This window comes from Ranitomeya variabilis, chromosome 2 (genome assembly GCF_051348905.1).
Source record: "Ranitomeya variabilis isolate aRanVar5 chromosome 2, aRanVar5.hap1, whole genome shotgun sequence".
NCBI lineage: Eukaryota > Metazoa > Chordata > Amphibia > Anura > Dendrobatidae > Ranitomeya > Ranitomeya variabilis.
In genome coordinates, this window is record NC_135233.1 from 265,182,594 (window position 1) to 265,326,772 (window position 144,179).

Sequence of the window (144,179 nt, forward strand, 5' to 3'; positions counted from 1 at the left end):
AAAATCCTTAATAAGTACTAAATTTTGTATGACACATCCCCTGACAGGGTATACCCAGTAGTACTTTTTTATTGATACACTTTTTTTTTGGGGGGGGTGACAGTTTATTTAATATATTCCTTTATTTGGTTATACATTAAAAGTTACGTTTTAATTCCTGCTTATGCTATGTTCTGTAAGTCTGATGTTCACAATGAATCTGCAGGACAACTGTGTCTAGGTTGAGGTGCAGTTCTGCTTTCAGATTATATCAATCATACATTTAGGGCCCAATTCATGAAGAAGTTTAAGTCACTTTTCTGGAGTAAATCACCTTTATTTGTCTTGAATGTTGTGTAGACATTTTGATACATTTTGAGTTTACATACAAGTGTCGGCAGCTTAGCCAAAATGGGCGAAGCACTGTAGAGACTAAACCTGCCCATCTAATTCATTAACAGGTATGCCCTCTCAGTCACGATATGATTAGATACACAGCTCTGCAGACAATAATCATACATGACTGGACTAGATACAGCAGCTCAGCAGACAGCATCACACAACTAAGCAGTTATGTTTTATTACAGATTGCACACTTCATAGTTACACCTTCCACACTAGTATGGTGGTTTTCTTGGCTTCCCGGTGATGGTCGTCAGTTTCTTATTTCATTATGATTCTTTGGAACGGCTACAAATCGTTGTCGCTTCAGGAATTTTGGGATCCCAAAGCCATTGTCCCACAGATATTCGGGGGAGAGAACCTTGGTAGGTTTGTGGTACAGGAAGTATTTGTTCAGGTAGCTCTCGTCATGCCAGATGGCCTCAATGTTCTTGTCCTTGTCCGCCATCATGGCGTTATGGCAAAAGTTGGTCAGTTTGTAAATCTCTTCGATGTTCCCCCCAAAATAGCCCCCGGCATAATAGAAGTCTCCTTCATCAAAGGGGATGTAAGCCTCCGACTGTGGGTTCCGCTCATATGTGTAATCTTCACGTGTGGCCCCATACATGCCCGGATGTAAGGTCCCAAACAGGTCACTTAAGATCTCTACCCCAACTTCATCACTGAACCTCATGTCCACATCCACACACACCAGGTAATCCACCTCCCCTCTGAATTGCTGGTGGGAGTAGTCCCGGAGCATCTCCATGCGCCTCATGGACACATCCTGCCACCTCTGGTAAGCCGGCACTCTCAGCACCCGCATCTGCCTGCCCTCTGCCAGCTCCATGATGGGAATGTCACTAACACGGTCTGTAAAGACGTAGTAATTCACCTTGTGTCCCACCATTAAATATTTTTCTGCCGTCTCTATAAAGGTCTGGACAAAGACGGTATATCTGCAAGATAAGAACAAGACAGCAGGAGTGTTATACTGAGGGGCTACAGAGTCACTAATGCTGAAACTGCTATTACCCCAATATAAATTTAGGGCAGAAACCTGCATGTTCAGTAAAGGAGCCCAACAATAATAAGAGACCTTGACCCCTCACAGGATCAAACAAGCAGGGCTACTGCTAGAACTAATGTTAACCAATAGACCAGACAGAATATTAGATGTGTGAGTTGGAGGTTGCCTGTGTAATAGTGATTCCAATATAATACGTTTTCACATCTCCTTTAATATGATGTATAATAGAGAGGTTTACAAGGACACAACTTCAGGAAGGTAAATTTCCAAAGATTAAGAGATGATCTTAGTGTCAAACTGGGATGATGTCCTCAAAATAAAAATACAACTTTACTACTGTGAGTTGTACAAAAGTTGTTGATATTTTTCAAAGTGTTTTACACCAGAAGTGAGGCAAAAACACTTCAATGAATATGGGGCTAAGCGTGTTATCGGATTCAGTAGACGACACTGGAGATTCTTTGTTGATTGTCAAGTTTGTATCGAAATCTAACACTATGTGCGGCTATACACTCTGGGGAGCTACCACGCATGTGGTTATAAGAGTAGGCAGGTTAAGACCGGCGAGCATTTGTTGTGTGTAACACATTGAGGAATGGCTGCTGAGGGGATCACCATTGCAGTGACATTACATTGTATAATTCCAGATTGACTAATGGCTGCATGGGTTTGTATAAACAATGCAGCCATTAACAATAAGCAACCCATTTGTAATAAATTTCTATTGATGCAACAGAAAGAGGCTTGGGTTTTATGAAATGGCTTCTTAGTAGCCACGCCTCAGATGCACACTTCACTCCATGATTGCTATGCAAGAAGCCAAACCTAAAGATGGGCCACCACTCCTGGGCCAGTGCTTTGTGTTTGTCCCCAGGCTATAATCTGCCAGACAGCCCCTGAAGCCAGGCCATTTTGGAGGACGACGGCAAAGATGCCATGGGTGCTACCACTTGTCAGGCAGCAGGCTGTGAACACTTTTCATGTGTCTCCCAGTTTTTGTTTTTTTTTAACATCTTTCTACTAGGATGGCTGCCACAGGCATTCTCCCCACCATTTTCTGGACAGCAGCGGGACTTAAAGCAGATGTAGACTCAAATACTCCTCCACCTGCATTCTGCCTCTGTCACTGCAGCAGTGCTCAGGATCTCAATCTACAGCCTGTGAGAAAATGTATGGAGAATTATGGGCCACCTTTACACTCGGCCATCTTCAGTAGACACCACTTTTCTGCTGGAATTAACACCATCACATCTGCACGGTACTCATCCTCCCTAATGCACAGATACAGTATATACTCACTTCTTAATAGCAAATACAGTGAGGCCGATGCAAACATTTCTCTGCTGGAAGTGCGCATTCAATATGTCAATATTATAGGTGCCATTCCAAACAATCGGGGCGAGCCAGGGCGTCATCATCAAGACGTCAGACCTCCTGGAAGACACAAGGCAAGGAAGAAAATTTGTCATATGAAATTTGCCTTTAATGGAGTCCATGGTTAGCACAGCCTAGGTTAAGGTTTCATCACTGGTTACTAGCAGAAGGGACAACAAATTAGCAATAAATCAGCATTGGTGAACTAATTCACATTATATAAGCCAAACAGCCAGCCTCAGCCTGCATGCAGCAGTCCATATATTGGGGGATCCTGTGCTGTCTTTGGTCTCTAGGGAAGGACATTTTTCAGCCAACACAGTTTATTCTCTCCTGGAGATCCAGAGGGAACGATTAAAGAAGAGGGGACAGAAATCAAGGAACAGATTTCTATAACACTCTTTCTGTCGAGCTCTGTGTCATGTCTAGTCTGTGGTAAAAGCGGCGGAGAAGGAGGCACTGATGTTTGATGGAGGTGACCACTTTGCTGCCTTACAGCTTTGGAGTACAGGGATGTAATTACACTTTTACTACCCCCACAATGAGCCTTGGACAGAGGTTGGAGACCATCTCGATTGTAGAAGATAATTACATTCTGGAACCCTCACACTTCTTGACCATTTTCTTCAATGCCAATGAAGGATCATAAATGTTAATCCTTTCAAAACTGAGAGGATCTCTGGGCAAAGATGAAAATAAAAAAAAGAAGTGATGTCTAGATCATGTCTCCTGTAAATCTTCCCAGGAAAGTGCTGGAAGATGATCTTTGGTTCATATTTAAAAAGGAAGTAATTTTTGTAGGGAACCCAGGCATCTTACAAGGCAGTCGCTAAAATCTTGCAATAGCCCTCCATACTGAAAAGAACTCGAGGCTTGCTGACTGATGGTCCCTAAGAAAAAAAACTTTTACAGGACAGGAAATTGAGGTTTGCTTTTGATGAGGGGTGGATGGAAAATTAGAAAGGGATCACAAAATCACTGAAAGATCCCAGGACGGAACATTATGACTAATAATTTTTACTGGCCTGAAGAAATGCCTCAAGAGAGGGAGATGTGAAAAAGCTCTCCCAGTTCTGCATGGATTGCAGAGAACTGAACTTCAAGAGCACAAGTCATTGGGATTAGTGTTCTGCATACTAGTCTTGCTGAAGGGAGCGCATCTTACAACTGCCGTGTGCATCCCCCAGTCAGAGACCACCAAGTGGTGTAACTTTTGATAAATGTTCCAGTTCTGCCCACTTCCGCACAGCTACCCAGGACTGGCATAAAATGCATTAAGCTGCAATCATTTTTTTCAAAATGTTGTCATAAACACCTTGATGAATTGGAATCCAAGTGTTTTGAGGTTAAAGGTACAGTAACCTGTCACCAGGTTTTCCCAAATATAAACTGAAGCCATCACCTTTAACATTCCATCAACCTGTATATAAACCCCAAACTCCTCCAAAACATCATTTTTTTTTTAAAGTCCTTGAATGCCTAAATTCCTTTAATGCCTAAGCACCATTAAATGGAAGTGAAGTCTGCCGGCCCTAGCGCTAGATTCGCAGGGATCTGTGGATGACATAAGGACATGTCATTCACAACAATCAAGGGAGGAGGATGGTAATTCTGCCAAAAGTGGAAGCGACAATGACCATTAACCTTTGGACCAGATTGTGCTGATGTGCATATGGAGCTGAAGAAATATGTATTTTTTGGGATATGTTGGCAGAGATGGGGACTGATATACAGATTGATGGACTGTGATAACAGACCAGTTAAAGGTCATCACTTTAGTTTATAAAACATAGTAACTGGTTCTCCATAAGACCTTTCTGGAACTGCAGATTTGAAGATAATAGAATGGAAAATTCTTTAACCCTGGCAGATTTGATTCTAGTGTTTGGACCTCTGTATGCTGAAAGTCTCCAATGATGTCAGGTAAAGTATTTTCAGATTAAAGGGAACCTATCACCCCGTTTTTTAAAGATTAGATAAAAATAGTGTGAAATAGAGGCAGAGCTGTGCTTTACATTAGTGCCTTTTTGTTGCCTTTATTCCCCCGTTAGGCTGCCGAAATACCTTTGTGAAGTGGCCGTTTTGTCCTGTCACTCAAGTTGGTCAGGTCGGATGGGCGTGGTCACAGCGCTGTTTCTCCCCCAGATCAGGCTCATCATTACGTTGGTGGCGTAGTGGTGTGCGCATGTCCAAAGAGAAGATCCACTGCCCAGGGGATTCAAAACAGCGCGGTCTACGCTATTCGCCGTTTACCGGTGGGCGCGGCCATCTTTCCTGTGGCTGCGCGTGCGCAGATGGAGCGCTCTGCTGCCCGGGGCTTCAGGAAAATGGCCGCCGCGATCTCCATCTGCGCACGCGCGGAATCCCGCGGCCATTTTCCTGAAGCCCCGGGCAGCAGAGCGCTCCATCTGCGCACGCGCGGCCACAGGGAAGATGGCCGCGCCCACCGGTAAACGGCGAATAGCGTAGACCGCGCTGTTTTGAATCTCCTGGGCAGTGGATCTTCTCTTTGGACATGCGCACACCACTACGCCACCAACGTAATGATGAGCCTGATCTGGGGGAGAAACAGCGCTGTGACCACGCCCATCCGACCTGACCAACTTGAGTGACAGGACAAAACGGCCACTTCACAAAGGTATTTCGGCAGCCTAACGGGGGTGTAAAGGTACCAAAAAGGCACTAATGTAAAGCCCAGCTCTGCCCCTATTTCACACTATTTTTATCTAATCTTTAAAAAACGGGGTGATAGGTTCCCTTTAAGGTGCCATAGCCCACTTTTAGACAGAACATCATCCCTTGCCGGCAGTTTCCGGTATTTGTTTTTTTGAGAGAAGCAATGAAGCATCACTAAGATCATATCCCTCCAGAACAATATACGCATGATACTGTACAGTGCAAACATTTTATGCAGGTGTGGAAGAAATGCTCCAAAGTAAGAAACATCCACAAATAGAAGTGTTAACAGTTATTTTTTTCAATTAACAGAATGTAAAAATGTAAATCCCATCAGGATCTGGTGACCGCCCATCGCCTCCATCATCAGCATCTGGTGACCAAAAATGACCTCCATCACCATCTGTTGACCGCCTGTCACCACCATCATCAGTATCTGGTGAGCCCCGTCACCTCCATCAGTATCTGGTGACCGCCTGTCACACCATCATCAGTATCTGGTGACCGCCCGTCGCCTCCATCATCAGCATCTGGTGACTGCCCGTCACCTCCATTATCAGTATCTGGTGATCACCTGTTGCCTCCATCATCAGTATCCAGTGACCAGTGACCACCATCACTTCCTCGTCACCTGTACACAGGTTGTACATTGCAGCAGATCGTGAAGTTAATTTGGTCAGGATTAATGATGTCCTCAATGCTGAGAATTCGAGCAGGTACGAGGGGGTAGCCAAACAGGATGAATTATTTAAAAAATGTTCTTATTCAAAATAACATCTTAAAAACATTAATCCCCTTAAAAATACTGTCCATTAGATGATATGCAATTGTCCCAACGTTTTTTCCACTGTTCAAAACATTTTTTATAGTCTTCTGAACCAATGCTGTTATGTGCCTCCAGCTATTTTTTCTTAACCTCTTCTACGTCCTGAAAATGCTTTCCCTTTAGGTTTTTCTTCTTTCTTGGATTAAGAAGTCGCAGGGGACTAATGTTTTCAAGATGTTATCTTGAATAAAAAAAAAAACATTTAAAGTAATTCTCTTTTTTGGGTGCCCCCTCGTATCTGCCTCAATTTCTTACCATTGAGGACATCATTAAACCTGACCAAATTCAACTCTCAATCTGCTGAAATGCAGCTACAAACTTGCCGGACCCTCCACTGTACGTCACTGCTCTTGCAGACCCTCATTGATTAGTTGTTCAGGAACAGTCTCCTATTAGAGATGAATACTTCACATTTTACTACGTGTTCCGATACCTGCTGACTTTTTTTTCTGCTCACAGTTCCTTTTTTTTTTAAATGTCAGCAATTCTTCCATGAAGAGGACTTCTGGCCTGGGTATAGCTGGTCCTCCTGGTTGCTTCCAGTTCTGAGCTGATGGAACTGCTGGACATCCTCCGATATCAAAGGGAAGCAACATGATGTGTCTCATCTGCTGCACTAGGTGTCCTTGGCCGACCGCTGGGTCTACAACCCTTAACAACGTTCATTTATTGATGTCCTCAATACTGAGAAATCCAGACAGACAGTTGTCCATCATGTAATTGTAGCGCCCCCACAGCCGCAGGGCCGAGGGGTACCCGGTACCGGGCCTCTGAGTCTCTGCTCTGGGGTTGTCACGGTGGCTAGACCCGGTCCGTGACCCTGCTGAGGGGCGTACAGTAATAGATGTGGATGGTGGTGGTGGTGCGGTGCAGTAAATAACGAGGACACCAGGTTGCAGTCTCATAACCTCTTTACTAGTGTTGAGCGATACTTTCCGATATCGGAAAGTATCGGTATCGGAAAGTATCGGCCGATACCGTCAAAATATCGGATCCAATCCGATACCGATACCCGATCCCAATGCAAGTCAATGGGACGAAAATATCGGAATTAAAATAAACCCTTTATACACTTGTAGGTTCATTCTACATGAAGGAAAACAACTAAGAATAATGTAGGATGTATTGGGGGACGTGGCGGAGACATTAAAGGCACAGAGGTTTAGCCCAATGTAATAGAATAGCAGGATTTTTTTTTTTTTTTATGACGTTCGGCGTTAGAAAGAATTTGACTATGTTATTTTTTTTTTTTTTTATGTCACATATTGATGTTTCACTATCACTACTTCAACGCCCTTCACCTTCTTTTTTACTTCTCCCACGCTTTCTTCTTCATTATCCTCATCATCAGCTTCTTTGACATCAACTTCTTCACCTTATTCATCTTCTTCTTCATCTTCTACCTATTATTTTTTGGGTTACATTGTTCATATTCTTTTTATTTTACTATTATCTTCATCATATTCTACTTCTTCATCATATTCTTATTTGTGACAGGCATTCCCGTAGTTGTTATCTATAAAAGTTTGAAGATTACACCTTCCGTTCTGCCTGTCACAAAAGAGTTACATTTGTCCGCGTTCAGTTTGGCCTGCAGCATCAGGCTTTATCCAGGGGCACCACGAGGAGGAACGGACTCACCCCCATACACTGCTTAGTCTTCTTCTGCTTATAATTTAGATAATATTTTTTGCTCTGATATTTAGTGTTATGCTTAATGTTCTTCTGCTCTTTGTTCTGCAGCCTCTTGTTCTTCTGCTTCTCGGTCTTCCAGGTCGTCGTCGTCTCCAGGGTTGTCGTCTCCGGGGTCGTCGTCATCGGGGTGGTCTTCAGGGTCGTCGTCTCCGGGGTCGTCGTCATCACGGTGGTCTTCAGGGTCATCGTCTCCAGGGTCGTCGTCATCACGGTGGTTGTCGTCTCTGGTGTCGTCGTCATCTTAAGGGTGTTCTTCCGGGTCATCGTGTTTAGTCTCTTGAACTTGGAAATGTAGCAGAAGGTACAAGAAGGCTGAGAAAATGCCGAGAACCAGCTGATGGAACTGGAACTCGGATGGCTACCCGAAGGTCCAAGAGCCAATGGAACTACCGAGGACCAGCTGACGTTACTGGAACCCGGTTACTAAGCAGGAGGTACCCGTGCCTGAAAGCACTACCAAGGACCACCTGACGTTGGTGGAACTCGGATACCCAGAGGGAGGCACCTAAGCCAAAGGCTCTGCCCGGAACCAGCTGACGGTACTGGAACCAGGATGGGGAGCAGAAGGTACAAGAGCAAAAGACACTGCCGAGAACCAGCTGACGGTGCTGGAACCCGGATGGGTAGCAGAAGGTCCAAAAGCCAATGGAACTACCGAGGACCAGCTGACGTTACTGGAACCCGGTTACTAAGCAGGAGGTACCCGTGCCTGAAAGCACTACCAAGGACCACCTGACGTTGGTGGAACTCGGATACCCAGAGGGAGGCACCTAAGCCAAAGGCTCTGCCCGGAACCAGCTGACGGTACTGGAACCAGGATGGGGAGCAGAAGGTACAAGAGCAAGTGTCTGCGTGGCTTTTGCAGGACACGATGCCGGCTGCACAGCAGGGGAACAGCTGGCGGTGCTGAACCCCACTGACACATTGGCTGGTGTTTTCTCTGTGCAGCTAGCAGTACCGGGCCCCAACTGGCGGTGTTGGAGCCCGGGGTCAGCAGGAGGAGGAGAGGGAGCAGAGTGTAGGCCGAAGCCTGCACTGGCGGCAGCTTTTGGGTCTGTTGTGCCTGCGTGGCAGTTGCAGGACACGTTGCCGGCTGCACAGCAGGGGAACAGCTGGTGGTGCTGAACCCCACTGACACATTGGCTGGTGTTTTTCTCTGTGCAGCTAGCAGTACCGGGCCCCAACTGGCGGTGTTGGAGCCCAGGGCTCTGCAGGGGGAGCAGAGTGTAGGCCGAAGCCTAATTGAACCAATTTCAAAGGTAACCTTTAACCCCCCCCTCAGGGGTTACAAAGTAGAAGAGCCACAGCTTATGCAGCAGTAGTGCTGCACAAGTCAAAGGTTGCTCTTTTAATTTCGCTCCTTGCACACGCTGAGTGAAACACGTATAACATTTAGCCCTTTATACAGTCAAACTGTGTTGGAGGCGCGAGTTCCCTTTGTAATGAGACGCAGCACAGATGTCAAGAATCCCACCTTGGTGCTGGGTGCAGCCTCCTGAGCGTTGTTATTTGCTGTACAGGAGTCTGCGCTGTCGTGTTATCCCCTGGCCTAGCGCTGTTAGCGCTGCCCATGTTCTGGCATCATTTAATGTCGGCCGGTGCGTTTCGCGATGACCATGAATCCCAGCCCCGCAGTGTCTTAACATTGTTAAAACACTGCGGGGCTGGGATTCAGGGCCTGGCGCAGCACATATGTTCGCCTCTCACACTCGGGTCCTTACACCCGCTTCAGACTGTGCGGCGTCATCTGATCCCTTATCGCATGCCACGGCCATGAAGCCGCACAGTCCGCAGAAGGCGGAAGGAGATGAGGGACAGGCGAACTGATGCACTGATCATGCCCATCAATCACAGCCTCGCAGTCCCAATAACTAAGACAACGAGGGGCGTTGTGTGGGTCAGGGCGGCCGCAGAGGCGCAGGCAGCCAAACCATGATGCCAGAGGACGGGCAGCGCTACCAAGGGGGTTGCAGCGTGTCATTACAAAGGAAAGTCACACCACCGGGACGGTTAAATGGTCACACAGAGGACACATTTTAGACGTGTTTTCAGTTCCACATGTGCGAGGAGAATACGTTTATGAGCCACCTTGCACACATGCAGCATTACCGCTGTACAAGGTGGCCTTTAAAACGTACAAACGCCTGGGGGAGGGGGGACAGGTTCCCTTCAATTTCAGTTCTTGTGTCTGCGTGGCTTTTGCAGGACACGATGCCGGCTGCACAGCAGGGGAACAGCTGGCGGTGCTGAACCCCACTGACACATTGGCTGGTGTTTTTCTCTGTGCAGCTAGCAGTACCGGGCCCCAACTGGCGGTGTTGGAGCCCGGGGTCAGCAGGAGGAGGAGAGGGAGCAGAGTGTAGGCCGAAGCCTGCACTGGCGGCAGCTTTTGGGTCTGTTGTGCCTGCGTGGCAGTTGCAGGACACGTTGCCGGCTGCACAGCAGGGGAACAGCTGGCGGTGCTGAACCCCACTGACACATTGGCTGGTGTTTTTCTCTGTGCAGCTAGCAGTACCGGGCCCCAACTGGCGGTGTTGGAGCCCAGGGCTCTGCAGGGGGAGCAGAGTGTAGGCCGAAGCCTAATTGAACCAATTTCAAAGGTAACCTTTAACCCCCCCCTCAGGGGTTACAAAGTAGAAGAGCCACAGCTTATGCAGCAGTAGTGCTGCACAAGTCAAAGGTTGCTCTTTTAATTTCGCTCCTTGCACACGCTGAGTGAAACACGTATAACATTTAGCCCTTTATACAGTCAAACTGTGTTGGAGGCGCGAGTTCCCTTTGTAATGAGACGCAGCACAGATGTCAAGAATCCCACCTTGGTGCTGGGTGCAGCCTCCTGAGCGTTGTTATTTGCTGTACAGGAGTCTGCGCTGTCGTGTTATCCCCTGGCCTAGCGCTGTTAGCGCTGCCCATGTTCTGGCATCATTTAATGTCGGCCGGTGCGTTTCGCGATGACCATGAATCCCAGCCCCGCAGTGTCTTAACATTGTTAAAACACTGCGGGGCTGGGATTCAGGGCCTGGCGCAGCACATATGTTCGCCTCTCACACTCGGGTCCTTACACCCGCTTCAGACTGTGCGGCGTCATCTGATCCCTTATCGCATGCCACGGCCATGAAGCCGCACAGTCCGCAGAAGGCGGAAGGAGATGAGGGACAGGCGAACTGATGCACTGATCATGCCCATCAATCACACCCTCGCAGTCCCAATAACTAAGACAACGAGGGGCGTTGTGTGGGTCAGGGCGGCCGCAGAGGCGCAGGCAGCCAAACCATGATGCCAGAAGACGGGCAGCGCTACCAAGGGGGTTGCAGCGTGTCATTACAAAGGAAAGTCACACCACCGGGACGGTTAAATGGTCACACAGAGGACACATTTTAGACGTGTTTTCAGTTCCACATGTGCGAGGAGAATACGTTTATGAGCCACCTTGCACACATGCAGCATTACCGCTGTACAAGGTGGCCTTTAAAACGTACAAACGCCTGGGGGAGGGGGGACAGGTTCCCTTCAATTTCAGTTCTTGTGTCTGCGTGGCTTTTGCAGGACACGATGCCGGCTGCACAGCAGGGGAACAGCTGGCGGTGCTGAACCCCACTGACACATTGGCTGGTGTTTTTCTCTGTGCAGCTAGCAGTACCGGGCCCCAACTGGCGGTGTTGGAGCCCGGGGTCAGCAGGAGGAGGAGAGGGAGCAGAGTGTAGGCCGAAGCCTGCACTGGCGGCAGCTTTTGGGTCTGTTGTGCCTGCGTGGCAGTTGCAGGACACGTTGCCGGCTGCACAACAGGGGAACAGCTGGCGGTGCTGAACCCCACTGACACATTGGCTGGTGTTTTTCTCTGTGCAGCTAGCAGTACCGGGCCCCAACTGGCGGTGTTGGAGCCCAGGGCTCTGCAGGGGGAGCAGAGTGTAGGCCGAAGCCTAATTGAACCAATTTCAAAGGTAACCTTTAACCCCCCCCTCAGGGGTTACAAAGTAGAAGAGCCACAGCTTATGCAGCAGTAGTGCTGCACAAGTCAAAGGTTGCTCTTTTAATTTCGCTCCTTGCACACGCTGAGTGAAACACGTATAACATTTAGCCCTTTATACAGTCAAACTGTGTTGGAGGCGCGAGTTCCCTTTGTAATGAGACGCAGCACAGATGTCAAGAATCCCACCTTGGTGCTGGGTGCAGCCTCCTGAGCGTTGTTATTTGCTGTACAGGAGTCTGCGCTGTCGTGTTATCCCCTGGCCTAGCGCTGTTAGCGCTGCCCATGTTCTGGCATCATTTAATGTCGGCCGGTGCGTTTCGCGATGACCATGAATCCCAGCCCCGCAGTGTCTTAACATTGTTAAAACACTGCGGGGCTGGGATTCAGGGCCTGGCGCAGCACATATGTTCGCCTCTCACACTCGGGTCCTTACACCCGCTTCAGACTGTGCGGCGTCATCTGATCCCTTATCGCATGCCACGGCCATGAAGCCGCACAGTCCGCAGAAGGCGGAAGGAGATGAGGGACAGGCGAACTGATGCACTGATCATGCCCATCAATCACACCCTCGCAGTCCCAATAACTAAGACAACGAGGGGCGTTGTGTGGGTCAGGGCGGCCGCAGAGGCGCAGGCAGCCAAACCATGATGCCAGAAGACGGGCAGCGCTACCAAGGGGGTTGCAGCGTGTCATTACAAAGGAAAGTCACACCACCGGGACGGTTAAATGGTCACACAGAGGACACATTTTAGACGTGTTTTCAGTTCCACATGTGCGAGGAGAATACGTTTATGAGCCACCTTGCACACATGCAGCATTACCGCTGTACAAGGTGGCCTTTAAAACGTACAAACGCCTGGGGGAGGGGGGACAGGTTCCCTTCAATTTCAGTTCTTGTGTCTGCGTGGCTTTTGCAGGACACGATGCCGGCTGCACAGCAGGGGAACAGCTGGCGGTGCTGAACCCCACTGACACATTGGCTGGTGTTTTTCTCTGTGCAGCTAGCAGTACCGGGCCCCAACTGGCGGTGTTGGAGCCCGGGGTCAGCAGGAGGAGGAGAGGGAGCAGAGTGTAGGCCGAAGCCTGCACTGGCGGCAGCTTTTGGGTCTGTTGTGCCTGCGTGGCAGTTGCAGGACACGTTGCCGGCTGCACAGCAGGGGAACAGCTGGCGGTGCTGAACCCCACTGACACATTGGCTGGTGTTTTTCTCTGTGCAGCTAGCAGTACCGGGCCCCAACTGGCGGTGTTGGAGCCCAGGGCTCTGCAGGGGGAGCAGAGTGTAGGCCGAAGCCTAATTGAACCAATTTCAAAGGTAACCTTTAACCCCCCCCTCAGGGGTTACAAAGTAGAAGAGCCACAGCTTATGCAGCAGTAGTGCTGCACAAGTCAAAGGTTGCTCTTTTAATTTCGCTCCTTGCACACGCTGAGTGAAACACGTATAACATTTAGCCCTTTATACAGTCAAACTGTGTTGGAGGCGCGAGTTCCCTTTGTAATGAGACGCAGCACAGATGTCAAGAATCCCACCTTGGTGCTGGGTGCAGCCTCCTGAGCGTTGTTATTTGCTGTACAGGAGTCTGCGCTGTCGTGTTATCCCCTGGCCTAGCGCTGTTAGCGCTGCCCATGTTCTGGCATCATTTAATGTCGGCCGGTGCGTTTCGCGATGACCATGAATCCCAGCCCCGCAGTGTCTTAACATTGTTAAAACACTGCGGGGCTGGGATTCGGCCTGGCGCAGCACATATGTTCGCCTCTCACACTCGGGTCCTTACACCCGCTTCAGACTGTGCGGAGTCATCTGATCCCTTATCGCATGCCACGGCCATGAAGCCGCACAGTCCGCAGAAGGCGGAAGGAGATGAGGGACAGGCGAACTGATGCACTGATCATGCCCATCAATCACACCCTCGCAGTCCCAATAACTAAGACAACGAGGGGCGTTGTGTGGGTCAGGGCGGCCGCAGAGGCGCAGGCAGCCAAACCATGATGCCAGAAGACGGGCAGCGCTACCAAGGGGGTTGCAGCGTGTCATTACAAAGGAAAGTCACACCACCGGGACGGTTAAATGGTCACACAGAGGACACATTTTAGACGTGTTTTCAGTTCCACATGTGCGAGGAGAATACGTTTATGAGCCACCTTGCACACATGCAGCATTACCGCTGTACAAGGTGGCCTTTAAAACGTACAAACGCCTGGGGGAGGGGGGACAGGTTCCCTTCAATTTCAGTTCTTGTGTCTGCGTGGCTTTTGCAGGACACGATGCCGGCTGCACAGCAGGGGAACAGCTGGCGGTGCTGAACCCCACTGACACATTGGCTGGTGTTTTTCTCTGTGCAGCTAGCAGTACCGGGCCCCAACTGGCGGTGTTGGAGCCCGGGGTCAGCAGGAGGAGGAGAGGGAGCAGAGTGTAGGCCGAAGCCTGCACTGGCGGCAGCTTTTGGGTCTGTTGTGCCTGCGTGGCAGTTGCAGGACACGTTGCCGGCTGCACAGCAGGGGAACAGCTGGCGGTGCTGAACCCCACTGACACATTGGCTGGTGTTTTTCTCTGTGCAGCTAGCAGTACCGGGCCCCAACTGGCGGTGTTGGAGCCCAGGGCTCTGCAGGGGGAGCAGAGTGTAGGCCGAAGCCTAATTGAACCAATTTCAAAGGTAACCTTTAACCCCCCCCTCAGGGGTTACAAAGTAGAAGAGCCACAGCTTATGCAGCAGTAGTGCTGCACAAGTCAAAGGTTGCTCTTTTAATTTCGCTCCTTGCACACGCTGAGTGAAACACGTATAACATTTAGCCCTTTATACAGTCAAACTGTGTTGGAGGCGCGAGTTCCCTTTGTAATGAGACGCAGCACAGATGTCAAGAATCCCACCTTGGTGCTGGGTGCAGCCTCCTGAGCGTTGTTATTTGCTGTACAGGAGTCTGCGCTGTCGTGTTATCCCCTGGCCTAGCGCTGTTAGCGCTGCCCATGTTCTGGCATCATTTAATGTCGGCCGGTGCGTTTCGCGATGACCATGAATCCCAGCCCCGCAGTGTCTTAACATTGTTAAAACACTGCGGGGCTGGGATTCAGGGCCTGGCGCAGCACATATGTTCGCCTCTCACACTCGGGTCCTTACATCCGCTTCAGACTGTGCGGCGTCATCTGATCCCTTATCGCATGCCACGGCCATGAAGCCGCACAGTCCGCAGAAGGCGGAAGGAGATGAGGGACAGGCGAACTGATGCACTGATCATGCCCATCAATCACACCCTCGCAGTCCCAATAACTAAGACAACGAGGGGCGTTGTGTGGGTCAGGGCGGCCGCAGAGGCGCAGGCAGCCAAACCATGATGCCAGAAGACGGGCAGCGCTACCAAGGGGGTTGCAGCGTGTCATTACAAAGGAAAGTCACACCACCGGGACGGTTAAATGGTCACACAGAGGACACATTTTAGACGTGTTTTCAGTTCCACATGTGCGAGGAGAATACGTTTATGAGCCACCTTGCACACATGCAGCATTACCGCTGTACAAGGTGGCCTTTAAAACGTACAAACGCCTGGGGGAGGGGGGACAGGTTCCCTTCAATTTCAGTTCTTGTGTCTGCGTGGCTTTTGCAGGACACGATGCCGGCTGCACAGCAGGGGAACAGCTGGCGGTGCTGAACCCCACTGACACATTGGCTGGTGTTTTTCTCTGTGCAGCTAGCAGTACCGGGCCCCAACTGGCGGTGTTGGAGCCCGGGGTCAGCAGGAGGAGGAGAGGGAGCAGAGTGTAGGCCGAAGCCTGCACTGGCGGCAGCTTTTGGGTCTGTTGTGCCTGCGTGGCAGTTGCAGGACACGTTGCCGGCTGCACAGCAGGGGAACAGCTGGCGGTGCTGAACCCCACTGACACATTGGCTGGTGTTTTTCTCTGTGCAGCTAGCAGTACCGGGCCCCAACTGGCGGTGTTGGAGCCCAGGGCTCTGCAGGGGGAGCAGAGTGTAGGCCGAAGCCTAATTGAACCAATTTCAAAGGTAACCTTTAACCCCCCCCTCAGGGGTTACAAAGTAGAAGAGCCACAGCTTATGCAGCAGTAGTGCTGCACAAGTCAAAGGTTGCTCTTTTAATTTCGCTCCTTGCACACGCTGAGTGAAACACGTATAACATTTAGCCCTTTATACAGTCAAACTGTGTTGGAGGCGCGAGTTCCCTTTGTAATGAGACGCAGCACAGATGTCAAGAATCCCACCTTGGTGCTGGGTGCAGCCTCCTGAGCGTTGTTATTTGCTGTACAGGAGTCTGCGCTGTCGTGTTATCCCCTGGCCTAGCGCTGTTAGCGCTGCCCATGTTCTGGCATCATTTAATGTCGGCCGGTGCGTTTCGCGATGACCATGAATCCCAGCCCCGCAGTGTCTTAACATTGTTAAAACACTGCGGGGCTGGGATTCGGCCTGGCGCAGCACATATGTTCGCCTCTCACACTCGGGTCCTTACACCCGCTTCAGACTGTGCGGAGTCATCTGATCCCTTATCGCATGCCACGGCCATGAAGCCGCACAGTCCGCAGAAGGCGGAAGGAGATGAGGGACAGGCGAACTGATGCACTGATCATGCCCATCAATCACACCCTCGCAGTCCCAATAACTAAGACAACGAGGGGCGTTGTGTGGGTCAGGGCGGCCGCAGAGGCGCAGGCAGCCAAACCATGATGCCAGAAGACGGGCAGCGCTACCAAGGGGGTTGCAGCGTGTCATTACAAAGGAAAGTCACACCACCGGGACGGTTAAATGGTCACACAGAGGACACATTTTAGACGTGTTTTCAGTTCCACATGTGCGAGGAGAATACGTTTATGAGCCACCTTGCACACATGCAGCATTACCGCTGTACAAGGTGGCCTTTAAAACGTACAAACGCCTGGGGGAGGGGGGACAGGTTCCCTTCAATTTCAGTTCTTGTGTCTGCGTGGCTTTTGCAGGACACGATGCCGGCTGCACAGCAGGGGAACAGCTGGCGGTGCTGAACCCCACTGACACATTGGCTGGTGTTTTTCTCTGTGCAGCTAGCAGTACCGGGCCCCAACTGGCGGTGTTGGAGCCCGGGGTCAGCAGGAGGAGGAGAGGGAGCAGAGTGTAGGCCGAAGCCTGCACTGGCGGCAGCTTTTGGGTCTGTTGTGCCTGCGTGGCAGTTGCAGGACACGTTGCCGGCTGCACAGCAGGGGAACAGCTGGCGGTGCTGAACCCCACTGACACATTGGCTGGTGTTTTTCTCTGTGCAGCTAGCAGTACCGGGCCCCAACTGGCGGTGTTGGAGCCCAGGGCTCTGCAGGGGGAGCAGAGTGTAGGCCGAAGCCTAATTGAACCAATTTCAAAGGTAACCTTTAACCCCCCCCTCAGGGGTTACAAAGTAGAAGAGCCACAGCTTATGCAGCAGTAGTGCTGCACAAGTCAAAGGTTGCTCTTTTAATTTCGCTCCTTGCACACGCTGAGTGAAACACGTATAACATTTAGCCCTTTATACAGTCAAACTGTGTTGGAGGCGCGAGTTCCCTTTGTAATGAGACGCAGCACAGATGTCAAGAATCCCACCTTGGTGCTGGGTGCAGCCTCCTGAGCGTTGTTATTTGCTGTACAGGAGTCTGCGCTGTCGTGTTATCCCCTGGCCTAGCGCTGTTAGCGCTGCCCATGTTCTGGCATCATTTAATGTCGGCCGGTGCGTTTCGCGATGACCATGAATCCCAGCCCCGCAGTGTCTTAACATTGTTAAAACACTGCGGGGCTGGGATTCAGGGCCTGGCGCAGCACATATGTTCGCCTCTCACACTCGGGTCCTTACATCCGCTTCAGACTGTGCGGCGTCATCTGATCCCTTATCGCATGCCACGGCCATGAAGCCGCACAGTCCGCAGAAGGCGGAAGGAGATGAGGGACAGGCGAACTGATGCACTGATCATGCCCATCAATCACACCCTCGCAGTCCCAATAACTAAGACAACGAGGGGCGTTGTGTGGGTCAGGGCGGCCGCAGAGGCGCAGGCAGCCAAACCATGATGCCAGAAGACGGGCAGCGCTACCAAGGGGGTTGCAGCGTGTCATTACAAAGGAAAGTCACACCACCGGGACGGTTAAATGGTCACACAGAGGACACATTTTAGACGTGTTTTCAGTTCCACATGTGCGAGGAGAATACGTTTATGAGCCACCTTGCACACATGCAGCATTACCGCTGTACAAGGTGGCCTTTAAAACGTACAAACGCCTGGGGGAGGGGGGACAGGTTCCCTTCAATTTCAGTTCTTGTGTCTGCGTGGCTTTTGCAGGACACGATGCCGGCTGCACAGCAGGGGAACAGCTGGCGGTGCTGAACCCCACTGACACATTGGCTGGTGTTTTTCTCTGTGCAGCTAGCAGTACCGGGCCCTAACTGGCGGTGTTGGAGCCCAGGGTCAGCAGGAGGAGGAGAGGGAGCAGAGTGTAGGCCGAAGCCTGCACTGGAGCAAGTTGAAAGGGAAACTTTAACCCCCCCCCAGGCGTTTGTAGCTGAAAGAGCCATCGTGTACAGCACTAATGCTGGAAAAGGTAAACTTAGCTCTTTTAATTATGGTCCTTGCACATGCTGAACCTAACACTTATGAAAAGTGTCCCCTCCTACCGTGATACCGTTCGGTAGGTGGAACTTTCCTTTGTGATGTGACGCAGCACAGCCGTCATTCTTACCCCCTTGGCGCCGTGCGCCGCCTCCTCAGCGTTGTTTGAATCAGTCCCGGAGCCTGCGCTGTTAGGTTAGCCCTTGGCCATGCACACATTTTGCGCTGCCCGTCTTCTGACATCATTTGGTGTCAGGCTGGCTGCGCCTGTGCGGCCGCGCTGGCCGAGATCCCGCCTCGTACTGTCTTCTGATTTCATCCCACTGGGGGCCTGAGATACGTGGCCATGCGCAGTGCATATCCTCGCCTCTCACTCCCCTCCCTACGGCTTCTTCAGACTTTGCGGTGTCACGGCCGTGGCATGCTATTAGGGACCAGCTGACACCGAACAGTCTGAAGAAGCCATAGGGAGATGAGTGAGAGGTGGAGGTTCAGATATGCACTGCGCATGTCCATGGATCTCAGGCCCCCAGTGGGATGAAATCAGAAGACAGTACGAGGCGGGATCTCGGCCAGCGCGGCCGCACAGGCGCAGCCAGCCTGACACCAAATGATGTCAGAAGACGGGCAGCGCAAAATGTGTGCATGGCCAAGGGCTAACCTAACAGCGCAGGCTCCGGGACTGATTCAAACAACGCTGAGGAGGCGGCGCACGGCGCCAAGGGGGTAAGAATGACGGCTGTGCTGCGTCACATCACAAAGGAAAGTTCCACCAACCGTACGGTATCACGGTAGGAGGGGGCACTTTTCATAAGTGTTAGGATCAGCATGTGCAAGGAGCACCACGAAAAGAGGCACTTTTTCCCTTTGCATCATTACTGCTGCACAAGGTGGCTCCTTCAGTAACAAACGCCTGGGGGGGGGGGCAGGTTCCCTTAAATTTAACTTGTTGTGCCTGCGTGGCGGTCGCAGTACACGCTGCACAGCAGGGGAACAGCTGGCGGTGCTGAACCCCACTAACACATTGGCGAGGTGTTTGGCTCTGTGCGTACAGCACTTCTGGACGGCAACTGGCGGTGTTGGAGCCCAGGGACAGGTGGAGGAGGAGGAGGTTGGAGGAGGTTGGAGGAGGTAGGAGGGATTGCCACACACACAGCAGGGGAACAGCTGACGTTACTGAACCCCAATAACAGAGGAGGGACTGTCGGGACTGTGCGGACAGCACTTCTGGACGGCAACTGGCGGTGTTGGAGCCCAGGGACAGGTGGAGGAGGAGGAGGTTGGAGGAGGTTGGAGGAGGTAGGAGGGATTGCCACACACACAGCAGGGGAACAGCTGACGTTACTGAACCCCAATAACAGAGGAGGGACTGTCGGGACTGTGCGGACAGCACTTCTGGACAGCAACTGGCGGTGTTGGAGCCCAGGGACAGGTGGAGGAGGAGGAGGTTGGAGGAGGTAGGAGGAGGTAGGAGGGATTGCCACACACACAGCAGGGGAACAGCTGACGTTACTGAACCCCAATAACAGAGGAGGGACTGTCGGGACTGTGCGGACAGCACTTCTGGACGGCAACTGGCGGTGTTGGAGCCCAGGGACAGGTGGAGGAGGAGGAGGTTGGAGGAGGTTGGAGGAGGTAGGAGGGATTGCCACACACACAGCAGGGGAACAGCTGACGTTACTGAACCCCAATAACAGAGGAGGGACTGTCGGGACTATGCGTACAGCACTTCTGGACGGCAACTGGCGGTGTTGGAGCCCAGGGACAGGTGGAGGAGGAGGAGGTTGGAGGAGGTAGGAGGAGGTAGGAGGGATTGCCACACACACAGCAGGGGAACAGCTGACGTTACTGAACCCCAATAACAGAGGAGGGACTGTCGGGACTGTGCGGACAGCACTTCTGGACGGCAACTGGCGGTGTTGGAGCCCAGGGACAGGTGGAGGAGGAGGAGGTTGGAGGAGGTAGGAGGGATTGCCACACACACAGCAGGGGAACAGCTGACGTTACTGAACCCCAATAACAGAGGAGGGACTGTCGGGACTGTGCGTACAGCACTTCTGGACGGCAACTGGCGGTGTTGGAGCCCAGGGACAGGTGGAGGAGGAGGAGGTTGGAGGAGGTTGGAGGAGGTAGGAGGGATTGCCACACACACAGCAGGGGAACAGCTGACGTTACTGAACCCCAATAACAGAGGAGGGACTGTCGGGACTGTGCGTACAGCACTTCTGGACGGCAACTGGCGGTGTTGGAGCCCAGGGACAGGTGGAGGAGGAGGAGGTTGGAGGAGGTAGGAGGAGGTAGGAGGGATTGCCACACACACAGCAGGGGAACAGCTGACGTTACTGAACCCCAATAACAGAGGAGGGACTGTCGGGACTGTGCGGACAGCACTTCTGGACGGCAACTGGCGGTGTTGGAGCCCAGGGACAGGTGGAGGAGGAGGAGGTTGGAGGAGGTAGGAGGGATTGCCACACACACAGCAGGGGAACAGCTGACGTTACTGAACCCCAATAACAGAGGAGGGACTGTCGGGACTGTGCGTACAGCACTTCTGGATGGCAACTGGCGGTGTTGGAGCCCAGGGACAGGTGGAGGAGGAGGAGGTTGGAGGAGGTTGGAGGAGGTAGGAGGGATTGCCACACACACAGCAGGGGAACAGCTGACGTTACTGAACCCCAATAACAGAGGAGGGACTGTCGGGACTGTGCGTACAGCACTTCTGGACGGCAACTGGCGGTGTTGGAGCCCAGGGACAGGTGGAGGAGGAGGAGGTTGGAGGAGGTAGGAGGAGGTAGGAGGGATTGCCACACACACAGCAGGGGAACAGCTGACGTTACTGAACCCCAATAACAGAGGAGGGACTGTCGGGACTGTGCGGACAGCACTTCTGGACGGCAACTGGCGGTGTTGGAGCCCAGGGACAGGTGGAGGAGGAGGAGGTTGGAGGAGGTAGGAGGAGGTAGGAGGGATTGCCACACACACAGCAGGGGAACAGCTGACGTTACTGAACCCCAATAACAGAGGAGGGACTGTCGGGACTGTGCGGACAGCACTTCTGGATGGCAACTGGCGGTGTTGGAGCCCAGGGACAGGTGGAGGAGGAGGAGGTAGGAGGAGGTAGGAGGGATTGCCACACACACAGCAGGGGAACAGCTGACGTTACTGAACCCCAATAACAGAGGAGGGACTGTCGGGACTGTGCGTACAGCACTTCTGGACGGCAACTGGCGGTGTTGGAGCCCAGGGACAGGTGGAGGAGGAGGAGGTTGGAGGAGGTTGGAGGAGGTAGGAGGGATTGCCACACACACAGCAGGGGAACAGCTGACGTTACTGAACCCCAATAACAGAGGAGGGACTGTCGGGACTGTGCGGACAGCACTTCTGGACGGCAACTGGCGGTGTTGGAGCCCAGGGACAGGTGGAGGAGGAGGAGGTTGGAGGAGGTTGGAGGAGGTAGGAGGGATTGCCACACACACAGCAGGGGAACAGCTGACGTTACTGAACCCCAATAACAGAGGAGGGACTGTCGGGACTGTGCGGACAGCACTTCTGGACGGCAACTGGCGGTGTTGGAGCCCAGGGACAGGTGGAGGAGGAGGAGGTTGGAGGAGGTAGGAGGAGGTAGGAGGGATTGCCACACACACAGCAGGGGAACAGCTGACGTTACTGAACCCCAATAACAGAGGAGGGACTGTCGGGACTGTGCGGACAGCACTTCTGGACGGCAACTGGCGGTGTTGGAGCCCAGGGACAGGTGGAGGAGGAGGAGGTTGGAGGAGGTAGGAGGGATTGCCACACACACAGCAGGGGAACAGCTGACGTTACTGAACCCCAATAACAGAGGAGGGACTGTCGGGACTGTGCGGACAGCACTTCTGGACGGCAACTGGCGGTGTTGGAGCCCAGGGACAGGTGGAGGAGTAGGAGGTTGGAGGAGGTAGGAGGGATTGCCACACACACAGCAGGGGAACAGCTGACGTTACTGAACCCCAATAACAGAGGAGGGACTGTCGGGACTGTGCGGACAGCACTTCTGGACGGCAACTGGCGGTGTTGGAGCCCAGGGACAGGTGGAGGAGGAGGAGGTTGGAGGAGGTTGGACGAGGTAGGAGGGATTGCCACACACACAGCAGGGGAACAGCTGACGTTACTGAACCCCAATAACAGAGGAGCGACTGTTGACTGTGCGTACAGCACTTCTGGACGGCAACTGGCGGTGTTGGAGCCCAGGGACAGGTGGAAAAGCAGAGGAACACAATGTAGGCCGAAGCCTGAGAAAGTCGAAAGGGAACCTTTAACCCCCCCCCCCCCCAAGGTGTTTGTAGCTGAAAGAGCCAGCTTGTGCAGCACAAAAGATGCAAAAGGAAAAGGTGGCTCTTTTCATCATGCTCCTTGCAAACACAGAACTAAACACTTATAAAATGTGTCCCCTGCAACCGTAAAACCGTCCTGGAGGTGGGACTTTCCTTCGTAATGTGACGCAGCACAGCCGTCATTCCTACCCCCCCGGCGCCGCGCACCGGCTCCTCAGCGTTGTTTGATTCCGTCCCGGAGCCTGCGCTGTCATGTTATCCCGTGGCCAGGCACACTTAGCGCTGCCCGTCTTCTGGCATCATTTGGTGTCAGGATGGCTGCGCCTGTGCGGCCGCGCTGGCCGAGAGCCCGCCTCGCAGTGTCTTCTGATTTAATCCCACTGGGGGCCTGGGATCCATGGACATGCGCAGTGCATATCCTCGCCTCTCACTCCCCTCCCTACGGCTTCTTAAGACTGTGCGGTGTCACGGCCGTGGCATGCTATTAGGGACCAGCTGACACCGAACAGTCTGAAGAAGCCATAGGGAGATGAGTGAGAGGTGGAGGTTCAGATATGCACTGCGCATGTCCATGGATCCCAGGCCCCCAGTGGGATTAAATCAGAAGACACTGCGAGGCGGGCTCTCTGCCAGCGCGGCCGCACAGGCGCAGCCATCCTGACACCAAATGATGCCAGAAGACGGGCAGCGCTAAGTGTGCCTGGCCACGGGATAACATAACAGCGCAGGCTCCGGGACGGAATCAAACAACGCTGAGGAGCCGGTGCGCGGCGCCGGGGGGGTAGGAATGACGGCTGTGCTGCATCACATTACGAAGGAAAGTCCCACCTCCGGGACGGTGTTACGGTATCAGTGGACACATTTTATAAGTGTTAAGTTCTGCGTGTGCAAGGTGCTAAACAAAAATAGCTACCTTTTCCTTGTGCAGCATTACTGCTGCACAAGGAGGCTCTTTCAGTAACAAACGCCTTGGGAGGGGGGGACAGATTCCCTTACATTTCAGTTGTTGTGTCAGCGTGGCGGTCGCATGACACATTGCCGGCTACACAGCTGGGGATCAGCTGACGTTACTGAAACCCAATAACACTGGGTCGTATGTTTTGACTGTGCAGACGGCACTTCTGAGCCTCAACTGGCGGTGTTGGAGCCCAGGAATTTAAATTCAGGTGGTAGAAAGATGAACACAACAGGAGACCTGGATAACGTATACAGTGACCTAATTATTTAATCAGGAGGAGGAGTGGCAAATTCCTGCGAGATCCAGGCCTTGTTCATTTTCAGGAAAGTAAGCCGGTCAACGTTATCGGAGGATAGTCGCATGCGACGGTCAGTTAGTACACCACCTGCAGCACTAAAGACACGTTCCGATAATACACTGGCCACAGGGCAAGACAGCACCTCCAATGCATACTGGCTTAGCTCTGGCCATGTATCCAGCTTTGAGACCCAAAACTTGAAAGGGGAAGAGCCGTCTGGGAGTACAGCAAGAGGGCAAGACATGTAGTCTGTCACCATCTGACGGAACCGTTGCCTCCTGCTGACTGGAGCCGTCTGTGATGGTGTAGACTTTTGTGGGGGGCACAGAAAACTGTGCCACAGTTGGGCCATACTGGTCTTGCCTTGGGCAGAGGCACTGCTTCTGCTCCCTCTTTGTGCAGAGCCTCCACCACTGCCTGGACGCACTGAGCTGCTTTGGAATGCACTAGCAGCACTTCTCTCAGTTGGAATGGAGAAGATGATGGAATTGACCAGTGTGTCTTGGTACTCCCGCATTTTTCGCTCCCGGTTCAACGGTGTGATGAGGCTTTCTACGTTGTCCCGGTAGCGAGGATCGAGGAGGGTGAACACCCAATAATCAGACATGTTGAGAATGTAGGCGATGCGGCGGTCGTTTCTCAGGCACTGCAGCATGTAATCCACCATGTGCTGCAGACTGCCAACTGCCCAAGAAACGCTGTCCCCTGCTGGAGGCGTGATCTCTGCCCGCTCGTCATCACCCCACCCTCGCTGTACACACTGAGTACTGGACAATTGTGTAACTCCCTCCTCTGGACGGATGTCTTCCTCCTCCATTGACTCCTCCTCATCCTCCTCACAAACTGTCCCCTGCCTACGCGTTTGTGAGGAACCACGTGGCGCTGACTGTCCAGAAGATGATGGAAATGGTGAATCCTCATCCTCCACCTCTTCCACAACATCATCCCTTAACGCTTGCAGTGATTTTTCAAGCAGGCAGATAAGGGGGACAGTCATGCTGACTAGTGCATCATCTGCACTCGCCATCCGCGTGGAATAATCAAAGGGACGCAAAACCTGGCAGACGTCATTCATAGTGGCCCACTCTGTGGTTGTGAAGTCTGTACGGCGCTGACTGCGACTTTTTTGCGCCTGAAGCAGCTGGTACTCCATTACAGCTTGCTGCTGCTCACACAACCGCTCCAACATATGTAACGTGGAATTCCACCTGGTAGGTAGGTCACATATGATGCGATGTTCCGGCAGGCGGTGTCGGCGCTGCAGAGCCGCAATGCGCGCTTTTGCCGTGCTGGAACGCCGCAAGTGAGCACACTCTAGGCGGACCTTGTGCAGCAGTGCATCAAGATCCGGATAGTCCCTCAAAAAGCTCTGCACAACCAAATTGAGCACGTGCCAGACATGGGATGTGAGTGAGGTTGCCGAGGCCCAGAGCTGCCACCAGATTTCGGCCATTATCACACACTACCATGCCTGGCTGGAGATTCGCTGGCACAAACCACACATCGCTCTCCTGCTTGATGGCATTCCAGAGCTCCTGCGCTGTGTGGCTACGATTCCCCAAAAAAATTAATTTCAACACGGCCTGTTGACGTTTGGCCACGGCTGTGCTCATGTCGGTCGTAACAGGTACACGTTCATCACGGGTCCATGTGGAGGTGGACTGTGACGGCTCCTGCAGCGATGATTCTGAGGAACTGGTGTAAGAGGAGGAGTCAATGCGTACAGAATGGATTCCTGCAATCCTTGGAGTGGGCAGGACACGTCCTGCGCCACTCGCACGGTCTGTACCCGGCTCAACGACATTAACCCAATGGGCAGTGAGGGAAAGGTATCGCCCCTGTCCATGTTGACTGGTCCACGCATCGGTGGTGAGGTGGACCTTGCTACTGACGGCGTTCAGTAGCGCGTGTTTTATGTGTCCCTCCACATGCTTGTGCAGGGCAGGGACGGCTTGCCTGCTGAAGTAAAAGCGGCTAGGCACATTGTACTGTGGGACTGCCAATGACATCAAGTCACGGAAGCTGTCAGTCTCCACCAGCCTGAATGACAGCATTTCCAGTGACAGAAGTTTGGCAATGCCTGCAGTCAGAGCCTGTGCTCGTGGGTGGTTTGACGAGAAAGGCCGCCTTTTCTCCCATGCCTGTACTACCGATGGCTGTAGACTGGGCTGGGAGTGTGTGGATGACTGGGAAAGTGGCGCTGCGGGTGGAATTACAGCGGGTCTCTGGACAACAGGGCCAGAGGTTCTTCCACGGCGATCCTGGGAGGAAGCCGAACCAGCTGCGTGTGAGCTAGAGGAAGAGGCAACACGAGCTGAAGAGGTGGTAGCTGCCGCTGTTGGTTGGCCTACCTCTTCAGTGTGTTTTTCTAACTCCGCCGGGTGCCTGTTGCGCACATGTTTCCACATGTTGGAGGTATTGAGGTTGCTGACATTTCAACCTCTTTTGACTTTTTGATGACACACGTTGCATCTGACATAGCAAATGTCATCTGCAACTGTGTCAAAAAAGGACCAGGCACTGCAAGTCTTGGGAGCGCCCTTTTTGGCTTTTGGAAGAGACATGCTCCTAACGGGTGCCAAAGCGGAGGCTGCAGGATCCGCAGTCTTCCCCCTCCCTCTCCCTCTTTGGGCCGTACGGGGAATCTCTTCCTCAGAGCTGCTCCCACCACCTTCCTGTCCCTCACGCCAAGATGGGTCGAGGACCTCATCATCTACACTACCCTCTGCCCCCAACTGCTCCTCCTGGGTAGTCTCAGCAGCAGAGCACGCACCAGTAAGTGGCACCTGAGTGTCATCATCAGCTGATGCGGCCTGCGATGTGGTGACCGGAGCCACTGGCCCACCCGCCTCTTCAGAGGAAGACAGAAAAAGCTGTTGGGCATCACTGCACCCTGCCTCTTCTTCCATTTCTCCAATGCTGCTTGGCTGGCCCCCTGTTTCCAAGCCAAGAGATTCAGAGAACAGAAGTAGAGACGGCTCCTGTCCTGGGCTCTCTGTCTGCCTGGGCAATTTGGCAGGTGGTGAAGAGACAGATGGCTGCTCTCCAGTGCTCTGTGTCTGAGAGGATGTGGCACTAATGGAAGTTGATGCATTAGCTGCCATCCATCCGACAACAGCTTCAATTTGGTCTTGACGCAGCAGCGGTGTACGGCGCTCTGACACAAAGCTGCGCATGAACGACTGTTGCCTGGTGAAAGTGGGTGCTGATGAGTCACCGGTGCCCGCAGCAGGCACAGAATCCCCACGTCCCCTCCCTGCTCCGCCCCCACGCCCACGCCCACGTGCCTTACTCACTGCCTTCTTCATCTTGGTTGACTGATAAAGATAAGCAGAAAAGTACTAACGGATTTGTGTGCTTATTCCTGAGCAACTCCTCCTAACAGGTATAAGAAACACTAATTTTCTAAAGTGTGGACTAGACTTTAATATGAGCTAATGTGGCCTACACAAATGTAAAGTGGTGTCACTGGTGTGTTTGGTGAACTTTATTATTTATTTCTTTTTGGGGGGCTGAACTGACAACAGATAGAGCTGCAGTCACACGGAGACCGTGCAGACAGACGTAAACGGCGCTGCAAGGCCCAAAAACCCTCCTCTACGTTATCCTATGTAGTGTTTTTCCACAAGTTAGCTGGAGACGGGTGGAAAGACACTAATAGGATTTTTTAAAATAAATTAGCAGCAACCTACACTACTTGAAAAAAAAAGAAAATTGATTTGGCGGTATGACGCAGTGAACAACCCTGAGCTGGAGACAACCAGGCTATGGCTGCTCACAGACTACAGGGCGAGCTGCAATCACACGGAGACCGTGCAGACAGCCGTAAACGGCGCTGCAAGGCCCAAAAACCCTCCTCTACTTTATCCTATGTAGTGTTTTTCCACAAATTAGCTGGAGACGGGTGGAAAGACACTAATAGGATTTTTTTAAATAAATTAGCAGCAGACTACACTACTTGAAAAAAAATTAAAATTGATTTGGCGGTATGACGCAGTGAACAACCCTGAGCTGGAGACAACCAGGCTACGGCTGCTCACAGACTACAGGGCGAGCTGCAGTCACACGGAGACCGTGCAGACAGCCGTAAACGGCGCTGCAAGGCCCAAAAACCCTCCTCTACTTTATCCTATGTAGTGTTTTTCCACAAATTAGCTGGAGACGGGTGGAAAGACACTAATAGGATTTTTTTAAATAAATTAGCAGCAGACTACACTACTTGAAAAAAAATTAAAATTGATTTGGCGGTATGACGCAGTGAACAACCCTGAGCTGGAGACAACCAGGCTACGGCTGCTCACAGACTACAGGGCGAGCTGCAGTCACACGGAGACCGTGCAGACAGCCGTAAACGGCGCTGCAAGGCCCAAAAACCCTCCTCTACTTTATCCTATGTAGTGTTTTTCCACAAATTAGCTGGAGACGGGTGGAAAGACACTAATAGGATTTTTTTGAATAAATTAGCAGCAGACTACACTACTTGGAAAAAAAAAAAAAAAAAAGAACAGTATGAGGCAATGAACCACCCTCCCTGAACTGAATACAACCAGCTATGGATGGCCTATGTGGCTGCACTCAGACTAGAGAGTGGGCTGCACTCACACACACACACACACAGACCTTGCAGATCGCTGTGAAAACAGCGCTACAAGGCAAAAGCAAGGTGAATAGTAGGTGAACACAGCGGTTGCTAAATTAGCCTTTGGAAAGCACAAAGAAGCAAATCGCTATCTCTAAACTGTCCCTCAGTCAGCAAACAGCGTCCTGTCACTAACTGAATTCACAGCAGAGTGATCGCAAAATGGCGCCAGCGACTTTTAAACTGCAGCATGACATCATTTCAGCAGCCAATCACAGCCTTGCCAGTACTTTCATGCCCTCCATGCTAAACAGGATGTGCCCACACTTGGAATCATTCTCATTGGCTGAATTTCTGCATTTTGAATCTTGGAACTTCCGATTCCGGTATCCGATACGCGGCAAGTATCGGAATCCCGGTATCGGAATTCCGATACCGCAAGTATCGGCCGATACCCGATACTTGCGGTATCGGAATGCTCAACACTACTCTTTACTGAAGGCTTCTGGGTCCTCAGTCCGGAATACGGTTAGCCGGGCTGCGCAAGTCCGGCCGGTCCAATGGCACCTCCAGAGTTCTCCTTGCAGGTGGAAATCTGTGCCTTCCTGCTAGCGCTATGTGTTGTGGTCCTCCCCTGCTGTGCTTACGGGATAGTCCCCACAACTGTTGTGTCTGTTTCTCGTGTTCCCTCACAACTCGATTAGATGATCTTCTGCTAATCTTCCGTCCCTCCCAGGTGTTATGGTTGGGACGCACCCGTATGACGGGTAGGCTCGGAGCTCTTCCGGGACCCTAGAGTCACCCCTCTCCAAAGGTTGCCCCCTATGTCTGCGTAGGTGATTTAGGTGAGACAGCCCGCCTGTGACTGACTGTCCTGCCGTTGGTTTGAAGTATGGCTTAGAGCTCTGTACCTCCTCGGCGTTCCGGCCGCCGGTTGTTTACGCCTCAGTAGGATGTTGCCTCGATCTTACAGCACGACTCCTACTGGTATTCTCCTTCTTGCTTTGATCTCGTTTCTCCCTCAGCACAATAAATCTCGCTTCTCGTCCTTTCTTAGGGCACCGCCGCTATGTAGTGCAGGCGCAGTCCCGTAGCTTTCTCTCTGTTTGCCAGGCCTCTGTCAGGATCCCACCCCTGACAGGGACCCTACCGAATCTTACCCTGCAACACCCTCTGCCACAAGGTGTTGCTTGGTTCCAACCCAGTCAGCGTTCTCTCTAACTTCCTGCCTGACCCCCAGTTTTACCAGTATGTGAGGAGTGGCCTAATGAATAGTACCCTTAGCTCCCCCTGGAGGCCCGACTGTGAAATGTATTGGTGTATGTGATACCTGGTCAGATGAACTCCTTCAGTGCCATCAGACGTACCATAGCCCCCCTTAGCGGCGGAGCCACAGTACTGCAATGACCAGGACTCTGGGGCGCTGCACTCCCCCTCGGTTAAATCCAGTACTCCTGGACTGGGAAGAAAACAACAATACATATCAGCAAAAAGACATACAATTTTTGTGAGTGCAATAACAATAAGCATATTTGAACAGAGCTTCCCTTTATGGGAGGTGAGGATACTTGAACGTTACAAACATGGTTAAATACTTTTAAATAACTTACTATAAATAACTTTTCTTACCCAACCGGGTATTCTACTAAGTGCAAAATTTTTAAACATTAATTTAACATTGCCTTTAAGGATGTACACTCTGAATCCACTAAAGACCTTCTTATAACACATTATAAGGCCTAAGCAACTGTGCTACATTCTCCTACTTTACGTCTGCAGGACCGCCTGTCCTAACGGCTCCAGACCTACTGCCTCTCCTTTCTTTTACAGGACCGCCCCTTTCAGCCCGGGCCTACTGCCCCTCTCCTACTATACACAGTATAGAACATAACATTTTTCCTTCAATTCAAAACTACTGAGCCTTCTCTGTATGGCTCCTAGGAGGACTCACCAACTAACCCCGTCCGGGTTCACTCCCTGTCCTCATCCTTTCATCAACATTATCAACCATTTCTCACAATTAACTAGTTAGTTACATTTAACGTTTACATATCAGCATTATTACTTTCTTTCAAGACATCATTATCACTTTACTGTTTTAAGACAGTACTACTCATAAGTGCACAGGTAAACATCCCCTTTAAGAGGGGACCAAGTCTTTATGAGGTAGCGCAGCTTCTTCAGCTACCAGTCCGTACACCGTAAGGACTCTGGTGCGGGTTCCAAGAACCGTATCTTCGCAAAGAGTCCTTCTTGTATGTAAAACCAGTAAGAAGCCCCTTTAAGAAGGTGCAAACTATTTACAAGGAGTTTGTATCATGCATTGTTCATGATTCAGCAGTTCTGGATAACTTGTGCAAACGTAGAAAACAAACAAAAACAATAGGGATCCCGGGTCAACAAAGGGATCCCTTTTAGAGTTAACCCTAGTCGGGTTTAAAGCAGCAAAAAGCAGGGAAACAAACAGTTAACTATTTACATATCCATGGCATCGAGGTTTACTCTCGATCTGGCGGCCGTAGCTCCGCATAGACCTCGCTCGGCAAGGTGATCGGCGAGATCGGGGCCTTGAAGAAGTGCTCCATATCCAGGGCCTGATCCCAGGGTGTAAGGCGCTGGAGTCTATAGGTCCCAGGGAGAGGGGGTGCCGTGACGGGGCCTATCAGCAGGTCCTCTGCTGACGGGGCAGGGTCGTTCTTCATACCTGCTTCAGATGCGGTCCCTCCGGTGCCGATCTGCTCCGTCTCCGCTGGGATCTGGAACGCTGGTTGCAGGGCCTTGCGCTGCGGCGCTGTCATCTCCGTTTGCAGCATCTCGCTTTCCGGCAGAGCCTTGCATTCTGGCTTTGGAGCGCTGGAACTTCTTTCTTGCTCCGGACCAGACGAGGCTGCCGACAGACGTCTGGTGAGGCTCCCGATGATGGTCTTCTTCCACCCGGCCTCAGTGCTCAGCCGCATCCGCAGGAGTAGGTGGATCAGCTCGTCCGCTCCGGTCTGCAGGAGGTCAGCGTCAACTGTGGAGGTCTGGCTGCGGTGCCTCTCCGGGTAGCTGGGGGAGTCCTCGGCTCTGACCCCACGCTCCGGCTCCGGGCGGCTGGCCATGGCGTCCTCCATGTCACTGACTTCTTCTTCCTGGTCCTTTTCCCGCTCTCTCCTTCGTGGGCGGTTTCGTTTTCGTTGTCTCCGCCCTCCATTGAGGATTAGGAGGTGGATCTCGGCTGCTGACGGACACATCCTCACAGTGCAGAAATATTTAGACTGGGCGGCCATTGTCTTTCGCGCTCTCCAGCTTGTTCACGCCCACTCCACGCCCTTCTTCTTCTCCTGCGCTCTCCTCAACGCTGTAATGGCGGCGGATTTTGGCGGCAAGTGGCCCAGCACAGTCTTTGCAATAAGTCACAGTCCAAGTATAATAAAGTACAATTCCAAGGCATACATGACCTGATTCTTCAGGCTTAAGTAGATCCTGTTCGTGACGCTAAGTTGTAGCGCCCCCACAGCCGCAGGGCCGAGGGGTACCCGGTACCGGGCCTCTGAGTCTCTGCTCTGGGGTTGTCACGGTGGCTAGACCCGGTCCGTGACCCTGCTGAGGGGCGTACAGTAATAGATGTGGATGGTGGTGGTGGTGCGGTGCAGTAAATAACGAGGACACCAGGATGCAGTCTCTTTACCTCTTTACTGAAGGCTTCTGGGTCCTCAGTCCGGAATACGGTTAGCCGGGCTGCGCAAGTCCGGCCGGTCCAATGGCACCTCCAGAGTTCTCCTTGCAGGTGGAAATCTGTGCCTTCCTGCTAGCGCTATGTGTTGTGGTCCTCCCCTGCTGTGCTTACGGGATAGTCCCCACAACTGTTGTGTCTGTTTCTCGTGTTCCCTCACAACTCGATTAGATGATCTTCTGCTAATCTTCCGTCCCTCCCAGGTGTTATGGTTGGGACGCACCCGTATGACGGGTAGGCTCGGAGCTCTTCCGGGACCCTAGAGTCGCCCCTCTCCAAAGGTTGCCCCCTATGTCTGCGTAGGTGATTTAGGTGAGACAGCCCGCCTGTGACTGACTGTCCTGCCGTTGGTTTGAAGTATGGCTTAGAGCTCTGTACCTCCTCGGCGTTCCGGCCGCCGGTTGTTTACGCCTCAGTAGGATGTTGCCTCGATCTTACAGCACGACTCCTACTGGAATTCTCCTTCTTGCTTTGATCTCGTTTCTCACTCAGCACAATAAATCTCGCTTCTCGTCCTTTCTTAGGGCACCGCCGCTATGAAGTGCAGGCGCGGTCCCGTAGCTTTCTCTCTGTTTGCCAGGCCTCTGTCAGGATCCCACCCCTGACAGGGACCCTACCGAATCTTCCCCTGCAACACCCTCTGCCACAAGGTGTTGCCTGGTTCCAACCCAGTCAGCGTTCTCTCTAACTTCCTGCCTGACCCCCAGTTTTACCAGTATGTGAGGAGTGGCCTAATGAATAGTACCCTTAGCTCCCCCTGGAGGCCCGACTGTGAAATGTATTGGTGTATGTGATACCTGGTCAGATGAACTCCTTCAGTGCCATCAGACGTACCATAGCCCCCCTTAGCGGCGGAGCCACAGTACTGCAACGACCAGGACTCTGGGGCGCTGCATAATACCATCAGGGTGGTATATCACTGGTTCTTTTAGAATTCAGAATAAAGTTGGAGCCAATGTGTGACGCTAGTCACAACTCTCTGACAGTCCATTAAGCAGAGAAGTCAGACATTCTGGGGTCAGTACCAAGAGAGCACGTAGTAAACTCATTGGAAAGACGAAGGCTTAAGTCAGGTCACAGTCCGGGGTCAGAATACCAGAGAAAAAGTGGATAAGCAAAGGGGCAATAACAAACGGGTAGTCAGAACACAGTCCAAAGGTTAGGCAGCAGCAGATCAGAACCCGCAGGACAGGAATCAGACAAACACACACCAGAGAGCATAAGCTTTTGACTGACAGTGATCTGGGCTATACAACTCACCTAAATAGCAGAGCAATTACTAAGAACAAGGAGCACCTGGAGAAATCTCTGCACCTCCCAGTCTCAGATAGGTCAACTGAGCTGCCAATCAAAGTACTGACTTCTCAGCATGCCCCAGCACAGGATAGGATGACAGTGCTGTCCATCTCTGAGTTCCAGACACTGAGCGGAGGATCGTGACACAATGAAGGCAAAGTTCAGTCACCAAATATTGATGGAATTTACATTTCTCTTCTGCTCAGTCCGATGTATCTCATTTTCTTAATTTCTCTTGAAACGGTGGGTGCCACAGGATTGGAGGACGACTCGCGTGGTACCAATATTTAAGGAAAGTAAGAAGGTGGATCCAGGCAACTACTGTCCGGTAAGTCTGGCATAAGTAGTGTGCAACGTTTTTGAGGGCATTATAAGAGATAATCTGCAGAGATATATTGCAGAGAATACACTACCACCAGTAGCATTTTTTTCCAGAACCCATGACAGCACACCACACCTGAGAGAGGAATCCGTCCAGCAAGGACAGGTAACCTACTGAAACAAAAGGGTGGTACCTAGTGATGAGCGAGTATACTCGTTGCTCGGGTTTTCCCGAGCACGCTCGGGTGGTCTCTGAGTATTTATGACTGCTCGGAGATTTAGTTTTCCTTACCACAGCTGGATGATTTAAGACTACTAGACAGCTTGATTACATGTGGGGATTCCCTAGCAACCAGGCAACCCCCCACATGTACTCCGGCTGGCTAGTAGCTGTAAATCATTCAGCTGCAGTGATGAAAACTAAATCTCTGAACAGTAAGGGTATGTGCACACGCTGCAGATTTTGCTGCGGATCCACAGCGGATTGGCCGCTGCGGATTTGCAGCAGTTTTCCATGAGTTTACAGTACCATGTGAACCTATGGAAAACCAAATCCGCTGTGCCCATGGTGCGGAAAAAACCTTGCGGAAATGCAGCGTTGTTTTTTCCACAGCATGTCAATTCTTTGTGCGGATTCTGCAGCGGTTTACACCTGCTCCACAATAGGAATCCGCAGGTGGAATCCGCACAAAAAAAACGGGGAAAAAAAGCGGTAAATCCGCGGTAATTCCGCAGTGCGGTTTTCCAGCGGATTTACCAAAATCAGTGCGGAAAAATCCGCACACCTTTCCGCAGCGTGGGCACATAGCCTAACAAATATTCGGAGGTCATCTGAGCCTGCTCGGGAAAACCCGAGCAACGAGTATACTCGCTCATCACTAGTGGTACCTCTCCCCTGCATCAGCTGGGGTAATGGGTTGCATGAGAGGACCTACAAGTTAATTTATATGGTAACCATAAGAAAGAATAAAGAGCCTACAATTCCCAAGTAGCTACTAATATCAAATAAATAACAAATGCCATGAAAATATTTTTTAGAAAAATTTTATACAAAGCTTTATTAGCACATCAAATACAAAAAAACAGGCAAATATGTATACACAATAAAACCCAATAATACTGGACAGGGTAAATTAAATGATGATGCATACAAGCAGTGATAGGCTATCCATAACAGAGGGGTACTCAACCAATACTATCATATACTAAAGTTAGAAAAATGTACATGTGAGTAACCTCAAAAAGTATCCAAGTGGGTGAGCTCCATATAGTAGCAATCAGCCCATCCCTTATTCAGTACATATAATGTGGTATAGTAACCACAACATCAGACTGTAACATGTGAACAAGTATGGTAGCAAAAAAGGACGCTGAGAAAGTAAATGCTCACCCATAGGACAGCACTAAGGACTGCACAGATACCCCAACACGTGTTTCGCTGCCGCTTCTTCAGGGCTTTGATGTGCTAATAAAGCTTTGTATAAAATTTTTCTAAAAAATATTTTCATGGCATTTGTTATTTATTTGATATTAGTAGCTACTTGGGAATTGTGGGCTCTTTATTCTTTCTTATGGTTACCATATTGCTCTTAGAGAGTTTTTCCTATGAATATGGTCTTTGCATGTTATCAGTTCTGGCATGTATTTATTATTTTTAAAGTTAATTTATATACATAACCAACACCACGTCATAAAAACTCCCAAACTATAGTGCGCACCCATATGGTGAGAAAGGGGGGAAATATACGGGTGCTGTCATGTGTTCTGGAAAAAACGGCTACCGGTAAGTAACCTTGGTGTTTTCCCTTCACCAATGACAACACACTTGACAGATTTTTGGAGAATTTAATCACCTTAGGAAGGGACCACTGCTTGCAGAACACTTCTACCAAAGATTAAGTCAGCAGAGGAGGCATGATTCAGTCTGTATTGTCTAAAGAAGGTAGATGGTGAGGACCAAGTAGTGGCCTTACAAATCTGATCAATTGATACCTCCACTTTTTCTGCCCAGGAAGTTGCCACAGCTCTGGTGGAGTGAGCTTGATGCCCGGAACCGGAACAACACTTGCAGCGTAAGACAAACTAAGGGCCTCTCTGATCCATCTGGCAATAGTACCCATGGATACCCCTTTCCTCTTTCTGATACCCTGAAAGGCTATGAACAGGGACTCTCCTCCACTGACTGGCTATAGATATAGATTGTAACAATGTCCTTCTGACATCTAACCTATGGAATCTTTCCTCCCCTGGATTTTTATGGTTGTTACAAAATGAGGGCAGAATAATTTCTTGGCTCCTATGGAATTTTAAGAGCTACTTTAGGAAGGTAAGCCAGGTCAGGTCTTAGTATAACCTTATCCTAATATATCGGTGTATAGGGAGGGCATATGGATGGGGCCTGTATATCGCTCACCCTGCGGGCTGATGTTAGAGCCACTAATATAATTGTTGTAAGTAGGGTTGATCGAAACGGATCGGACAAATTCAAAAATCGCCGACTTTCGGCAAAGTCGGGTTTCATGAAACTCGACCCGATCCTAGTGTGGGATCGGCCATGAGGTCGGCGATCTTCGCTGCAGCTTCGTCAGAAGAAGGGCTATAGTTAGGGAGGGAAGATTAACCCCCAAACTGCTTGTGCTGTAGTGATTTCCACTGTCCAACACCACCTTTGTTTTGCAGGGACAGTGGAGGCTATATCTTTGTGCATCAGCTCTGTATCTTATTAGGCTGCCTTATAAGACTCCCTGAAAGCTGCATTGTTTTTTGCACCGCCACTGTGCAAACCAACTGCTTTTTTAAAAGCAAAAATCCTGTTGCTCCTTTCTGCACAGTTATCTTGTTTATTTGTCCACACTTTTGTGTGCAGCAGTCCTTTTTATTGCTGCCATACTTGTCCTGAGATCATTGTAGGGAGATTGAAATTGTACTACAGTCCTTGTATTTTTTCGTATATCAGCCAGCCACTTTCTGCCACTTACATTGTGTTGTGTTATACACTGGGCCTGAGTTTTGGTGCAGTCTCCCCCCAAAAAAAGGGAGATTCAAATTCTCACAAAGTGGATATACCTCAGTCCTCTTAGTTTGTCGTATATCAGCCAGCCACGTTCTGCCACTTACATTGTGTTGTGTTATACACTGGGCCTGAGTTTTGGTGCAGTCTCCCCCCCAAAAAAAGGGAGATTCAAATTGTCACAAAGTGGCTGTACGTCAGTCCTCTTAGTTTGTCGTATATCAGCCAGCCACGTTCTGCCACTTACATTGTGTTGTGTTATACACTGGGCCTGAGTTTTGGTGCAGTCTCCCCCCCAAAAAAAAGGGAGATTCAAATTGTCACAAAGTGGATGTACGTCAGTTCTGTTAGTTTGTTGTATATCAGCCAGCCACGTTCTGCCACTTACATTGTGTTGTGTTATACACTGGGCCTGAGTTTTGGTTCAGTCTCCCCCCAAAAAAGGGAGATTTAAATTCTCAACAATTTTATGTACACCTTCTACCTTGTTCTACAATACCATATAACGGTTGTTATTTTGGTTAGATTTTCCCAAAAATGAGGAAGTCTGGTGGAAGAGGCTGTGGGTGGTCGTTGCCAGCTGGTACTGACGGTAGTGGTGGAACATCTGGTGGTAGTGGGAAAAGCAAAATAGCACCTAAGGCTGGAGGTGTTGAGCCAGCGTCATCGTCTGGCTACACAAGGCCTCGAAGGCTCCCTTATCTGGGAGTAGGAAAACAGCTTTTAAAGCCTGAGCAGCAGGAAAAAGTTTTGGCTTTCCTTGCTGACTCAGCCTCTAGCTCTTTCGCCTCCTCTTCAGAAAGTTTCAAATATAAAAGCAGCGAGTCGTCAGTGGATGCTCCCGGTCAGGAAGAAGTCGCTTCCTTGTGTCCTTCACCCAAACCAAAAGTGAAGGATGCGTCAGGCGATACTACAGGTTACTCCATGGAGCTCTTTACACATACCGTGCCTGGGTTAGAAAGGGAAATTGTTAACAGCCCATTACAAGATGAATCGGACATGGAGTGCACTGATGCACAGCCAAAGCTAGATTATTATGCTGTTCCATTGACTCAGATCACTACATTGCCCTCGCAGTGTACTGAGCCAGAATCTGACCCTGATGAGACTATGGTGCCCCGTCCCGAACGCTATAGCACCTTACACGGTGACACAGAGGAAGGTGCACATGACATTGAAGAGGAGGTGATAGATGACCCAGTTGTTGACCCAGATTGGCAGCCATTGGGGGAAGAGGGTGCCGCTGCCAGTAGCTCAGAAGCGGAGGAGGATGATCCGCAGCAGCCATCTACATCGCAACAGCTTTCATCTGGCAGGCCCGTATCTGGCCAAAAACGTTTGTCAAAAACAAAATCAGTTTTAGGACAGCGTGGCCATCCGGTGAAAGTAGCACAGCGTGCAATGCCTGAAAAGGTATTCCATAGTAGGAAGAGTGTAGTGTGGCAATTTTTTAACCAAGATCCGAATGATCAGTGCAAAGTTATCTGTAAGAAATGCTCAAAGACCTTTAGCAGAGGGAAGAATCTCCAAAATTTAAATACAACATGCAAGCCTGGACTAACTACCAAACGTCCCGTACCGTTGGTGCAACCGGTGAGAATGAAGGTAGTCAGCAACGCTACAGTGCTTCCCTCACTGTAAGCCCACCGGTTAGGACACCACCAGCAGCAAATGTGGAGGTATCGTCGCAAGGCCAAAGCAGTCAGGGAATCACAAGGTTTTTGGTAGGAAACACTCTATGTAGGCCAACATCAAGAATACCATCACCAACCCTCTCTCAATCCGCCATGTCCACCACCACCACCACCGCTAGTTCCACCATATGCTGCTCTCCAGTCCAGCTCACCCTACAAGAGACTCTCGTTAGGAAAAGAAAGTACTCATCCTCTCATCCACGTACACAGGGTTTGAATGCCCACATTCTAGACTAATCTCGTTAGAGATGATGCCCTACCAGTTGGTTGAAAGCGAAGCTTTCAAAGACCTGATGGCCTACGCAGTACCACGCTATGACCTACCCAGTTGGCACTTCTTTGCGAGAAAAGCCATCCCAGCCCTCCACTAGCATGTCAAAGACCGCATTGTCCATGCACTGAGGCAATCAGTCAGTGAAAAGGTGCACCTCACAACAGATGCATGGACCGGTAGGCATGGCCAGGGACGTTACGTGTCCATCACGGCGCACTGGGTTAATGTGGTGGATGCAGGGTCCACAGCTGACAGCCATAGTGGGACAGTTCTGCCTAGCCCATGGTCTAGGAAACAGTTGGCTGTAGGCATTCGCCACCCCTCCTCCTCCTCCACCAGAAGCGATAGCTCATCCACAGAGCACAGTCGCACGACCACTCCATCCGCAGCTGCCAGTGTTGCACACGAGGTGTCCCATGATCGAACAGCTAGTGGTAAGCATCAGCAGGCTGTGTTACAAATGAAGTGTTTGGGCGACAACAGACACACCGCGGAAGTACTGGCCGAGTACTTGCAGCAAGAAACTCAGTCATGGCTGGGCAGTGTACATCTTGAGGCAGGCAAGGTAGTCAGTGATAACGGAAGGAATTTTATGGCTGCCATAGCCCTTTCAGAACTGAAACACATACCTTGCCTGGCTCACACCTTGAACCTGGTGGTGCAGTGCTTCCTGAAAAATTATCTGGGGTTACCAGCCCTGCTCCTGAAGGTGCGAAGACTTTGCTCGCACATCCGCCTGTCGCCCGTACACTCCAGCCGTATGCTGAACCTAAAGCGATCGCTGAATCTTCCCCAGCACCGCCTAATAATCGACGTTGCAACAAGGTGGAACTCCACACTGCACATGCTTCAGAGGCTGTGCGAACAGAGGTGTGCTGTAATTTATTTGTGGGAGGATACACATACACGGGCAGGCACTTGGATGGCAGACATGGAGTTGTCTGGTGTGCAGTGGTCGAAGCTACAAGACCTCTGTCAAGTCCTTCAGTGTTTTGAGGAATGCACACGGCTGGTAAGTGCAGAAGATGCCATCATAAGCATGAGCATCCCACTAATGTGTCTGCTGATGCAAAGCTTGACGCACATTAAGGAGCAGGCGTCTGCAGCCGAAGAGGAGGGAAGCCTTGATGACAGTCAGCCATTGTCAGCTCAGGGAACTCTCCTGGACGAGGTGGCGGACGAAGAGGAGGAGGAGGAGGATGATGGGGATGAATATTTATGGGAGGAGGATGCTTCTCAGGGGGCAATAGAAACTGGTGGCGTTGCAAGGTCAGGTACAGGGTTTTTGCAGGACACAAGTGATGTTGATTTGCAAGAAAGTGCTCCTCAACCCAGCACAAGCAGTGAATTGACACCTGGAACATTGGCCCACATGGCTGACTATGCCTTGCGTATCCTACAAAGGGACCCCCGCATTATCAAAATTATGACAGATGACGATTACTGGTTGGCCTGCCTCCTGGATCCATGATATAAAGGAAAATTACAAAATATCATGCCACATGAGAACCTTGAGCAAATATTGGCTACCAAACAAGCAACTCTTGCAGACGGTTTGGTTCAGGCACTCCCAGCACATAGCGGCGGTGATGGTTCTCACACGAGCCGTAGTGGGCAACATGGCAGAGGTGTCAGAAGTGCACAAATCCGAAGTGGCGTTGGACAGAGGGGTTTTATGACCAGGTTGTGGAGTGATTTCGCATCGATTCAAAGTGACAGGAGACAGCATTTTTCCAGTATTGTTACGAACTACTTTTCCGCCCTTGTCGATGTTCTCCCTCACAGGTCATTCCCCTTTGATTACTGGGCATCTAAAATAGACACCTGGCCTGAATTGCCAGAATATGCGTTACAGGAGCTCGCATGCTCTGCTGCTAGTGTGCTATCAGAAAGAGTATTCAGTGCTGCTGGTTCAATACTGACTGAAAAAAGGACACGTCTGGCTACCCGAAATGTTGATGATCTAACCTTCATTAAAATGAACCAATTATGGATTTCAAATTATTTGGCCCCACCTTCCCCTGCTGACACGTAGCTTGCCTGAAAAATGTCTTGCTTTTGGCCTCCTCTTACTGACTTCTCCAATTCCTCCATTTGCAGCTGCTGAATGTCCACCATAGGCCATTTTTATACCTCCCTAAATGGGCTGACTCTCCCCACAGGGCCGTGGTCACCACCTGGCGCAAGCACCCGTGCGAGTGCCGTTTGCCTGGACAGGTGGGTGTGCCCATTCTTGGGCGATGGCACTGGCACAGGGTCCCTCATAGTACAATGAAGTGTCTCTGACGGTGGTGGTGCACAACCAACGTCAGACACACAGTCGTAATATGAGGGGCCCTGTGCCAGTACCGCCGCCCACGAGAGTGTTCCCCCCCAGCTCGAACAGTGCTCTACCACTTGCAATACTTACCTCTCCCTGCTCCACCACTGTGTAGTCTGTGCTGTTAAATCCTTCAATGGCACTGCCAATACAAATTTGTTGAAATGATAGATGATAGTTAAAATATACAGGGGCCCTGGCCTCCATTTAGACCAGTTAATACTTTGCGCCTACTACCACTGTCTGCTACTCAGCAGAGGAGCCCACCCCTGTACCTAGCTATGCCACCTGTTTATTCATGAAAAAAAAATTTTGGCAGACATTTAGCCTACTTTATTATTAGGGCCTACTCACTGTGTCAGCCTCTCATTACAGTTGTCCTACACTGAACAAAGCAATGCCGTCTGTTTAGTCCTGTTACCAATTTTGAACTGCATTTAGCCTACTTACTTATTTGGGCCTACTCACTGTGTCAGCCTCTCATTACAGTTGTCCTCCGCTGAACAAAGCAATGCCGCCAGTTTAGTCCTGTTACCAATTTTGCACTGCATTTAGCCTACTAACTTATTTGGGCCTACTCACTGTGTCAGCCACTCCTTACAGTTGTCCTCCGCTGAACAAAGCAATGCTGCCAGTTTAGTCCTGTTACCAATTTTGAACTGCATTTAGCCTACTTACTTATTTGGGCCTACTCACTGTGTCAGCCTCTCATTACAGTTGTCCTCCACTGAGCAAAGCAATGCCACCTGGTTAGTCCTGTTACCAATTTTGTACTGCATTTAGCCTACTTACTTATTTGGGCCTACTCACTGTGTCAGCCTCTCATTACAGTTATCCTCCACTAAACAAAGCAATGCCGCCTGGTTAGTCCTGTTACCAATTTTGAACTGCATTTAGCCTACTTACTTATTTGGGCCTACTCACTGTCAGCCATTCCTTACAGTTGTCCTCCGCTGAACAAAGCAATGCCGCCTGGTTAGTCCTGTCACCAACTTTGAACTGCATTTAGTCTACTTACTTATTTGGGCCTACACACTGTTTCAGCCACTCCTTACAGTTGTCCTCCGCTGAACAAAGCAATGCCGCCTGTTTAGTCCTGTTACCAATTTTGAACTGCATTTAGCCTCCTTACTTATTTCGGCCTACTCACTGTGTCAGCCTCTCATTACAGTTGTCCTCCACTGAACAAAGCAATGCCGCCTGGTTAGTCCTGTTACCAATTTTGAACTGCATTTAGCCTACTTACTTATTTGGGCCTACTCACTGTGTCAGCCACTCCTTACAGTTGTCCTCTGCTGAACAAAGTAATGCCGCCCATTTAGTCCTGTTACCAATTTTGAACTGCATTTAGCCTACTTACTTATTTGGGCCTACTCACTGTGTCAGCCTCTCATTACAGTTGTCCTCCACTGAACAAAGCAATGCCGCCTGGTTAGTCCTGTTACCAATTTTGAACTGCATTTAGCCTACTTACTTATTTGGGCCTACTCACTGTGTCAGCCTCTCATTACAGTTGTCCTCCGCTGAACAAAGCAATGCCGCCAGTTTAGTCCTGTTACCAATTTTGAACTGCATTTAGCCTACTTACTTATTTGGGCCTACTCACTGTGTCAGCCTCTCATTACAGTTGTCCTCCCCTGAAAAAAGCAATGCCGCCTGTTTAGTCCTGTTACCAATTTTGAACTGCATTTAGCCTACTTACTTATTTGGGCCTACTCACTGTGTCAGCCTCTCATTACAGTTGTTCTCCACTGAACAAAGCAATGTCGCCAGTTTAGTCCTGTTACCAATTTTGAACTGCATTTAGCCTACTTACTTATTTGGGCCTACTCACTGTGTCAGCCTCTCATTACAGTTGTCCTCCCCTGAACAAAGCAGTGCCACCTGGTTAGTCCTGTTACCAATTTTGAACTGCATTTAGCCCCCTTTATTATTTGGGCCTATATCTGTGTTTCCTCCTCATCCTGCCCATTGCCCAGCCACTGCTAGTTGAGTCTGCTGGTACATTGACCCAGACCACTACATTCCCCTTGTACTCTACACAGCCAGAATCTGACCCTGCTGAAAGTCAGGTTCCCCTTCCCGCATACTATACCACCTTACACGGGGACAGTGCAGATGAAAGTGCAGGTTCCTTCATCAGGTGGGGGGGCATACTCGTTGGCGACGTCACTGGCACAGGGCCCCTCATAGTACGCAAAAGTGTCTCTGCTGGTGGGAGGCGCCACCCGCCGTCAAACACACCGCCGTACTATGAGGGGCCCTGTGCCAGTGCCAATGCCAATGAGTGGGCCCCCACTGCTTGCTCAGGATCACAGCACTTGCAAAGTTGAAATACTTACCTCTGCCTGCTCCACCGCCGTGACGTATTCCGCGTTTCCTGGGCCCACGAAAAATTGAGCCAGCCCTACCCCCCCACAACTTTAGCCAAATGACCCCCAGTTTTCAATGCCTAACTATTATTATAAAGTAAATTAAGATTGACAAGCTTCAGTAATAAGAATTGATGTTTTTGGCATTAAAATGGGCACTGTAGGTGTTTTCCTGTCCTCCACTCACTGCCGACTTTGATTCCCCATTGACTTGCATTGGGCTTCGTGTTTCAGTCGGCCCCCGACTTTACGTAATAATCGGCCGATTTCACCCGACTTTTGATAAAGTCGTGTTTCGCGAAACCCAGCTCGATCCGAAAAAAGTAAAAGTCGCTCAACTCTAGTTGTAAGCATAAGGAATTTGGCTGACAATTCCTGTTGGGGCTCGAACAGGTCTTTAGTTAATGACTCTAGTACTAGATTTAGATCCCATGGTGGAATTCTTGGGATTGTGACAGGCCTGGACCTACCACAGGATTTTATGAATCGTGACACCCATTTATTTGCTGCAAGATTACAGTTATACAATGCACCAAAGGCCAAAGACCTGCACCTTGATAGTACTAGTTGCTAATCCTAGCTCCAACCCTGACTGCAGGGATTCTAGAACGAATCCTACTGGAGCCGTATCCTCTAGAGCAGTGTTTCTCAACTCCAGTCCTCAAGACCCACCAACAGCTCATGTTTTTTGGATTTCCTTAGTGTTGCATAAGTGATGGAATTAATGCTTGAACAGGTGATTAAATTATCACCTGTTCAATACTGATGATGTCCTGAAAACTAGACCTGTTGGTGGGTCTTGAGGACTGGAGTTGTGAAACTCTGCCCTGTAAATTCTAGAAATTTTTTCCACGTCCTGCCGTAAATCCTTGTTGTTATTGTTTTTCTACTTTTTAGCAGGGTGGAGACAAACTCTGGGGAGAAATCCTTCTGACTCAGCATTGCCCTCTCAAATTTCATGATGCTAAATGGAAGCCCTTGACTTGAGAGTGGCATACTGGACCCTGGGTAAGAAGGTACGGGATCTCCGTCAGGATCTATGGATCCGACACAGACATTGACCTTAACAGGGAAAACCATGGTCTTTTCGGTCAGAATGGAGCAATCAGAATCTCTCTCTCCTGATCTTCCCTGATCTTCCTGACAACTGTTGGAATCATCGCTATTGGAGGGAAGGCATAGGTGATCCTGAAGATCCAGGGTATCTGAAGGCCATCTACCATGTACGGGTTTTCCCTTGGTTATAGTGAACAGAAGTTTTTCACTTTCCTGTTCTGTTTGTTGGCAAATAGATCTATAACCAGCTTCCCCCATGCAAGAACTATCAGCTGAAAGATCTGGGAGTTCAAAATCCATTCCCCTGTTTCAGTCTTTCGCAGCTCAGGAAGTCTGCCTTGGTATTCTCTACTCCTCTTATATGAAGTTCTGTAGGGGACAAAAAGGTGTTGTTCTGCCAGCTGGAAGAGTCTGCTGGCTGCCATCAATAGGGCATAGGACCTTGTTCCCCCTTGGTGGTTGATATAAGCCACAGTCGCCCGGTTCTCCGACATGACCTGGACATGGTGACCCAGGAGGAAGGGAAGAAAGTCTCTTAAAACCCTTTCAAAAGGTAACTCTTTCAGGTTTGATTCTTGGTTTATTTCTAGAGATGACCATGTCCCCTGAACTGTGCGATTTCTAAACTGTGATCGCCAACTTGAGCTGCTTGCATCTGTTGTGAGTATGTCGTCTACCGGCCTTACCCATTGGACCCCTGATGTCAAATTTACTCTGTCTGCCGACCAATAGAGGGAATTTCTGACTGATAAAAAGTTCCACCTTTCCTTCTAAATGTTCTCTTAGGCTGGTTTCACATTTGCGGTTGTGTCCGCAGCGTTTGTACCGCATATATCCGCATGCATTGTGTATTCCTATATTTAACATTAGGGACGCATGCATTTTTGTTTGGTCGCGTTTTGCCGCGTTTGACGACGCATGCGTCGTTTCATCGTTTGCGGCTTGGTGCGGAAATGCAACATGTAGTAATTTTTAGAGGTGTCAATTTGCTGCCTGGAAACGCATGCTGTCGATTGCGCAAGGATTGCGACAAAAAACGCATTGCTGTCTATGTGAATGCATGCGTTTACAAGCACATGCATTTGGTTGCGTTCATGAAAGCATGCTTTCCACAATAGAAAAACATGTCTAGACTCTAATAAGCCACCCCCCACCAACAAGGTGATAAAGGGATGGTGTGGTCAGTTGCAGGTCACTTCTCAGCAGACAGACAAGCAGAGCAGACGGACCACAGCGGACAGCCAAGCAGAGCATACAGAAAACAGCACCTTTGAGAAAACAAGCCTCTGAAAAATGTGAGTATATCCTATCCAATGCCTTTATTTTCTAATTTCTTTCTCTACATGTCCTAATTTCTTGCATTTGTTTCTTTCTACATGCATCAGAATGTCTTCTTGTTCTTCTTCTGGTGAGGAGTTTCGTCCTGGGCCGTCGGACGTCGAGCATGTCAGTGAGGTGAGTACTTGCCTCGTCAGATTGGTAAGTATTCACTGTCACATCTACACATGTGACAATTTGAATTTTTCTTTTTTTTAGAGCTCTTCTTCTACTGCGGCAGAGACAGGGCAGGAGCAGCGGAGTCAAGGTTCGGTGGAAAGACGGCAGCGGGTATGTATACAAGGCTGACTGTTTACTGTATCCTCAGTGTAATATTTGTCATGCAGCGCTCGCCCCCGGCTTCTGCAGCTCGCCGGGTGCGCGCGCGCGGCGCATTCAGCTCTGCGCGTGCGCACATCTGATTTCTCTGTTGGCACTCCTTCCTGTCCTCTCCGTCATCCTGGAGGACTGTAACCCGGAAGTAGCTCTCACGCTGGTATATAAGCTGCTTCCTGCTGCTCCTCTGTGCCTGATGATCATTTGTGTTTACAAGTGCTTCTGGTCACCTGTGGTCTCTGTGCGTTCCTAGCTTTCTGACCTTGGGACTCCTCCTTCCTCTGCAAGTACCTGCCTGATTTTCCTGTGTTCCTGATTTGTTCCTTCAGTTCCTGTTTCTCTGCGGTACCTGCCCGGCTCCTTTACCACACCTTGCTCCCGTCAGCCTCTGTGTCTCCATATTGTCTCGTCAGCCTCCGTGTCTCTGTAGTATTCCCATCTTCTCCCTCGTCTCAGTAGTTCCTTGCCATTCCCTCTGTTTCCTCCGCTGTTTCCTTCAGTCCCTGTGTTCCTGCAGTGTACCCTTCTTATCTCTGTCGACCCTCCAGCTTCCGTGGCGATAGTCCCTCACGGGCCTGCCCCTAACGCTCCCTGTATAGGGGGCGGTCCACCTGGTCAGCTCGTCCGAGAGGGGTTCGTCGTCACGGTCCAGTGTGTCCACTCTCCGTTGCCCCTGTTTGAATCTACTCTCTCAAATGGGACTGCACTCGGATGACATCTGAGTGCAGCCTGATTCTTACAGCATCACAGTATCATCAGGCCATGGACCCCGCTGGAGCTTCCGCTACTCAAAAAGACTTACTCTTTTTGCGTGAAAACCAGACTAGGATCATGTCGTTTTTAAAAAACATGGAGTCTCGCCTAGCGGCTTTACAGCCTTCTGATCCTGGTATTGCTCCGCAGTTGGTTGCCCTTCAGCTGGAGCTAGGTCTACAATGGGACACTCAGTCCCATATTTCGAATTTTTTGGCCTCTATTAATGATCGGCTTCTCGCCCTCCAGAATGTGGCCTCTGTCTCCGCTCCTGTCTCTGCGCCACAACCCTCGCCCCGACTTGCTAGACCTCCTCGGTATGGTGGGGATCCTAAAGCGTGCCGCGGCTTTCTTAATCAATGCCAGTTGCATTTTGAATTGTCTCCGCTACTTTATCCCACCGATCGAGCTAAGGTTGTTTTTATAGTATCCCATTTGGAGGGTGAGGCTTTGGCGTGGGTTAATCCCCTCTGGGAGCGTAATGATCCTTTGGTCTCCCAACTCAATCCGTTCCTGGATACCTTCCGCAAGGTTTTTGATGAACCTGGACGTCTGGTCTCTACCACAGAGTCCCTCTTTTACCTTAGCCAGGCTACTCTCTCCGTAGCTCAGTACGCCATCCGTTTCCGGACTCTGTCTTCAGACCTTGGGTGGAATAATGAGGCTTTGGTTGGAGCGTTTTGGCGTGGTTTGTCTTCACGGATTAAGGATGAGCTGGCAGGACGGGACACTCCCACCTCTTTGGATGATCTTATCTCCTTGGCCATACGCATTGATCTGCGATTTCAGGAGCGCACTCGCGAGCTTGCCAGAGAAAAGAGACCTCTTCGCCAGACCACTATTGCTCGAGGGACTTCTATTTCTCAAACAGCCCCGGTGGTTTCTTCATCTTCTCCTGAACCCATGCAGGTCGATCGCTTTGAGTCTTCCGAGCAGCGCCGCAAGGAGAGACTCGCACAAGGTCTCTGTTTTTACTGCGGTAGTGCCTCTCATCTCTTACGCGCCTGTCCTCAGAGGTCGGGAAACGCCTCCGCCTAGGACAGGTAAGAGAGGCCTTCCTAGGTGGTTATGACTCCTCTCCACCTCTGGTTTTGTCTGTTATTCTACATTTAGGTTCCCGTCACTTTTCTCTGGAGGCTTATGTTGATTCAGGAGCGGCTGGGAACTTTGTTCAGCTCGAGGTTGTTAACAGGCTTGGGATACCTGTTAGACCCTTGGAGACTCCTAGACAAATAGCTTCCGTCGATGGTCAGCCTTTGCGGGAGACCGTCAACTTAGTTACGGAGGAAGTTGAACTTCAGATTGGAGCTCTTCATCGTGAGAAACTGGCCTTTTATGTTTTACCTTCATTGTCTCATTCTTTCCTTTTGGGTCTTCCTTGGCTGAGAGATCACGAACCCACTCTGGACTGGCGCTCTGGAGATGTTCTACGGTGGGGACAGTCTTGTCTGAACAGGTGCCTGCTTCCTGTCAAGCCTGCGTCCTCCTTTCGGTCTGCTTTGGAATCCACGGGAATTCCTCTAGCCTATTGCGCCTTCTCGGATGTCTTTAACAAGAAGGAGGCGGAGATCTTGCCGCCGCACCGCTCTTATGACTGCCCGATAGACCTTGTTCCTGGTTCTACTCCACCTCGAGGACGTATTTACCCATTGTCTCCTACCGAAACTCAAGCCATGTCCGAATATATCCAAGAGAATCTGGCCAGAGGCTTCATTCGAAAGTCTTCCTCACCTGCAGGAGCTGGGTTCTTCTTCGTCAAGAAGAAGGACGGTTCTCTTCGCCCATGTATAGACTATCGGGGTCTCAACACTATCACGATCAAGAACAAGTACCCACTTCCTCTCATACCAGAACTCTTTGATCGTCTACGTGGAGCACGAATCTTTACCAAATTGGATCTCAGAGGAGCTTATAATTTGGTCCGTATCCGTTCCGGTGACGAGTGGAAGACTGCGTTTAATACCAGAGATGGTCATTATGAATATTTGGTTATGCCATTCGGTTTATGCAACGCACCCGCAGTCTTCCAGGAGTTTGTAAATGATGTTTTTCGGGATCTACTTTACACCTGTGTTGTAGTGTACTTGGACGATATCCTTGTGTTCTCTCCAGATCTGTCTACTCACAGAAGAGATGTACGGCAAGTACTTCAGCGTTTGAGAGAGAATCGGCTGTACGCAAAACTGGAAAAATGTGTCTTCGAACAGTCATCTCTTCCCTTCTTGGGTTTCATCATTTCCGACGCTGGTTTGTGTATGGATCCAGGAAAAGTTTCTGCCGTGCTCAACTGGCCACGTCCTCTTGGAGTGAAAGCAATTCAGCGATTTCTTGGATTTGCTAACTACTATCGTCAGTTTATCCCTCACTTTTCCGCTCTTTCTGCTCCAATTTCCTCCATGATTCGGAAGGGTGCCAATCCTCATCTATGGTCGTCTGAGGCCGAAGAGGCTTTCCGGTCCATCAAGCAGGCCTTCGCCTCCGCTCCTATTCTTCATCGTCCTGTGGCCAATAAACCCTTCATCCTTGAAGTAGATGCTTCTGCAATTGGAGCTGGAGCTGTGCTCTCGCAGAAATCCTCTTCTGGTCGTCTTGTGCCCTGTGGTTTTTTCTCTAAGATCTTCTCCTCCTCTGAAAAGAATTATTCTATCGGTGATAAAGAACTTTTGGCAATCAGGTTGGCATTGGAGGAGTGGCGGTACCTCTTGGAGGGGGCTTTACATCGTTTTGTAATTTACACAGATCACAAGAATCTGGCATATATCCGCTCTGCGCAAAGACTAAATCCTCGGCAGGCCAGGTGGGCCTTGTTTTTCGCCAGGTTTGACTTCGAACTTCGTTTCCTGCCAGGAGATAAAAACTCCAGAGCTGACGCTCTGTCTAGGTCATTCCAGGCGGTGGATATGGAGGAAGAACCTGCGCACATCATCGATCCTGCAAGAGTCATCACAGTTGCTCCTCTCTCTCTTTCCTCGTTGCCTCCGGGTAAGACCTTAGTTGCTGAAGAGAACAGAGAACGCGTCTTACTTTGGGGTCATGCCTCCAAATTAGCCGGACATGTTGGTCTCAAAAAAACCCTCCTTCTGATCTCTCGCTATTACTGGTGGCCTACGTTGTCCAAGGACGTCCAAAGTTTTGTCGCCTCTTGTCCCTCCTGTGCCAAGAATAAAATTCCCAGGCAACTACCTTCCGGGCTTTTGCATCCTTTACCGGTACCCTCCACTCCGTGGCAACATTTATCGATGGACTTCATCACTGACCTGCCTTCTTCATCTGGTTGTACCGTCATCTTCGTGGTCATGGATCGTTTCTCCAAGATGGCTCATTTCATTGCACTACCTGGTTTGCCTTCTGCTCCCGAATTGGCAAAGATTTTTGTTCACCATATTTTTCGTCTTCATGGTCTTCCTTTACATATTGTTTCTGACCGAGGTGTTCAATTCACCGCCCGCTTCTGGAAATCCCTCTGCAAATCTATGAACATTTCGCTTGACTTTTCTTCGGCCTACCATCCGCAGTCCAATGGCCAGGTGGAACGTACTAATCAGACCTTGGTAACTTATCTCCGTCATTTTTCCAATTCCCATCAGAATGATTGGTCTGACTTGCTGCCATGGGCTGAGTTTTCTTACAATAACCATTCCAGCGAAGCTACTAACAAATCTCCATTTTTTATCGTCTACGGTCAACATCCTGGCCTTCCTCTTCCGGTTCCTCCTGTCTCTACTGTACCAGCGGCTGATCTTCTGTCTAGAGAGTTCTCCAGGGTCTGGCAGGAGACCAAGTCTGCCCTTGAGTTGGCTCAAGTCAGGATGAAGAGACATGCGGACAAAAGACGCCTCGATTCTCCTATATTCCATCCTGGGGACAAGGTTTGGGTTTCTTCTAAATTTATCCGTCTCAAAATTCCTTCACATAAGCTGGGTCCTCGCTATATCGGTCCATTCGAAGTTTTGTCTCGTATTAATGACGTTTCTTACAAACTTAAGTTGCCTGCCTCTCTGCGTATTTCTAATTCCTTTCATGTGTCTCTCCTTAAACCCGTAGTTTTTAATCAGTTTCATTCTTCTAACCTTTGTTCTCCTTCGCCTGTTTCCGAGGATGATGTCTTTGAAGTTAGGGACATTTTAGCCATGAAAAAACTTAGAGGGAGAACTTTGTTTTTGGTTGACTGGAAAGGTTTTGGTCCTGAGGAGAGGTCCTGGGAGCCTCGTGAGAACATTCAGGCCCCTCGCATTTTGTCCCGGTTTCTTTCAAGTCTTAAAAAGGAGGGGCGTAAAGACGGGGGTACTGTCATGCAGCGCTCGCCCCCGGCTTCTGCAGCTCGCCGGGTGCGCGCGCGCGGCGCATTCAGCTCTGCGCGTGCGCACATCTGATTTCTCTGTTGGCACTCCTTCCTGTCCTCTCCGTCATCCTGGAGGACTGTAACCCGGAAGTAGCTCTCACGCTGGTATATAAGCTGCTTCCTGCTGCTCCTCTGTGCCTGATGATCATTTGTGTTTACAAGTGCTTCTGGTCACCTGTGGTCTCTGTGCGTTCCTAGCTTTCTGACCTTGGGACTCCTCCTTCCTCTGCAAGTACCTGCCTGATTTTCCTGTGTTCCTGATTTGTTCCTTCAGTTCCTGTTTCTCTGCGGTACCTGCCCGGCTCCTTTACCACACCTTGCTCCCGTCAGCCTCTGTGTCTCCATATTGTCTCGTCAGCCTCCGTGTCTCTGTAGTATTCCCATCTTCTCCCTCGTCTCAGTAGTTCCTTGCCATTCCCTCTGTTTCCTCCGCTGTTTCCTTCAGTCCCTGTGTTCCTGCAGTGTACCCTTCTTATCTCTGTCGACCCTCCAGCTTCCGTGGCGATAGTCCCTCACGGGCCTGCCCCTAACGCTCCCTGTATAGGGGGCGGTCCACCTGGTCAGCTCGTCCGAGAGGGGTTCGTCGTCACGGTCCAGTGGGTCCACTCTCCGTTGCCCCTGTTTGAATCTACTCTCTCAAATGGGACTGCACTCGGATGACATCTGAGTGCAGCCTGATTCTTACAGCATCACAATATTTTTGAATCTTCCTTTCTTGTCATTCGTATTCCTTTACTTTTTTCTTCTGGAATCCTTTTGTATGTTGACTTTCCTATTCATGCTATTTCTCATCATCTTTTTTCTATCTTTTCCTTATGGTAATTGAACAAACTTCAATGACTTTATTACATTTTTAGGTTTCACAATGGGAGGATGATCTTATTGAGAATGACCTCCTCATCTCCCTGGTCCAGGAGCGAGTCCCGTTGTGGGACACCCGGGATCCACTGCACTAAAACAACGTCACGATCCGGCGCTTATGGAATGAGGTGGCCAAAGAGATGTAGGATGGCAGGGCCCACTCCCCGACACGGGTCCGAAGTGCATTTGGTAAGCATTGCACTGCAGTGTGAAGCAGCAGAGACCTAGGCCGTGCTCACTCGACTGTGTGTGATGAAAGAAACTCTCAGGAGTTTCTGTCATCACACACAGTTGTGTGAGCACAGCCAAAAGTACATTGTTTAACCATTATGTTTTGTTTTTTCAACAGTGCTCAAAGTCAAAACACGTTGGCGTTCGATGAAGGACCGCTTCAACAAGGACCTGCGTCAAGAGAGCCGTGTTCCCAGTGGTTCAGGAGCAAGGATCAGAAAGTACAAATACCATTGAGTTCTGGCATTTTTAAGACCGGTCCTTGCCCAGAGAACGTAAGTATTTATCACGTGCATTAGGTTGTATTGTACTGCCATAATCTGTATTTTTATATTCCACAGGATTTTGCGTCTGGTTAATATTTGGTATTAATTTTCTTTTTCCTTTTTTCACAGCACATACAGCACTACTGTTGGCCCAGGTTCTGGAGCGGTCCTTCATCTGACAGCCACGGACCCGTCCCAGCCATCCAGCAGCGCAGCAGCAAGTGGGCCTTCCACACTAACTGGAGACAAGGGAGCTGGTCCATCAGGTCTTCCCCTTTCGCAGTCCTCTTCCACTGCCCCTTTTTTTTTGGGGCTCCTCCCGGCAGCGGCAGAGGGCTTCGGACAGGTCACTCATGCCCGAGTTTTTGCACTTGAGCTCGGTTTTACACGACGCAATCAAGGCTTTGGGTGACCGAATGGATGTTTCACATAGCCTCTTGAATGCACGTATCCAGGAGGTCAGCAAAAGCCTTGACCAAGTGAAAGCCGACCTCCAGTGGCCAGCACATCATTTTTTTAACCAAATTGAGCAGGGCATGTCAGAACACCTTACTCCTGATCTCCAGCTGAGTGTCATGCAGGCCTGCAATGCTGCTTACATGCAGGCTATGCAGCAGAGTCGGTATTTCCAGCAGACAGTGGCGGCATATCCACCTGTGCCTTCACTGTCACGATTGAGCTCAATGCCGACCTCTGCTGCATCCCACTGCACGGCCACCTCAATTCGTTCCACAGCCGGACACCACTACAGCACCACCACTGTTGTGTATCCGCTTTTTGGGCTCCCCTGGTGGTTGCTGGTGGTACTGGTGACTTGTTTGCACTTTGCTTCTTCTGTTCACCTGCTTCCATCAGTGTTTGGGAGTTTCCTATTTAGCCTTGCTCTCCAGTCATTTCCTTGCCGGTCATCATTGTAACCAGAGCCTTCGGTTGCATGTTCCTGCTACTAGTCTGCTGATCAGCTAAGTGGACTTTGTCCTTTTGTTTTGTACCTTTTGTCCAGTTTGCAGTTTTTGTAATTCTCTGTAGCTGGAAGCTCTTGCGGGCTGAAATTGCCACTCCTGTGTCATGAGTTGACACAGGAGTCTTAAAGTAATTTCAGGATGGTTTTTGAAAGGGTTTTCAGTTGACCGTGAAGTCCTCTTTTGTATCCTTCTGCTATCTAGTAAGTGGACCTCTCTTTGCTAAATCTACTTTCATACTGTGTATGTCTTTTCCTCTTAATTCACCGTTATTACATGTGGGGGGCTGCTATCATCTTTTGGGGTATTTCCCTAGAGGTAAGCCAGGCCTGTTTCTTCCTCTACCAGGCGTAGTTAGTCCTCCGGCTGGCGCGTGGCATATAGGAAGCCGTAGGTATGCTCCCTGGCTACTGTTAGTTGTGTGGTAGATTTAGCTCACGGTCAACTCGAGTTTCCATCACCCGAGAGCTCGTTCATTACTTATTTGTTTTTTACGTTCCCTTGCCATTGGGAACCATGACAGTATGACCGGCCTACAAAGTGTTAATTGTTTGGGCTGAAGCAGGAGAAAAAGAAGTGTTGAAGGGAAATTTTTTTTTTTTTTTTTTCTTTTCCTTTTCTTCAGAGTTTTGCTGCCTAGCCCTTAATTGCTGTCTAGCTGCTTCTTACCTCCTCTTAACCCTTGAATGGCTCTGACCTTAGCTGTTTAACATGGATGTCCAGAGTTTGGCTGCAGGTTTAAATAATCTTGCTACGAAGGTTCAAAATTTACAAGATTTTGTTATACATGCTCCTATTTCTGAACCTAAAATCCCTACACCAGAGGTGTTTTCCGGAGATAGATCTCGGTTTTTGAATTTCAAATATAATTGTAAATTATTCCTTTCTCTCAGACCTCACTCCTCAGGAGATCCTGTCCAGCAGGTTAAGATTGTAATCTCTTTGCTGCGAGGTGACCCTCAAAATTGGGCATTTTCATTGGCACCAGGGGATCCTGCGTTGCTCAATGTGGATGCGTTTTTCCTGGCTTTGGGGTTGCTTTATGAGGAACCTAATTTGGAGATTCAAGCTGAAAAAGCTTTGATAGCCCTATCTCAAGGGCAAGATGAAGCGGAGATATACTGCCAAAAATTTCGTAGGTGGTCTGTGCTTACTCAGTGGAATGAGTGCGCCTTAGCGGCAAATTTCAGAGAGGGCCTTTCTGATGCCGTTAAAGATGTTATGGTCGGGTTCCCTGCGCCTACGGGTCTGAATGAGTCCATGACAATGGCAATTCAGATTGATCGGCGTTTGCGGGAGCGCAAACCCGTGCACCATTTGGCGGTATCTTCTGAAGAGACGCCAGAGAAAATGCAATGTGACAGAGTTATGTCCAGAAGCGAGCGGCAGAATTATAGGTGTAGAAATGGCTTATGCTTCTATTGTGGTGATTCTGCTCATGTTATATCGGCATGCTCTAAGCGTACTAGGAAGGTTGACAAGTCCATTTCAATTGGCACTTTACAGTCCAAATTTATTTTGTCTGTAACCTTGATTTGTTCATTATCAGTTATTACCGTGGATGCCTATGTGGACTCGGGCGCCGCTCTGAGTCTTATGGACTGGTCCTTTGCCAGGCGCTGTGGGTTTGATTTAGAGCCTCTGGAAGTCCCTATACCTCTGAAGGGTATTGATTCTACACCTTTGGCTTGTAATAAACCACAGTTCTGGACGCAAGTGACTATGCGTATGACTCCAGACCATCAGGAGGTGATTCGCTTCCTTGTGTTGTACAATTTACATGATGTTTTGGTGCTTGGATTACCATGGTTACAGTCTCATAACCCAGTCCTTGACTGGAAGGCTATGTCTTGTTAAGCTGGGGATGTCGGGGGGCTCATGGGGACACTCCTATGGTGTCCATTTCGTCATCTATTCCATCTGAGATTCCGGCATTTTTGTCTGATTATCGTGATATTTTTGAAGAGCCTAAGATTGGTTCACTCCCTCCTCACAAGGATTGTGATTGCGCCATAGATCTGATTCCTGGCAGTAAATTTCCAAAGGGTCGTTTGTTTAACCTATCTGTACCTGAACATGCTGCTATGCGCGAGTATATTAAGGAGTCCCTGGAAAAGGGACATATTCGTCCTTCTTCATCACCTTTAGGAGCCGGTTTTTTCTTTGTCTCTAAAAAGGATGGCTCTCTGAGGCCTTGTATTGATTATCGTCTCCTGAATAAAATTACAGTCAAATATCAGTATCCGTTGCCTTTGCTGACTGATTTGTTTGCTCGCATAAGGGGGGCTAAGTGGTTCTCTAAGATTGATCTTCGTGGGGCGTATAATTTGGTGCGAATTAAGCAGGGGGATGAGTGGAAGACCGCATTTAATACGCCTGAGGGCCATTTTGAGTATTTGGTAATGCCTTTCGGCCTTTCTAATGCACCTTCTGTCTTTCAGTCCTTGATGCATGATATTTTCCGGGAATGTTTGGATAAATTTATGATTGTGTACTTGGATGATATTTTGATTTTTTCTGATGACTGGGAGTCTCATGTTCAGCAGGTCAGGAGGGTTTTTCAGGTTTTGCGGGAGAATTCTTTGTGTGTAAAGGGTTCAAAGTGTGTTTTTGGGGTTCAAAAAATTTCATTTTTGGGGTATATTTTTTCCCCTTCTTCTATTGAGATGGACCCTGTCAAGGTTCGGGCTATTTACGACTGGACGCAGCCTACTTCTCTGAAGAGTCTCCAGAAATTCTTGGGCTTTGCTAATTTTTATCGTCGATTTATAGCTGGTTTTTCTGGCGTTGCTAAACCTCTGACGGATTTGACTAAAAAGGGTGCTGATGTTGCCAATTGGTCCCCTGCTGCCGTGGAGGCCTTTCGGGAGCTTAAGCGCCGCTTTTTGTCTGCCCCTGTGTTGCGCCAGCCTGATGTTTCTCTTCCCTTTCAGGTTGAGGTCGATGCTTCCGAGATCGGAGCGGGGGCGGTTTTGTCGCAGAAAAGTTCCGACTGCTCAGTGATGAGACCTTGTGCGTTCTTTTCGCGAAAATTTTCGGCCGCCGAGCGAAACTATGATGTTGGTAATCGGGAGCTTTTGGCCATGAAGTGGGCATTTGAGGAGTGGCGTCATTGGCTTGAGGGTGCCAGACATCAGGTGGTAGTTTTGACTGATCACAAGAATTTAATTTATTTGGAGTCTGCCAGGCGCCTGAATCCTAGACAGGCACGTTGGTCGTTGTTCTTTTCCCGGTTTAATTTTGTGGTCTCGTACTTACCGGGTTCTAGGAATGTGAAAGCAGATGCTCTTTCTAGGAGTTTTGAGCCTGACTCTCCTGGGAATTCTGAACCTGCTGGTGTCCTTAAGGATGGAGTGGTTTTGTCTGCTGTCTCTCCAGATTTGCGACGTGCTTTGCAAGAATTTCAGGCGGATAGACCTGATCGTTGTCCGTCTTGTAGACTGTTTGTTCCTGACGAGTGGACCACTAGAGTCATCTCGGAAGTTCATTCTTCTACTCTGGCAGGTCATCCGGGAATTTTTGGCACCAGAGATTTGGTGGCTAGATCCTTCTGGTGGCCTTCCCTGTCTCGAGATGTGCGTGTTTTTGTGCAGTCTTGCGATGTGTGTGCTCGGGCCAAGCCTTGTTGTTCTAGGGCTAGTGGGTTGTTGTTGCCCTTGCCTATTCCGAAGAGGCCTTGGACGCACATCTCTATGGACTTTATCTCGGATCTCCCTGTTTCTCAGAAGATGTCTGTCATCTGGGTGGTGTGTGACCGTTTTTCTAAAATGGTTCATTTGGTGCCATTGCCTAAGTTGCCTTCCTCATCTGAGTTGGTCCCTCTGTTTTTTCAAAATGTGGTTCGCTTGCATGGTATTCCGGAAAACATCGTTTCTGACAGGGGTACCCAGTTCGTGTCTAGATTTTGGCGGGCAGTCTGTGCCAGGTTGGGCATTGATTTGTCCTTTTCGTCTGCATTCCATCCTCAGACCAATGGCCAGACGGAGCGAACTAATCAAACTTTGGAGACTTATTTGAGGTGTTTTGTGTTTGCGTATCAGGATGATTGGGTTGCCTTTCTGCCGTTGGCGGAGTTTGCTCTTAATAATCGGGCTAGTTCTGCCACTTTGGTTTCTCCTTTCTTTTTCAATTCAGGGTTTCATCCGCGTTTTTCATCTGGTCAGGTTGAGTCTTCGGATTGTCCTGGAGTGGATGCGGTGGTGGATCGGTTGCATCGGATTTGGGGACAAGTGGTGGATAATTTGGAATTGTCCCAGGAGAGGACTCAGCAGTTTGCTAACCGTCGTCGTCGTGTTGGTCCCCACCTTCGCGTTGGGGACTTGGTGTGGTTGTCTTCCCGTTTTGTCCCTATGAGGGTTTCTTCTCCCAAATTTAAGCCTCGGTTTATCGGTCCTTATAGGATTTTGGAGATTCTTAACCCTGTTTCCTTTCGTTTGGACCTCCCGGCATCTTTCGCGATCCATAATGTGTTCCATCGGTCGTTGTTGCGGAGATATGAGGTACCGGTGGTTCCTTCTACTGAACCTCCTGCTCCTGTGCTGGTGGAGGGTGAATTGGAGTACGTCGTGGAGAAGATCTTGGACTCCCGTATTTCCAGACGGAGACTTCAATATCTGGTTAAATGGAAAGGCTATGGTCAGGAAGATAATTCTTGGGTAACTGCCTCTGATGTTCATGCCTCGGATTTGGTTCGTGCCTTTCATAGGGCTCATCCAGATCGCCCTGGCGGTTCTTGTGAGGGTTCGGTGCCCCCTCCTTAAGGGGAGGGTACTGTTGTGTATCCGCTTTTTGGGCTCCCCTGGTGGTTGCTGGTGGTACTGGTGACTTGTTTGCACTTTGCTTCTTCTGTTCACCTGCTTCCATCAGTGTTTGGGAGTTTCCTTTTTAGCCTTGCTCTCCAGTCATTTCCTTGCCGGTCATCATTGTAACCAGAGCCTTCGGTTGCATGTTCCTGCTACTAGTCTGCTGATCAGCTAAGTGGACTTTGTCCTTTTGTTTTGTACCTTTTGTCCAGTTTGCAGTTTTTGTAATTCTCTGTAGCTGGAAGCTCTTGCGGGCTGAAATTGCCACTCCTGTGTCATGAGTTGACACAGGAGTCTTAAAGTAATTTCAGGATGGTTTTTGAAAGGGTTTTCAGTTGACCGTGAAGTCCTCTTTTGTATCCTTCTGCTATCTAGTAAGTGGACCTCTCTTTGCTAAATCTACTTTCATACTGTGTATGTCTTTTCCTCTTAATTCACCGTTATTACATGTGGGGGGCTGCTATCATCTTTTGGGGTATTTCCCTAGAGGTAAGCCAGGTCTGTTTCTTCCTCTACCAGGCGTAGTTAGTCCTCCGGCTGGCGCGTGGCATATAGGAAGCCGTAGGTATGCTCCCTGGCTACTGTTAGTTGTGTGGTAGATTTAGCTCATGGTCAACTCGAGTTTCCATCACCCGAGAGCTCGTTCATTACTTATTTGTTTTTTACGTTCCCTTGCCATTGGGAACCATGACACACCACCATGCCGAGTGTAGTTGGACATCCCACCGCCTCCACCATGACAACCGCTGCTCCTGCTTGGACCTCCTCCATCACTACCACGATGCAGCAGGACCCTGGCATGGCCTTCTGTACAGCCACCACCACGATGCAGCAGGACCCTGGAATGGCCTTCCGTACCGCCACCACCACGATGCAGCAGGACCCTGGCTTGGCATTCCGTACCGCCACCACCACGATGCAGCAGGACCCTGGCATGGCCTTCCGTACCGCCACCACCACGATGCAGCAGGACCCTGGCATGGCATTCCGTACCACCACCACCACGATGCAGCAGGACCCTGGCTGCAAGCTCTACGAGCACTCTGGACTGTGGCATGGTTGCACGCTCTACGAGCACTATGGACTCTGGCATGGCTGCACGCTCTACGAGCACTATTGACTCTGGCATGGCTGCACGATCTATGAGCACTATGGACTCTGACACAGTGCAGACGGACCCTGACAGGTCACCCACTGACAGGTCACCCACCACCACGCCACGCCATATGAGCCCACCAAGACCTCCCACAACCAGGCAAACCAAAAAAAACCACAAAAACAAAACAAAACAGAGGACTCTTAGCATTCCTACCCCTTCACCTCCCAATGTGTCTGTAATATCAGGTTTGTCTCACCCTTCCAGTGCGTCTCAAGCCTCTCATGTGTCAAGCCCCATCCCCAAACTTCCAGACCCTTCTAGTTTCATTGCCCCTTCTCCTGCCACCTCTGCGTCGTCCATGGTTAGCCAGGCCTCAGTGCTTCACACCCCCCGTTTACATCACTCTACCCCAAGCTGGCGCAGTAAATAAATTTGTTGTTTGTTAAAAAATAAAAAAAAATTTGATTTGCCACAATTATGTTTGGTTTATTGTCTCTTCCGCCGCCGGCAACACACACCGTGCGCCAACTAAGAAACTTCGCCACACACTTACTTTTTGGGCCACATCATATCTCCAGTAGTTCTAAAAAAAAAAGGCTGCAGCTTTGTGTGTCTTTAGTATACAGATATGAGGTGGGCCAAAAAATATTAGATGTATTATCTCCATAATCTCTTCTTGTCTGTGACTAGTGTGGCAGTCTGAATAGAAAATGGTGGAAATACAGTGCAGACCTCTACTGAACAGGTCAGGTGTCAAAAAACTCATTAGTTAGGACACCTGACCTGGTGAGTAGAGAAATGCCTTGGATAACCACCATTTTCTCTTCTTTATACATAATCTATTACACGCAAATTGAGGGGACAATGGTGGTCACACACTGCATATCTATGCTCACCTGCACAGGTGTCAGAAATAGTGAATTCATGAGGCTGTTATATGTGCATCATGAATTCATTATTTCTGACACCTGACTTGATGAGTATAGATCTCTTAAGTGTGACAGTCATTGTCTCTTCAGTTTGTGTCCAATGGATACAGCAGAACAGAATCAGGACGCAATGACGTCAACAAGCGTACCAATAAAGCAACATGGCTGCCATAACACTAGCAGTATGTGGCCAGTGTTTTATATCAGTATTTGTAAGCCAAAACAAGGAGTGGAATAATTATAGGTAAATTATTATATTAACATAATAACTAGCACCTCTGCCTTTATCACCCACTCCTGGTTTTGGATTACAAAAACTGTTATTAAAGACAGACCAAATACTGCCAGTTTTAGGACAGCCTTGGTTTGTAGAGAAAAAATGGGAGACACGGTCAACACAACCAAAACTAAAGTTTATTAATGAGAAATATTATTTTCATATCAGCCAATTACTGGTACAGATCTAATTACAACAGGACATTTACACAACATTGTCCTGCCATGACACACGTCCAATATCTGAATCAAAAAAGGCAGCAAATTGGTCCCGCATGTGACCAACTGCTGCAGTTGACCGCAGCGGGTGATGCTGGAAATCGGACAGTGGGTGTGCAACTGGTTCATCCAGTTCAATGTTGGGTTTCTCCTTAGCCATTATATAATTGTGCAGAACCACACAGGCTTTGACCACCTCGTCGACAGTTTCCACTTTCAGATTTATGGCTGATGCAAGAATGCGCCATTTAGCGACCAGAATGCCAAAGGTACACTCTACTGTTCTTCGGGCCCTGGTCAGTATGTAGTTAAAGATCCTTCTAGTGTGGTTCAAGTCCCGACTGGAATAGGGCTTCAGTAGGTTTTCACACATCTGAAAGGCCTCATCCCCAACCATAACAAATGGCATCGGTGGACCTTGAGTGCTGGGGAGAGGTTGTGGCGGGGGGAAATTGAAATTTTGGCCATACACACGGTGGCCCATATCCGAGTTCTTGAAAGTCTGGGAATCGTTGCCACGGCCAAAAGCTCCAATGTCCACGGCGATGAAGCGACAGTCCGCATCGGCTATTGCCATGAGCACAACAGAAAAATATTTTTTGTAATTGAAGTACTCCGATCCTGTTCTGGCTGGTTTGATAATGCGAATGTGCTTTCCATCCACCGCTCCTAAACAGTTGGGGAAATCACACACACTCCAGAATTTTTCCGCAATTTCAAGCCACATTTCCTGGGTGGGTAGGGGTATAAACTCATCCCGGAGTACATTCCACAAAGCCCGGCAGGTGTCCGCAACTATTCCGGACAGGGTGGATATTCTAAGCCGGTATTGGAAGTGGAGGGATGATAAACTCTCTCCGGTTGCCAGAAATCTGTAAGGAAAACAAACCCAAAAAACATTAAAATCTATTCTATTTATGGTGTGGTTACGCTCGAGAAAGAAAGGAAAATACCCAAAACATACATGTCAGAAAACACAAAATTTGGACTGTCATTGGTTTAAATTTGGAACGTACCTTAATGTAACCAGCAGACGTTCCTCCGGTGGAATCGCTCTACGGAGCTCTACGGAGCTGGGTGTCTTGTCGCCGTATGGCTCCTTGGACACGAGCAAGCAAATCCCAGAACGAGTCTTGCGACATCCTTGTGTATTCCTGGAATTTCTCCGGGTTGGCATTAAGCTCACCATACAGCGTGTGATAGGCTCCACGGCTCTCACGTAGTTCAATAATGGGGTGCCTCCAAAAACGCCTACGTTGTCTCCTTCTCCATCTTTCGCGATTTCTGTCTTGCTCCCAAGCAAAAGCACAGGCAAGAAACAGCTTGATGCTTAAATCCAGGTTGAAATAAAAGCTCTCCATGCGAAGATCCATCATGACACAGGATACAGTAGCAAACTGTTAAGATTTCAGTAGCCCTAGGGTCTATATATAGAGATCCCATCATACACGCCCTCTGTAGTTCCATTGGCGGTGTCTGGTTATCTTGATTTTTCTCTTGTGAAATTTCTCATCATGCACACCAAAAACGCAAACGCAGAAAAAAACGCATATAAACGCGTACAAACGCGGCATTTTTCTAACCGCATGCGATACCGCATGCGTCTAAAAACGCCGCGTTTGTATGCGTTTATATGCATTTTTTTCACCACTTGCGGATGCGTTTTAAACGCTGCGGATTTAAACGCTAATGTGAAACTAGCCGAGATCTCTGTGCAGACAGAATTTCCCACTGAAGCGGTCTTATGTGGAATTGGGTTCATCTTACTGCTGAGATGCAGGATGTCAGGGATCCTAACAGGAGTGAGATATAAGAGGTGCTCGCTGTTTGGTAGGTTATGGTGCTCTGAAGAAAAAGTCATCCATAAAAAATCCAAAACTTCAGCGCTCAAGTGATAAATTTATTCTCAAATATTCATGTGAAACAAATGAGGCAAAAAAAAGACAATACAAAAAAAAAAAAAATTTGGAATAAATGACCCCAGTGAAAACCGATATACTTCAGCAACTTTTTCAAGCAAAATCACTTGTGCATCATGTCCTTGGCTTTGTGTCAGCAGGATCAGATTATTGATTATGTCAGTGGCAGATTCTCTTAACAGACACAATGACATCTGTGCAGAGCAGGAACAGTTTTCCTTCACTGACAGTGAGAAGAGCTGTCAGGGAAGGAAAACTGCTCACCGCCGGAGCCCACATCAAAGGGACGGAGTGTGACATCTGCGTACTATTATGCCCGATGGTGGAAAGCTTTTAAAGTAAATGAGCGCCATTTGACTATTTCAATGAAAAATTGGTTCCAATCTTTAGCGGACACCATGTCGCGTTTGAGAGCCCCTGTTTGCCTAAACATTGGAGCTCCCCCACAGGTGACCCCATTTTGGAAACTAGACCCCCCAAGGAACTTATCTAGATGCATAGTGAGCACTTTGAACCCCCAGGTGCTTCACAAATTGATCCGTAACAATTAAAAAGTACTTTTTTTTCACAAAAAAAATTTTTAGCCTCAATTTTTTCATTTTCACATGGGCAACAGGATAAAATTGATCCTAAAATGTGTTGGGCAATTTGTCTTGAGTACACCGATACCTCATATGTGGTCACAAACCACTGTTTGTGCACACGGCAAGGCACGGAAGGGAAAGAGCGCCATTTTACTTTTGAATGAAAAATTAGCTCCAATCGTTAGCGGACACCATGTCGCGTTTGGAGAGCCCCTGTGTGCCTAAACATTGGAGCTCCCCCACATGATGTGACCCCATTTTGGAAACTAGACCCCCCAAGGAACTTATCTAGATGCATAGTGAGCACTTTGAACCCCCAGATGCTTCACAAATTGATCCGTAAAAATGAAAAAGTAGTTTTTTCACAAAAAATTTCTTTTAGCCTCAATCTGTTCATTTCCACATGGGCAACAGGATAAAATGGATCCTAAAATTTATTTGGCAATTTCTCCTGAGTACACCGATACCTCACATGTCGATGTAAACCACTGTTTGGGCACACGGCAGGGCTCGGAAGGGAAGGAGCGCCATTTGACTTTTTGAATGAAAAATTAGCTCCAATCGTTAGCGGACACCATGTCGCGTTTGGAGAGCCCCTGTGTGCCTAAACATTGGAGCTCCCCCACAGTTGACCCCATTTTGGAAAATAGACCTCCCATGGAACTAATCTAGATGTGTGGTGAGCACTTTGAACCCCCAAGTGCTTCACAGGAGTTTATAACGCAGAGCCGTGAAAATAAAAAATCATTTTTCTTTCCTCAAAAATTATTTTTTAGCCCGCAATTTTTTATTTTCACAAGAGTAACATGAGAAATTAGACCCGAAAAGTTGTTGTCCAGTTTGTCCTGAGTACGCTGATACCCCATATGTGGGGGGGAACCACTGTTTGGGCACACGTCGGGGCTCGGAAGGGAAGTAGTGACGTTTTGGAATGCAGACTTTGATGGAATGGTCTGCGGGCATCATGTTACGTTTGCAGAGCCCCTGATGTGCCTAAACAGTAGAAACCCCCCACAAGTGACCCCATTTTGGAAACTAGACCCCCCAAGGAACTTATCTAGATATGTGGTGAGCACTTTGAACCCCCAAGTGCTTCACAGAAGTTTACAATGAGGAGCTGTGAAAATAAAAAATAATTTTTCTTTCCTCAAAAATGATGTTTTAGCAAGCAATTTTTTATTTTCACAAGGGTAACAGGAGAAATTGGACCCCAAAATTTGTTGCCCAGTTTGTCCTGAGTACACTGATACCCCATATGTGGGGGTAAACCACTGTTTGGGCACACGTCGGGGCTTGGAAGGGAAGTAGTGACTTTTGAAATGCAGACTTTGATGGAATGGTCTGCGGGCGTCACATTGTGTTTGCAGAGCCCTTGATGTGCCTAAACAGTAGAAACCCCACACTAGTGACCCCATTTTGGAAACTAGACCCCCCAAGGATTTTATCTAGATATGTGGTGAGCACTTTTAACCCCCAAGTGCTTCACAGAAGTATACAACGCAGAGCCGTGAAAATAAAAAACATTTTTTCATTCCTCAAAAATTATGTTTTAGCAAGCAATTTTTTATTTTCACAAGGGTATCAGGAGAAATTGGACCCCAATAGTTGTTTTCCAGTTTGTCCTGAGTACGCTGGTACCCCATATGTGGGGGTAAACCACTGTTTGGGCGCACGTCGGGGCTTGGAAGGGAGGGAGCACCATTTGACTTTTTGAACGCAAGATTGGCTGGAATCAATGGTGCCTAAACAGTGGAAACCCTTCAATTCTAACTCCAACACTAACTCTAACACACCCCAAACCCTATTCCCAACTCTAGATATAACCCTAACCCCAACACACCCCTAACCACAACCCTAACCCCAACACACCCCTAACCCTAACCACAAGCCTAATCTTAACCCTATTTCCAACCCTAGCCCTAATTCCAACCCTAACTCTAATTCCAACCCTAACCCTAAGGCTATGTGCCCACATTGCGGATTCGTGTGAGATTTTTCCGCATCATTTTTTGAAAAATCCGCAGGTAAAAGGCACTGCGTTTTACCTGCGGATTTACCGCGGATTTCCAGTGTTTGTTGTGCGGATTTCACCTGCGGATTCCTATTGAGGAACAGGTGTGAAACGGAATCCGCACAAAGAATTGACATGCTGCGGAAAATACAACACAGCGTTTCCGCGCGGTATTTTCCGCACCATGGGCACAGCGGATTTGGTTTTGCATAGGTTTACATGGTACTGTAAACCTGATGGAAAACTGCTACGAATCCGCACCATGTGTGCACATAGCCTAATTCTAACCCTAACTCTAGTTCTAACCCTAATTCTAACCCTAGCCCTAACCCTAGCCCTAACCCTAACCCTAGTCCTAACCCTAGTGGGGGAAGAAAAAAAAATATATATTTTCTTTATTTTATGATTGTCCCTACCTATGGGGGTGATAAAGGGGGGTTCATTTACTATTTTTTTTAGTTTGATCACTGTGATAGGTTTTATCACAGTGATCAAAATGTACCTGTAACGAATCTGCCGGCCGGCAGATTCGGCGGGCGCACTGCGCATGCGCCCGCAATTTTGGAAGATGGCGGCGCCCATGAAGAAGACAGACGGACACTGCGAGGCTTGGTAAGTATGAGGGGGGGAGATCGGAGCATGGGGGGGGAATCGAAGCACGGGGTGAGCGGACAGGAGGACGGGGGAGCAGACAGGAGGACGGAGGGGAGCGGACCACAATACGGGGCAGAAAGGAGGACTGGGGAGCAGATCGGTGGCAGTGGGGGGGGGGGTTCAGATCAGGGTTTCCAGCCATGGCCGATGATATTGCAGCATCGGCCATGGCTGGATTGTAATATTTCACCATTTTCATAGGTGAAATATTACAAATCGCTCTGATTGGCTGTTTCCCTTTCAACAGCCAATCAGAGCGATCGTAGCCACGGGGGGGTGAAGCCACCCCCCATGGGCTGAAGTACCACTCCCCCTGTCCCTGCAGATCGAGTGAAATTGGAGTTAACCCTTTCGCTCTATCTGCAGGGACGCGATTCCTCCATGACGCCACATAGGCGTCACAGGTCGGATTGGCACCAACTTTCATGACGCCTACGTAGCGTCACAGGTCAGGAAGTGGTAATGAACCCCATAAAGTGCTGCACCGCTTTAAGAGAATGGGGTTCTTGCCAGTCCATCACAGCCTGTAGCTTGGCAGGATCCATAGCCAATCCCTGGGCAGAGATGATATAGCCAAGGAAAGGCAAGGACTCCTGCTCAAACACACACTTCTCCAACTTGGCGTAGAGGGAGTTTGCCCGTAAGAGGTGGAAGACTTTGCGAACATCTCTCCAATGGGAGTCGATATCTGGAGAGTAGATGAGAATATCATCCAGATAGACTACGACCGAGGTGGTGAGCATCTCCCGGAAGATGTCGTTCACAGAGTCTTGGAAAACGGCTGTGGCATTACAGAGCCCAAAGGGCATCACCACATATTCATAGTGCCCATCCCTGGTGTTAAAAGCCATCTTCCATTCGTCCCCCTCACGGATGCGAATCAGGTTGTAAGCACCCCGCAGATCTAACTTAGTAAATACCCTTGCTTCCCGTAGCCTATCAAAAAGCTCAGATATCAGGGGTAGTGGGTATTTATTCTTAACGGTAATGGTGTTAAGACCCCTGTAGTCTATGCATGGACGTAGTTCTCCATTCTTCTTCTACACGAAGAAGAACCCAGCCCCTGCAGGTGACACTGACTTCCTAATGAAACCTCTTGCCAGATTCTCTTGAATGTACTGGGACATTGCCTCCGTCTCCAGGAGAGATAACGGATAGACTCGACCCCGGGGAGGCTCAGCATCAGGCAAGAGGTCAATAGGACAGTCATAGGGGCGGTGAGGCGGAAGGGTCTCCGCAGCCCTTTTGGAGAACACGTCTGCATAGGACCAATAGTGCTTGGGGAGAGAGGAAAGATCTGCGGGTACCTCTGTAGAAGCATGATTTACTCCATCCCAAAATTTTCCCTGAGAACCATTCTATATGAGGAGAATGATAGCGAAGCCATGGTATCCCCAACAAGACCTCATCAATTCCCTCAGGAATGACTAATAGGGAGATAATCTCCTGATGTGATGGAGACATAGAAAGAGTGAATGGAATGGTCTGATGTGTAATCTGTGAGGGTAGTGTCGACCCATTTACCACTCGAACGGTCACAGGTTTGGCGAGCATCACCAGGGGTATTGCGTGACACTGGGCGAAAGCAGATGACATGAAATTGCCTTCCGGCCCGGAGTCCAGGCAAAGCTCTACCATAAGAGTGGATGGGCCTATGGTAATTGTCCCCTTGAAAGACAATTTAGAGGAAAATGTCTCCGTGTCTAGTGTACCTCCTCCAACTACCACTAGACGCTGACTTCCCCCGACCGCTGAGAACACTTGGAGGCAAGATGTCCTGACTGCCGGCAAACATGACAGACCATAAGTGCACGAATGGACCGGGACTTAGATCCCGTGTGCAACGCCTCTATGGCCTCATGTGACTCAGACGCCTGGACCGAAGATTCCTGAGGTTTGGCGAAGGTGGGAGCCACCCGAAACCTCTGCCTACACTGGGCTCGCTCCAACCTTCGCTCGTGAAAACAAAGGTCGATGCGGGTTGACATAGCTATGAGCTCCTCCAGTGTGGCGGGAATTTCCCTAGTGGCCAAAGCGTCCTTCATATGGTCAGCCAGCCCTCTCCAAAATACCGGGATAAGAGCTTTATCCGACCATTCCAGCTCAGACGCTAATGTCCGAGAGTGGACGGCAAAATGGCTGACCATGGACGAACCCTGAGTCAATGCCAGCAGTTGGAGCGCCGTATCATGGGTGACTTGGGGTCCTAAAAAGACCTGTTTCAGAGTCCTCAAAAACCGAGGAGCACTCTGCACCACATGATCGTCGCGCTCCCACAGCGGCGTAGCCCACTCCAATGCCCTGTCCGACAGCAGAGAAATTATGAATCCCACCTTTGCCCGCTCTGTGGGAAAACGTGCAGCCAGGAGCTCGAGGTGTATACCGCACTGGCTCAAGAAACCCCTACAGGATTTACTGTCTCCATAGTATTTCTCTGGCAGCGGGAGGTGAGATAAGGTCGGAACAGAGATGGCAGTGGGTAAAGCTGCCGCAGCCACGCTAGCAGCCTGAACAGTTATTGTGGTAACATCCACCGCTGAGGTTGCATGCTCGAGAGCCGCCAACCTGCCCTCCAGCAGCTGGATGTACCCCTGCAATCACTGTTCGTCCGTCATTACTTAGCCAGACCCTGGCACTAGTATAATGTTAGGGCTAGCGGAACGCACCAAATAATTAGAGAAAAGGAATAAGGTGCGTTCGCAACCCAGGGTCCACCGTGCAGAGATGGAACCTGCTGCTAAGCAATGACGGACTATATGGTGGTACAATGAGGATACACACATGGGTTAACTTCACCCTGTGTGAAATAAGCGAACCCTGTTGCGTCACAGGGCCGCAGTACCACACGTAACAGAAACACGGGTATTACATACCTGGTAATGTGTTTTTTCATGAGACATGACGGCACCACGAGAGAGGGGATCCACCCATCAAGGACAGGAAACCTTCAAGATAAAAGGGGCGGCTCCTCTCTCCACATCAGTTGTTTTACAGAGTACGAGAGGAACTTAGCTGGTTAGTGTACACATAAATAATACATCCTATACGGTTCTATTCACCGATACCCCAGGGAGTGTATAATACAAATAATGCTAATAATGCACCCAACTAATGATGTGATCAAAAGGGTGGGAATATAAGATTGCCGTCATATCTCATGAAAAAACACATTACCAGGTATGTAATACCCGTGTTTTTCCATCATACATGACGGCACCACGAGAGAGTTACAGAGATTTGTATTCTCTTTAGGGAGGGATCACTGCTTGTAACACTCTTCTCCCAAATGTGAGGTCAGAGGTAGCAGATAGGTCTAGCCTATAATGTTTAAAAAATGTAGACGGAGAGGACCAAGTGGCCGCCTTACAGATTTGGTCGATGGTAGCATCTGCTCTCTCCGCCCATGATGTTGCCATGGCCCTGGTGGAATGGGCTTTCAGACCCTGTGGAATAACCCTGCCTGCACTACTATACGCTAGAATAATGGCCTCTCTCACCCATCTAGCGATAGTTTGTCTTGAGGCTTTAAGGCCCTTCCTTGACCCCTGGAACGAAACAAATAAAGCCCTCTGTTTCCTCCAGGATTTTGTACTCTCTAAATACTGCAGGATACATCTCCTGACATCTAGGCAATGGAGTCTCTCCTCTTTCTTGTTACTAGGATTGGGACAGAAAGAGGGTAGGGCTATATCCTGAGCCCTATGGAATCTCGATACCACTTTGGGGAGATATGCCGGATCTAATTTTAATACAACCCTATCGTCCATAATTTCTGTGTAAGGGGGGTCAGCTGACAACGCGTGTAAATCCCCCACCCTACGGGCCGATGTAAGTGCCACTAACAAAGCTGTCTTTAATGTTAGTACTTTATCTGATGTAGTATTTAACGGCTCAAAGGGGCTTTCTGTTAAAGCTGTCAACACTAAATTTAGATCCCATGGTGGAGGAGTAGGGGATGGAACAGAGTCAGCTCTACTACAGGCTCGGATAAACCTCACCACCCACCTATTACTTGCCAGGTCACAGTTGAATAAGGCTGCTAAGGCTGAAATGTGTACTTTGAGGGTACTAACAGCTAACCCCAGATCTAAGCCCTTTTGCAGAAACTCTAGTATTGCCACTATCGGGACCTCCCCTTCCCGTATTGGCCCTGAACTGGACAGGAATTTCTTCCATATTCTCCCATAGATCTCGGTCGTTACTGGTTTTCTGCTACCGAGTAAGGTGGATATTAAACCAGCTGAGAACCCTTCTTTCTCTAACAACGACCGTTCAAATGCCAGGCTGTCAAATATAGCCCGGAATTCTGCGGGTGGTTGACGGGACCCTGTGTTAGAAGGTCCTGGTCTTCCGGGAGAACCCACGGGTCCGTCACTGACATTACTCTCACAAATATAGAAAAGGAAGCAGCATCCGTTCCAGATGAAAGTTGTATCAAAAAAGTCTTTATTCTGCCATCACATCATACAACGTTTCGGCCAAAATGGCCTTTGTCAAGTCATACTTACGGATGCTGCTTCCTTTTCTATATTTGTGAGTATTGGTCCAGTGGGATCCATGGACTTTGAAGCGTGCATCCCAGTTATCTGAGTGCTGTCAGTTGTTACTTTGTTATATGTGACATTACTCTCAGTCAGTAAAACCATGGTCTTTTCGGCCTTTTCGGCCAGAAGGGAGCTATTACAATCACTCTGGCCTTGTCCTCCCTGATCTTCCTCAGAACTACTGGGATTAGACATATCGGTGGGAAGGCATACAAGAGTCCTGACGTCCATTCTATGCTGAAGGCGTCTACTGCCAACGGCCTGTCTGCTGGGTTCAGGGAGCAGAACTTTTGAACTTTTTTGTTGGCTTTTGAGGCAAAGAGGTCTACCCTGGGTCTTCCCCACATGTGCACTATCCGTTGAAAAATTGACTTTTTTAGGGACCATTCCCCTTGCCTCAAGTGGTTCCTGCTTAAAAAGTCTGCCTTTATATTGTCCACACCTCGGATATGCAGGGCCGATAATGAAAGGAAATGCCTTTTGGCTAGAGCCATGAGTCTTCTGGTTATGTGCATCAGTGACCGAGACCGGGTGCCCCCCTGGTGGTTCATGTATGCGACCGCTGTCTGGTTGTCCGATAGGACTCTCACATGATGCCCTTTCAAGTGTGGAAGTAATCTCTCTAGCGCCTTTTCTATTGCTAGGAGTTCCCACTCATTTGAGGATAGATTTTTCTCCTCTTGAGCCCAGGGATCTTGGACCCATAGTGTGTCTGAGTGAGCTCCCCACCCCCATGGACTGGCGTCCGTTGTGATTAATTTGGAGGCTGCGTATGTCCAGGGGACTCCTCTCGGAGATGACTATCTGTAACCACCATTTGAGCGATTGGAGTACAGAGAGTGGGAGAATGAGCTTCTGCTCTAGCTGCCCCTGAAGTTCCAGGTCATTCTGCAGCACACACCACTGCAGTTCTCTTGCATGGAACTGGGCCCATTTTACTGCCGGTATGCAGGAAGTTAGGGACCCTAACACCGACATGGCTCTTCTTAAAGTCATCTCTGTTTTTTTTTATGTGGTCATAATCATTTGTTTGATCTTTTCTTCTTTTCCCTCTGGGAGGCGACATTCCTGCGCCACAGAGTCTACCGTTATCCCCAGGAAATTCTGGACCATTGCTGGCTCTAGTTTGTATTTCTTGAGGTTTAGTTGCCATCCTAGTGTCTGTAGAGTGTCCATCACTATTCTGACCTGCTCCTGACAGTGAGAAAAGTGTTTCCCCACTATCAGGAAGTCGTCTAATTAGGGTATTATCAGAGTGTCTTTTTCTCTGAGATGTGCTGTGACCTCTGCAATCAGCTTTGTAAATACCCGTGGGGCTGTTGCTATCCCAAAGGACAGAGCCCTGTACTGAAAGTGACGCAACTGGGACCCCATCTGAACTGCCACTCTGAGAAACTGACAAGTTGTCTGATTGGGACATGATAATAAGCATCCTTGAGGTCTAGGACCGCCATGTAACACTGAGGATATAGGAGCTTCACTGCTGATTTTATTGTCTCCATCTTGAATGATGGAATTATTAGAAATTTGTTGAGGCCTTTTAAATTTATTATTGTCCTCCAAGAATTAGTAACATAGTAACATAGTAACATAGTTAGTAAGGCCGAAAAAAGACATTTGTCCATCCAGTTCAGCCTATATTCCTATATTCCATCATAATAAATCCCCAGATCTACATCCTTCTACAGAACCTAATAATTGTATGATACAATATTGTTCTGCTCCAGGAAGACATCCAGGCCTCTCTTGAACCCCTCGACTGAGTTCGCCATCACCACCTCCTCAGGCAAGCAATTCCAGATTCTCACTGCCCTAACAGTAAAGAATCCTCTTCTATGTTGGTGGAAAAACCTTCTCTCCTCCAGACGCAAAGAATGCCCCCTTGTGCCCGTCACCTTCCTTGGTATAAACAGATCCTCAGCGAGATATTTGTATTGTCCCCTTATATACTTATACATGGTTATTAGATCGCCCCTCAGTCGTCTTTTTTCTAGACTAAATAATCCTAATTTCGCTAATCTATCTGGGTATTGTAGTTCTCCCATCCCCTTTATTAACTTTGTTGCCCTCCTTTGTACTCTCTCTAGTTCCATTATATCCTTCCTGAGCACCGGTGCCCAAAACTGGACACAGTACTCCATGTGCGGTCTAACTAGGGATTTGTACAGAGGCAGTATAATGCTCTCATCATGTGTATCCAGACCTCTTTTAATGCACCCCATGATCCTGTTTGCCTTGGCAGCTGCTGCCTGGCACTGGCTGCTCCAGGTAAGTTTATCATTAACTAGGATCCCCAAGTCCTTCTCCCTGTCAGATTTACCCAGTGGTTTCCCGTTCTGTGTGTAATGGTGATATTGATTCCTTCTTCCCATGTGTATAACCTTACATTTATCATTGTTAAACCTCATCTGCCACCTTTCAGCCCAAGTTTCCAACTTATCCAGATCCATCTGTAGCAGAATACTATCTTCTCTTGTATTAACTGCTTTGCATAGTTTTGTATCATCTGCAAATATCAATATTTTACTGTGTAAACCTTCTACCAGATCATTAATGATAATTAATTGTCCGTTTTTTTTATGAGAAAAAGAGGGGAATAAAATACTTCCCTCCTTTCCTCTATAGGAACTTCTTCCAAGACGTGCTTGTCTAGGAGTGATGTTACTTCCCCCTCCAGACTGTCTTGTTTCTCTTGGGAGGACTGTATCGGGGTCTGCATATATCTTCTTGGAGGCCAGTGGTGGAATTTTAGTTTTAGGCCTGATCCTGTGATCTGTCGGATCCATACGCTGGATGAGATCCTCTCCCAGGCTGGAAGGAAGTGAGAGAGCCTCCCTCCCACCTGAGAAGGACCGTCACTGGGAGGGTTTCTTGGTGTCCCTGGGGGACTTGCCAAAATAGAAGCCTTTTCCTCCCCTGGACCGCTTATCGAAGTTGCTCCTGTCTCGGTCTCTAAACTGCTGCCTTGGGAATTTTCGGCCTCTTTGAAAGGAGCGCCGAAAGGGCTGAAATGGCTGCTTAGGAAAATGTTTCTTTTTGTCACCGGCTTTTTCTAACACTTCGTCTAATGCCGGTCCGAACAGGAAGTTCCCCTCACATGGCAAAGAGCAAAGCTTCATCTTTGCCTGAGTATCTCCTGGCCAGCATTTAAGCCATACGGCACGGCGTCCTGTGTTGGCTAAAGCTGCTGATTTTGATGCCAGTCTAGCTGAGTCTGCTGATGCTTCAGCTAGAAACACTGCCGCTGCTCTCATGGTTGGTATTGCCTCTAGGATAGTCTCTCTGGGAACTTTTTGTTCTACCTGATCCTCCAGGTTGTCTATCCAGATTTTTAGGGATCTGGCTACACAAGTGGCTGCGATAGCTGGCCTTAGTGCTCCTGCCGAGGCTTCCCATGCTGTTTTCAGGGAACTGTCCACTTTTCTGTCCAGAGGTTCTTTTAGAGAACCTAGGTCCTCGAATGGCGGGGAGGATTTCCTGGCAACTTTTGAAACTGCCACATCAATCTTTGGGGCTCTATCCCAAGATGAGGACCCCCTCCTCCTCAAACGGATACCTTCTCTTTAGGGAGGTGGTTATTTGGGACCTTTTTTCCGTTTTTTGCCATTCTCTTTTAATTAGTTCTTGTAGCTGTTCATTAATAGGGAATGACCTCCATTTCCTCTTTTGCAGACCACTGAACATAAGTTCTTGGGCTGTCTTTTTTGCCTTCTCATCTACCAGCCCCATGGTAGAGCCAACAGCTTTAATAAGCTTATCCGTAGCCTCCGCTGGAAATGCGTCTTCCTCCTCTGAGCTACTATCTGAGCAGCGAGCTGTATCTGAGTCCCCCTCTGACTCCGAGGAATCCCTCTGGGATGCTACTGAGGGGCTGGATCTGTCCCTAGATCTGGTATCTGTGTAAGCTGTCTGCAATGCTTTTACAGACCTACAGACCTCTGATTGGATCAGTGATCTAAAGGCCCCGTCTCACATAGCGAGATCGCTAGCGAGATCGCTGCTGAGTCACAAGTTTTGTGACGCAACATCGACCTCAGTAGCGATCTCGCTATGTGTGACACGTAGCAGCGACCAGGCCCCTGCTGTGAGATCGCTGGTCGTGTCGGAATGGCCTGGACCTTTTTTTGATCGTTGAGGTCCCGCTGGGTAGCACACATCGCTGTGTTTGACACCTTACCAACGACCTCGTTGACGACTCAGACACTGAATCGTCATAATAGCTCCCATGTGACATCGTTGTATAGGTCGCTACAGGTCGCTGGTGAGACGTCAAACAGTGAGATCGCAGCAGCGATCGTTGGAAGATCTCACTGTTTGACATCTCACCAGCGACCACATAGCGACGCAGCAACGATCCCTGACAGGTCGTATCGTTGTCGGGATCGCTTTAGCGTCGCTAAGTGAGACGGGGCCTTTAGCCTTTGATTTATACTTGTTGGGGACCTCCTATACTCCACCCCCCGATGTATGTAAGAAAAGAGGGGAGAGATGGTGATAAGAGAAGAGAAAAGAACAGATATTAGCGTGCTGGACTTTCTCACAGTTCACTCACCACTCGGACGCTTTCAAAGTACGGGCACCGGATCCGGAGGTTGGCTGGTTTTCTCCGTGTCTCCCAATGAGACTAGGGACCCCTCCTTGGTATGGCGATCCGTCCGTACGCTGTCCGAGCGGCTTCTGCTGCTGCCACGGCGGGTCTTGCTCTTCTCACTTGAGCGAGACCGCCTCTCCTGCATCTCTTGCTGTGGCATCAAATGTTCTGGTGAAAAGCTCTCCATCATACCCACTACCACGTAACAAGAGTAGTCACCTTCAACCTGGCCTGGTTTTAGTGACACAGGGCAGCACTTCTGGCTCATTTAAATAGATTCACTTCCTCCTTTTTTTTTTTTTAATGGATCACCTGGTTGATCCTGCCTTTACTGGCTGCTCAGCCCCCTGGTGTGTGCTATAACCAGGTGTATGTCTTAATCCTATTAATTACCTGGCTGATCGTGTCTGCACCACTTCCGATGCATGTAAATACAAACAATCAATCACCTGGTTGATCCTGCATTTGCCGCCGCTAGCGCAACACCTGCGCTGTATAATATAATCTAAGCGTGCCTCCGGCAACCACTTCCGGGGCGCGCTACTTAATTAACCATTCACCTGGTTGATCCTGCTCCAAGTGCCACCGCTGGGTCCTGCGCGTGCACCCGGCACTTACTTCCGGTGCGCGCTGCTCTGCATTCCTCCAGCGCCAATGTGCACTACTTCCAGGCGCGCACCCGGCCCTTACTTCCGGTGTGCGCCGAAGATTTTGGTCCTCCTGCCCCAGTGCCCTGTACAAACGTTCCGAGTGCTGCTGCCAGGCGATGTGCGCACGTGCATACTGCGCCGCCCCTGGGAACATGGCGCCGGCCAGGCAGGAAACTCCACGCCGTCCGACATGCCACACTCACCCCCAGATCCATGGTGCCTGCCAGATACTGCTCCATACCTCTCTGCTGTCTCAGGTAACGACCAGGGAGGTGAGGGGACCATCTGCAGTGCTCAACAGGGATGGCATAATACCTCCGAGGAGCCTTACCTAGCCTGGGCACCGATGTGCCTCACAGGTTGCATGGCCACAATAGTCAACAGGGAGGGAGCACCACTGTGACCTCCGAGGACAATTTAGCAGGTGGATTTTTTACGTGGCAACAGGGAAGGCCACCAACCATGGCCTCCGAGGCTCCAACTTCACCCGGGCGTCCGCCTCACGGGCTGTGGCCATGCTTCGCTCAGGGGGGGCATGGAATACATGGCCCCCGAGGCGACTACCGGTACCTGGTGACGGGTGCAGCAGACTAGCTCCTGCCCAAATCCACCTGACCCAGGCCCAGGCATCCTCTTCTGTCTTCATCAGAAGTCTTCATCTTGAGGGTTCCCCGTCAAGGACAGGAAACCAACTGATGTGGAGAGAGGAGCCTCCCCTTTTATCTTGAAGGTTTCCTGTCCTTGATGGGCGGATCCCCTCTCTCGTGGTGCCGTCATGTATGATGGAAAAATAATAATATAGTAGCACGAGAGTGCATCCGGTGCCGCACTGGCAGACGCCACTGACCACCCAGACTTGGGTTTGGAAAGCGCGGTGAAAGCGCACGGCGCCGCACTGGCGGTCACATCAATAGACGCTGTTTGTGTACTTGTGTTGGTAACAAGTCGGGCGCTAGATTACAATCACCCTCCTTACGCGAGCATTCCAACACAAGGGAGGGGATGATTAACCCTCCGTCAGGGGCAACTGATCTGACAGGCGCAGCTCACTTAGTTTCATTTCTCTATTTTCAGTGGTTTGTCTGGGAAACACCCTCCTCCCAGTACCTTCCTAACTTTAAAGGCTGTGTGAAACCTGAGAAGCCTCTTGTGCTGCAGAGCTGCAGGAGATCAGATATCAGTGTTTTGGCTTCTCAGGCTCATTACCCCTGAACGCGTCACACATTTGACGATTAGAATTTGCTGTTTTTATTCATTCCAATTGTTTTTTTAGCTTGTTTTATGAATAGCTAGTGCTAAATTTGTGGATTTGTCATAAAAGGTTTTGTTAGAAATAAGATTGTGCTTCTCAGGCACATTGCGCCCTAACACATATTCTCTCTCTTGCTTCAGCTTTTCTTCTGAAATGGCGAGGAGAATATTTGACTTGTCCAATGCCCTTCATGTTGAGCAAGTGCAAAATATACTGATTGATGATGAGACAGACCCCTTACAGCTAGAAGATTTAGGGGAAGAAAGTGACATTGCTTCAGAAGATGATGTGGAAGAATGTCCAGATGTGTCTGATACAGGTCAAGATGGAGAGAGTGAGGAGGATGCTCAAGACATAGAAACATATTACTTTTCTGGTTATTAAACATTTTTTTTTTACACCTGATTATATGTATTCTCATTTATTACATTCCTATTAAGGTAACTGATCACTTTTAGAGCATTGAAATTTTAAAAAAGGAAAATATAGCCAATTTTCTAGCCTGTGCCGGACAGGCGCAATGCCCCTAAACTCGTTATGAAACATATTGCCCCTGACGGAGGGTTAAAGAGCGACTTTCACTCACAACACACACACATAACAAGTGTATACTAGCGCATGGCCGTGCGGCTATGCAAACCTTTTATAGCTGCAGCAAGTTCAGGACCTTCCTAGAGGACCAATAAGAACTGCTACAGTAACTGAGCAACTTCAGGACCTTCCTAGAGGACCAATAGGAGCTGCTGCAGTACCTGAGCATGTGACCCCAGACCTCCACTGAGAAGTCTTCCTTTGGGCATGCTCAGAAGGGAAAAAGCAGGACTTAGTCCCAGAGACGTCTGCTCACCACTGATCAGTACAGGCTACAATGGCAGAGCCTGGAAAGGCAGCAGTAACCCTTTGCACAGAATCAGACAGAGCGAGACGCTGGGACCGACGTCTCCACTGAGCAGGCTCCACTGCGGCTGATGCAGAATAAAGACCGCAGCAAACATGGTTCGAGATTCCCCCTGTGCAGCGGCGGGAACTCAACTCCTAACAACGGGTCCGTCGCTATGCGTCGTACCGACGCACGTTGTGAAATTTGTGCATGACGTGGGCAGCGGATGCAGTTTTTCAACGCATCTGCTGCCCATTCTGAAGTCCGGGGAGGAGGGGGCGCATGCGCGGTAGAAAATGGCGGACGCGACGGACAAAAAAACGTTCGCTTGAACGTTTTTTTCGTGCCAACGGTCTGCCAAAACACGACGGATCCGTTGCAAGACGGACGTGACATGTCGCGATCCATCGCTAATACAAGTCTATGTTGTGAATTCCGCTCTTGGGCTCCCTCCGGTGGTTGTAAGTGGCACTTTTGTGAGTTCTGCTCTTGGGCTCCCTCCGGTGGTTTTGAGTGGAACTGCTGCTCCTTGGATTTAGCAGTCAGCAGCGGCTTCCACTGATCGTCTTCCTGGCTCGGCTATTTATCCTGGCTCTATCCTTCAGCCTGGGCCAGTTGTCAGTGGTTCCTGGTTGGATTCACATCTCTGCTTGGATTTCCCTGATATTCTGACCAGTTCAGCAAAGATAAGTCCTTGCTTGTTCTTTTGCTGTCCACTTATTGTGGACTTAATCGTTCAGCTCTTTCTATGTTTTTTCTTGTCCAGCTTGTCAATATGGATTTATTCAGTTAAGCTGGAAGCTCTGGGAAGCAGATTTACCCTCCACACCTTTAGTCAGGTGTGGAGATTTTTGTAAACTCTGTGGTGGATTTTTCTAGTTTTTATACTGACCGCACAGTATTCTGTCCTGTTCTATCTATCTAGCTAGACTGGCCTCCTTTGCTACATTCTGATTTCATTCTGCGTATGTCATTTCCCTCTCCACTCACAGTCAATATTTGTGGGGGGCTGCCTTTCCTTTGGGGATTTTCTCTGAGGCAAGATAGCTTTCCTGTTTCCATCTTTAGGGGTAGTTAGTCCTCCGGCTGTGACGAGGTGTCTAGCGAGTGACAGGAACATCCCACGGCTACTTCTAGTGTTGTGATAAGCTCAGGAACTGCGGTTAGTACAGGTACCACCTCCTCCAGAGCTCGTCCCATGTTGCTCCTAAACCACCAGTTCATAACAGTACAACTTGCCAAAAATGAATTAAATGCATCTCAAAAGAAGGAAAAAAAAGTTCTGAGCCATTTTTTTTTCTTTAGTCTGTTTTGTCTTTTTCCTTCCTCTTAATCTCTGGGTGATTCAGGATTTGAATGCGGGCATGGATGTTCAGGGGTTGTTTTCTCGTGTGGATCAACTTGCTGCAAGAGTACAGAGTATCCAAGATTATGTTGTCCAGACTCCGGCTTTAGAGCCTAAAATTCCTACTCCTGATTTGTTTTTTGGGGACAGATCTAAGTTTTTGAACTTTAAAAATAACTGCAAATTGTTTTTTGCTTTGAAACCCCGTTCCTCTGGTGATCCCATTCAGCAGGTTAAGATTGTCATCTCTCTGCTGCGTGGTGACCCTCAGGACTGGGCATTCTCCCTTGAATCAGGGAATCCGGCATTGCTTAATGTAGACGCATTTTTTCAAGCACTCGGATTATTGTATGATGAACCTAATTCTGTGGATCATGCAGAAAAAACCTTGTTGGCCCTATGTCAGGGTCAGGAAGCGGCAGAATTATACTGCCAGAAATTTAGAAAATGGTCTGTGCTCACTAAATGGAATGAGGATGCTCTGGCAGCAATTTTCAGAAAGGGTCTTTCTGAAGCCCTTAAAGATGTTATGGTGGGGTTCCCCACACCCGCTGGTTTGAGCGAATCTATGTCTACCATTCAGATTGATCGGCGCCTGCGCGAGCGCAAAGTTGTGCACCATATGGTAGTGTCCTCTGAGCGGAGTCCTGAGCCTATGCAATGTGATAGGATTTTGACTAGAGCAGAACGTCAGGGATTCAGACGTCAGAATATGCTGTGTTTTTACTGTGGTGATTCTGCTCATGTTATTTCTGATTGCCCTAAGCGTACTAAGAGGGTCGCTAGGTCTGTTACCATCAGTACTGTACAGCCTAAATTTCTCTTATCGGTGACCCTGATTTGCTCATTATCGTCCTTTTCTGTCATGGCATTTGTGGATTCAGGCGCTGCCCTAAACTTAATGGACTTAGAGTTCGCCAGGCGCTGTGGTTTTTCCTTGCAGCCTTTGCAGAGCCCTATTCCTTTGAGGGGCATTGATGCTACACCATTGGCCAAGAATAAACCTCAGTATTGGACTCAGCTGACCATGTGCATGGCTCCAGCACATCAGGAAGATTGCCGTTTTCTGGAGTTGCATAACTTGCATGATGTTGTTGTACTGGGTTTTCCATGGTTACAGGAACATAATCCAGTGCTGGATTGGAAATCTATGTCTGTGACTAGTTGGGGTTGTCAAGGGGTACATTGTGACGTTCCTTTGATGTCAATTTCCTCTTCCCCCTCTTCTGAAGTCCCTGAGTTTTTGTCGGATTTCCAGGATGTATTTGATGAGCCCAAGTCCAGTTCCCTTCCTCCACATAGGGACTGTGATTGTGCTATTAACTTGATTCCTGGCTGTAAGTTCCCTAAGGGCCGACTTTTCAATCTGTCTGTGCCAGAGCATGCTGCCATGCGGAGTTATGTCAAGGAGTCTTTGGAAAAGGGGCATATTCGGCCGTCTTCGTCACCATTGGGAGCGGGATTCTTTTTTGTTGCCAAGAAGGATGGCTCCTTGAGACCCTGTATTGATTATCGCCTTCTTAATAAGATCACGGTCAAATTCCAATACCCTTTACCTTTGCTTTCTGATTTGTTTGCTCGGATTAAGGGGGCTAGTTGGTTTACTAAGATTGACCTTCGAGGGGCATATAATCTTGTTCGTATTAAACAGGGTGACGAATGGAAAACTGCATTTAATACGCCCGAAGGCCATTTTGAATACCTTGTGATGCCTTTCGGGCTTTCTAATGCTCCTTCTGTATTTCAGTCCTTCATGCATGATATTTGACGCAATTATCTTGATAAATTCATGATTGTGTATTTGGATGATATTTTGATTTTTTCCAATGATTGGGAGTCTCATGTGAAGCAGGTCAGGATGGTATTCCAGATTCTTCGTGATAATGCTTTATTTGTGAAGGGGTCTAAGTGCCTATTTGGAGTTCAGAAGGTCTCTTTTTTGGGTTTTATTTTTTCTCCCTCGTCTATAGAAATGGATCTTGTTAAGGTCCAAGCCATTCATGACTGGATTCAACCCACATCGGTGAAGAGCCTTCAGAAATTTTTGGGCTTTGCTAATTTTTATCGCCGTTTCATTGCCAACTTTTCCAGTGTGGTTAAGCCCCTGACCGATTTGACGAAGAAAGGCGCTGATGTGACAAATTGGTCCTCTGCGGCGGTTGAGGCCTTTCAGGAGCTTAAACGCCGATTTACTTCTGCCCCTGTGTTGCGTCAGCCGGATGTTTCTCTTCCTTTTCAGGTTGAGGTTGACGCTTCTGAGATTGGGGCAGGGGCCGTTTTGTCTCAGAGGAATTCTGATGGTTCTTTGATGAAACCGTGTGCTTTTTTTTCCAGAAAGTTTTCGCCTGCGGAGCGCAATTATGACGTTGGCAATCGGGATTTGTTGGCTATGAAGTGGGCATTTGAGGAGTGGCGACATTGGCTTGAGGGAGCCAAGCACCGCGTTGTGGTCTTGACCGATCATAAGAATCTGATTTACCTCGAGTCGGCCAAGCGGCTGAACCCTAGACAGGCTCGATGGTCCCTGTTTTTCTCCCGTTTTGATTTTGTGGTCTCGTATCTTCCGGGATCTAAGAATGTTAAGGCTGATGCCCTCTCCAGGAGTTTTTTCCCTGATTCTCCTGGAGTCCTTGAGCCGGTTGGCATTCTTAAGGAAGGGGTGATTCTGTCTGCCATCTCCCCTGATTTGCGGCGAGTGCTTCAGGAATTTCAGGCTGATAAACCTGACCGCTGTCCAGTGGGGAAGCTGTTTGTTCCTGATAGATGGACTAGTAAGGTCATTTCTGAGGTTCATTCTTCAGTGTTGGCTGGTCATCCTGGGATTTTTGGTACCAGAGATTTGGTTGCTAGGTCCTTTCGGTGGCCTTCCTTGTCGCGGGATGTGCGTTCTTTTGTGCAGTCCTGTGGGACTTGTTCCCGGGCCAAGCCTTGCTGTTCCCGCGCTAGTGGGTTGCTTTTGCCTTTGCCAGTCCCTGAGAGGCCCTGGACGCATATTTCCATGGATTTTATTTCAGATCTTCCTGTTTCCCAGAAGATGTCTGTTATCTGGGTGGTTTGTGACCGGTTCTCTAAAATGGTCCATTTGGTACCTTTGCCTAAATTGCCTTCCTCCTCTGATTTGGTTGCATTGTTTTTTCAGCATGTGGTTCGTTTGCATGGCATTCCGGAGAATATTGTGTCTGACAGAGGTTCCCAGTTTGTTTCTAGGTTTTGGCGGGCCTTTTGTGCTAGGATGGGCATTGATTTTTCTTTTTCTTCGGCGTTCCATCCTCAGACAAATGGCCAAACTGAGCGAACTAATCAGACCTTGGAAACCTATTTGAGATGCTTTGTGTCTGCTGATCAGGATGATTGGGTGGCTTTCTTGCCGTTGGCCGAGTTTGCCCTTAATAATCGGGCTAGTTCGGCTACTTTGGTTTCGCCTTTCTTTTGTAATTTTGGTTTTCATCCTCATTTTTCTTCGGGGCAGGTTGAGCCTTCTGATTGTCCTGGTGTGGATTCTGTGGTGGACAGGTTACAGCAGATTTGGACTCATGTGGTAGACAATTTGACGTTGTCTCAGGAAAAGGCTCAACGTTTTGCTAACTGCCGTCGGTGTGTTGGTCCCCGGCTTCGGGTGGGGGATTCAGTCTGGTTATCTTATCGTCATGTTCCTATGAAGGTTTCTTCCCCTAAGTTCAAGCCTCGGTTTATTGGTCCTTATAAGATTTCTGAGATTATCAATCCGGTGTCTTTTCGTTTGGCCCTTCCAGCCTCTTTTTCCATCCATAATGTTTTCCATAGATCCTTGTTGCGGAGATATGTTGTTCCCTAGGTTGATCCTCCTGCCCCGGTGTTGGTTGAGGGGGAGTTGGAATATGTGGTGGAGAAAATTTTGAATTTTTGTTTTTCAAGACGGAGGCTTCAGTATCTTGTCAAGTGGAAGGGTTATGGCCAGGAGGATAATTCTTGGGTTGTTGCCTCCGATGTTCATGCTGACGATTTGGTTCGTGCCTTCCATTTGGCTCGTCCGGATCGGCCTGGGGGCTCTGGTGAGGGTTCGGTGACCCCTCCTCAAGGGGGGGGTACTGTTGTGAATTCTGTTGTGGGTTCTGCTCTTGGGCTCCCTCCGGTGGTTATAAGTGGTAGTGCTGCTGTTTGTCCTTCACAGCAGTCATCAGGTGCTTCCACTTTGGACGGGGCTATTTAGTCTGGCTTCACCCTTTAGTGAGTGCCAGTTGTCCATTGTTTTTCTGGAGGATTCACATCTCTGCTTGGTTTCTCCTGCTGGATTGTCCAAATCATCAAAGATAAGTCCTGGCTTTGTTTTTGCAGTCCACATGCGGTGGACTTTATAGTTCAGTGAATTGCTATGTTTTTTCTTGTCCAGCTTTGTCTGTGTAAGGATTTATTCAGCCAAGCTGGAAGCTCTGGAGTCGCAGAGTTACCCTCCATGCCTTTAGTTAGGTGTGGAGATTTTTGTATTCTCTGTGGTGGATTTTTGTAGTATTTTAATACTGACCGCACAGTACTCTGTCCTGTCTTTTCTTTCTAGGTAGCGTGGCCTCCTTTGCTAAATTCTGTTTTCAGTCTGCGTTTGTAATTTCCCTCTCCTCTCACAGTCAATATTTGTGGGGGGCTGTCTTTCCTTTGGGGATTTTCTCTGAGGCAAGATAGTTTTCCTGTTTCTTTCTTTAGGGGTAATTAGTCCTCCAGCTGTGACGAGGTGTCGAGGGAGTGACAGGAACATCCCACGGCTACTTATAGTTGCGGTGTTAAGTGTTGTGATTCGGTTCGTGGGCTCCCCCGGTGGTCTCTTGTGGTACTGGTGTCCTGCAAGCTTTGCCTTCAGTTCACCTGTTCCTATCAGGATGTGGGAGTATCCTATTTAACCTTGCTCCTCAGTCATTCTAATGCTGGCCATCAATGTATCCAGAGTGATTCTGTTGCATGTTCCTGCTCCCAGTTTTCTGCTCAGCTAAGTTGGACACTTTAGTCCTTAAGTCTATTTTTGTATGTTTGTCCAGTTTGCACTTATGTGAATCTCTGCAGCTGGAAGCTCTTGTTGGGCTGAAATTACCACTCCAGTGGCATGAGTTGTCACATGAGTTAAGGTAATTTCAGGATGGTGTTTTGAAGGGTTTTGCAGCTGACCGTGAAGTCCTCTGTTGTATCTTTCTGCTATTTAGTTAGCGGGCCTCTCTGTGCTAAATCTGCTTTCATACTACGTGTGTCTTTTCTTCTGCTCTCACCGTTATTATATGTGGGGGGCTGCTATCTCCTGTGGGGACATTCTCTGGAGGCAAGCCAGGACTGTGTTTTCTTCTACCAGGGGTAGTTAGTTATCCGGCTGGCGCGCGGCATCTAGAGACAACGCAGGAATGCCCCCTGGCTACTTCTAGTGTGGTGTGTAGGTTTAGCATCGCGGTCAGCTCTAGTTTCCATCACCCGAGAGCTTGTCCGTTTATTCTATGCTTCTGATGTTTCCTTGCTATTGGAAACCATAACAGTATGGCCAGCCAAAATGTTTAATCTATAGGCTGAAGCAGGAGAGAAAAGGAACTGTGTGAAACCTTTTTTTTTTTTTTCCTTCCTCTGAAGTTGCACTCCAGCTCTAATTGCAGTCTCCTGTTTTCCTCTCCTCTTAACCCCTGAATGGCTCAGACTTTATCTGTTGAAATATGGATCCCCAGAGTCTGGCTACCAATTTGAATAATCTTGCCTCTAAAGTTCAGAATATACAAGATTTTTTGTTACATGCTCCTCGGTCTGAACCTAAAATTCCTATACCGGAGTTTTTTTCTGGAGATCGATCTTGTTTTCTAAATTTTAAATACAATTGTAAATTGTTTCTTTCGCTGAGATTTCATTCTGCTGGAGATCCTGCCCAGCAAGTAAAAATTGTTATTTCTTTACTGCGGGGTGACCCCCAAAATTGGGCATTTTCATTGGCACCAGGGGATCCTGCGTTGCTCAATGTGGATGCGTTTTTTCTGGCTTTGGGGTTGCTTTATGAGGAACCAAATTTGGAGATTCAGGCTGAGAAAGCCCTAATAGCCCTCTCTCAGGGGCAAGATGAAGCCGAAATATATTGCCAAAAATTTCGAAAATGGTCTGTGCTTACTCAGTGGAATGAGTGCGCTCTGGCGGCAATTTTCAGAGAAGGTCTCTCTGATGCTGTAAAAGACGTCATGGTGGGGTTTCCTGCGCCTACTGGTCTGAATGAGTCCATGACAATGGCAATTCAGATTGATCGGCGTTTACGGGAACGCAAACCTGTGCACCAGTTGGCGGTGTCTTCTGAAGAGGCACCACAGAGTATGCAATGTGATAGCTTTCTGTCCAGAAGCGAACGACAGATTTATAGGCGCAAAAATCATTTGTGCTTCTATTGTGGAAATTCTACTCATGTTATATCAGCATGCTCTAAACGAACAAAGAAAGTTGATAAATCCTCTGCTATTGGCACTTTGCAGTCCAAGTTTATTTTGTCTGTAACTCTAATTTGTTCGTTATCTTCTATTGTTGCGGATGCGTATGTGGATTCTGGCGCCGCTTTGAGTCTTATGGATTGGTCCTTTGCCAGGCGCTGTGGGTTTGATCTAGAGCCTCTGGAAGTTCCTATACCTTTAAAGGGTATTGATTCTACACCATTGGCTAGTAATAAACCACAATACTGGACACAAGTGACTATGCGTATGACTCCAGACCATCAAGAGGTGATTCGCTTCCTTGTACTGTATAATCTACATGATGTGTTGGTGCTGGGATTGCCATGGTTGCAAACTCATAACCCAGTCCTTGACTGGAAAACAATGTCTGTACTAAGCTGGGGATGTCAGGGAAATCATGGGGACACACCTTTGGTCTCCATTGCTTCATCTATTCCCTCTGAAATTCCTGAGTTTTTGTCTGATTATCGTGAGGTTTTTGAGGAATCTACTCTTAATTCTCTTCCTCCTCACAGAGATTGCGATTGCGCCATAGATTTGATCCCTGGCAGTAAATTTCCTAAGGGTCGTCTATTCAATCTGTCTGTACCTGAACATGCTGCCATGCGAGAGTATATTAGGGAGTCCTTGGAAAAGGGACATATTCGTCCTTCTTCGTCTCCTCTTGGAGCGGGGTTCTTTTTCGTAGCTAAAAGTGATGGTTCTTTGAGACCTTGTATTGATTATAGACTCTTGAATAAGATCACAGTCAAGTATCAATATCCTTTGCCATTGCTGACAGATTTATTTGCTTGCATTGAGGGGGCGAAGTGGTTCTCTAAGATTGATCTTCGCGGTGCGTATAATTTGGTGCGAATTAAGCAGGGGGATGAGTGGAAAACCGCATTTAATACGCCCGAGGGCCATTTTGAGTATTTGGTGATGCCTTTTGGTCTGTCAAATGCCCCTTCGGTCTTTCAGTCTTTTATGCACAATATTTTCCGTGAATATCTGGATAAATTTATGATTGTGTATTTGGACGATATCTTGATTTTTTCGGATGACTGGGAATCTCATGTTCAACAAGTTAGGAGGGTTTTTCAGGTTTTGCGGACCAATTCTCTGTTTGTTAAAGGTTCAAAGTGTGTTTTTGGGGTTCAGAAGATTTCTTTTTTGGGGTACATTTTTTCCCCCTCTTCTATTGAGATGGATCCTGTGAAGGTTCGGGCTATTTGTGACTGGACGCAACCGACTTCTCTTAAGGGCCTTCAGAAATTTTTGGGCTTTGCTAACTTTTATCGTCGATTCATAACTGGTTTTTCTAGCGTTGTCAGGCCTTTGACTGATTTGACTAAAAAGGGTGCTGATGTTGCAGATTGGTCTCCTGCTGCTGTGGAGGCCTTTCGGGAGCTTAAGCGCCGTTTTTCTTCTGCTCCGGTGTTGTGCCAGCCTGATGTTTCTCTTCCTTTTCAGGTGGAAGTTGATGCTTCCGAGATCGGAGCGGGGGCGGTTTTGTCGCAGAAGAGTTCAGATTGTTCAGTGATGAGACCTTGTGCGTTCTTTTCTCGAAAATTTTCGCCCGCCGAGCGAAATTATGACGTCGGTAATCGGGAGCTTTTGGCGATGAAGTGGGCATTCGAGGAGTGGCGTCATTGGCTTGAGGGTGCTAAACATCAGGTGGTGGTCTTGACTGATCACAAAAATTTGATTTATCTTGAGTCGGCCAGACGTCTGAATCCTAGACAGGCGCGCTGGTCGTTGTTTTTTTCCCGGTTTAATTTTGTGGTTTCGTATCTGCCAGGAACTAAGAATGTGAAGGCGGATGCCCTTTCTAGGAGTTTTGAACCTGATTCCCCTGGTGATTCTAAACCTACGGGTATACTTAAGGATGGGGTGATATTGTCTGCTGTCTTCCCAGACCTGCGACGTGCTTTACAAGAGTTTCAGGCGGATCGGCCTGATCGTTGTCCGCCTGGTAGATTGTTTGTGCCGGATGAGTGGACCAATAGAGTCATCTCGGAGGTTCATTCTTCTGCGTTGGCAGGTCATCCGGGAATTTTTGGTACCAGAGATTTGGTGGCTAGGTCCTTCGGGTGGCCTTCCCTGTCTCGGGACGTGCGTACTTTTGTGCAGTCTTGCGATGTTTGTGCTCGGGCCAAGCCTTGTTGTTCTCTGGCTAGTGGGTTGTTGTTGCCCTTGCCTGTTCCTAAGAGGCCTTGGACACACATCTCTATGGATTTTATTTCTGATCTCCCTGTTTCTCAGAAGATGTCCGTCATTTGGGTGGTGTGTGACCGCTTTTCTAAGATGGTTCATTTGGTGCCCTTGCCCAAGCTGCCTTCCTCATCTGAGTTGGTGCCCCTGTTTTTTCAGAATGTGGTTCGGCTGCATGGTATTCCGGAGAATATCGTTTCCGACAGGGGATCCCAGTTTGTGTCCAGATTTTGGCGGGCGTTTTGTGCCAGGATGGGCATTGATTTGTCTTTTTCGTCTGCATTTCATCCCCAGACAAATGGCCAGACGGAACGTACTAATCAGACCTTGGAGACTTATTTGAGGTGTTTCGTGTCTGCGGATCAGGATGACTGGGTCTCCTTTTTGCCGTTGGCTGAGTTTGCCCTTAATAATCGGGCCAGTTCTGCCACTTTGGTCTCCCCTTTCTTTTGCAATTCAGGGTTCCATCCTCGTTTTTCATCTGGTCAGGTGGAGTCTTCGGATTGTCCTGGTGTGGATACCATGGTGGATAGGTTGCATCGTATTTGGGGGCAGGTGGTGGACAATTTGGAGTTGTCCCAGGAGAAGACTCAACGTTTTGCTAATCGCCATCGTCGTGTTGGTCCTCGTCTTCGTGTTGGGGACTTGGTGTGGTTGTCCTCCCGTTTTGTCCCTATGAGGGTCTCTTCTCCTAAGTTTAAGCCTCGGTTCATCGGTCCTTATAAGATTTTGGAAATTCTTAACCCTGTGTCTTTTCGTTTGGACCTCCCAGCATCCTTTGCTATCCATAATGTCTTCCATCGGTCATTATTGCGGAGGTATGAGGTACCACTTGTGCCTTCTGTTGAGCCTCCTGCTCCTGTGCTGGTTGAGGGTGAATTGGAGTACGTGGTGGAGAAAATCTTGGACTCCCGTGTTTCCAGACGGAGACTTCAATATCTGGTGAAATGGAAGGGCTACGGTCAAGAGGATAATTCTTGGGTTACAGCTTCTGATGTTCATGCTTCTGATTTGGTCCGTGCCTTTCATAGGGCTCATCCAGATCGCCTTGGTGGTTCTTGTGAGGGTTCGGTGCCCCCTCCTTAAGGGGGGGGTACTGTTGTGATTCGGTTCGTGGGCTCCCCCGGTGGTCTCTTGTGGTACTGGTGTCCTGCAAGCTTTGCCTTCAGTTCACCTGTTCCTATCAGGATGTGGGAGTATCCTATTTAACCTTGCTCCTCAGTCATTCTAATGCTGGCCATCAATGTATCCAGAGTGATTCTGTTGCATGTTCCTGCTCCCAGTTTTCTGCTCAGCTAAGTTGGACACTTTAGTCCTTAAGTCTATTTTTGTATGTTTGTCCAGTTTGCACTTATGTGAATCTCTGCAGCTGGAAGCTCTTGTTGGGCTGAAATTACCACTCCAGTGGCATGAGTTGTCACATGAGTTAAGGTAATTTCAGGATGGTGTTTTGAAGGGTTTTGCAGCTGACCGCGAAGTCCTCTGTTGTATCTTTCTGCTATTTAGTTAGCGGGCCTCTCTGTGCTAAATCTGCTTTCATACTACGTGTGTCTTTTCTTCTGCTCTCACCGTTATTATATGTGGGGGGCTGCTATCTCCTGTGGGGACATTCTCTGGAGGCAAGCCAGGACTATGTTTTCTTCTACCAGGGGTAGTTAGTTCTCCGGCTGGCGCGCGGCATCTAGAGACAACGCAGGAATGCCCCCTGGCTACTTCTAGTGTGGTGTGTAGGTTTAGCATCGCGGTCAGCTCTAGTTTCCATCACCCGAGAGCTTGTCCGTTTATTCTATGCTTCTGATGTTTCCTTGCTATTGGAAACCATAACAGTTAAGTTCAGGGTCTGCGGTCAGTATAGAGGCCACCTACTCCAGAGCTCGTCCATGCTGCTCCTAGGCCACCAGATCATAACAGGAATCCACAGAAAGAAGTGACATGCTACTTTTTTCCGCAGCGAATCCGCGCGGAATTTTCCACAGCATGTGCACTGCGGATTTTGTTTTCCATAGGTTAACATTGTACTGTACACCGCATGGAAAACTGCTGCGGATCCGCAGCGTCAAATCCGCTGCGGATCCGCAGCAAAATCCGCAGCGTGTGCACATAGCCTTAGTTTCCCATAGGTTTACATTGTACTGTAAACTCATGGGAAACCGCTGCGGATCCGCAGCTGCAGAAACGCTGCGGTTCTGCAGCGAAATCCGCAGCGTGTGCATATACCCTGATGCAGTTTTTGGTGCGGTTTTTGATGCAGTTTTTGGTGCGTTTTTTTATGCAGTTTTTGGTGCAGTTTTTTATGCAGGTTTTGATGCAGTTTTTTGGTGCAGTTTTTGGTGCAGTTTTGATGCAGGTTTTTGGTGCGGTTTTTGATGCAGTTTTTGGTGCAGTTTTGATGCCTTTTTGGTGCAGTTTTGATGCAGTTTTTGGTGCAGTTTTTTATGTAGGTTTTGATGCAGTTTTTGGTGCAGTTTTTTATTCAGGTTTTGATGCAGTTTTTGGTGCGGTTTTTGATGCTGTTTTTGATGCAGTTTTTGGTGCAGTTTTGATGCAGGCTTTTGGTGCGGTTTTTGATGCAGATTTTGGTGCAGTTTTGATGCAGTTTTTGGTGCAGTTTTTTATGCAGGTTTTGATGCAGTTTTTGGTGTGGTTTTTGATGCGGTTTTTGACGGCCGGGGGCCAATATTTGTAGCCTGCTATGAATATCAGCCCACAGCTGTCTGCGTAGCCTTTACTGGCTATTAAAATAGGTGGACCCCCCCAAAAATGACGTGGGATCCCCCTATATTTTATAGCCAGAAAGGCTACGCAGACAGCTGCGGGCTGATATTCATAGCAGGCTACAAATATTGGCCCCCGGCTGTCGGCTTTCCCCCTCTGGCGTAGAAAATTGCGCGGGAGCCCACGCCGTTTTTGTAATTTTTTTTTTTTAAACTAAATGCTCATTAAGGCCTCTTTCATACTTGCGTCGGTACGGGTCCGTCGCTATGCGTCGGGCCGACGTACCGACGCACGTTGTGAAATTTGAGCACGCTGCCCATTCTGAAGTCCGGGGAGGAGGGGGCGGAGTTTCAGCTGCGCATGCGCGGTAGAAAATGGCGGACGCGACGGACAAAAAACGTTCACTTGAACGTTTTTTCGTGCCGACGGTCCGCCAAAACAGATATTCATAGCCTAGAGAGGGGCCATGGATATTGGCCCCCCCGGCTACAAATACCAGTCTGCAGCCGCCCCGGAAATGGGGCATCTGTAAGATGCGCCAATTCCGGCACTTAGCCCCTCTCTTCCCACTCCCATGTAGCGGTGGGATATGGGGTAATAAGGGGTTAATGTCACCTTGCTATTGTAAGGTGACATTAAGCCGGGTTAATAACGAAGAGGCGTCAATAAGACGCCTATCCATTATTAATCCAATACTAGTAAAGGGTTAATAAAACACACACATATTAGGAAAAAAATATTTTAATATTCTTCATTTAACCATACTTACCATACTTCAGCGCCTGTAAAAAACGTAAAATAATAAACCGTATACTACCTATCCGCCGTAGTCCAATTAGTAACGAGTGTCCCACGTCGATCTCCCCTATAGAACAGTGACATCGGGTGATGTCACTGCTCTATAGGACCTTCAGTGACACACTGACAGGAGACATGGCTCCTGCAGTGCATCACTGAGCTATAGTAACCTCTCAGTCTCACTTTATAGCAATTGCTGCGTGGGAAAATTTCTCACACAGCAATGCCAAAAGTGAGACTAGGGACTATTTTTTTACAGCGGCGGAGGAATACAGTGCGGAAGGATACCTTCCTCCCGTCATTGTGTTCCTGGGGGCCCCTGGAGAGCGGTCGCATCAGCTGATGCTGCCGTTCTCCACGGAGATCGTCGTGGGACACTTGTGGATTTCTGTGGACAGGGAGTATATTAGTTGTTTGTTACTTTAATCTTTTTTTTCAGATGACACTGGCTTCGGCGATCAAAATGACAAGTAATGGTGAGTATGTACTCTATGTTATATGTACGGTATGTCTATATGTATGTATTGTATGTAATGTATGAATGTAATGCATGTAGTATGTATGTAGTATGTATGTTGTATGTATGTAGTATGTTGTATGTATGTAGTATGTATGTAGTATGCATGTAGTATGTCTATCTCTCGGATAACTCTCTTCTACCCCTTACAATCTGGTTTCCGCTCTTTACACTCCACTGAAACTGCCCTCACTAAAGCCTCTATCTCTCGGATAACTCTCTTCTCAACCCCGTACAATCTGGTTTCTGCTCTTTACACTCCACTGAAACTGCCCTCACTAAAGTCTCTAATGATCTAATAACAGCTAAATCCAAAGGTCATTGCTCCCTGCTGATTCTCCTGGATCTCTCTGCTGCATTTGACACTGTGGATCACCAGCTCCTTCTCACTATGCTCCGCTCCATAGGCCTCAAGGACACAGCCCTCTCCTGGTTCTCCTCCTACCTCTCTGACCGCTCCTTCACTGTATCCTTTGCCAGCTCCTCTTCCTCTCCTCGTCCCCTTACTATCGGGGTTCCGCAGGGCTCAGTCGTAGGCCCCCTCCTCTTCTCTCTATACACGGCCCCTATTGGACAAACAATCAGCAGATTTGGGTTCCAGTATCATCTCTATGCTGATGACACCCAATTATACACTTCTTCCCCTGTCATCACCCCTACCCTAATTCAAAATACCAAGGATTGTTTGTCTGCTGTCTCTAACATCATGTCTTCCCTCTATCTGAAACTAAATCTCTCCAAAACGGAACTTCTTGTGTTTCTCCCTTCTACTAACCTCACTCTTCCCAACATCGAAATTACTCTGGAGGGTTCAACCATAACTCCCAAGCAGCATGCCCGCTGTCTTGGGGTCATATTCGACTCCGAACTTTCCTTTACTCCCTATATCCGATCACTCACTCGCTCTTGTCACATGCATCTTAAAAACATCTCCAGAATCCGACCTTTCTCACCTTTGAAACTGCTAAGACTCTTACTGTCGCTCTTATTCATTCTCGTCTGGACTACTGCAACTCTCTTCTGATCGATCTCCCTCTTACCAAACTTTCTCCTCTCCAATCCATTTTGAATGCGGCAGCCAGGGTCATATTTCTGTTCAACCGCTTCACCGATGCCTCCATCTTGTGCCACTCATTACACTGGCTACCCATTCGCTACAGGGTCCAGTATAAACTCATCTCTCTCACCCACAAAGCCCTCTGCACCGCCTTATATCTCCTCTCTCATCTCTGTCTATCACCCTACACGTGCCCTCCGTTCTATAAATGACCTAAGGCTAACATTCCCCGTAATCCGAACCTCACACCTCCGTCTACAAGACTTCTCTCGTGCTGCGCCAGCTCTCTGGAATGCACTTCCCCAGATGATCAGACTGATACCTAGCCCCGACCTATTCAAGCGCGCTCTAAAAACCCATCTCTTCAAATAAGCCTACCACATCAACTACTCAGTAAACTAACTTTGCCCTGTTCCCTCCTTCCAAATATTATTCTGAATCTGCACCCTACTATTCATCTGTCTCCACACCCTCCATGCTCATGATAACTGCACTTGATACTTGACTATTGCACTTAAACACACGGGCTGATGACCGGATCATGCAGCTTTATATGAAAATCCCTATTTATTATAATTGCCAGACCTGAAATAACAAGCACTTTTCACCTATTGTGTCCCCCCCATTTCCTTGTAGATTGTAAGCTTGCGAGCAGGGACCTCACTCCTAATGTCACTGTTTAAATTGTCTTAACTTGTATTGAATTTGTCTGTATATGTCCCCACTTAATTGTAAAGTGCTGCGGAATATGTTGGCGCTATATAAATAAAGATTATTATTATTATTATTATTATGTATGTAGTATGTATGTATGTGTGTACTGTATGTATGTGTCACGATTCACACCGTGACTGTCAAGATCCCTTAGCCGCTGCCAGCAGTTTGACACGAAATCCACAGGGATTCCTGACCACTGCCACCTCTATGTCACGGATTGGGGTGACTTTAGACCAACAGACGGCTATCACATGTGCAGGGGGGCTTATCTTAGTTATCCCTCCACTGCCACAATGTGATAAAAAAAACACACACAAGTTTATTGACCTCTTAGGTTACAGCAGGGGCTTATTTTAGGTATCCCACTGCTCTTCAATATACCATGAACTGCAGGGATTTGTGTATCCCGCTTACAGTTCCACTTAAACCTTGCAGCTCTCTGGCGCCCCCCTTACTGTCAGGTCAGATTAGGTACTGCACCTAGGGTAAATAGTCGCCAGAAAGGCTGCCTGCTATGTACTGGCTATTGGGCACGCTGCAGCGACGCGATAACTACTCCCGCTCAGGCAGGAACAATAATTATCAAGCCGCAGTCGCTACAGTGACACCCAAAGGCCTGCACAGTACGGTATCACTGCCACCAGCTTCGATTAAACGGGTCCGAAGCTAACCCAAAACAGTAGCGTAAATTCCCTTCAAGAAGACTTAGGGTACGTTTTTAGAGCATGGAGAAAGAACTGGCATGAGGTAATATACCCCACAAAATGTAGGCAGTGCTTTATCAAAATATTTTACAAAGATGTTACAAATGAGACAATTGCAAATATGTACAAGGTAATTATGAAAATAAAATAAAAAAATAAAAAAAAAAATAAAAGGATTAAATGAAGAAAAGATAACACTCACATATTCTCAGATCATTGCATTGCAGGCAACCATACGTCCCAGCTCATTGGACGTGCTCAGGGCTCTCAGGAAATCACAAGAAGCCTGAGCTGGGGATCCTGCCACAAACTTAAAACCTGCAGCTAGTGACATCACAGAAAGGCTGGCTTATCCAGACCCTCCTCTCTCTACATTCTGACTAAGTATAAGCTAAATCTTTCTAAGACTTGTAATTCCGCTACTGAACCTATCATAGTCGTAACAAACCCAGCATTCATCTCAGATTACCGTGGGCTTTCTAATGAGATCAAATATGTCCTATTATTTACAGAGCAATCCCTACTTCTTCACCCGATGGAGTTAGACGCCCGTGTTTAGAGTGATGCGTAGATCCACCGAGGGAGAATAAGAAGATATATCTACCATTTTCCTATCTTACATCGTCTGCCTAATATCTTACAAAAATGGAACAAAAGACTTCCATGATTCCGGAATCTTCTCTAACAGTTCCAGCTAGAGCAGTTGGGAGGGGGCGAGTAACTTTCTTCAGAGCCTGGAATTTATGGCACAGCCATAAAACCCCCTTCTGCCTTAGATTCAGAAACTCACAGGAAAGCAAAGAGAACCAGAGAGAGGGGGGGTTTAGCCCCCGCAGGCTAGCAAGAAATCTAACTTATGATATTTCATACCATATCGTGACACCTCCCCCTTTTAGCGTGCGCTATGGCGGCAGAACCTCTCGGTATGCCTCCATGCGCACCTCTGTGGGTTCACCCTGGCGGGAGAGTCCATCTGCATTCCCATGCTCTTTGCCCGCTTTGTGTTTAATGGTGAAGTCAAATTGCTGAAGGGCAAGGCTCCAACCTGCCATTGGTTCCACACATGGTGCTTAGCCAGCGCAGAGGGTCGTGGTCGGTCACCACAGTGAAGGTGCGACCGTACAAGTAGGGCTGCAAGCGCTGCAGGGCCCAGACTATGGCCAGGCACTCCTTCTCAATGGTGGAGTAGGCCACTTCCCTCGGCAAAAGTTTCCGGCTCAGGTACAACACGGGGTGCTCTTGGTCCTCCGAGTCAACCTGGCTGAGCACAGCACCCAGGCCAAACTCGCTGGCGTCGGTCTGTACCAAGAACGGTCGACTGCTGTCGACTGCTTTCAACACAGGGGCGTTGCACAGGGCTGTTTTCAACGCCTGGAAGGCCCCCTCACAGCCATCTGTCCAGTTGACGATGTGGGGTAGCTTCTTCCGGGTGAGGTCCGTCGTCAAAGGTTTTGCCAGGCTACTATAGTGCTGCACAAAGCGCCTAAGGTACCCCGCAGTGCCCAGGAAGGACATCACCTGTTTCTTGGTCCCAGGAGTGGGCCAGTTTACGATCGCGCCCACTTTCTCAGGCTCCGGTTTCAGGGTGCCTCCGCCTACCCGGTGCCACAGGTAGTGGACCTCCCTCATGCCCATCTGGCACTTTCCCGGCTTGATAGTCAGTCCAGCTTGGTGAATTCGCCTGAGCACCTCCTCGAGATGCTGCAGGTGTTCATCCCAGGAGGGACTGAAGATGGCAATGTCATCCAAGTACGCTACGGTGTACTTCTCCAGTCCCTGAAGCAGGAGATTGACCATCCGCTGGAAAGTGGCAGGGGCATTCTTCATGCCGAAGGGCATGACCGTGGACTCGTACAGTCCAAAGGGTGTGATAAAGGCGGACTTCTCCTGCGCCTCGGGGCTCAGGGGAATCTGCCAATATCCGCAACTCAGATCCATTATTGTCAGGTATTTTGCGCCAGCTAACTTCTCAAGCAGCTCCTCGATGCGCGGCATTGGGTGGGCGTCAGAGGCTGTAATGGCGTTGAGCCCCCTGTAGTCCACGCAGAACCGGGTGGTCCGGTCCTTCTTTGGCACGAGAACTACCGGTGAGGCCCACGCGCTCTTTGACCGTCGAATCACCCCCAGCTGTAACATCTCATCAATCTCCTGGCGCATAATCTGCTGCACCTGGTCAGAGATTCGATAGGGTGTTCGCCATAGTGGGGCGTGATTCCCGGTGTCCACCTCGTGGACGGCTAACTCAGTCCTTCCAGGCCGGTTGGAGAACACGACCCGGAAGGGTTCCAGTGTGGTTTGCAACTGCAACCGCTGTGGTTCCTCTAGCGAGGCGCTTACCTCCACGTCCTCAATGGACCCATTGGCCTTGGCTTGGGCCAGCATGTCCAGGAGGGTGTCTTCCTCCCCGTCTTCGGGTGCGCTGCAGACTGGTAGGACGAAAGGTTCACGTTCGTGATGAGCCTTCATCATGTTGACGTGAAAGGCCTTTCGCCTACCCCGAGCGTGGTCAAGCGTGACCACGTAGGTGACCGGGTTGAGCTGTTGGTGGACGACGTACGGGCCCTCCGAGGCTGCCTGAAGCTTATCCGTTGGTATGGGGACCAGCACCCACACCTTTTGAACCACGTGGTAGGTCCGCTCCTGGGCGTTCTGGTCGTACCAGTGCTTCTGATCAGCCTGAGCCTGCATCATGTTGTCATGCACCAACTGCGTCAAGGTCTGCATCTTGTCACGGAAGCGCATGACATACTCCACTAGGGACACTTCAGAAGGGTTCGGCTCCTCTTCCCAGGATTCTCTTACCAACCCAAGGGGTCCCCGGACTCGCCTGCCGTACAGGAGCTCGAAGGGGGAGAACCCCGTCGAGGCCTGCGGAACCTCTCGGTAAGCGAATAGCAGGTGTGGGAGGTACCGCTCCCAGTCGCGCCCTTGAGTCTCAACCAGCATGCGTAGCATCTGTTTAAGGGTACCATTGAAGCGTTCACACAAGCCATTGGTCTGTGGGTGATACGCACTCGATACCAGGTGCTTCACCTGCATTTTCTTACAGAGAGCCTCCATTAGGCGAGACATAAATTGGGTGCCTTGATCAGTAAGCATTTCCCTGGGAAATCCTACACGTGAAAAGATAGCCAACAGGGCATCCGCCACCTTATCTGCCCTAGTTGATGACAGAGCTACTGCCTCTGGGTACCGTGTAGCGTAGTCTACCACAGTAAGGATGAATTGCTTTCCAGAGCTGCTGGGGACGGCCAGCGGGCCCACAATGTCCACCGCGATCCTCTGGAAGGGCTTCTCTATCACTGGCAAAGGGATCAGGGAAGCCTTAAGAGCAGGCCCCGCCTTCTCCACTCTTTGACAGGTGACACAGGAGCGGCAGTAGTTTGACACATCTGTCCCCATCTTAGGCCAATAGAAGTGTTGAGACAGCCGGGCCTTTGTTTTGCTGATCCCCAAGTGTCCAGCTAGCGGGATCTCATGGGCAATTCGCAACAACTCACCCCGGAATTGCTGCGGGACGACCAGCTGTCTTTCCCTCAACCACTCCTTTTGTGCTTCTCCGGGTACTGTCTCCCGGTACAACCTTCCTCCTTCCCAGAACACCTTCTCCTTATCAGTCTCGGAGAAGCGCGTCCCGGCGAGTTGTCTCAAACTCTCTAGGCTCGCATCTGTGTGCAGAGCGGCCTGAAACTCCTGGCTAGGGGAAGCCAGAAGCGACGTCAGGGTCCCTTCCCCACGGGAGCCCTCTGGGACCTGCTCTGGGTCCACCTCTGGTTCAGTCATACTGATGACTAAGGAGGGTCCGGGAGGCAGACAGTTATCTGCGTTCCGGGCACTCTGACTGCGGGTGACAGCAGCTACGTAGGCTGTCTCCCCGGGGATTTCTACAGACCCATCAGCCGACGCTGCTATGGGCTCTACCTCCCCATCCACCCCCATTACCTCAGGAGCATTGCTACTTATGGGCCAGTTACCTTCCTCGGTGGCACTGGTCAATTGCAGGGCATCACCTTCCTCACGGTTCCCATGTATCTCCCCATTTCTTGTAGCACCGACACTTGCCCCTGCTAGGGGTTCCTCAGCCGTCTCACTCCGCAGAGAGACGTGGCTGAGCACTCCTGTACCTATGGACACATCAACTTTCGCAGAAAAATCATTATCAGGTTCGGCTGGCACAGGTACAACATTTTCACCATCAATCCTAGGGAAAAAATGGTTAACAGATGCATCATTACAAGATAAAGCATGGTCAGGTAACACATGCGATTTCCCATCATCATCATCATCATTGTCAGGGTTAACGTTACCCTCATTAGTAGATTGGGGAGGGGGGTCATCGACGAAGTATGCAACCAACCTCCCCAAATCAGTCCCCAAAAAAACATCAGTGGGCAAATTATCAGACAGCCCCACTTCCTTCACCCCGCTCCCAGCACCCCAATCAATATAAACCCGGGCCATCGGTAAGGGACAGCTGATGCCCCCAATCCCAGTGACAGTTAGGGTTTTCCCCGGAATGATTTCTTCAGGGGCTGCCAGTTCGGGTCGGATGAGGGTTCGTTCAGCCCCGGTGTCCTTGAGGCCTGTAGCAACATGACCTCCCACAGTGACGTGCTGTACGTTATCCCACACCATCCCAACCACACCACCCACCAAAAGAACTGCTGCATTAGGCCCTGGGGCCTTGGCTGGGAGGTTCTTCTGCTTGACTGGACACTGGGGACTGATATGACCAGGCTGGCTGCAGTGGTAACACTGGCGAAGTTCGGTGGTAGGTCTGGTGCTGTTGGCCACAGGGACAGGACCTCTGGAGTGTTAGCTGGCAGGGGTACTGGCGTTGGATGCAGGCTTACCCCCTCTCCAGCTGGTGGTGACTGGCTTCCGCACTTCCGATCTACGGTTGGCCTCATAGGCATCGGCAATCTGCGCTGCTTTCGTCACTTCTTTGGGTTCTCTGTCCATCACGAACTGTCGCACCTCAGCTGGGCAAAGATGGAAGAACTGGTCTTTGATCATCAGGTCTCGCAGCTGTGCAAAGGTGGTCACTGACAGTCCTTGGGTCCACTGGTCAAAGTGGGTCCCCAGTCCATGCACCACATCACTGTAACTGTCATGTGGGCCACGTTGGAGGGTCCGAAACTTTTTACGGTACATCTCGGGTGTAAGCTGGTACTTGGCTATCAGAGCCTGCTTGATGGCCTCATAGTCACCATCTTGTTCTTGAGGGAGGGCAGCAAACGCCTCCAGAGCTTTGCCTCTCAGCCCTGGTGTCAGGTATCGTGCCCATTCATCTGTAGGCAGCCGGTACTGTCTGCAGGCTTTCTCAAAGACCCGCAGAAAAGTGTCCAAGTCCCCATCCTTTTCCATAACAGGAAAGTGGTCAGGCCGGGGCTTCGGTATCTGAGCGCTGCTGGGCTCACGGCTGGACTGGGACGACCCCTGCATTTGCAGTTGGGCCATCTGCAGCTGGTACTCCCGCTGCGCTTGGGCCTCTCGCTCGGCTCGCTGGGCCTCTCGCTCGGCTCTCTCTGCCTCTCGCTGGGCCTCTCTCGGCTCGGGCCTCCTGCCGGTATTGCTGAATCAGCTGTAGGCATCCATCATGGTCATCAGTGGGAAGTTCTTCCAAGGCCGCCAGCAGGTGGGGGTCCACTTCGCCCTGATTGCTAATAGGGCCGGCATTCAGTGGTTGGACCTCTGCTGCAGCACCACGTTCGCTGGTGCTGGCATCTGCAGCTTCTGGGCTCTGGGAGTGGTCTAGAGCGGCTTCCCATTGCATCAGGACTGCGACCAGTTCGGCTTTGTTTTTGCTTGCATAGTCAATGCGCTGTGACTTGCATAAGGCAACAAGGGTGTCTCTGGTCTGCTGTTCATAAAAGGCTTCTCCCAGCCCCACCATGGTTGCCAAATAAAAGATAGGATAGAAAAACGAAGAGAAAGGGAGGGGATAATTACCAGTACACAATTGTCTCACAACTAATAAGCACGGAGTTCGTTCTCCCAAACTTATTTGCGCAGAGTTCTCGTAAGAACTTTCTGCAAGTTTTTAGTGAGAGGAATGATTGCTCAAACCAAATCACTAATGCTCTAATATCCCACCGCCTTGCCACCAATTGTCACGATTCACACCGTGACTGTCAAGGTCCCTTAGCCGCTGCCAGCAGTTTGACACGAAATCCACAGGGATTCCTGACCACTGCCACCACTATGTCACGGATCGGGGTGACTTTAGACCAACAGACGGCTATCACATGTGCAGGGGGGCTTATCTTAGTTATCCCTCCACTGCCACAATGTGATAAAAAAAACACACACAAGTTTATTGACCTCTTAGGTTACAGCAGGGGCTTATTTTTGGTATCCCACTGCTCTTCAATATACCATGAACTGCAGGGATTTGTGTATCCCGCTTACAGTTCCACTTAAACCTTGTAGCTCTCTGGCGCCCCCCTTACTGTCAGGTCAGATTAGGTACTGCACCTAGGGTAAATAGTCGCCAGAAAGGCTGCCTGCTATGTACTGGCTATTGGGCATGCTGCAGCGACGCGATAACTACTCCCGCTCAGGCAGGAACAATAATTATCAAGCCGCAGTCGCTACAGTGACACCCAAAGGCCTGCACAGTACGGTATCACTGCCACCAGCTTCGATTAAACGGGTCCGAAGCTAACCCAAAACAGTAGCGTAAATTCCCTTCAAGAAGACTTAGGGTACGTTTTTAGAGCATGGAGAAAGAACTGGCATGAAGTAATATACCCCACAAAATGTAGGCAGTGCTTTATCAAAATATTTTACAAAGATGTTACAAATGAGACAATTGCAAATATGTACAAGGTAATTATGAAAATAAAAGGATTAAATGAAGAAAAGATAACACTCACATATTCTCAGATCATTGCATTGCAGGCAACCATACGTCCCAGCTCATTGGACGTGCTCAGGGCTCTCAGGAAATCACAAGAAGCCTGAGCTGGGGATCTTGCCACAAACTTAAAACCTGCAGCTAGTGACATCACAGAAAGGCTGGCTTATCCAGACCCTCCTCTCTCTACATTCTGACTAAGTATAAGCTAAATCTTTCTAAGACTTGTAATTCCGCTACTGAACCTATCATAGTCGTAACAAACCCAGCATTCATCTCAGATTACCGTGGGCTTTCTAATGAGATCAAATATGTCCTATTATTTACAGAGCAATCCCTACTTCACCCGATGGAGTTAGACGCCCGTGTTTAGAGTGATGCGTAGATCCACCGAGGGAGAATAAGAAGATATATCTACCATTTTCCTATCTTACATCGTCTGCCTAATATCTTACAAAAATGGAACAAAAGACTTCCATGATTCCGGAATCTTCTCTAAAAGTTCCAGCTAGAGCAGTTGGGAGGGGGCGAGTAACTTTCTTCAGAGCCTGGAATTTATGGCACGGCCATAAAACCCCCTTCTGCCTTATATTCAGAAACTCACAGGGAAGCAAAGAGAACCAGAGAGAGGGGGGGTTTAGCCCCCGCAGGCTAGCAAGAAAACTAACTTATGATATTTCATACCATATCGTGACAGTATGTATGTTGTATGTATGTAGTATGTATGTAGTATGTTCTATGTATGTATGTATGTAGTATGTATGTTGTATGTATGGTGTGTTTTTTTACATTTAACACATTAGCTGAATGATGGGACTACTACTGTCCCATCATTGGCTAATGTGTCAATCACTGTCACTGTAGCAGGCATCGTCCGATGGGACTTGTAGTCCCATCGGATGATGCCTGCACACACGCACAGACCCCCGGCAGCCCGCACAGAGCCCCGGCAGCCCGCACAGACCCCCGGCAGCCCGAACAGACCCCCGGCAGCTCGCACAGACCCCCGGCAGGCTTGTACAGACCCCCGGCAACTCGCACAGAGCCCCGGCAGGCACACACAGACCCCCGGCAGCCCGCACAGACCCCTGGCAGCCCACACAGACCCCCGGCAGCCCGCACAGAGGCCCGGCAGCCCACCCAGACCCCCGGCAGCCCACAGAGACCCCCGGCAGCCCGCACAGAGCCCCGGCAGGCCCGTACAGACCCCCGGCAGCCTGCACAAACCCCCGGCAGGCACGCACAGACCCCCAGCAGGCCCGTACAGACCCCCGAGAGGCCCGTACAGATCCCCGGCAGGCCCGCACAGACCCCGCCCGCACACAGACACGCACAGTGTCCACCCACATACCGCTCACACTCTTCCCCCCCTGAACAGGATGTAGAAGGACAGAAAAGGCTTATTTACATTCTGATATTTGTGTCCCATTGACTTGCATTGGTATCGGGTATCGGTATTGGCGATATCCGATATTTTTTTGATATTGGCCGATCCAATCCGATACCGATACTTCTGGATATCGGAAGGTATCGCTCAACAGTAGCAACTACGTAACTTTGCATTTTGCAGACTAAGAAATTAAACTGTTAACACTTCTATTTTTGAAAGAATTATGACTTTGCAAGAAGTTAGGCAGGAGTGAAAAAGATACTTCACAATACTGTATACATTCAGCTGATGGAGATACTCACGGAGGCTTCAAAGCATCTGGCTTCTCATATAGCATCCTGTAAAAGAGTGGATTGGTTACTCAGCGCCTAATATTAATAAAATCATGGAAATAACAAATAACTTCCATCCCTGGCCATGTGAAAGTCAGTGCCCCCATGTAAGGAATTCACACATGTGAAGAAACAAGTATTGGTCAAGCAGAATATGCATAAACACACATCTGTCAGCTCCTCCTATGGAATATGTACTTTAGGTTGCCCCTTTGCTCGTCTCTCGGGAAGTGCTTCTTTGGCAGACACAACCCAAGTAGACTTCCCTTATAGAGACGAGAAAATTTTTCAGAAATTTGTTCTTGGGAATGAGGTGTCTGATTCAGACCGAAAACATTCAGCACAAACTACAATACTGCAAAGCCTCCAACTGCCCTGGAAACGCTCTTGTGACACTCAGGTCTCGGAGAACTTAACCCAACATCTTCCAAGATTAAACTTCCAAGTTTAACACAAACACTGTCTTAGTAATGTCCATGTGGCCTCCTTCACAGATGCTGTATGTGATGTACAAAGCCAGTAGACTATTTGCCGCTAAGTCGATGGCCACCACATGGAGTTCAGTCAGCGGCCTCCATATCAGGCACAGTTAGGGGCCCTCATTGTCGCCATCTGCTGTTCAGTGGACAGACCTCAAATTGATCTCAGTCGGCAGCCCCCACCGTCACATGGACTTTTCTTTATTTAGCTAGTTACTACTGATGTAACAGAGTTTACCTTTGGATAGCACCGTTTTTATAAAGGTTTTGTAGTAAGGACGAACCAGTGGAGAAGGTCATGGCGCTGCCCCTGTGTGGAGACAGGAGATATTAAATATTATGTTACGGCCTGACATGGAGCAGATGCCCCTTACAATTCATTCTTACTGAGCACATAACACGCTCCTCTCAGCTTCGTACAGGGGGCACTTTGCGGACTAGGAGGTAATGAAGGTATTCTGATAATGCTGCTATCAGTGTAGTATTTATCTACTCTGTGGTGGCATTAGTCATGTGTATGATATGGTAGCATCATTTATGTATACTGTAGTGCCATTGATTATTTACAGTGTGATGGCATTAGCTGTGAGCATGGTATGGTAGCATCATTTATGTGCACTGTGATCCGTTTTTGTGGTGTAATTAGATATATGAATGGAAGTAATATTTGACATTTATGTGTGTGACTGATATAATCATTTCAGTTCCTGAGCTGGTGGTAAGTGACAAACTCCACACATGACAATAACTACTCACTGTAGTCTACAAGACAGAGGGACTCCATGATGCCATCTTATACCAAACCTGACAAAAAAATCAAAAGTTAGGAGCATTCCAGAAGACTTTACTAGCAGCTGCTTGGCACAAACTTTATATTTACCGGCCGGATGGAATTCAACAAATGCTGAAAACATAAAAAAATAACATATTGTAAGCGGAAAAGGTATTACACAGTAGAGTCAGGGGAAAATCTCTGAAAAGACCAGAACATGTGGCCTGACTCATATATCAGCCAGTGAGATAAAAGCAGTAAGAAATTGGTTGAAAATGGTAAATGTCTTCTCCATGGTCTGAGGAAAATTCTCACCATGTTCTACGTGGGAGAGATGTTCTGTAGTACTTGCCCGCAACCCATTATTCAGCCCAGTTGCTTGTAACGTGAGGTTCACAATGACAAACTCACCAAAAGACACCAAGAACCAGGAGAACCAGCAGGTAACTCAGAAGACAGCAGCATCTCCTCCCACAGCTCATGTCAACTAAGGGAAGAACTGACAAGAACATGACAATACACATAAAGATGCCACTATTCATGGCCAGAAGAGCGATACTATGCAGAATTTATACAGCACTGGTCAAAAGTTTGGACTCCTCTGTTCATGAAATGGTTTTCTTCGCTCTTTTTGGAAACAAGGCGTAAAGAGACATGAAAAATAAACGAGAATATGAGTTGCATTTCAGATTCCTCATGTGCCCCCCCATCACTGTGCTGACAGTGTTACACTCCTTGACTTCTCTCTCGCAGGTCATTCTGGAATGGCTTCCAATAGTCATGAAGACGTTGCCAGAGGCGCTGAGCTCTTGTCAGCTACTTTGTCTTCACTCTGCATCCAACTCATACCAAACTATCTCAATTGGGTTGAGGACAAGGACTGGACATTAGGTCAATGGAAATCTGTACTGTCCGTTGTTGAGTCAAAATGTGAGATTTTTGGAACCAGCTATGTGAGGCATAGAGAAGATGAGGGTATGGTTTGTACATCAGAGGGTGCTGCCCCCCGGGGCACTGCGCTCTGAGGGGCTAGCCCGTAGCTATGTTACACTTAACTGTATTGGCAGGTGCACAGAGCAGGGAGAGATGGTTTCCCTGCACTGCTGCTCTCCATTCTGTAGGCCGCAGGTCGCAATAGGCCTGAGGCCTACAGAGTGGTAGGTCGGTCTAGGGAGGAATAACACGATGATGTAATCGTGCTGCTCCACGCAGCGGACGTCAGAGTACCTGCGCAATGACATCATTGTGTCAGGCTGCCCAGGACCTCCCGCTGTCTGCTGGATTCGCTGAATTTAGGTAAGTATATGATGTTTGTTTATTTGTTTTAAAGGGAACCTGTCACCCCCAAAATGGCAGGTGAGTTAAGCCCACCAGCACCAAAAGAGGTTATATTATACTCACCCAGGGGTGGTCCCGCTGCGGTTCGGTCCGATGGGCGTCGCGGTCCATGGTCTCCCATCTTCATAGGATGACATCCTCTTCTTGTCTTCACGCTGCGGCTCCGGCGCAGGTTTACTTTGTCTGCCCTGTTGGGGGCAGAGCAAAGTACTGCAGTGCTCAGGTGCTAGGCCTCTCTGACCTTTCCCGGCGCCTGCGCACTGCAGTACTTTGCTCTGCCCTCAACAGGACAGACAAAGTACGCCTGCGCCAGAGCTGCGGCATGAAGACGAGAAGAGGATGTGATCGTAAGATGATGGGAGGCCCCGGACCGGACCGCGACGCCCACTGCAGCGGGACCACCCCTGGGTGAGTATAATCTAATCTCTTTTTCTCATCTTTCAGTTGGGCTTATTTACAGCATTACAGAATGTTGTAGATAAGCCCCTGATGCCGGTGGGCTTAGCTCAACTTCCATTTTGGCGGTGACAGGTTCCCTTTAAGATTGTGTGTTTGTGTTTTTATGTATGGTGGATTTCTACTAAAGAGGTCTTAATAGACTGATGTATACTACTAAGGGGACCATATTAGACTGGAGGCTATGTAACACCCCAGGTTACCAGTTGTTACAGTGCATTGCTTTCCTCACGGGGAGAGTGATGTCATGCTTGGAAGCGAGGAAAGATTCCTTTAAGGCCTCTTTCACACTTCCGTCTTTCTTTTTCCGTCACAATGCGTCATTTTGTGAAAAAAACAGATCCAGCAAATGTTTCTGCTGGATCCATTTTTTTCTCATAGACTTGTATTAGCGACAGATTGTGACGGATGGCCTTCCGTTTCATCCGTTGTGCGCTGGATCCGTCGTAAAATCGCTGTCCGTCGGGTTGAGACAACACACAGAGGAACGTTTTTTGTGTACGTCGGAAAATCGCTCAGCGACGGATCCTGCGCTGTCCGTCGTTGGCTATAACGGAAGCCTCGCAAGACCGTTACATCATCACAGGTCATTGTCTTGCAAGGCATCACTGGGAATGGGAGCTGCCGGCAGCATCGCGAGCATCAGGAAGGCTGCTGGGGCCGCGGGAAGGCTGCGAGGGACGCCGGAAGGTAAGGATATCACGATTTTTAATTTTTTTTAATTATTTTTAACATGGGTTGTGTTGTGTATGCGTTTTCGCAGCGGAAAAACGCGGCGAAGACGCATACACAACATGTGCACATAGCTTAGATGGAGCCATCAAAAAAACGGACCCAGTGCATCGGTTTTTTACAATCTGCACAGGATCCGTCTTTTCAACATTTTGACGGATTGTGACTGATTGTAAAAAGCGGAAGTGTAAAAGAGGCCTAACAGGTATTCAGCACATACAACACCGTTCTGACTACAGGCCAGAAGGGGGAGCTCTACACCCGACTTCAGGGGAGCTGCTCTCTCTGGTCGGGAGGAGGAGTCAGTTGCTAGCCAGTTGCTAGGCAGTTGGAGTTAGACAGTTGGTGAGAGGAGAGCGAGGAGAGAGGAAGGAAAGCTGGGGCCGTGGAGACAAGTGATTCTGCAGCTCCTGGGAAGGAAAAAGAGACCAGAGCAACTTGTAAAGATACTGAAAGGAGGAAAGACAAAGTGAAGAGCTGGAGAGAGAAATTACGACAACTTCCTCCACGCTGAGCGCATATACTGGTAGCCGGAAGACCAAGGTTGTGCGGTACTTTATGTCTCACAGTAGAAACCGGCGGACAGCTGATTGCAAGTTACCTGTCCACCTTAAATGCCGGAGGACACAGTAGCAGATAGAGCCTGGGTCGTGATAGAGATCCTGTAAAAAGGCTCAGGCTACCTGTCGTACAGGTAGTGTCCTACCTAAAGGGGGACAGAGAGAAAACGAGAGGACCTTGTGTGAGGCCTAAGGCAGCAAGGGACTACAACACCACAGCGCTAGAGGGAAGGCTTCCAACCCCACCTGGTAAGGGGGACTCCAGATTAGCTTCCAAGCCGGCCGGACCATACCAGCACCTGTGATCCAGTACCCTGGACTGTAGCTGCCTGAACCCTTCAGTAAAAAGGTAAAGAGACTACAACCCTGTGTCCTCCGTTTTTTTCTACACCACTTACCACCTGTCCCTACTACACCGGGAGCCCTGGGGACCCAGCTTCACCTGTGGGAAGCCATACCATCCCAGCTGCCATAACATCACCCCAGCAGAACCCTTTAAGCAGCGTTGGTGATCCCTGACCGAATACTACAGGTGGCGTCACAAACTTTTATTATTCAACTAACCCCTTTAAAGATCTTTCCTTTTACATGGGCGCTCAGGGCCACGGACGGGGTTGCCGCCGCTGTGACACATCCCTTTAAGTACCGGACCAGGTACCAAGAACCCCATGGCCCTGGCGGGTGTTCCAGCTACTACAAAGGTGGCCATAATAGACTGAAGGCTACTACTAAAGGGGGCTATAATAAACTGGGGATACTACTAAGGGGACTGTAATAGCGTGGGGGCTACTAATGGGGTCATCATATAACATAGGGTCTACTAAGTGGGCTGTCACACATATTGTGAGTTACCAAGTGGGCCCACACACAGTATGGATTACTAAGGGGGCCGAGATACAGTGTGTTTACTAAGGGGGACCATCATACAGCTTGGACACTATTAAAAGGGCCATGATACAGTGGGGCTAATAAGGAGGCCATCCTACAGAGTGGGGGCTAGTCAGGGGGCGGGCCCTCCAAAATAGTTGGGCTTTCTAGTGGGGCCATCAGAGTGTGGTATATTAAGGGGTCCATCTTACAGAGTGGTGGCAACTATGGGGGGGGGGGGGCAATATACTGGGTGGACTAATATGGAGGCTATCATACAGATTAGCGACTATTGTGGGGGCAGTGATGCAGTGAGGGGGACATCATACCTTGTGGGGGCTACATTGGGGACATTATATGGTATAGGAGCCACCAAACCTCCTGCCAGAACTACAATGGATGTTTAGATCAAAGCATATTCATGGGTGTGAATGGCCCAGTCACCGTCCAGACCGAAATCCCATTGAGAATCTGGCAAGACATGGAAATTGCTGTTCACAGACCCCAACATCCAATATCACTGAGCGAGAGTGAGTGTGCAAAGAAGAACGGGCAAATGTCATCTCCAGATGTGCAGAGGCGGTAGATAGACCCTAAAAGATTTGCAGCAATAATTACAGCGAAAGGTTGAATACAAATGCACCTCACAATTTTCAGATTCATATTTTTAAAACATTTAGAAAACAATGTATCATTTCCTTTATACTTCACAAATACTTGATACTCTGTGTTGGTATATCATATAAAATCCCAATACAATACATTTAAAGTGTGTAGGTGTAATATACTTACACCCAGTATACAGGACAGGAGAAGTGGTACTGTACAGTGTATTGTGACAAAACACTCCGGGATCGCCTTTGCTGGGGTCAAAGGTCACGTGGTTTGTGCATTGAACTCTGAGGCGACAGCAGGTTTCCAAGTTAACTGACCTCAGGTCAGGTTTATTAAAGTGAAAGCAAATACAGAAAACAAAACATAAAAATAAATCCTAGCCTGTCCGGCACTAACTAAACAAATACGTTGCTATCTAACAACTGGGGGGGCTTCTCCCTCCCAGCTAACATTACACAGATCATGAGCAGAGCTCTCACTCACGTTTGTCTCACACAGACAGGCATTCTGTGTGCCCCAGGCTGACACCTGAAACCTCCAGCTGGTCAGCCTTTATTCCTGCACTTATTAACCCCTCGGTATCCTGAAGATACTGAGCGGCCTAATTCACATAGGACAAATACCTGGGCAAGATATACCTGCCCCCGACTACCAGACCGACATGACTCTTACATATCCTCCCCCCCTGCTCAGACCACTCAGGTTGAGCAAGAATACTCTCCAAACAGTGTACTCGGGACAGGGCATCAGCGTTCCCCATCTGCACCCCGGGGCGGTGCTCCACCGTGAAAGAGTAAGCCTGCAGGGCAAGGAACCACCAGGTTACCCGACTATTACGGTCCTTGTGGAGATGCATCCACTTGAGAGGGGCATGGTCTGTGACCAGCCTAAACTTCCTACCTGCCAGGTAATATTTGAGGGAGTCGAGAGCCCATTTGATGGCTAGCCACTCTTTTTCAATCACGGCATACCTCTGCTCATGTACATTCAGTTTCCGACTGAGGTAGAGGACCGGGTGTTCGACTCCGTCCCTTACCTGGGAAAGTACAGCTCCGACACCAGTATCAGAAGCATCAGTTTGCACCACAAACTCGCTGCTGAAATCAGGAGTCACTAGTACGGGCTGAGAGCACAAAGCCCGTTTCAGACTGTGGAAGGCCTCTTCAGCCGCTGAGGACCATTTTACCATGACGGAATCCCTTCCTTTGGTAAGATCCGTCAAGGGGGTAGCCATGGCCGCAAAGTTGGGTATGAACCGGCGATAATAGCCGGCAATGCCCAGGAAAGCTTGAACTTGTTTCTTGTTCACTGGTTGCGGCCAGCCCTGAATTGCCTGTATTTTGTCGATCTGGGGTTTAACCACTCCTCTGCCAATCACGTAGCCCAAGTATCGGGCTTCTTCAAGGCCGATGTGACATTTCTTGGGATTCGCCGTTAAGCCTGCGTCTCTCAGGTCATCAATCACCGCCTGTACCTTCCAGAGGTGAGCTTCCCAGTCCACGCTGTAAATTATGATGTCGTCTAGGTAGGCAGAAGCGTACTGCCTGTGGGGACTCAAGACTCGATCCATCAATCTCTGGAACGTTGCTGGGGCTCCGTGAAGTCCAAAGGGCATGTGGATATACTGGAACAGCCCTTCCGGTGTAGCAAATGCCGTCTTCTCTCTGGCCGCCTCGGCCAGAGGGATCTGCCAGTACCCCTTTGTTAGGTCCAGGGTCGTAATGTATCGGGCTTTACCCAGCCGATCGATCAACTCATCGACCCGGGGCATAGGGTAGGCATCAAATTTAGAAACCGCATTCAGTTTCCTAAAGTCATTGCAAAACTGTATAGAGCCATCCGGCTTAGGTGTCAACACAATTGGACTGGACCAGGTGCTGTGCGACTCTTCAATGACTCCTAAGTCCAACATTGCCTTCACCTCCTGGGAGACGGCTTCACGGCGTGCTTCTGGAATCCGGTATGGCTTCACATGAACTGTGACACCAGGCTCTGTGACAATCTCATGTTTCACTAGCCTAGTCTGGCCAGGTTTTTCCGAGAAAAACTGTTGGTTCTGTAACAAAAACTGCTTAACCTCAGATTTTTGTCGTTCAGAGAGAGTCTCGGCAATCTGCACCTCCGGTATGGTAGTTGAGCAAACCGTACGGGGCAGATCCTCTGTTAGGGCAGCGCGGTCTTTCCAGGGTTTTATCAGATTCACATGATAAATCTGTTCTGGTTTTCTCTTACCAGGCTGGTGCACTTTATAGTTCACTTCTCCAACTCGTTCCATGACCTCAAAGGGGCCCTGCCATTTCGCCAGAAATTTACTATCCACCGTAGGGATTAGGATCAACACCCTATCCCCGGGTGCAAACGTACGGACCTTGGCGCCTCTATCATAACTTAGCCTCTGGGCTCCCTGGGCCTGTAACATATGTTCCCTAACAACGGGCATGACAGCAGCAATACGGTCCTGCATTTGCGTTACATGGTCTATCACCATTTTAAAGGGAGTGACTTGACCTTCCCAGGTTTCTTTTGCGACGTCCAACAGTCCACGGGGACGACGGGCGTATAATAGCTCGAAAGGCGAGAACCCTGTGGAAGACTGGGGAACTTCCCTAATGGCAAACAGCAAATAGGGTAACAAGTAGTCCCAGTTCTTCCCATCTTTGTCTATCGCCTTCCGGAGCATCTGTTTTAAGGTTTTATTGAACCGCTCAACCAACCCATCTGTTTGAGGGTGATAGACAGACGTACGCAACTGGTCTATTTGTAAGAGCCTGCAGAGCTCCTTCATCACCCTTGACATAAAGGGAGTCCCCTGGTCGGTGAGTATCTGTTTTGGAATTCCCACCCGACTAAACACTTGTACCAACTCTTTGGCGATCGTTTTGGTAGCAGTGTTATGCAAAGGGATGGCTTCTGGGTAACGAGTGGCATAGTCCATGATGACGAGGATATGTTGGTGCCCACGTGCGGAACGGGGAAGGGGCCCAACCAGATCCATCCCAATTCTCTCAAAAGGGACCCCAATGATAGGGAGGGGTACCAAAGGGCTACAGAACCGAGTTTTAGGCGCAGAGACTTGGCACTCTGGACAGGACTCACAATAGTTACGCACATCATTATGTATTCCGGGCCACACAAAACAATGCGATATCCTTTCTGTGGTTTTCTGTACCCCCAGATGTCCCCCCATTATATGTCCGTGGGCCAGGTCCAGTACCTTCCGCCGATAAGGTTTGGGTACCACTAACTGTTGCACAATATCTTCCCCTTTTTTCTCTACCTGGTAGAGTAAATCATTTTCAAGAACCATGTACGGGTACGCTAGCCTAGTGTCAGGTTCTACGGGTACCCCATCTATCATTTTTACATTTCTCCTAGCCGGAGTCAGGGTAGGATCTCTCATTTGCTCGCTGTGGAAGTCATCCAACTGGACTCCCAAATTGGGTAGGCAGGGTGCTGGATGGCTGTCTGCCTCCGCCTCTCGCTGAGTTTCCTCAGTTTCCTCAGTTTCCCCCGCCATAACTGAGAAGGGGAACTGAAGGTTAGATTCAATAACCTCCGCAGCAACATCTTCCTGTGGGGTCCCGTCTAGGAACTCGGGACCTCCAGATGGCATGGGGGAAGGTTCACAGCTACCGTGAAGGAGCAACTGATTCTCCCATAACTGCCAGAAATGGGGGAAATCCCTACCCAGGATTATATCATGTAACAATGCGGGAACGAGTCCCACTTTGTGTTGCACAGACCCATAGGGAGTGGAAATCGGTATGACCGCTGTTAGGTATGAGCAGGTGTCACCATGCACACACGTTACAGAGAATTTGTCAGACGAACCAGACGGAAGTGCCACCAGACTAGCTTTCACCAGAGTCACCACACTTCCAGAGTCTAGTAACGCCACAACACTTTTCCCATCAACAGATAATTCACACAGGTGTTTTGCTATATCATTTTGGCCCGCATTCACATTCACCAGCCGTGTAACCAAAGACATGCGTTTCTTAGAGTCTATAACATCGCACTGCATGGGTTCAGTGGTAACAGGACAGTTCGCAGAAACATGGCCCTTCTCACGGCAACGGAAACACCTAACAGGCCCCCTACTGAGACCACCGTCCCATACTCTCGGTCTCGGAGTGCGAGCAGTCCCGGGTTCCTCCCCCACAGTTTTTGGCGATTTTCCTTCACCCGCAGTCGCTGGAACAGTCTTACCGGTTCCACGAGGAGAAGGCACAGACCGGGTGCTAGCGGTTTCGTCGGGAAGTCCTTCTGCCACGGAATAACGCTCGACCAACTCCACAAGTTGATCCGCTGTCGTGGGATTTCCTTGGCTTACCCACCTTTTCAGCGCTGGAGGTAGCACTCTCAGGTACTTGTCCAGGACAACCCGCTGGATTATTTCTGGGGTTGTCAGTACCTCGGGTTGCAGCCATTTCTTTGTCAAGTAGATCAGGTCGAACATCTGAGACCGCGGCGGTTTATCAGGCTGGTATGTCCACTGGTGTACCCTCTGCGCACGGACAGCCGTCGTCACACCTAGCCGGGCCAGGATCTCAACTTTCAGCTTCTCAAAGTCCTGAGCGACTTCCGGGTCCAAGTCATGGTAAGCTTTTTGGGCCTCGCCGGAGAGAAACGGAGCAATCAAATCGGCCCATCGTGCCTTCGGCCACTTCTCCCTCAGCGCCGTCCGCTCAAACGTTGTCAGGTATGCTTCGACGTCATCTTCTGCAGTCAACTTTTGCCAGTACCGACTCACATGGATCCTTCTGGACTCTGCTTCCGGGTCTACCTCAGGCATGCTCACCAGGCGCTGCGCCACCTGTTGGAGAAGCTGGCGGTCTGCAACCGTCATGTCCAATAACTCCTTCAACTGTGCAGCCATCAAGCGATTAGCTTCATGCTGTGCGGCAGTGGCCTGCTGCTGTACGGCAGTGGACTGTACTAGGGCTTTCACCACGTCTTCCATACTGTCGCCTGTGCCACGCGATGCCCGCGTTCTCCACCACAATGTGACAAAACACTCCGGGATCGCCTTTGCTGGGGTCAAAGGTCACGTGGTTTGTGCATTGAACTCTGAGGCGACAGCAGGTTTCCAAGTTAACTGACCTCAGGTCAGGTTTATTAAAGTGAAAGCAAATACAGAAAACAAAACATAAAAATAAATCCTAGCCTGTCCGGCGCTAACTAAACAAATACGTTGCTATCTAACAACTGGGGGGCTTCTCCCTCCCAGCTAACATTACACAGATCATGAGCAGAGCTCTCACTCACGTTTGTCTCACACAGACAGGCATTCTGTGTGCCCCAGGCTGACACCTGAAACCTCCAGCTGGTCAGCCTTTATTCCTGCACTTATTAACCCCTCGGTATCCTGAAGATACTGAGCGGCCTAATTCACATAGGACAAATACCTGGGCGAGATATACCTGCCCCCGACTACCAGACCGACATGACTCTTACAGTATATACACAGAATAATACAGATACTGAGAATTACACCCAGTATACAGGACAGGAGAAGTGGTACGGTGCAGTGTATATACAGAATAATACAGATACTGAGACTTACACCCAGTATACAGGACAGGAGAAGTGGTACTGTGCAGTGTATATATACAGAATAATACAGATACTGAGAATTACACCCAGTATACAGGACAGGAGAAGTGGTACTGTGCAGTGTATATATACAGGATAATATAGACACTGAGAATTATACCCAGTATACAGGACAGGAGAAGTGGTACTGTGCAGTGTATATATACAGGATAATATAGACACTGAGAATTACACCCAGTATACAGGACAGGAGAAGTGGTACTGTGCAGTGTATATATACAGGATAATACAGATACTGAGGCTAACACCCAGTATACAGGACAGGAGAAGTGGTACTGTACAGTGTATATACACAGAATAATACAGATACTGAGAATTACACCCAGTATACAGGACAGGAGAAGTGGTACGGTGCAGGGTATATATACAGAATAATACAGATACTGAGGCTAACACCCAGTATACAGGACAGGAGAAGTGGTACTGTACAGTGTATATATACAGAATAATACAGATACTGAGAATTACACCCAGTATACAGGACAGGAGAAGTGGTACTGTGCAGTGTATATATACAGGATAATATAGACACTGAGAATTACACCCAGTATACAGGACAGGAGAAGTGGTACTGTGCAGTGTATATATACAGGATAATACAGACACTGAGAATTACACCCAGTATACAGGACAGGAGAAGTGGTACTGTGCAGTGTATATATGCAGAATAATACAGGTACTGAGAATTACACCCAGTACACAGGACAGGAGAAGTGGTACTGTGCAGTGTATATATACAGAATAATACAGATACTGAGAATTACACCCAGTATACAGGACAGGAGAAGTGGTACTGTGCAGTGTATATACAGAATAATGCAGACACTGAGACTAACACCCAGTATACAGGACAGGAGAAGTGGTACTGTGCAGTGTATATATACAGAATAATACAGATACTGAGAATTACACCCAGTATACAGGACAGGAGAAGTGGTACTGTGCAGTGTATATATACAGGATAATATAGACACTGAGAATTATACCCAGTATACAGGACAGGAGAAGTGGTACTGTGCAGTGTATATATACAGGATAATATAGACACTGAGAATTACACCCAGTATACAGGACAGGAGAAGTGGTACTGTGCAGTGTATATATACAGGATAATACAGATACTGAGGCTAACACCCAGTATACAGGACAGGAGAAGTGGTACTGTACAGTGTATATACACAGAATAATACAGATACTGAGAATTACACCCAGTATACAGGACAGGAGAAGTGGTACGGTGCAGGGTATATATACAGAATAATACAGATACTGAGGCTAACACCCAGTATACAGGACAGGAGAAGTGGTACTGTACAGTGTATATATACAGAATAATACAGATACTGAGAATTACACCCAGTATACAGGACAGGAGAAGTGGTACTGTGCAGTGTATATATACAGGATAATATAGACACTGAGAATTACACCCAGTATACAGGACAGGAGAAGTGGTACTGTGCAGTGTATATATACAGGATAATACAGACACTGAGAATTACACCCAGTATACAGGACAGGAGAAGTGGTACTGTGCAGTGTATATATGCAGAATAATACAGGTACTGAGAATTACACCCAGTACACAGGACAGGAGAAGTGGTACTGTGCAGTGTATATATACAGAATAATACAGATACTGAGAATTACACCCAGTATACAGGACAGGAGAAGTGGTACTGTGCAGTGTATATACAGAATAATGCAGACACTGAGACTAACACCCAGTATACAGGACATGAGAAGTGGTACTGTGCAGTGTATATATACAGAATAATACAGGTACTGAGAATTACACCCAGTATACAGGACAGGAGAAGTGGTACTGTGCAGTGTATATACAGAATAATGCAGACACTGAGACTAACACTCAGTATACAGGACAGGAGAAGTGGTACGGTGCAGGGTTGTGACGGGGTGTACGGCAGAGCAGGAAGGGACAACAGGCCGAGGGACGATCCAACGAGATTTATTAAAGCAGGGAGCATACAACATCAAATATCCATAATGTCCTTCAAGTTCACGAGAAGTCCACAATAAGTCCAAGTAAAGAAACAGATCTGGAGGTGCTTTCCAGTAATCTCACACCCGATAAACGAAACAATAGTCCTTCCACGAGTCCAACAGATCCCAAAACAATCTCACGAATGACGAGATATGTCCTCAGCTCAAGTCTCGCCCCGTTCGCTTCCGCAGTCACAGATGGACGTGGGGTCTTGCCTCAGCTAAGAATCCCCACTCCTTCTCCTTTTAGAATCAGCTCACATCTGATCTCAAAATAAGAATGGATTGTCTGAGCTCCTGGGATCCGCCCATGAAGGGGGTAGGGGTCACACCTTCTATTCAATGGTTGGGTCCATCAGAAGATTCTATGCTGGTCGGCTCCGCTTAGGGTACCGTCACACAGTGGCATTTTTATCGCTACAACGGCACGATTCGTGACGTTCTAGCGATATCGTTACGATCTCGCAGTGTCTGACACGCTACTGCGATCAGGCACCCAGCTGAGAATCGTACGTCGTAGCACATCGTTTGAAAATTTCTTTCGTCGCTGGATCTCCCGCTGTCATCGCTGGATCGTTGTGTGTGACAGCGATCCAGCGATGCGTTCGCTGGTAACCAGGGTAAACATCGGGTTACTAAGCGCAGGGCCGCGCTTAGTAACCCGATGTTTACCGTGGTTACCAGCGTAAAAGTAAAAAAAAACAAACCGTACATACTCACCATCTGATGTCCGTCCGGTCCCTTGCTGTCTGCTTTCCGCTCTGACTGTCTGCCGGACGGAAAGTGAGAGCAGATCACAGCGGTGACGTCGCCGCTGTGATCTGCTTTCACTTTACGGCGGCACTCAGTCACAGCGGGAAGCAGACGGCAAGGGACCGGACGGACATCAGATGGTGAGTATGTACGGTTTGGTTTTTTTTACTTTTACGCTGGTAACCACGGTAAACATCGGGTTACTAAGCGCGGCCCTGCGCTTAGTAACCCGATGTTTACCCTGGTTACCCGGGGACTTCGGCATTGCTCCAGCGCCGTGATTGCACAGTGTGACCGCAGTCTACGACGCTGGAGCGATAATCATACGACGCTGCGACGTCACGGATCGTGCCGTCGTAGCGCTTAAAATGGCACTGTGTGACGGTACCCTAAGTCTAGCTAGTATGTACATTTGACTATCCACCTGCTGTGAGGAAGAATGGCTGCTATTCCTTCACTAGTTGACAAAGCTTAATTACAATAAAGCTTAGGGCTGCAAGTATTGGGGGAAGGAGACATTGTTACAGGTGACTCGCAGCACAAGAAAATACATATATTACAGCTAATAGAAACCAGAGAACAGTTACATACATCAAATGGCATATTATTCAAATACAGGACAGGGCAAAAGTACATATCATCAAGGGTATATATACAGAATAATACAGATACTGAGGCTAACACCCAGTATACAGGACAGGAGAACTGGTACTGTGTAGTGTATATACAGAATAATACAGATACTGAGAATTACACCCAGTATACAGGACAGGAGAAGTGGTACTGTGCAGTGTATATACAGAATAATACAGATACTGAGAATTACACCCAGTATAGAGGACAGGAGAAGTTGTACTGTGCAGTGTATATATACAGAATAATACAGATACTGAGAATTACAACCAGTATACAGGACAGGAGAAGTGGTACTGTGCAGTGTATATATACAGAATAATACAGAAACTGAGAATTACACCCAGTATACAGGACAGGAGAAGTGGTACTGTGCAGTGTATATACAGAATAATACAGATACTGAGAATTACACCCAGTATACAGGACAGGAGAAGTGGTACTGTGCAGTGTATATATACAGAATAATACAGATACTGAGAATTACACCCAGTATACAGGACAGGAGATGTGGTACTGTGCAGTGTATATATACAGAATAATACAGATACTGAGAATTACACCAAGTATACAGGACAGGAGATGTGGTACTGTGCAGTGTATATATACAGAATAATACAGATACTGAGAATTACACCCAGTATACAGGACAGGAGAAGTGGTACTGTGCAGTGTATATATACAGAATAATACAGGTACTGAGACTTACACCCAGTATACAGGACAGGAGAAGTGGTACTGTGCAGTGTATATATACAGAATAATACAGGTACTGAGAATTACACCCAGTACACAGGACAGGAGAAGTGGTACTGTGCAGTGTATATATACAGAATAATACAGATACTGAGGCTAACACCCAGTATACAGGACAGGAGAAGTGATACTGTGCATTGTATATATACAGAATAATACAGATACTGAGAATTACACCCAGTATACAGGACAGGAGATGTGGTACTGTGCAGTGTATATATACAGAATAATACAGATACTGAGACTTACACCCAGTATACAGGACAGGAGAAGTGGTACTGTGCAGTGTGTATATACAGAATAATACAGATACTGAGAATTACACCCAGTATACAGGACAGGAGATGTGGTACTGTGCAGTGTATATATACAGAATAATACAGATACTGAGAATTACACCCAGTATACAGGACAGGAGAAGTGGTACTGTGCAGGGTATATATACAGAATAATACAGATACTGAGAATTACACCCAGTATACAGGACAGGAGAAGTGGTACTGTGCAGTGTATATATACAGAATAATACAGGTACTGAGAATTACACCCAGTATAGAGGACAGGAGAAGTGGTACTGTGCAGTGTATATACAGAATAATACAGATACTGAGAATTACACCCAGTATAGAGGACAGGAGAAGTTGTACTGTGCAGTGTATATATACAGAATAATACAGATACTGAGGCGAACACCCAGTATACAGGACAGGAGAAGTGGTACTGTGCAGTGTATATATACAGAATAATACAGGTACTGAGAATTACACCCAGTACACAGGACAGGAGAAGTGGTACTGTGCAGTGTATATACAGAATAATACAGATACTGAGAATTACACCCAGTATAGAGGACAGGAGAAGTTGTACTGTGCAGTGTATATATACAGAATAATACAGATACTGAGGCGAACACCCAGTATACAGGACAGGAGAAGTGGTACTGTGCAGTGTATATATACAGAATAATACAGATACTGAGAATTACACCCAGTATACAGGACAGGAGAAGTGGTAGTGTGCAGGGTATATATACAGAATAATACAGGTACTGAGAATTACACCCAGTACACAGGACAGGAGAAGTGGTACTGTGCAGTGTATAGTGTATATATACAGAATAATACAAATACTGAGAATTACACCCAGTATACAGGACAGGAGAAGTGGTACTGTGCAGTGTATATATACAGAATAATACAGGTACTGAGAATTACACCCAGTATACAGGACAGGAGAAGTGGTACTGTGCAGTGTGTATATACAGGGTAATACAGATACTGAGAATTACACCCAGTATACCGGACAGGAGATGTGGTACTGTGCAGTGTATATATACAGAATAATACAGATACTGAGAATTACACCAAGTATACAGGACAGGAGATGTGGTACTGTGCAGTGTATATATACAGAATAATACAGATACTGAGAATTACACCCAGTATACAGGACAGGAGAAGTGGTACTGTGCAGTGTATATATACAGAATAATACAGGTACTGAGACTTACACCCAGTATACAGGACAGGAGAAGTGGTACTGTGCAGTGTATATATACAGAATAATACAGGTACTGAGAATTACACCCAGTACACAGGACAGGAGAAGTGGTACTGTGCAGTGTATATATATAGAATAATACAGAAACTGAGAATTACACCCAGTATACAGGACAGGTGAAGTGGTACTGTGCAGTGTATATACAGAATAATACAGATACTGAGAATTACACCCAGTATACAGGACAGGAGAAGTGATACTGTGCAGTGTATATATACAGAATAATACAGATACTGAGAATTACACCCAGTATACAGGACAGGAGATGTGGTACTGTGCAGTGTATATATACAGAATAATACAGATACTGAGAATTACACCCAGTATACAGGACAGGAGAAGTGGTACTGTGCAGTGTGTATATACAGAATAATACAGATACTGAGAATTACACCCAGTACACAGGACAGGAGAAGTGGTACTGTGCAGTGTATATATACAGAATAATACAGAAACTGAGAATTACACCTAGTATACAGGACAGGAGAAGTGGTACTGTGCAGTGTATATATACAGAATAATACAGGTACTGAGACTTACACCCAGTATACAGGACAGGAGAAGTGGTACTGTGCAGTGTATATATACAGGATAATACAGATACTGAGAATTACACCCAGTATACAGGACAGGAGAAGTGGTACTGTGCAGGGTATATGCAGCATAATACAGATACTGAGAATTACACCCAGTATACAGGACAGGAGAAGTGGTACTGTGCAGTGTGTATATACAGAATAATACAGATACTGAGAATTACACCCAGTATACAGGACAGGAGAAGTGGTACTGTACAGTGTATATATACAGAATAATACAGATACTGAGAATTGCACCCAGTATACAGGACAGGAGAAGTGGTACTGTGCAGTGTATATATACAGAATAATACAGATACTGAGAATTACACCCAGTATACAGGACAGGAGAAGTGGTACTGTGCAGTGTATATATACAGAATAATACAGATACTGAGAATTACACCAGTATACAGGACAGGAGAAGTGGTACTGTGCAGTGTATATATACAGAATAATACCGATACTGAGAATTACACCAGTATACAGGACAGGAGAAGTGGTACTGTGCAGTGTATATACAGAATAATATAGATACTGAGACTAATACCCAGTATATAGGACATGAGAAGTGGTACTGTGCAGTGTATACACAGAATAATATAGATACTGAGACTTACACCCAGTATACAGGACAGGAGAAGTGGTACTGTACAGTGTATATATACAGAATAATACAGATACTGAGAATTACACCAGTATAGAGGACAGGAAAGGAGTCTATATTTCTATAGCTCCATTTTGGAGGTATTTACCCAGTTAATACAACAGAAATTCAGCTTCTCATGAACAGGTCTAACAAGCAATTATGGCTCCTATAACAGTACATGATGACTGGAGCTGGGCTGCCATGTTCTGATGATGGCAAGGCCTGTGGTTACATATACAGTAGCTCCCTATCTTCATCATTCTCATCATGGTCATATGAAAGCAGATTCTACATTCGGGCCATTACTAATTACTGGATGACAATACCAGGCTCAATAAGATTTTGAGTCTCGGACCATGATACCAAGCAAATATATAATTATAATACACACGTCACCTACCCCTGCACTTACACATATCCAGGAAGATGACTGCGATGATGCGTTACCTGCGTCTGCTGGAGACTGGAACAGGTGCAACCACACTCTTTGCTATAATGAGGAGTCCCTACACCTGGGGCCTGGGGATCAGCTGCTTTGACTGCTGGGAAAAGAGGATGCAGGTAATGTCAGATCCCTCATAACTGCAAGGTGTTGTTTACAACAAATGGGGCAGGACTCGCTCTTCTGCTCTGGATTATAAAAGGCCTTAATAACCACTAATAATAAGAGAAAAAATACTTTTGGAAATGAACATTTCTGTGTGTGAAATTCACCTTTCCTGGTTGCCCTTTTGCAGCACACATAGGCATGAGCTACCAGGACTTCTCCCTACCTACAGTGACACATGGCGGTGAGCCTATATAGAAATGTGTTCCCTACATAGTGACACATCGTGGAGTATGCTATAGAGAAAAGAGCCTCCTACCTACAGTGACACATGGTGGAGGATCCTATAAAGAAAAGTGCTCCCCACCCACAGTGTACATGGAGGAGCCTATAGAGCAGGTGTACACATTTTTTGGTCTGACTGTCATATTGCCATACTGAACCAATCCTAAGGTCCACAAAAAAAAATTTAGAGGGCGACTTACATGAATACATCACCAGACCCAAGTAGTTGAGGAAGATTTGGTGAGTTTCTGCTGAGCTAGGAAAGAAAAAGAAGAAAATCCAGCACTCACAATTTTTTTAGCAGTAAAAACACCTTCTTTACTAGAAAAATCAATTTAAAAAGTCAGAATATGGAGAAGAAAACAAAACTGACATGTTTCAAACACAAATCACATTAGTAACAGAAAATCCTAAAGGAGAGAAACTAACTGCACTGTCAGGATGGACTCCTGGAAACCTTACCGGTAGGACTAATCAGAGTTTTCCAGGATGTCCCTCCTGACAGCACCATGGAGAATACCAAAATATGACATTCTATGGTGTGACTACTGCCTGGAGAACCTTTCTACCAAAAGCAATTTGTTGCCCTGGCATTACATCCATCTAATGCCTACAGAATGTATTCAGACTAGCTTAAGTTGCTGCTCTGCAAATTTGTTCTACCGAAGCCCCTGCTCTTTCTGCCCAAGGAGTGGAGACTGCTCTAGGGGGGTATATCAGAGGGGGTATTTTCTCCGAAGCATAGACTAGGCCTGGGATATTGTGGACCTAATACATCTTTCTATAGTAGGCTTAAAAGTTCCCCCCCTCCCATCTATTCCTGCCTACAAATTGAATGCATAGATTAGTGTCCTGTCTCCAATCCCGTGTGGCCTCTAGGTATAGAATGATAGCCTGCCGTACATCCAATGAATGGAAGAGGTGTCCTTTTTGGCTCTTAGTGTGCAGACAAAAAGAGTGCAAGACTACTTCCTGATTCATGTTCTGGGTAGAGACTACAATGGACAGGAATGCTGGATGAAATCTAAGGATTATTCAGTCCTCCAAGCTCTGAAGGTATGGATCCTGTAAAGACAAGGCTTGCATCTCCCCAATTCTCCTGGCAGAGGTGATTGCTACTAAAAATGCTGTTTTAAATGAAAGTCTGGAAATGCTTATAGCATCTATGGGCTCGTAAGGATGTTTGCATAAGGCATTAAGAACTAAATTTAAGTCCCACAGCGGCATCGATTTCCTTACCATCGGTATTAGTCTCTGTACTGCTGTAGAAAATCTGACTACCCAGGGGGAAAGGCTAGGGGAAGGTCAAAGAACACACTCAGATATTTGGACCTTTAGCTTGGTCTTTGACACTTATTAAATCCTGCTGGTATGAAATCTAATATTTTAGGAATATCTAGGTGAGAAGTATCTATGGAAAAACTGCCACACTCCAAAGATAATCTTTTCCAAATTTTGTTGTAAATAGCTGAGGTGACTGGCTTTCTCCTTGCCTGAATTGTGGTTATCACCTTATCCAAAAGGCCCCAGGATCTTAAGATATTCCTCTCAGGATACACGCTGAAAGATGAAGTCTCTCCAGGTCGTAGCGAAGAACTGGAACCTGATAAATCAGATCTTCTCTCAGGAGAAGCAGGACCGCTTCCTCTAGGGCCATCATTTTCAATAGAGGGAACCAACTTCTTTTTGGCCAGGAAGAAACTATCAGGAGTGCTTTTCACTGGTTCTCCTGAATCTTTCTGAGAACTCCTGAGATTAAGGCTACTGGAGAAAAGGCATATGAAAGAGCCCTGCTCCAATCCCGATATAAGGCATCAAGTCCTTCGGGATTGTCCATAGGGTTCATGTAGTAAAACTTTTCAACCTTCAAATTCTTCCTGGTCACAAAGAGGTCTATCGGAGTAAGGTCTCAGCGCTGACACTGCTACTGGAATATCTCCCAATTTAATTCCCATTCGATAGGCCATATCTTTTGCCTATTTACGTAGTCTGCCACTCAGTTCTGAGATCCATTCAGATGGACTGCAGAAATTGATAAGACTGTCTTTTCGGCCCAGGTAAAGATCCTTGAGGCCAGATGCTGAAGAGTACGATGTCTTGGGCCTCTTTGGTGGCGTAAAAAAAGATACAGTCGTTACGTTGTCCGACAATCTTTGTATATGGCGATTTTTTAGCAATGGTCGAGTCTGTTTTAGAGCTTCCCATACCACGCAAAGCTCCCCTTAATTTGAAGTCTGAGCCTGGGTTTCTGGAGGCCAGATCACCTGAAATATTCCCCCCACCCCCATTTGCTTGCATCGGAGGCAATTGTCACACAGGGAGAGGAAATCCACGGAATACCAAACTGGAGGTATTTGGGGACAGTCAACCAGACCAGAGATCTCCTTACCGCTAGGGATAGGTACATTTCCTTGTCGAGGGTTATATGCTGCCTGTCCCAGGAGGATAGAACAGCCCTTTGAAGATCCCTCCAGGGTAACCTACTTGATGTTAATATGCCTAGGATCTTAATCGTCATTTTGATTGAGCAGTGGTTTCTTAAAAATAACAGGTGAATCCTGTTCCTTACTGTTCTGTTTCTCTGACGGTAAAAATTAAATTCTCAATCGGGAGTCTAGAAGGACTTCCAGGAATATCTTCCTAGTTCCTGGCTCCAGGTCCGACGTCTCTGAATTTAAGAGCAATCCCAGCTTTTCTAGTGTTGAAATTAATATGCCATGTGGTTTTATAGTTCTTCTACTGAGTTGGCCACCAAGAAGTCGTCCAGGTTAGGGGATATAATCATGCCAATTCTTCTTAGGTAGGCTACAATCTCTGCGATTAGTTTCATAAAGACCCGGGGAACTGAGGCCAGACACAAATTGGAAGTGGCAGTTTTGGTTTTGGAATTTGACAGCATGGGTGTATTGGATTGTGGTAGTTTCCTTTTTTTTTTTTTTTTTTTAGATCTAGTGTGTACATAACCACATTATTGTTTATTAAGGGTATTGTTGTTTTCATGGACTCCATCCTGGATCTTTTGTACTTTACCCAGTAATTTAATCATTTTAAATTTATTAGTCCGGGACTCACCCGAGGGTGTTTTGATGGTGAAGAGGCCCGAGTAGTAACCCCAGTCTTTCTCTACCTGAGAAACCAGTACTATCACTCCTGACTTTAATAGATCTTTTATGTCTGACCACTTAGGGTAACTGGTTGCTAGGGAGTGAGGATAAATCTTTTGGGTGGTGGCAGGATGAATTCTATTATATATCCTTATGAGATTTTTTTTAGGGTCCACTGGTCCTGGGACATGTCCTGCCAGCTTCCTGAAAATTGCCTGAGCCGCCCCCCTTACGCAAATGGCGTCATTGCCTCCTTGAACCTAAATTTGAGCCAAAAAGTGGCGCTCTACCCCTACCCCTTTTGCAGTAGCTCCACCTACAAGACTTCCCTTTCCCCCTATAATCCTGCTTCTGAGAAAGACGGTCTCCCTGAAAGGTATGAACCTTCTTAGCCCTATCTTCCGGAAACCTTTTCTTTTTATCTGAGGCTTTTGTTAAAATGTCATCCAGCACTGGCCCAAATACCCTTAACCCTGAAAAGGGAATGGAGCAGAGCTTATTTTTAGATTGGTTATTCCTAGACCATGTTTTAATTCAAATGGCTTGACAGGCTGCGTTACATAGGGAATTTTTTCTAGCTGCGAATCTAACATTCTGCAGAGGCATCCGCCATAAATCTGTGTCTTATTTAATTAACAACAGGGACTCTAAGATGTCTTCCCTTCCCTAGGAGTCATCTTGTTTCTTAAGTGCTCCTTAAGTTGCCAAATCCACAAATACATAGACCTGGTAACTGAAATAGTGGCTATGTTTGCTTTCATTATCGCCGCTGAGGCTCTTTTTAGAAAACCATCAACCTTCCTGTCCATGGGTTCCCTAAGGCTTGAAGAATCCTGAAACAGGATTGAGGTCTTGGCCATTTTGGCAACCGGAACATCAATCTCCGTGGTTTTAATGTCCTCCGGTTTGCAGGGTAGACAAATCCAGAAGTCACAAGGTATCCTGCTTTGAGCAGGGGGTTAGACCAGATGACCCAGGAGGTCCCTTCCAACTGTAGCATTCTATGATTCTATATCAAGCCTTTTCTCAGCATCTTCCCATTCTTCCAAGATCATGGCATTAATGATATGGTTTACCGGAAAGACCCTATGTCTTTGGGATCTTCCTCAAAACATTTCATCCTGGATCGACTGCGATTTCTTTGATTTGGACTTGTGATTTTCCTCCACATGCATAGTGTTTCTAACTGCACTCTGTGTCATCAGAGGAGAAGAGATATCTTTTACCCTCCTCTGGGGGTTCAGAAGCCATATCCCCCTCTTTGTCCTGATCCGAGTCCAGGGTTTGCAACTCCCTTTCTGAACTTAGTTCCATCTCCCATCTTGGTCTCTTAGCATGGGGACCTGGTTGAGATGCATGTGGAGGAACCAGACCGGAGATAGAGGCCTGGACCTCCTCTCTAATCATGGGCCTCATGTCGGATAGGAAAGTTGGCTGTTCATCTCTAATAATGTTAGCGTTGCAGCCCTCATATAATTTCTTACAGTAAGCCTTGAGCAATTTCATATTGCAGATGGCACATCTTTTAGATTTCCCTGAAGCCTTGCCGGACTTCTGGGTGCTCGGACTGGTGTAGCAGGGGTTCCCCTGTCCTAAATTTGCAAGAAAAACTCCAAATATACTGGTACTCATAGTGAGACTTTATTATAAGTGCTCACATTTACCATGCTCTGCTTTGAGTTTCTGCATGACCTTCCTCTTCCATCCTTGTTCCTGGATGAATCAGCTGTGCCTCAAAAAAGACAAAAGGTAGTACTTTTATATTACCTTGTTTTCCTCAGATCATGTGCATTTCGCTGTAGAACACACGCTCCGGCCGGAAGTATGCTACCGGCGTGCTTCAGTGATGTCACTGAAAGTGCGCCTCTTCACTCATGCAACGTGGCCTGCTTGGAACACGCAGCACACCACCGGCTGATACACCTACAAGCGATAGGCCTAACATATGATCACAAAGTGATCCCTTCAACTATAAACATATAACCCATTGAGAACAATGAAGGTACAAATATGTTAAAAGAATATACATTTATTGAAATATCAAAATATCAGCAATCACATATATATTCAACATTGACACAAATAATATACAAAAAATAGCATGACCCTATAAATAAGTGGGAATAAAGTTGTCTGTGTATCAGAAAAGACCGATGGGGCCAAAACCATCCAGGTATATATCACTACTAGATGGTGGCCCAATTCGAACGCATGGGGTATTCTAGAATATGTATGTCCACGTAGTATATTGCCCAGCCACGTAGTATATTGCCCAGCCATGTAGTATATTGCCCAGCCACATAGTATATTGCCCAGTGATGTAGTATATTGCCCAGTTACATAGTATATTGCACAGTGACGTAGTATACAGCACAGAGCCACATAGTATATTGCCCAGTTAAGTAGTATATTGCCCAGTTACGTAGTATATTGCCCAGTGACGTAGTATACAGCACACAGCCATGTAGTATATTGCACAGCCCATGTAGTATATTGCCCAGCCACATAGTATATTGCCCAGTGACGTAGTATATTGCCCAGTGATGTAGTATATTGCCCAGTGACGTAGTATATTGCCCAGTTACATTGTATCTTGCCCAGTGATGTAGTATACAGCACAGAGCCACATAGTATATTGCCCAGTTACGTAGTATATTGCCCAGTGACGTAGTATATAGCACAGAGCCACGTAGTATATTGGCCAGCCACGTAGTATATTGCCCAGCTACGTAGTATATTGCCCAGCCACGTATGACACAGGTTAAAAAAATAAAAAATAAACATATACTCACCTTCCGCAGGCGCGTTGCTGCTCTGTCGCCTGTGTGGGGTGCAGGCGGCAGCTTCCGGTCCCAGGGTGTGATGACGTGGTGATCACGTGACCGTGTTGCGGTCGCATGACCGTGACGTCACGTCAGGTCCTTGTCGCGCAGGACCTGTGATGACGTCGCGGTCACATGACCATGTAGCGGTCACATGACCGTGACGTCACGGCAGGTCCTTTCCGCGCAGGACTTGTGATGACGTCGCGGTCACATGACCGTGACGTCATGGCAGGTCCTTCTGCCAGACCATCCTTGCCACCGGAACATTCCGCTTGCATCGCGAGGAGCGGGAAAGGCGGCGTAGGTGACTATATAATCATTTTTTATTTTTTTAATTATTTTTGACATTAGATGTTTTTACTATTGACGCTGCATAGGCTGCGTCAATAGTAAAAAACTTGGTCACACAGGGTTAATAGCAGCGGTAACGGAGTGCGTTACCCGCGGCATAACGCGGTCTGTTACCGCCGTCATTAACCCTGTGTGAGCAGTGACCGGAAGGGTGTATGCGGGCGCCGGGCAGTGAGTGCGGGGAGTAAGGAGCGGCCATTTTCTTCCGGACTGTGCCCGTCGCTGATTGGTCGAGGCCGGCTGGCCTTGACCAATCAGCAAGGCGGGATTTCCGAGACAGGCAGACAATTAGACCCTTAGACAACACAGTGGTGGCACTTGACAGCAGTGGAGGACAATGCCCATCGCTGATTGGTCGAGGCCGGCTGGCCTCGACCAATCAGAGACTGTGCCCGTCGCTGATTGGTCGAGGCCTGGCAGCCTCGACCAATCCGCGAAGCGGGATTTCCAGGACAGACAGACAATTAAACCCTTAGACAATTATATATATATAGACTAGATTGTGGCCCGATTCTAACGCATCGGGTATTCTAGAATATGCATGTCCCCGTAGTATATGGACAATGATGATTCCAGAATTCGCTGCAGACTGTGCCCGTCGCTGATTGGTCGAGGCAACCTTTATGACATCATCGTCGCCATGGCAACCATTATGACATCTACGTCGATACTGTGCCTGTCGCTGATTGGTCGAGGCCCAGGCGGCCTCGACCAATCAGAGACGCGGGATTTCCAGGACAGACAAAAAACCCTTAGACAATTATATATATAGATTACTGAAAAAAAGGGCAAATCCACACTGAATCACTTTTGCCCACTCAGAAACATACGATATTGCTTGCATATGCTACAAAGCACTAATATATATATCAGTTTTATAATATCATAAGTAGCTAGAGCTATCATGTAAATCATGGAATACCAATATCAAAGGCACATATTAGTGGTAGATATAAACTTCTGCCTAATAATGAGCACACATATAAGCAAAGCAAGACAATATCTCGATGTTACCTGTATCTACTAAAGAATGCTCAACCCTAAAGCATAGTGGAGCTACAGTAGTATATAGTGGCACAAAGGTATAATACCTGCCAAACAGTCACCCTATAAAAAGCTTGAAATACACCATTAGAGCTCATGGGGTACCTGTAGTCATAGTGTAGACCTGGATGGTGGTCCCGTAGCGCACCTCGATGCGTGTTTCACTGCCCCTGCAGTTTCGTCAGGAAGTTGGTGGATACCGTGTTTACCCAGCTATTTATACTAAACGGTGATTCCATGCCTCTGTACCGGCTGTGACCGTCGCGCATCCGACATGTTGCGTCGCGAGGAGGGGGGCGGCGCTCAAGGGACGCGTCACATGGGCACGTGACCTGGTCACATGACCGGATCCGTAACCATGCCAACGCGACGCCATATAGAGCTACCGCCCACCTCACCGAGAGGCAGCGCATGCTCGGTGCGAGCTCCAGCCATCTGACCCCAGTGTATTAGTGTAAACATCTACATACATGGCAGAGTAAGCAAACAAGGACCTATATCGAAGGAGAACTTGTCTACATATATCAAAGTCCCTAAGATACCTCACCCAAGGGAATGTATAGCTATAAATAAATAAGGATTAATCTAAATTACAGTAACAATAATCTTATACAAACAGAGCATGTTATAGATGTCACATCGTTCTCACAACATAGCTATTTGAACTGAATACAATAATACATCTCATTCTATACATACATAATTATGCGACCAAATTTCAAAATATATTGTTATAAATTATAGGACATCCACATATCGGGAGGTCCTCACTTGCAGATAAAGTAAACTGCACCAGCTTGGTATAAGGTACTCAGTTTATTTCAGAATGAGATATTATGATGAATAGATGTCCATATCATGTATAGTTTCTTTATATCCTTTCTCATCAAGATCTCATGGTCAAAGTTCTCGTGCCATTAATTTAGAGTGACAGCTCCTTAGTAATAAAACTGTAATAGATATACAGTTATATGAAAAAGTTTGGGCACCCCTATTAATCTTAAGCTTAATGGTTTATAAAAAAATTTTTTTTTGCAAGAGCTATTTCAGTTTCATATATCTAATAACTGTTGGACACAGTAATGTTTCTGCCTTGAAATGAGGTTTATTGTACTAACAGAAAATGTGCAATCTGCATTCAAACTAAATTTGACAGGTGCATAAGTATGGGCACCCTTATCATTTTCTTGTTTTAAATACTCCTACCTACTTTTTACTGACTTACTAAAGCACTTTTTTTGGTTTTGTAACCTCATTGAGCTTTGAACTTCATAGCCAGGTGTATGCAATCATGGGAAAAGCTACTTAAAGTGGCCACTTGCAAATTGTTCTCCAGTTTGAATCTCCTCTGAAGAGTGGCATCATGGGCTCCTCAAAACAACTGTCAAATGATCTGAAAACAAAGATTATTCAACATAGTTGTTCAAAAAGCTGTCTCAGAGATTTAACCTGTCAATTTCCACTGTGAGGAACCTAGTAAGGAAATGGAAGAACACAGGTACAGTTCTTGTTAAGGCCAGAAGTGGCAGGCCAAAAAAAAATTAGAAAGGCAGAGAAGAAGAATGGTGAGATCAGTCAAGGACAATCCTCAGGCCACCTCCAGAGAGCTGCAGCATCACCTTGCTGCAGATGGTGTCACTGTGCATCGGTCAACTATACAACGCACTTTGCACAAGGAGAAGCTGTATGGGAGAGTGATGCAAAAGAAGCCGTTTCTGCAAGCACGCCACAAACAGTCGGCTGAGGTATGCAAAAGCACATTTGGAGAAGCCAATTTATTTTTGGAAGAAGGTCCTGTGGACTGATGAAACCAAGATTGAGTTGTTTGGTCATACAAAAAGGCGTTATGCATGGTGGCAAAAAAACACAGCATTCGAAGAAAAACACTTGCTACCCACAGTAAACTTTGGTGGAGGTTCCATCATGCTTTGGGGCTGTGTGGCCAATGCCGGCACCGGGAATCTTGTTAAAGTTGAGGGACGCATGGATTCCTCTCAGTATCAGCAGATTCTTGACAATAATGTTCATGAATCAGTGACAAAGTTGAAGTTACGCAGGGGATGGATCTTTCAGCAAGGCAATGATCCAAAAGACCGCTCCAAATCTACTCAGGCATTCATGCAGAGGAACAATTACACTGTTCTGGAATGGCCATCCCAGTCCCCAGACCTGAATATCATTGAACATCTGTGGGATCATTTGAAGAGGGCTGTCCATGCTCGGCGACCATCAAACTTAACTGAACCGGAATTGTTTTGTAAAGAGGAATGGTCAAAAATACCTTCATCCAGGATCCAGGAACACAGGACTACAGGAAGCGACTAGAGGCTGTTATTTTTGCAAAAGGAGGATCTACTAAATATTAATGTGACTTTTCTGGTGAGGTGCCCATACTTATGCACCTGTCAAATTTAGTTTGAATGCAGATTGCACATTTTCTGTTAGTACAATAAACCTCATTTCAAGGCAGAAACATTACTGTGTCCAACAGTTATTAGATATATGAAACTGAAATAGCTGTTGCAAAAAAAAAACAATTTTTATAAAACATTAAGCTTAAGATTAATAGGGGTGCCTAAACTTTTTCATATAACTGTAGATGTTATTCTCAAAGAATTCCTCATAAGGCCATAATTGTATCCTATTAAACATGAGTAAGCCACAGAGTTAGTCATGAAATTTATTAGAACAAGACAAAAACTAAAATACATATAAACACACCTAATTAAAATTTGCGCTATTTATAAAAAGGATTTGAAGCTTAAAGATTCGTTAAGGCCCTTAGGGGTGACTGTATCGAGGCAGACTATCCATCTAGCCTCCCTTTTTAAAAGTTCCTTCTTATAATCACCTCCTCATATGCCCAATTGCACCCTGTCTATCCCTCTACCCTTAAGCCATTTGGGATTGCTATCATCATGGTTCCTAAAGTCCTAGGGATAGTTTTGAGTATCGTGGTGTCTTGGACCGAAGCCGCATTTCTGATATCTCTCATATGTTCCAGAGTCCTAACTTTCAATTGACGAGTGGTCATTCCTATGTAGATAAGTTTACACGGACAGTGTCTATATATATAATTGTCTAAGGGTTTAATTGTCTGTCTGTCCTGGAAATCCCGCGTCTCTGATTGGTCGAGGCCGCCTGGGCCTCGACCAATCAGCAACGGGCATTGTCCTCCACTGCTGTTAAGTGCCGCCATTGTGTTGTCTAAGGGTCTAATTGTCTGTCTGTCTCGGAAATCCCGCCTTGCTGACTGGTCGAGGCCAGCCGGCCTCGACCAATCAGCAACGGGCACAGTCCGGAAGAAAATGGCCGCTCCTTACACCCCACACTCACTGCCCGGTGCCCGCATACACCCCTCTGGTCACCGCTCACACAGGGTTAATGACGGTGGTAACGGACCGCGTTATGCCCCGGGTAACGCACTCCGTTACCGCTGCTATTAACCCTGTGTGACCAAGTTTTTTTACTATTGACGCAGCCTATGCAGCGTCAATAGTAAAAACATCTAATGTCAAAAATAATTAAAAAAAAAAAAAAAAAGATTATATACTCACCTACGCCGTCTTTCCCGCTCCTCGCGATGCAAGCGGAACGTTCCGGTGGCAAGGATGGTCTGGCAGAAGGACCTGCCGTGACGTCACGGTCATGTGACCGCGACGTCATCACAAGTCCTGCGCGCCTGCGCGGAAAGGACCTGCCGTGACGTCACGGTCATGTGACCGCGTCATGGTCATGTGACTGCTACACGGTCATGTGACCGCGACGTCATCACAGGTCCTGCGCGACAAGGACCTGCCGTGACGTCACGGTCATGCGACCGCGACACGGTCACGTGACCGCTACGTCATCACACCCTGGGACCGGAAGCTGCCGTCTGCACCCCACACAGGCGACAGAGCAGCAACGCGCCTGCGGAAGGTGAGTATATGTTTATTTTTTTAACCTGTGTCATACGTGGCTGGGCAATATACTACGTCACTGGGCAATATACTACGTCACTGGGCAATATACTACATCACTGGGCAATATACTATGTGGCTCTGAGCTGTATACTACGTCACTGGGCAATATACAATGTAACTGGGCAATATACGTCACTGGGCAATATACAATGTAACTGGGCAATATCCTACGTAACTGGGCAATATTCTATGTGGCTGGGCAATATACTACATGGGCTGTGCAATATACTACGTGGCTCTGTGCTGTATACTACGTCACTGGGCAATATACTACGTCACTGGGCAATATACTACGTAACTGGGCAATATACGACTTAACTGGGCAATATACTATGTGGCTCTGTGCTGTATACTACGTCACTGTGCAATATACAATGTAACTGGGCAATATACTACGTCACTGGGCAATATACTACGTGGCTGAGCAATATACTACGTGGCTGGGCAATATACTACGTGGACATACATATTCTAGAATACCCGATGCGTTAGAATCGGGCCACCATCTAGTGCATAATAAATAACCATATCTGTTGTACATGAGATATGGTGCGTTATTGTATACGTCCGAGTAGCATCACTGTTGTCAAAAGTAAACGCTCTTTCCACACATAGACATGCAGAACAGTCACCACATTTGAAGCTACCCCATTTTGGGCCTGCTCTATCTGAAAAATGGCGCTCTGTATGGTGCCACATAGTGGCGATGTGTCAACAAATCTTTCAGATTTTTAGAGCGTCTACAAGTGACAGAGGGATTTGTTGGCACATATCTACATAGCTCCTCATCTGCATGCAGGATGGGCCAATACTTCCTCAGTATGTCCATGATATCTGTCCATCTTGAATTAAAGGTTGTGATCAACCTAACTGGTTGTTCACACTGCTGAGATCTTTTTTTCTTTTGAGTGAGAAGCTGACTTCTAGGAGTAGCAAGAGCTCTCCTATACCCCTTCCTAATGGACTTGGGATTATAGCCTCTTTGCTGCAAATTATTTGTCAAGATTTTGGCCTGGGCTAAAATTTTATATTGTCCGAACAAATGCGTTTCATCCGCAAGAATTGACCCACCGGAATCGCCCCAATTGTTTGTGGGTGGTGTGCCGATGTGGCATGAAGGAGCGAATTGGTTGCTCTGCTCTTCCGATAAACGTCTGTGGTGATAAATTGACTTCCATCCACCTCAATCAAAACATCAAGGAACTCAACCTTTTCCTTACTATATTTATGTCAATCGGATATTTTGTTGGTTATTGTTTAATTGACTAATAAATGAATTCAATGATGTTTCACTTCCTTGCCAAATGAACAATATATCATCGATATATCTGGACCATGAGACCATGGCAGAAAAACTCTCCAAATTATACACAACTTCTCTCTCCCACAGCCCCAGGAACAAATTAGCGTACGAGGGCGCACAAGTCGCCCCATCGCTGTTCCCTGGAGCTGTAGGAAAAATCCGTCTCTGAAAGTAAAAAAATTATGAGTCAGCGTGAACTGTAAAAGATCAATAATGAATTGTACAAGTTCATCATCTAGATCTGTCATCTGTAAGAAGAATCTTGATACCGTGATCCCATGGTCGTGACAAATCGACTTATAAAGTGACTTAACATCACAGGTAACCAGGAACATATCTTGTTCCAACTGTATATTGTTAAGTCGAGTCAAAATATCTGTTGTGTCTTTAATAAATGCTGGCAAGGTTTCTATACAACGTTGCAGATAGAAGTCAATGAACCTACACACTCCCTCATTGAGACCAGCAATACCCGATACAATGGGGCGACCTAGTGGGTTGTTCATTTTTTTATGTATTTTTGGTGCTAAGTAGAATGTTGGAACCACTGGAGACTGATTGGTAAGGCCTTCCAACATTCTGTTTGTTATTAGCCCCTGATCACGAGCCCTTTGTAGCATAAAATCCAATTGGACTTTAAATGCCACAAGTGGGTTAGCCTCCAATTTTTTATAACAGTGTTTAACATTGAGTTGTCGCAAGGCCTCTTTTTCATACATGTCACATGGCCAGATCACAACATTTCCCCCCTTTTCGGCAGGCTTAATGACTACCTGTTTCATATTCCGAAGTTCTCGAATAGCTCTATTTTCAGCATAGGTTAGATTGAATGAAGCTCTATCTTCAGGTAGCATTGATAAATCACGTTTAACCAATTTAGTGAATATTTCAACATTGGCACAAATACCTAGGGTCTCTATTTGGTAATGGGGTGGCTGTGGAAGGGCAAAACTGTGATGTTAAGGATTTGAAGCTTAATATAAAAGATCTAATAAAAAAATGCACCAAATTGTGGTGGAACAAAGTGTCTCTTGAGAATTACCTTCAAAAGGACATTATTCCTAGAGGGTTGAGGATTCAAATTTATCCTACATTGGAAACAAATGATTCTACCTTCTCTACTAAATGGGAAGAAGCACTAACAAAGTGCTCTCGTACTCTGTTGGAACTACTTATTGGGGCTGACCGGAAGGCGTTGGAGAGTATTGAAGGAGAAATAGATACAATAAAAAATAAGATTCAAGCGGTGTTAACAACAGATGAATGTGCTGGTTTTGATAGAGAACTAGAAACAGACATAACTAAGTGGGAAAAAGAAATACAGGCGACTAGGGTCTGCAAATTCCAGCGTGATTTGCAAGACTATTCATCTAATAAGATTTATAGGTGGCAATACAAAAAGCTGCATCCCAAAACAGTGTCATGTTCTTCATCAATTGCATCATCATTATCCGAGGAACAATGTGGAGAACCTTTTTTAATACTCCCCTAACCCCAACACAGACTAGGGTTTTGGAAAAGGGCCTTACCTTTTCCCCTTCAGCCAAATTTGATTATTTTACTAAGGTGAAAGATATTGAACTGTTTGCAAGGAAGTTGACATATAAGAAATTCTTTGTAAATCAATCTAAAAATGCATTTCCTACTAATTTAGAACAACAAGCTTTGGCGGACCTTGAGGCGTTGCAGGCTGAACAAGCGGCAACAGAAGATGAACGATTTCCAACATATCTACATGCCCGGTCGCAACATTTCTCCCCCTCAGGTATTTGTGCCAATGTTGAAATATTCACTAAATTGGTTAAACGTGATTTATCAATGCTACCTGAAGATAGAGCTTCATTCAATCTAACCTATGCTGAAAATAGAGCTATTCGAGAACTTCGGAATATGAAACAGGTAGTCATTAAGCCTGCCGATAAGGGGGGAAATATTGTGATCTGGCCATGTGATATGTATGAAAAAGAGGCCTTGCAACAACTCAATGTTAAACACTGTTATAAAAAATTGGAGGCTAACCCACTTGTGGCGTTTAACGTCCAATTGGATTTTATGCTACAAAGGGCTCGTGATCAGGGGCTAATAACAAACAGAATGTTGGAAGGCCTTACCAATCAGTCTCCAGTGGTTCCAACATTCTACTTGACACCAAAAATACATAAAGATATGAACAACCCCCCGGGTCGCCCCATTGTATCGGGTATTGGTGGTCTCAATGAGGGAGTGTGTAGGTTCATTGACTTCTATCTGCAACGTTGTGTAGAAACCTTGCCATCATTTATTAAAGACACAACAGATATTTTGACTCGACTTAACAATATACAGTTGGAACAAGATATGTTCCTGGTTACCTGTGATGTTGAGTCACTTTATAAGTCGATTTGTCACGACCATGGGATCACGGTATCAAGATTCTTCTTACAGATGACAGATCTAGATGATGAACTTGTACAATTCATTATTGATCTTTTACAGTTCACGCTGACTCATAATTTTTTTTACTTTCAGAGACAGATTTTTCCTACAGCTCCAGGGAACAGAGATGGGGGCGACTTGGGCTCCCTCATACGCTAATTTGTTCCTGGGGCTGTGGGAGAGAGAAGTTGTGTATAATTTGGAGAGTTTTCTGCCGTGGTCTCATGGTTCAGATATATCGATGATATATTGTTCATTTGGCAAGGAAGTGATACATTATTGAATTCATTTATTAGTCAATTAAACAATAACCAACAAAATATCCGATTGACATATAAATATAGTAAGGAAAAGGTTGAGTTCCTTGATGTTTTGATTGAGGTGGATGGAAGTCAATTTATCACCACAGACGTTTATCGGAAGAGCACAGCAACCAAAATCGCTCCTTCATGCCACATCGGCACACCACCCACAAACAATTGGGGCAATTCCGGTGGGTCAATTCTTGCGGATGAAACGCATTTGTTCGGACAATATAAAATTTCAGAACCAGGCCAAAATCTTGACAAATAATTTGCAGCAAAGAGGCTATAATCCCAAATCCATTAGGAAGGGGTATAGGAGAGCTCTTGCTACTCCTAGAAGTCAGCTTCTCACTCAAAAGAAAAAAAGATCTCAGCAGTGTGAACAACCAGTTAGGTTGATCACAACCTTTAATTCAAGATGGACAGATATCATGGACATACTGAGGAAGTATTGGCCCATCCTGCATGCAGATGAGGAGCTATGTAGATATGTGCCAACAAATCCCTCTGTCACTTGTAGACGCTCTAAAAATCTGAAAGATTTGTTGACACATAGCCACTATGTGGCACCATACAGAGCGCCATTTTTCAGATAGAGCAGGCCCAAAATGGGGTAGCTTCCAATGTGGTGACTGTTCTGCATGTCTATGTGTGGAAAGAGCGTTTACTTTTGACAACAGTGATGCTACTCGGACGTATACAATAACGCACCATATCTCATGTACAACAGATATGGTTATTTATTATGCATACTGTCCGTGTAAACTTATCTACATAGGAATGACCACTCATCAATTCGTCAATTGAAAGTCAGGACTCTGGAACATATGAGAGATATCAGAAATGCGGCTTCGGTCCAAGACACCACGATACTCAAAACTATCCCTAGGACTTTAGGAACCATGATGATAGCAATCCCAAATGGCTTAAGGTTAGAGGGATAGACAGGGTGCAATTGGGCATACGAGGAGGTGATTATAAGAAGGAACTTTTAAAAAGGGAGGCTAGATGGATAGTCTGCCTCGATACAGTCACCCCTAAGGGCCTTAACGAATCTTTAAGCTTCAAGTCCTTTTTATAAATAGCGCAAATTTTAATTAGGTGTGTTTATATGTATTTTTCTTTGTTTTGTCTTGTTCTAATGGAGTTCATGACTAACTCTGTGGCTTACTCATGTTTAATAGGATACAATTATAGCCTTATGAGGAATTCTTTGAGAATAACATCTACAGTTATATGAAAAAGTTTGGGCACCCCTATTAATCTTAAGCTTAATGTTTTATAAAAATAGTTTTTTTTTGCAAGAGCTATTTCAGTTTCATATATCTAATAACTGTTGGACACAGTAATGTTTCTGCCTTGAAATGAGGTTTATTGTACTAACAGAAAATGTGAAATCTGCATTCAAACAAAATTTGACAGGTGCATAAGTATGGGCACCCTTATCATTTTCTTGTTTTCAATACTCCTACCTACTTTTTACTGACTTACTAAAGAACTTTTTTTGGTTTTGTAACCTCATTGAGCTTTGAACTTCATAGCCAGGTGTATGCAATCACGAGAAAAGCTGCTTAAAGTGGCCACTTGCAAATTGTTCTCCTGTTTATCTCCTCTGAAGAGTGGCATCATGGGCTCCTCAAAACAACTGTCAAATGATCTGAAAACAAAGATTATTCAACATAGTTGTTCAGGGGAAGGATACAAAAAGCTGTCTAAGAGATTTAACCTGTCAATTTCCACTGTGAGGAACACAGTAAGGAAATGGAAGAACACAGGTACAGTTCTTGTTAAGGCCAGCAGTGGCAGGCTAAGAAAAACATCAGAAAGGCAGAGAAGAAGAATGGTGAGATCAGTCAAGGACAATCCTCAGACCACCTCGAGAGCTGCAGCATCAACTTGTTGCAGATGGTGTCACTGTGCATCGGTCAACTATACAACGCACTTTGCACAAGGAGAAGCTGTATGGGAGAGTGATGCGAAAGAAGCCGTTTCTGCAAGCACGCCACAAACAGAGTCGGCTGAGGTATGCAAAAGCACATTTGGAGAAGCCAATTTCTTTTTGGAAGAAGGTCCTGTGAACTGATGAAACCAAGATTGAGTTGTTTGGTCATACAAAAAGGCGTTATACATGGCGGAAAAAAAACACAGCATTCTAAGAAAAACACTTGCTACCCACAGTAAAATTTGTTGTAGGTTCCATCATGCTTTGGGGCTGTGTGGCCAATGCCGGCACCGGGAATCTTGTTAAAGTTGAGGGACGCATGGATTCCTCTCAGTATCAGCAGATTCTTGACAATAATGTTCATGAATCAGTGACAAAGTTGAAGTTACGCAGGGGATGAATCTTTCAGCAAGACAATGATCTAAAACACTGCTCCAAATCTACTCAGGCATTCATGCAGAGGAACAATTACACTGTTCTGGAATGGCCATCCCAGTCCCCAGACCTGAATATCATTGAACATCTGTGGGATCATTTGAAGAGGGCTGTCCATGCTCGGCGACCATCAAACTTAACTGAACTGGAACTGTTTTGTAAAGAGGAATGGTCAAAAATACCTTCATCCAGGATCCAGGAACACAGGCCTACAGGAAGCGACTAGAGGCTGTTATTTTTGCAAAAGGAGGATCTACTAAATATTAATGTGACTTTTCTGGTGAGGTGCCCATACTTATGCACCTATCAAATTTTGTTTGAATGCAGATTGCACATTTTCTGTTAGTACAATAAACCTCATTTCAAGGCAGAAACATTACTGTGTCCAACAGTTATTAAATATATGAAACTGAAATAGCTGTTGCAAAAAAAAACAATTTTTATAAAATATTAAGCTTAAGAGTAATAGGGGTGCCCAAACTTTTTCATATAACTGTATGTATTTTAGTTTGTTTTGTCTTGTTCTAATTGATTTCATGTCTAACTCTGTGGCTTACTCATGTTTAATAGGATACAATTATGGCCTTATGAGGAATTCTTTGAGAATAACATCTATATCTATTACAGTTTTATTACTAAGGAGCTGTCACTCTAAATTAATGGCATGAGAACTTGATGACCATGAGATCCTGATGAGAAAGGATATAAAGAAACTATACATGATATGGACATCTATTCATCATAACATCTCATTCTGAAATAAACTGAGTACCTTATACCAAGCTGGAACAGTTTATCTGCAAGTGAGGACCTCCCGATATGTGGATGTCCTATAATTTATAACAATATATTTTGAAATTTGGTCGCATAATTATGTATGTATAGAATGAGATGTATTATTGTATTCAGTTGAAATAGCTATGTTGTGAGAACGATGTGACATCTATAACATGCTCTGTTTGTATAAGATTCTTATGTTACTGTAATTTAGATTAATCCTTATTTATTTATAGCTATACATTCCCTTGGGTGAGGTATCTTAGGGACTTTGATATATGTAGACAAGTTCTGCTTCGATATAGGTCCTTGTTTGCTTACTCTGCCATGTATGTAGATGCTTACACTAATACACTGGGGTCAGATGGCTGGAGCGCGCACCGAGCATGCGCTGCCTCTCGGTGAGGTGGGCGGTAACTCTATATGGCGTCGCTTTGGCATTGTTACGGATCCGGTCATGTGCCCGGGTCACGTGCCCATGTGACGCATCCCTTGAGTGCCGCGCCCCTCCCCGCGACATGGTGGATGTGCGCCGTTCACAGCCAGTACAGAGTCATGGAATCACCATTTAGTATAAATAGCTGGGTAAACACGGTATCCACCAACCTCCTGACGGAACTGCAGGGGCAGTGAAACGCGCGTCGAGGTGCGCTAAGGGACCACCATCCAGATCTACACTATGACTACAGGTACCCCATGAGATCTAATGGTGTATTTCAAGCTTTTTATAGGGTGACTGTTTGGCAGGTATTATACCTTTGTGCCATTATATACTAGCTCCACTATGCTTTAGGATTGAGCATTCTTCAGTAGATACAGGTAACATCGAGATATTGTCTTGCTTTGCTTATATATGTGCTCATTATTAGGCAGTTTATATCTACCACTAATATGTGCCTTTGATATTGGTATTCCATGAGTTACATGATAGATCTAGCTACTTATGATATTATAAAACTGATATATATTAGTGCTTTGTAGCATATGCAAGCAATATCGTATGTTTCTGAGTAGGCATAAGTGATTCAGTGCGGATTTGCCCTTTTTTCAGTAATAGTGATATATACCTGGATGGTTTTGGCCCCATCGGTCTTTTCTGATACACAGCCAATTTTATTTCCCCCTTATTTATAGGGTCATGCTATTTTTTGTATATTATTTGTGTCAATGTTGAATATATATGTGACTGCTGATATTTTGATATTTCAATAAATTTGAAATAAGTCACCCACTGGAGGGAAGCGGCTCGATAACCAGGAGCTCTTCCTGCTCAACTGGTTTGTGGCTGAGGACCCCCCCCCCCTGAGTCCTTACAGGTAACCTCATTGCTGAGGCTCTTTTTCAGCCGACGTACTCTCTCGTGTCTGTCCTTACAGGGACAGTAAAAAAACTAAGAGATATGGGTGGGAGGGTTCTTTTAACCTCTCATGCATTTCCTATCCCTATAAGGATAAAAAGGACGACCTCCATGGTGCTGTCAAGAGGGGCATCATGGAAAATTATTTTACATTTTGCATGATAGAACAGAATGTACAGATTTTATGTCCACACTTGTGAACCCTTCTGCAAAAGCCATGTCGTCGTTCTCTGTGGACTGTTCAAAAATAAACTGGGTGACAACATGTTACCTAAAGTTTTGGCACTGCAAGAAACACATTTGATACCATATTGTAAAATTTTAGCAAATGAGGGGACCTTATTTAAGACAGGCGGAAATGTCAGAATAATCTTGCAGATGGAAGGGAATTACTGTAGAACGTGGAAAATATAAGTTGATGTTGAAAATCCTTCCTTTTATCATGATATTTTAAAAGGCTATTTTGGTTTTTAGCCGATGTGATATTTTTAATTTTTAGTAAGGTTTATATATCATCTTGGATAGCCCTTCTCAGTGAAACGCTTCTCCAATTGAGTGGACTCCAATTTCTAATTGTCATTGGAACAGTTTCTCCTGATTTGTGTAAACTCACCAACAGGTCTGAGACATAGACCTGAGACAGGGACAAGGGGGCATCCTCTATGACTGGAGGAAAGAAGGTTTAAGCATAATAACAGACGCGGATTCTATACTGTAAGAGCAGTGAGACTATGGAACTCTCTGCCGTATGATGTTGTAATGAGTGATTCATTACTTAAATTTAAGAGGGGACTGGATGCCTTTCTTGAAAAGTATGTTACAGGGTATATACACTAGATTCCTTGATAGGGTGTTGATCCTGGGAACTAGTCTGATTGCCGTATGTGGAGTCAGGAAGGAATTTTTTTCTCCAATGTGGAGTTTACTCTTTGCCACATGGTTTTTTTTTGCCTTCCTCTGGATCAACATGTTAGGGCATGTTAGGTTAGGCTATGGGTTGAACTAGATGGACTTAAAGTCTTCCTTCAATCTTAATAACTATGTTACTATGTTAATCACATCTTAGGGTGACAAGTAAAGTGGTATTTTCTGTCGATGGTTTATGCAATGTGGTGGTGATAACTTACAAGATAAGGGAATACCTTTGTGAAAGACAAATTTAGACAATTTTATTTTAAATGCTTGATTAGGTCCAGTATGGCTGCCACATCTGCACTCCAGATGAGGAGTAAGTCATCAATGTAACGGCCATACAAGACTATATGAAACATGAATTCAGAATCAAAATGTATACAAATACTGAAATTCCCACCAAGCCATAAAAATATTAGCAATCGAGGAGGAAAATTTGGCCCCATTGACGCTCCTGTTCTCTGCAAAAAAAATTGGAGTCAAAAAGAAAAGAAATTATGCGTGAGCAAATATGGTGAAAATGAGAAAATATAGCAAATCCCACATGTAATCATTATATTATGTTCAGAAACCATTTGAGTGCTAGAAATGCCAAATCGTGTGGTACAGAAGTATAAAGAGAAATTACGTCGACTGCAATGCAGCAATAATTATTTTTCAATTGAAAATCATTGAATGCCAAAAGAACATGGATGGTGTCCGTTATATGACCTGGAATAGAAATCAGTGCTTGTAACAAAGAATCTGCTCATTCACACAAATTCTCATACAATGATTCAATACATGCAACAATGGGACAAAATAATGGTAGAAAACCCCTTGTTTATTTTGGGAAGTGAATGAAATATGGCCATTTTAGGGTGTTCTTTAATTATATATTCTGCCTCCTTTTGATTAAAAATACCTATTCAACCACCCTTCTGAACTAATTTAGACAGATCATTTTTACACAGGGAAGTAGGATCAGACTTCAATGTAATGTAATTAGTCTACTCACTGAACATTTTCATATTTTTATATCTATTCG

The 144,179-nt window shown here is 47.6% G+C and overlaps 1 protein-coding gene across 1 annotated transcript; it reads right to left on the reverse strand.

Annotated features, from left to right (window-relative positions):
• Nucleotides 1-307: 307 nt before the first annotated feature.
• Nucleotides 308-105,763, reverse strand: LOC143809334 (histo-blood group ABO system transferase-like). Its single transcript, XM_077292422.1, has 6 exons — nt 104,880-105,763; nt 104,453-104,500; nt 103,935-104,006; nt 103,188-103,223; nt 2,690-2,824; nt 308-1,319 (listed from the first exon to the last, which is right to left on the reverse strand). The coding sequence occupies exons 1-6, from the start codon at nt 105,008-105,010 to the stop codon at nt 635-637; spliced, it is 1,107 nt and encodes a 368-aa protein (XP_077148537.1). The 5' UTR covers nt 105,011-105,763; the 3' UTR covers nt 308-634.
• Nucleotides 105,764-144,179: the final 38,416 nt, after the last annotated feature.

Excerpts from the sequence above, each read along its gene's own strand:
- LOC143809334 (XM_077292422.1), bottom strand. The coding sequence starts at position 105,010 with ATGAATAGTGGCATCTTTATGTGTATTGTCATGTTCTTGTCAGTTCTT. Across the intron at positions 104,007-104,452 it reads CCTCTGTCTTGTAGACTACA|GGGCAGCGCCATGACCTTCT; the intron begins GTGAGTAGTTAT and ends GTCTCCACACAG. Across the intron at positions 1,320-2,689 it reads ACTGTATTTGCTATTAAGAA|ATATACCGTCTTTGTCCAGA; the intron begins GTGAGTATATAC and ends CTTATCTTGCAG.